The sequence below is a fragment of the Pieris rapae genome, chromosome 2, assembly GCF_905147795.1.
Source record: "Pieris rapae chromosome 2, ilPieRapa1.1, whole genome shotgun sequence".
Classification (NCBI taxonomy): Eukaryota; Metazoa; Arthropoda; class Insecta; order Lepidoptera; family Pieridae; genus Pieris; species Pieris rapae.
The window spans coordinates 550840-695018 of record NC_059510.1 but is presented as its reverse complement, the minus strand read 5'-3'; the positions used below and the strand labels follow the sequence as shown (position 1 = coordinate 695018).

Here is a 144179-nt window from a genome sequence, read left to right as displayed (position 1 = left end):
ACGAAATATGGTTACTTCTAGACCACCGTTTCTTAAGTTGGGGGCACAAAACATTCGTTAATTAAAGGAATGTAAAATTGTAGTGTAGTGTTTTAAACTAAAATAATAATTTTACAGTGACGGGTCGATACACTGTTTTACGTAAATTTTTGGCTGGTCGCAACATGAAACTGGTTGAGAAACGAAGCGTCTAGACTCTAGAACATTGATTCAGTATTTATATGAATATTAAATGCAGTAAATTTATAATATTAACCGCAGAAAATTCTCGATAAAATAACCACGAGCTCATTTTAATATCACTTTTCATTCCCACTATATTTATATTTGCGGCAACCGCTTAGCCGCGAAATGTGAGACTAACACAGATTTATAATGAGCTGGTTATCTTTATTACAAGCTTATTTAACTTTTATGCAATAAATTTTCGCAGTAAATTCTTAGGAAAATATGCATTTTTTGTTTCCTCCTTCCATATCTTTTGTCTGTCCGCCTTGGATTCCTAAACTACTTAATCGATTTCAATAAAATTTGCACACAGAGGGCAGTTTGATCTAACTTAAAAGATAGTATAGCTTACTCTTATATAATTCTATTGGATATTATCACTGACCTCCTGTTAAACGGCGATTTGAATGATTTTTTTGTATGCGTTTAGGTGAAGTCCCGGAATGCTTTAGTAGTTACATAAATCAGCCCGGCAGATGGCACTGCAGTACTTTCATACTTTGTTTATGTCCTAATTGCTTGAAATGAGCATTGTGAGCAGAGGATTGACAGAATGCACCGCCTTCCAAGCTTAAACACACAGTTGTAGGTATTATAGTCCACTACTTTGAGGATTTTTGTTATTATAAAACCATTTTATTGAATAATTTATTTAATTCGACCATTCAACTGCATTAAAAAGTCGTGCTCAACCGAAAGCCATAAAGCATACAAAGGTAATAATGTAATATAAGTTTTTAAAATATAGTTAATAAAAAAATATTATCCTTTACTTGAAGTACTTATTAAATTGAGAGGTCTGACACTATAGCCACCCAGGAAACGTGGGAAAACCACAAAAGCGATGGGCTGAAGATATAGTAACAGTTTCTGGGGAGAAATGGATGCATGAAGCAATGAACATATCCAAATGAAATTTAGGATGAGCCTTTTACCCAAAAGTGGTCTTACTGCGTGACACAAAGAACTGGAAATAACAATAACTAACATAGACTAAGTACAATAAAAAAACAGCGAACCAATACTTAAAAGGCCGGCAACGCAGTCGCCAGCCCTCTGGCATTAAGTGTCCTTCCCGTTTGACCCCTGTTCTAACGCCCATTTAATAATTTAATATTTCCACGTATACCATTTCCAGTATACTTTATTATTATCATTTAAGATAGCGACGTTTCTGCAATTTAAAATAATGCTCAACATTCAATGACAACGTTCATAAAAAGCCTGTTTAGTCGAAGTAGCATTCTGTGGTTGAATTCAGGAAGCTTCTGAAATGTTTAGTAGCTCAAAATGCCGCTTGATATTCAGTAACGAGACGGCCGACTCAATTTAACCGTGTATAAACGTAAAAATGCTTGTTCTGTCGTAGGACGCGGGCCAAATTACCCATTAAATTACCCCGTATCGTACGAGATAACGTCACAGTGTTGCCAAATACCACCCGTTCTACAATACCATGGGGAGATTTCATCAAAATAAGTGCGAATCGAATGTTAGGCGACACATTAGTTATATGTATGGAAATTTCGGGTCTATGTTGCTTGCGAATATCTTTTGTTATTTTTTGTTTTGATTCACCATGGAGGGTGTTCAGAGGCGTTGTTCGGATTAATCATCAGCTGAGTTTCATTATCGGACGTCAAGGCATATTATATAAAAAAATACCATACGTAATACCTTCACGTCCGTCGTTCCACAACTAAGAGTCTTGCAGCCACCACGACTACGTGGAACAAGCTGCCTACTGAAGTAATTTGGAACCAATTCGACTTAGGGTGCTTCAAGAAAAATCTTACTAATCTTAAAAGGCCGGCAACGCACTCGCGAGCCCTCTAGCATCGAGAGTGTCCATGGGCGGCGTTATCACTTAACATCAGGTGAGCCTCTTGCCCGTTTGCCCCCTGTTCTATAAAAAAAAGGCTGGCAACGCACTTGCCTTCTAGCAATATATGTATATATAGCAATATAACAACAAGTGAGCCACCAGCCGCCCTGTTACATAAAAAACATATTTATAAAAACACATCGACCGCGTTTCACCCGCGTGGCACATCAATCGTGTTACTCGATCGTGTTGTTACTAGTACATCTCTCTATCTATTTTTTAGTACATAGTAACCTCACCTGATGTTAAGCGATACTTCCGTCCATGGATACTCAATGCCCAAGGGCTCGCGAGCGTGTTGCCGGCTTTTTAAGAATTTATACGCTCTTTTGTTGAAAGTACGTAGTTAGAATTACATACAAAGAAACCGAAGTTTCTCACCCTCTCACTATCTGGCTCTTAACTTGTTCCCCTGTCCTATTCGGGTCTAATTCAAACACACCAATATTAGAAGAAATGATTCAAAGAGGCAAATAGGAGAGGTTTGTCTATTATCAAAGGATATCAGCACAAAGTTTAACCGCAAACTGAGTGTCCGGCCAACTCTGTGCCAACTTGCGAAACTAATCTAATTAGCGAAGCAAATTCCTTTGTCAAACCACTTGTACCTTACTATATTTTTTAATTATTTGATGTAATGTTTATTCATACACATTATGTAAGTATTCTTTGAAATATTAATAGAATTATTTGACTATAAGATTCATCTTAACTCAACAAACATCCCACGAAATTTAGTTTTTAATCCGCCAAAAAATATTAATCTATTTCTTAACAATTATTCTTAATTTTTAATTTAATTTAATTTACATTTTTATTAATTTTTATATACACCTTTACACGAGACTCCATTACGTACACTGGTAATTTTATTACATTCCTTTTCTTTATTTTTTGTAATGTTAACAAAAAATAAATTATCGTCTTTGATTTTCCAATAAATTAACGTATTACAGATTTAACACAAATAAACATGTAATTTAACACAAATACAAACATTTTTCGTGGTTGGAAAAGGTCTTCTTATCAGTTTTTTTATATTGGTATATCACCAATCTGGCTAAGTGGGTAACACACCTAGTGGAGGTATGGTTCTTATGCCATCAGAAGCCTAAAACACTTCGAGTAGGCATATACTTCACCACGATTCTTCTTAAACTAGCATTAATAAAATATAAATAGAAACGCCTGCCCCGAGTCGTATTACCGAAACTCTATTCACAAACAGCCATGTTATTAGTTGTGAAAAAAAGTACTTGAAAGAATAAAAATGATTCGAAAAATTGTAATTGGCAAGCTGACGTAAGATTGAGTATTACATAATATTAGTAACTTCGTAGGTAAATGGAATAAGTTTTATATAGGGAAAGTTGGGAGACATAACTTTAGATATCCAGACGTACCTAAGAACACGCAAACTCCGAATCCAATTATTGAGAGCTTAGGTTTTTTATACATCAATATCAGAGAAATGTTAGCCTAGTAATAAGGTAATTATATTTTTAATCCTGTTACAGGCTGGCTATAGAATTGAATTTTTTGGGAAATACTCCAGTGGGCAGCTGGTTCTATATCGGTATTAATTCAAATATAAAAACAGCTGAAATCTCTATTTCGTTGAGTTAGTGTCGGTAAATTGTTATTTCAATACATTGCACGTACAACACTTAATAACGAATCCTAAGTTAAATAAGTTTAGTCCTCGCAATTTATTGAATAGCAGAAGTTTATTTTATTCAGTTCTAGTTTAAATACATAAGTTTGGAATTGATTGCTTCAATTAATCTAATAATACATTTTATATTGTGAGAACTGTTCGGAACTGTTTTTTTTTAAAGAACAGGGGGCAAACGGGCAGGAGGCTTAATTATATTATATTTTTAATTATATTAAAATATAATAATACATGATTGTTTGTAATAAACTCTGCTTTATTACAAACAATTATGTATTTTTACAAATAACTATACAATGAATGACAAATATTTCCTCACATAAGTTTTACGTAAACATGTAACAAGCTGAATAACAAGGGAAGAAATATAACAAGCGGAATGAATACGCTCAATTAAATTGATAAATAACGTAAGTAAATCAGGGCCGGTACAACCTTTATTTTTTAGGCCTTAGCCTCAGATTATTTATCTGTCTACTGATGATTTGTGTATTTCATCAGCGTCTTGTAGCTGACGAATGCCGACAACTTTTGGGTCTAAGACAAGCCGGTTTCCCCACGATCATTCGAGCGAAAGTTACATACGCACAGAAAGAAATTTCATTGGTGCCGGGGATTGAGCTTACGACCATAGACGTAATATGCCAGTGCTATGCTAAGTATGTAAGCCTAATCCTGCTATGGTTTTGTTCAGGATAAGATAGAAAATGCCGTCGTAAAGTATAACCTATAAACAGTACGGTATAACTATATAGTAAGAAATTAACAAATAAAATTACTAAAAATAACCAAATTAAATTACACGAAATTAACCACAATTTCAACAACAATAGTAACGTCCTATATCTAGTGCGAGCGTCGAAGAAGTGCGCCCGACCATACAGCGCGCCGTGCTTATATAGCCTGAAAACCAGTTTAGTCCAGTATACCCCACTGCTACACGTCACTTGACTTTTTACAGCTTATTCGGCCTCTCCTGACGACGGTGCGTCCTCGCCCGTGTGATGATAGGCAGGTTGGCATGTTGAAACTTGACCTGCTGATGACTCTTGTATCACGTGCGGTGGTTGTGGTGAAGGACTATCGTCATCATCAGCGCCACCTAAAAATTACATGATTTTTGTTATTATAACGTTAAATTAACATAACTTCATCGAAAGTAAGAGCGCATCCATTACTCTCGACACAACATTAGTTCATTTTTTTTTTTTTTTACATAGCAAGAGCGTCTCCATTGCTATCAACAGTAAGAGTGACTCCATTACTGTACATCACACTAAGCAAGAGCGACTCCATTGCTTTAACAGTAAGAGCGACTCCATTACTGTACATCACACTAAGCAAGAGCGACTCCATTGCTTTAACAGTAAGAGCGACTCCATTACTGTACATCACACTAAGCAAGAGCGACTCCATTGCTTTAACAGTAAGAGCGACTCCATTACTGTACATCACACTAAGCAAGAGCGACTCCATTGCTTTAACAGTAAGAGCGACTCCATTACTGTACATCACACTAAGCAAGAGCGACTCCATTGCTTTAACAGTAAGAGCGACTCCATTACTGTACATCACACTAAGCAAGAGCGACTCCATTGCTTTAACAGTAAGAGCGACTCCATTACTGTACATCACACTAAGCAAGAGCGACTCCATTGCTATTGATAGTAAGAGCGACTCCATTACTATCACACAAGACTCCCGCAGGTCTTTACCAAAATAGGTACTACCTATATGATAAGCAGTCCTAATAAAATTACAGTTCTCACAAACATTTATCAACATACATAAGTTTTGAAAAGGCAAGTAAAAATAACTTACTCTCAAAGAATGCGGCACACACATCAGGGGTCCATTCCCCGCGCCAGGGCAACATGTATTCCGCGGCAGCTTTACCATAAGAACCAGCGACTAATTTTAGTTCATATCTGTCCTGCGACAACGTCGCTAAAACCACATATGGTCCGCGCATACAGGAGTCTAGCTTACCAACAGCTTGGCACAAATGCAAAATCGCCGCCATTGAAATGCACACCCTTGCGAGTCAACCTCGCAAAGCACGATGTCTTCATATCTTGACCATTGCTAATGACTCGGCATAGATACTCGATCTCCGTAGTCTGAAAGTTACATTTTTTTTTAAATTAATGAAAAAGCCTGCCTGGGTCCCTTACCCTTACCCCCATCTCTGACACATCATGTAATGTACCTAAACCCTCTTCTATTGTTTTACTAGGTAATAATACGTCATATACACAATTACAACACACAAGGGCTCTGCCTGAATCTATGTAAAATCGTAACGTATTTGATATAATTCGTTGATATACAACCTGTGCATTGCCTAATTCTTATGGCATCTTTATGTACTCATAGTGACCCTCAGGTGTTACGAATCTCGGGAGTGGTGTCGAAGTTTTTTATTTAATTTTATCTGGTGAAAGCCAGTAGCCATATCAAGGTAAATATAATAGGTAGCTTTACCTAGCCAAACAATATGGTCCTCAATTAACGGAAGCGGGTATTTTAACTGTCTTTGAGTTTTAAGTTTAAAGTCGACACAAAGCCTATCTGAATCGCTTTTTTTCTTTACAAATCTCTATCTCTAATTATTTATTGATTTAACACATCTTTTATGATATCTCTAACGCGTAATTTTTCATCATACGACATTTTATAAGGGCGGTAAACTATAACTAATTTAGCCTACCGCTCGACTCGGAACGCTGTCGAACAAAACAGTCCTCCGTTTTATGTCCTACCTTCTTACAAAATGTGCAAATAATTTTGATATTAGAAAACTGCCTTTTTTCTGAACTTGAATTGTTTGTAGATTGAGTCTCTGGTGCGGTTTCATACTTAGTTTTTTTAGGACACAAAATTTGTATATGACCAATTTCCCTACATGAAACATGAACAGTTAATATTAGACTGAAAATTATCTCGTTTTCAGAAATTATCTCGCAAATTTGGCCTTTTAACGTGATTTTGTATTATAGAGCGCGGTTCTAGGGGCTTGGTATATAATGAGAGGAATTTAACTAAGCCTTCCGATGATAAATTAGCACAAGTCGCGGCGGCGCGAACTTGTGGGTCCTTAATACCTCGAATAACTACTGCGACAATTAACTTTTCACTCATTCCTCGTACAACACGCAATACATGAGATAACTATCAGAGTCTGTTGTCTCTCAACTATGATCATTACTAAGCCACTCATTTAGCCACACTTTAGCATCCCCTTTCAAACAATATCCAATCAGAGATAAGCACTCACGGTCATCCCAATAATTAGACAACCGCGCAGAGTCTTCCTCCTCACACCATATATCGAAATATTTGAAAGACGGATCAAAATTAGAAATATAAATGGAGTTAGATCTTACCAGAATTGTGCTCAACGCACTTACTAGTTTGTCGGTCACCTGATTAAGTACCAGATCAGTGCTTGACTCGCATGCGCTGCTTGAACTTGGCACCGGAGCGTTTTCAGTACCATTGTGCGAACCGTCAGTACCAGGTGGTAACGAGTGTCGCTTAAGGAAGAAAGCAGCAAATCCGATGGTGTTGCGCATGTCGGTGCAAAGGGCCGACCCCCTCGCGGTGGTGTTGCTGAGCACAGTTGTGGTGACACCACTGGTGGACATTGCTCATTCGCTTGCGTCGGTTGACGGTTTAATATCGACTGTAACGTTTCTTCAAGCCCAGAGACGGGCACACCGTCTTTTTTTTACGTGTTCACCGCCTACCCTCCATTATTTTTATTAAACGTATATCACTCGCGTTTCAAACTGACTAAAATAAAACCACGTGGGCGTTAATTTAAACTAATCAGAAATGAGAACGAATCCCACTACTGAAGTAAGAAATTAACAAATAAAATTACTAAAAATAACCAAATTAAATTACACGAAATTAACCACAATTTCAACAACAATAGTAACGTCCTATATCTAGTGCGAGCGTCGAAGAAGTGCGCCCGACCATACAGCGCGCCGTGCTTATATAGCCTGAAAACCAGTTTAGTCCAGTATACCCCACTGCTACACGTCACTTGACTTTTTACAGCTTATTATATATATATATATATATATATATATATATACGGTATAACTACTTAAAACTTGTTGACGATAGTCCTTTTTTTCTGAAGGAGGTAAAAATGCACAAATGCAGTCCCCGCGGGGACTGTGGGGATGGCTATCTCTTAATCCTTCTGCTAACCAGATGGGAGCAGCCCGACTCACTTAAATTTCATCCAGGACCCTTCATACCGTCTGCGGTGCTAGACTACACACATTCTGAATGAAGGGCTGACCAAATTCAAATTCAAATTCAAAATTTATTTATTCATGTAGGTAACAATGTACACTTATGAACGTCAAAAAAGAAATGAAATATTAAATGAATTTAATTTTACATTTACTGCCAGTTCTCAAATCAAGGGCGTAGAACGGAAGAGAAGAACTGGCAATAAACTCTCTGCCACTCTTTTTAATCGCCAAGTTTTTTTTTTACACAATGCTTGTAAGGAGCTGCAACCACTACACCATGTTCCATATGACATATTGAGTGATAAAGAATAAAAATTAAAAAATTAAAAACAAAGATTTGTCCTCTATCAGCAGGAGGCATGGTGAAATAGGAGCACGCACTTACGTACTCGTGAGAACAACACGCAAAGACGTAGTATAAACAACTAATATCACCGCAAACACGAATTCAAGTACGACCAGTCACCACAAGTAGCACCCGTTCACGAGTATGACGCATGGCCAGCCATTGGCCCCCTCGCCATATTTTAGGGAGAGAGACAACCCGACGCATGGACGCCGCCACAAGCAATGACATTTGAGTGAGCATGACGATCCTTGAAATGTGCACTTGGCTACACAAGAAAATAGTAATAATACTAATTATACTGAAATAATTTGATACCACATGAATCACGGTTTGTTCCCACTTTACATTTAAAAAAAGTCGTAGATGTCGACGATCGCCCCATAGTCTGAAAATGCAGCCGAGAGATTCTGTCGCGTTACCTATTTATACTGAAGCAATTCATATCCAAGCACTATGATCGTTTAAGTATTCATTTATATTATAATAAGCCTTAGCAAGCAGTTTTACTTTAGTGTACGATTTAAATTTATTTATTGACAATATTTGTATCTCACTAGGGATTTTGTTGAAAAAACGTATGCAATTGCCTTGGAAAGAATTACTCGTTTTATGCAGCCTTGTGGTTGGTGCGCTAATTTTATTGGATTTTATTGGATCATTGATTGGATTGAGGATCATAGAGGATAGGTTGCCGCACCTGTCTCATCAACACATTTTTTTTTTTACTATACATCTACGGCCACAGTATGTAAAATTAATTTAGCCTATTGAAGGGCAGGCCTGTCCAGCAGATGCTCAATCAATCGCTGCTTAAATGAACCTATATTATATTGCCTAGGGAAGATAGAAGGAGGAAAAGAATTCCACTGTGCAGCATATATACCGAGTCCACGAACCAAGGGATCATAGTGAGTATAAAAAGCGCCTGATGAATGACGCAAAATGTTAACAAAAAGTATTACAAATACAAACGATATTAATAATACGTAAGTGCTGAGTTATGCTCTAGTAAAATTTCTAACTTTATACTCTAATAAATCTGCATAACTATAGAGGAACAGTAAATTTATTCAAGCGTGTTATCTTTCAAAGTTACACAAAAGACATCACAAGTTCTGTCAATTGAGATAAAGGGATGTAAAATTAACAAGAACTGTAATGCTGGCTGTAAAACAACTGAATGGTGCTGTGTCTACACTAAAAGACAGGCTATGGAGATGTACTGCTAATGAAATTCCAGTTAGTTATTAATGAAAACTAAATATGATGTACCCCTTCGCCCCCCTCCTATTCGGGACTGCAGGTGGCTGATGCTTTATGGGTAATGTGTTTTAAATAGTTATTTATTTACACTTCGTTACCATTCTATAAAAAATAATAAATATAAATCAAACAAAAAAGCAGGTTACATAAGTTATTAAGCAACGGGCGGCCTTATCGCTAATATGCGATTTCATCCAGGCAACCCTAATATGGAACAGTAAAAAAGTTACACCTAGAGAGGGTAAAGTACATGAAGTGCATAATTAAGTTAATATATTTTTAAACACTATATTTGATCAGGTTATATGCATTCCATAACTAATGTCAAATAATTTAAATCATTGCATCACCATTATGTGCAAGATCTTCAACTTGTCTAAGCAACTGGCCAAGGCCAGGAGTAGCTTCCTCAAAAGGTTCTATAAGTGGTAAATCCTTAGCGTTTTGAATGAGCGATAGCGCATTGTAGGATATGACGTCATTACAGTGCTTGCAGCCGAAAATTGTGGCTTTTAGTATCTTTGAGTTAAGTGGAAAGGGTCCCAACGCTGTGAGATTAGACGAGGTAATAAAATCGACTATTAGATAGACCTGCGCAATACTAATGTGTATGCATGCATGTAATTCGTGAAATAAGGGTGGTAATATAGCAAGAGATTGTCATCGGATATTTTATTGGATTAATCTTGACTTGTCTGCAGCAAGCGCAACGGCTTTTGGGTTGTTGGTTTCAGATCTCTACATATGTTGGTAGCTTTTATTCGCTATTGGAGAATTTTTGGAAACAATGGCCTAGAGGCTTCAGCATGCAAATCTTATCCATGAATGCGGACCCTCGAAGACCAATGGACTATGTGCACATTGTTAGCTCGTACAGTAAAGGAAAACATGGTGGGTGAATGAAAGCCTTATTTATACCCACATCAACGGCGTGCGTCAGAAGGCTTACCTACTAGCCTATTAGAAAATCAAATTATCACGAAACAGATACAGAAATCGAGGCCTTTACTAAAAGAGATTGAAACGGTTTTTGTTTTATTTTATTTGAGCAGTTTTTTGTTTCTTAAACAATTTTTTTAATAATAAAAAACCTACGTGTTTTCTTATTATTTAAATGGGTAAAACATGATAATATTTCAAAGCTGGCTTTTCATTTATCACTTTTGTATAAATAAAATAAAAGTTTTATAATTATTAAAATTTAATAAATATTATTATTATTAATAATAAATGCATATATTATTAACAGACGTTTTTAATTGCTTCATTTCAGTTCGTATAGTAAATAGTTTTTAGTCATTATTTAATAGCATTTAGCATTTTTTCTACGTGTAATGTTGTGTATGTGTATGGAAATAATTACATTGCAGTAATTTCTAAAGGTAGCTTATTTTGCTAAAAAATATAAGGTTGAAAGATATTTATTCTCATAATAGACAGTAGTCACTTACATGAGAACTTATATGCTAAAGCTACAATTTATCACCTCGTGGGTCATTGACGAGCTTCGAGGATGAACTAGCGAAGTAGAACTTGGGTGGACTTTAATTTCCTTAGATAACTGGGATTACTCATGAGATGGTCTTTCAGTCTTAATTTAGATATTGATAGGCTGTCTGCACTTTTTATATTTTGTGGGAGTCTATTATACCGCAGCACTCCTACGCTCAATTTTTTTGCCGTAATTGGTTCTAAACTTAAGTTGAATTAAAATATGATTATTAATTAATTTCACATATACAAACAGCAAATATCAGATTCGTATTCCGTTAAATTATTTGCATGACCTAAGCTGACTGATTTCATTACTCAAATAACCTCTATAACAACTGAATTGCAATCACAAATTCCCATTTATGTGAGATTGATTTGATTTCAACTTCGGTAAACACTAATGTATTCATTATCAACAAATTTATGTTTTCAACGTTTAACAATAAATTGCAATAGGAGTACCTCTAAAGCAAAATTTATAACACGCTTTAATGGCATTGTTTGAGGATTAAATGTATAAAATTATTATGAGTTTAAAATAAATGAATGGCACGACCTCTTTAGCTCAGGTCTCAGATTTATGTATCTGTTTCTTGATACTTTGTCAATCTAATAGGCAAAATAGGTGATCAGACTGTGGTTGACACACGCTGTCAACTTTTTTGGGCCTAAAGCAAGCGGTTTCGACACGATGTTTCTTTCACCGTTCGAGCTAACTTAAATGTGCACATAGAAAGTCTATTGTGCATATCCGGGGATCGAACCAACGACCCCAGGGCTATAAGTCAAACGCTGACGCCACTTTCATTTATGTAAAAACAAAAAAAACTGGAATCGTTCATCCCTTTACATAAATAAACGTCATGTTGATAACTTTCTACTTCGGTTTTAAGTCGGTTAAAAGTAATTTGTAAATATAATGTTCTATGTGTTCACTCGGCGTAGTCAGCAGTCACAATTGCTTGCAGTAAGTGTGTAAAAATTAACTCAGAGAAGCGTCATTTACGTGTGTCTTGCACACCCTGAATGTTAATCCATATAAGACGGATACATATATTTAGTTGGACACTGGCTGAATTGCATTATTTATTATTTATGTTAATGGTTAGCGTGGAAAACCTAAATTTCATGATTAAATATAAAGTGAATCACTTTTTATAAATTGAAAACACTTTATAAGCAAAAATGGTTTAGGTAAGGTTAGGTTTAGGTTGTCCACACTTGCTAACCATTGAGTTTTTACCAATTTTTATATTAATAAGTTTTCTAACAGGGGGCAAACGGGCAGGAGGCTCACTCGAGGCTAAAAAGCCTTGAAAAACGCGCAGTTATGGAACGGCGGACGTCGAGGTGATACGGGTGGAATTTCGTATTCTGCCGCAACGTCCGATAATGAAACTCAGCTGCAGGTATTAATCCGAACAACTCCTCTGAACACTCTCCATGGTAAATGCGGTAGAAGATGCAGAGAGGCCCCACATCACTACGTAACGGAAAAGGAAAAAAGTACTATACAAATAGTAAATAAGAAAATAAATAAAATCTTTTGGTTTGGTCCCTATATTAATATCACGAACCAAATTCATAAAAAAGGATTAGTACACACATACAAAATGATATTTATTAAATTCGATTGAGTGCGATAAATTATGGTTGAAAGAATCCAATTATTAGCACAATACAAACAGAACCTTTTGTCTGATTTGAACGCAATTGGTTGTGCCATAAATAAAGGGAACAATACTCAATAAAATTATATGTCTTGCGGCTTTGATGGTACAAAATATAGGTCACTAACGATGAACCCCTTAATTAGCAATAAAATTGCCTGTCTTTGAAATGTGAATTTAATAACACCAGTATTAAATGTATTTAGTAAATTGTGTTGTAAAGAATGTTAGCTTAGTGGTTTCAGACCGCGACTCTCATACCTGAGGCCGTCGGTTCGGTTCCCTGGCTGTGCAACAAGAGTACATGCTATGTACGCATTTAACATTCGATCGAACGGTGATGGAAAACGACGTGAGGATACTTTCCTTAGACCTAAAAAGTAGACGACGACGGGTGTCAGGCACAAGAGGTTGCCAACTTATCAAATAGATTGACAAATGATCATGTGAAAGATACAGAAATCTGAGGCCCAGACCTAAAAAGGTTTTAGCGCCACTTTGTACAGCATAGAAAAAATTTATGATAATTAATTACAATATAAATAATAATCCTGACATGCTAATGCAAACTATTTTTAATTTATACTTAGAAAAATACCGTATAAAACTTATTTTAGTTCGAAGTAGGTGGCGAACTATTCGAGAACGGAATTTAATTCTATAATCCATAAAAGATTGCCGCAATCCGACCTAATCCGCCATTTACCCGCTCTCTTCAGCTGATACTTAAGACCGCACTTATGTTTAATACTTTCTTAAGCAATACTTTGCACAACATGCAGCATAAGTATCTATTTGTTATATTTTTTTCACCCAAGCTTCGAACCCGAGACTGTGCTGAATACGCACTTAATTATCTTTAATTTTTGTCTATTATTATGTTTCGAATGTGCAATTTTTTCCTTACTCAAGAAGATTTGACTTCACCCCTTATGTATTTACCAACTACATAATGTAGCTCCCTAATTTCTAAACAGATCTTTACATGGATGAAACATATGAAAACAGATTGCTTCTCAAGAAGCTACTTTATTCAAGAATGTATTTTTGCGTCTGTTAAATGTAGTTTTAAATTAAATTTGATCAATAAGATTTTGTAATTATCATTAATAAATCAATAAATAAATCAAAATAATATTTATTTTTTATATCGAAACATTTTATAGATAAAAAGATTGAATAAACTCTTGTATTACATAGTCATAAAATTTTAAAGGGTTAAACCAGTCAATTTTTGTTAAAAACATTAAGAAACGTAAAATGAAATGGTAGTCTAATGAATGTCACAGTCTGCAGTCAGTCGCTATTCTGTAATGTTAAGATTATTTACTAATATTAAATCGTACAGTCCTTATATTTTTGAATTACATTTTAAAATTAACTGAGTAATTTATATTGATTAATGCTGTGTGCAGTCCTTTAAGTGTGTATGTGTGTGTTACTGGTCTTTTTATTTTTAAAGTATATGTTGTTGTTTAAGTAAAATTTATGTTTATTTGAAAACTCAATGAATATTCTTTGTGTTTGTATAAATATATATTTGTGGTAGTTGTTGATAATGAATTAAAAAGATACCAAAAGATAATGTGTATTTCAGTAAATATCTACCATATTAGTGAAATATAAACAAATTCTTCATATATTATTTTATTCATGAATATTCAAGTAAAAATATAAGATATAGAAGTAGGCGTAGAGACTTAATAAAGAATAATAAAATAAAACATATCAATAATTTTCTTCGTCCACCTTTTGTCTAGTTGTAAAATGTCAAATATATCTGTCTTGCTTGATAAATTGATTTGATAAATTTAAGTAAAATTACCAAAATAACAAAAATAACAAAAATACACAAGAATCTCCTCTGAAGCAACTTATTCACGAGAATTACCTGTTTGACTATTAAACCGATTAAAACATTGATCTCGGCTTAAATTACCTTTGAAATAACCCAGAATTCAGGTGACTAAATCACTAAAGAGGCATTCGTTAAATCTAGTATCAAATCTCTTTATAAAATACTACGTTAAATCTCGTATTAAATCTGGAATCAATGATAAAAATACAACTTAGGATACGAACCATTTATCACTATACAATCTTGCAACTGCGCAATTTGGTACCCAATTATGTAACAAAAGAATATCATAATTATTCAAAAACCCAATATTCATTCGCCGGCGAAGCGATGTTAAATATCTCTAAGGAATTTATAATTAATTAGAAATTCTCCGTCGGGTTTCTTAAATAATTAAAGAATTTCCTGCCTTTGTTAGATATTAGAGGAAGGCTAAATGTTAAAGTTTTTAGTTCCTATTGTACTAGAACAATACTTGAAATTTGTCAGAAGAATATTTAGTCTTTCTGGTATTTTATTTACCTCAAAAACTGTCGTATTGACGCTTTATTTTCACGTGAAACTTCTTTAGGCGCATGAGGGAATTTTTTTACGGAACGTCAGGGAGATATGCAACGTTTTTGTCAAAAAAAAGGGAGAGAGCGATTGCGACCGATTAAGAGAGAGAGTGAGCAAGGGACACCGAGAAAGATGATTGTAAAGTTACAAGCAGTGTTAAAAATCTGCAAAAATGTTAAACGTAAAAAGACAAGGATGAATGAACGAAAATTTATGTCCGCCGCGAATTGCTTATAGCAATATTTAACAATGATTTTAATTACAGGAAAACTAGCTGTGAAATCCTACGTTTTAATTAAAGGCTGGATTAAAATAGCAGGTAATTAAGAACAAGGATGAACGACCTTCCACTAAGTTATGATTTATTAAGTGAGAGTTATTAAAGTTATTTAAATCAACATGAATAATGCCCCTTTGAATCTCCCAGCGTTATTAAATTTATATTATTTGCTTTGTGACCTCATTAAGAACCAAAAACATTTTGAAATTATCTCTTTTTTGTATCTCAGTTATTTAATTAATCTCGTTTATTAAAACTTAACATAACATATATTTACAATTTTCTTAACCTACAAAGAAATAAAACTAAAACTTGTGAAACCATATTTTTTTATTGATGCAGTATTTTTTCTTTATTATATATTAATTCAATCAACCACTCTGACTTCCTATCACACTCAGACTAACAGGCCTATGTGTCCTATATACACTTGTACGTGTATATACGGCTGCACCGGTCGCGCTTACCATACGTCACCGATCTCGTCACAGAGAAGTGAATACGTAGTATGCGTTCTGCTCCGCTCTAATTCGTGATGGCCGCACCTATATAAGATGATCGTGTGTTAGGTGTATCGCTGCGCTCAAACCTCGTGATAAAATCTATGCAATAGCTTAGACATTAAAAAAAACATATGTGCAATTCACACATGGTAGAAGTGAAACCTTCAAAAACAATTTTTTTTTTTATTAATCATATATAAATTAATCATTTTCCATTATCTAAATGTGTGTTCTTTTAAAACAGTATATTTTAATGATAAATTTTAATTTATAAGTTTAATATAAATGTTTAATTTGGCAAAAACTAAAACATCGAAAGTTTAAAATTCGATCAAATGAAAAAGCGGCAGTAAAGAGAGGCTGTAGAATGCCTGCTATCTCATTTTGTCCCACGTTAAATCTTATGAATTAATATTTCTGAATCGTTTTACTGTCGCTTTTTCAATTGCATCCGATTTGAAATTACGATTCTAAAGAAGTTTATCTATCTATCTCATTTTCTACCACGTCAAATCTTATGAATATATGTTTCTGTCTCTTTTTACTGTCGCTTTTTACGTTACATTCGGTTTGAAATCACAACGATTCTAAAGAAGTTTCACTTCAATAAATTTAAAAAAGTTTTTACCCTGTGGTACCTTTTTATAGGATTATATATATTATAAGTTATTTCATTTATTTAGAAAACAGTGTAATAGGACATTAAACAATAATAATAAAAAATTGCTTCGCAATGTCTTCGTCCTTTTTTTAAATGTCGGTTAATATTGATTATATCTGTTGGTCTAAACAATAATTAGTAATACAAACTACTTGTATTCAAATAGAGTAGAGGTGTCTATGGGCTGCGATGACTTTCCATTGGTTCGTTTATCGAAAGTATCTTTCGCAATCGCAAGTATATGGATAAAGTATTAATTAAAAATTATATTCGTTATAAGCAAAGTTAAATATCAATGTTCGGTTAACCAAACATACTTGTCTATTAATGCAGAGGCAGTATGTTCAATCCCAACGGTAAATTCAATTTATGATGAGTCATGAACGATGTGTGACCCGATTTCTGGGTTATAGCATATACATATATCATTGTAGATAAAAATGTCATAGGCGACAATTTTTTATGAGAAATCTTTTTGAATTGAAGCGTGTTCTTATGTAAGCAGTAAAAACTGTTGTGATTGCACTGTCTATTACTAAAACACTTAATTTAAGTATTTTTACATATAACAGAAATTAAAAAAAAAACATGGTTCGCAGTCATGTTCTAAATATGATTATTAAAAAATCTAGTTATTTTATTTTATATTTGAGCACTATAAGGATTACACTACTTACAATATTGTCAGCCCACGTAGTATTAATAATAATAATTCGGTCCTGCGGCAGTGTACCCTTAATTAATTATTTTTAAGATGATTGATTAAAATCTACTGTGTAACCATTCCTGTAGATCGCTCTTTTGTCCAATATTTCGTAAAAAATTATCAATGACCCTAAAATTTACGTCCGTCAGGCACAGAAAGCTATTCCTAGGAGTAACGATATTCTATACGAAAATCGTAAATCGAAACTTCAAGAAGTTATATGTAAAAAAAAACTATTTTGCTTAATAACTTTTTTTCTTTAAATTAAGTTAGCGTTTCCACGCTGCAAAAATGATCGGGTTCGTTAATGCTCTTGACAATCCGATTAAAACAACATTTTAACCTTACTTTAATGATCTCTCGTTTATTTTAAACAAATTTTCGAAATAAATTGAAATGTTACAATAACAGTGCTCCGAGTCTTCGTATATTTATGAATGTATTATTTTATTAAGTACATTTTTAGAGTCGAACTACTTTCAACAACAACAACAACAAAATATCTTTATGCATATAGGTAAACAAGTATAGTTCTGAACGTCAAAAAAAAACACCTTTCACATCACGTACTGCTTTTAGTAATACAAGTTAAACTTATTCACACGTCTAGGAAAAAGTAGAAATCTAAAGCTCCTCCTAACCTCTTTAAACACGAAGCCTTTATTTATTTTCCAAGTAGATTTTTACGTGAGCTCTCAAGAATCTCACATCCGCTGAAATCTGGGTTTTAGAAATGTTTTTCACAACTCACAAAAGCTAGAAAAGATTTTGAATTTGTGTTTTTTTTTTTGTTTTTCAAACGAATTTAATGGCAAAGCTCTTTTGTAATGTATTTTAAGTTTAATTAATGTTAGGTATTTTTACTCAAACTCAAATATAAAATAAAATTTGTAGATTATGTAATAAGTATAGTGTAACTTCTTGTAATAAAATTGTTTATTTTTTTTTAATAATTTGATTTATTAAGCATTATAAATAATATTCTATACCTAATAATGACCATATTGATGGCAAAACTAAAAACTGTGGATTGCCTAGGAGGCTTTTGCCTATGGATGGTCCAACGAAATATAAATACAACATTTTTATTTTTATTACTTACTGTTAATGTATTGTGTCGTATGCGTTTGTATTAATATTATTAGTAATAGTGACGATAAAAAGGATTTGTACATTTGATAGAAGTTTTGTACGTTGCGTGGAGATTTGATTATATTCTGAGCGTTTATTTTTATTTTTACTTTATATAAATTTACCTGTTCAAAATTATAAATCTTGAGTTTTTGCAAATTAAATAATAAATTATTCAGGAAAAGGTTGAGACAACCAACTGTCAACATTAACCAGTCTACGTTGGTCTTATGACCGAAGGGCTGTTTGCAGTTAAATTAAGTTTTTCTCAAGCAAATTTCAACCTTGTACCTTATAAATAAGATGTAAAACCTGTTGAATGTACAATACTTTGTTAGCTCTGAAATTGTTCAATAATTTAGGATCTGCCGTAAGTCCACAATATCTCAAGGGCTCGATAAAACTTCGTACAAAGCTCGGATGTAAAAGATCAATCTTTTTGATTATTGAAGTGTTTGTTTCTTGATATCTATATATATGTGGTTTAGTCATTCACTATTGTAGATTTACAATATGTAGTTTCTCCTATAAAAATTATCTCTTAAAAAAAGGTTTTTCTGGTACAGCAATTTACCAATCACAATGGTCCACAGAAGTAGAAAAAAAGAAGAAAAAAAAATCAAATAAACGCTACACCGCACTTCTGAGACCCCTCATTTAATAATAAATCAAAACTTTTATTATCTTTAAGCCTTGCATAGTTATTAGTATTTGTCTCGTCTTCTTATTAGTAATCTCTATACAATGATATCGTTTACTCAACATTTTTTTGTATAAAAATAGAACACATGAACATTTCCTTAGATAGAGACCTTAAAGTATATTTTTTTTTCTTTTTTTTCCATCTGCAATAAGCCTCGGATTAAAAAAAAAAAGGAAAAAAATACTTAATAAAAAGAAGTGTTATTCACAGACACTTCCCTATGTTAATTCTTTTAAGTATATTAGGTTAGACTTTACTTATTAGTAATGTCTCAGTAAAGTTAAGTAAAATGTTCTTTCATGTAACATAATATATATCAGATTAACTATACATTTTTTTAGTTTAAACCATTATTACTTTGTCTTTGCAAATATCTGTAAACTAATGACTATTGACTAGTCGATAGTATTAGCGAATCCATATTCATTGTTTTTATTTCAAGTAATTTATGAGCACTTTAAACTTTCAAAACTGACAGACAATCAATATTAAAGTAATCGTTTGGCACTTGTCGCTACAACTGCCGTTCAACTTTGTAGTCTGTGCCGGTTCCGTTGGTGAACGATTTTACAAGTATCACGGAACTTGTTTATGACAAGTTCGGCACAAAACGGGCACTGTTTTGTACGGTGCTCTTAACTGGTCCTGATGATCGGCAAAGCAAAGTCATATTAGGTTAAAAAACTTCCCTCACTTCAGTAAGCTTTTGACCATCCAAGCCAAGCCGAGGTCCGAGTTTTGCAGGAGGCGGAAAAAGCTGATTCCGATGGAGTTATGCTACCCAAAACATCCGATCGACACATCTAAGCTGTCAAGGTCCTTCAGACCAATAGAGATCCATTTAAAAGGAATCGGTCTTCATATTGAGAAGCCGAACTACGGAGAAGCCAAAACCAAATGGCTGATGCTACCAAAATAGTTGATAACGGCAGCAGACGTCACTATTTTAAACTACGATAAATACGTATCTATGAAATGGTTCTAGGACACATCACAACTTTTTTTTGTGTTCTAATATAGTATATGTTTCTTAATAAATTCAAATGAAATCGAATGGTCAGTCTCTTAAACTTAACATTTTTGGAAATAGTTTAGATATTCTTTGATAGACACAAATACCCGAAGTATGACATATGAAACACGTAGATCCCAAGATACAAGAACCCCAAGATTTATCTTATGAAAAGGCAGACAGGAATAATAAAGACTATTAATAAGTCTTGTTAATTGTTGGTAGACTCAGTCTCCGCAGCTGGACTCTCATTAGGTCCACTGTGCATAAAGGCTTTAGTTAGCCAGATTTTTACACCACCCACAACTGCTTCCACAACCATAAAAGTTTCCCAGGCCCTTTGCGCGCTTCACGGAGTGACCTCACTGTCCTAAATATTTCTGTACGTTGGTTAGCCGCCTCTGCTCATGGGCCTGTCTGTTGCGCCTAGGACAAAAAGATGTTTATAAAGGAGACAATGGCTCGTAATTATCTCTATCATTAATTTGAAAAGTTCATTATATATTTGTAAATATATATGTGCTCAATTCGAGGGCTTTCAATTTACTTACTGCTTTGAAATAAATTATGCAATGTGTAAAAATTACGTAGCATATCTGATAAAAGTAATAAAAATACATTCCATTGCACAAAAATAGAGCAAGGTAAAAAAATAGGTACTTTAATTTGAAATACGTTTCAAAAGGCCTCAATTTAAAATTGAAGAGGGAAATGAATTCAATATACAAAATACATTTGTTCATGAATCACGAACATCAGAAATTATTTCCAATGCGAGTCGCTGTTGAAATGAGAGAATTATATTTTAAGTAATTCAATTTTGGTAGTCAAAGTTTATGTATATTACAATCATTTTGTCTATATATTATTTTCTTTATTGATTCCCCTTAATACTGCGGTATTGTGTGTTGTCCTCACAGTAATCAAATCAAATCAAAATATCTCTATTCATTTAGGTAAACATGTACACTTATGAACGTCTGAAGTAATGAAGTCTGTCGTAATGAAGGTGCATGCTCGATAGAGGCTAAACTTTTGTTTTTATTTATTTATAACTAGCAGACTCGGCCAAGCGTTGCTGTGGCTAAGGTTTTTGTTATATTACATAGTAGTAAATTAATCAAGGGAAACTGTAGGAGAACTTATGTGAAACGTTGGTACCACGACACGGACCTACCTTTAACTCAGCGCCATCTGTTAGAATTGTATCAAATAATAAACAAATGTTAATGTTATCGTAATTTTAGTAAGGATGCCTATTTTTTTTGAAAATGAAATATAGCCTATGTCACTCAGGAATGATGTAGCTTTCCAACAGTGAAAGAATTTTTCAAATCTGCCAAGTAGTTTCGGAGCCTATTCAATTCATACAAACAAACAAAAAATCAAACCTTTCCTCTTTATAATATTAGTATAGATATAGATTATTTACTAATTGCTCAAAGATGTAACGAAAACCATGTTAGATACGTTAGTCGTTACCTATATTAAATGGTATATTTTCTTATACAAAATTCTAGGCGATTTAGTGAGAGTTTCTTGCTAGTTCTTCTCTGTTCCAGCCTTTGCCTTTAATTTGAGAACTGGTAGTAAATGTATTACTTAGTAATTTGATTTTCACTAACACAGGAGAAAAACATCTAACTATACAGAATCTTATCAGTCTATCGAAAAAATATTTTTATTTATATAGTAGTTCGTATTACTGACATCCATGGTTCCAAAAATGAGCGGTTTTAAGACAATATTTGCTGTACACCGCCACTGCGTGGAACCAGTTTCCCACTGAAGTATTTCCGAACCAATTCGACTTAGAGTGCTTCAAGAAAAGAGCGTAGGTACCAATTCTTAAAAGGCTGGTAACGCACTCGCAAGCCCTCTGGCCTTGAGAGTGTCCATGGGTGGAGTGTATCACTTCACAACAGATGAGTCTCCTGCCCGTTTGCCTGCCTACCTCAATGTGTACAGTATACCTAATTTAGAGTTTGATGATTGTTAATAAACCATCGTGAGATGGATGTATGATGTACGAACGATTTGAGTGTTCGAATAAAATTCATCAATATTATCATACAACAAAATTTTAATGATTGTAAAAGTTAAAAGATAAAGCCCATAAAAATAATAACTGAATCGAGTCACAATTTATTTTTTCTATTGTTAATATGTCCATAGTTTATAAAAAATTGCAATAGTAGTGGAAACATAGATTTTCTGTCTTCTGAAATGTCGGAGAAATTCACAGCTTATTATTATTTTTTTGTAGCATGGAGGGCAAACGGGGCTCACTCAACCATGGACACTGTTTACGCCAGAAGGCTCGCGAGTGCGTTTCCGGCCGGTTTTTTTTACCAATATTATTGATGGAACATAACAAAATTAAAATTTAGCTTACAATAAATACCTAATTCATTGACATTGATATGAAATAAGTCACCTTGGCAAAAAACATTTAATAATAGGTAATGTGACTCATTTAGTCTCCAAAAATAAATTCGTGCCAACTTTCAAAAATATTTTCTCCTTCGATGAAAATAGAAATCTTTATCCTTTATTCGGGAAAAGGACAGATACGCCTCTGCGTTTATACAATTCTCTTTATATACAAACCTACGCAAGCTATCCGCCAGATTCTTCAGTACAATGAAACTAAATTTCTGTTTGGGGCTAAGGCTATTAGAATATTTCTTCAATTGATAAATTTGTACGAGTAAAAATGAATGAAAAACATTATATTTCTATAGATTTATTAGTTCTATTTGTACATATACTACGTAGAAACATGTAATAACTAAATCGCTTTCAGAACATTATGTATCAAGTTACAACCATAGTTTCAGAGATAAAGATTAATATGAGAAAAAGAACATAACGCGAACATTCGTCGACGAGTCATTGATTCAAGAAACTGCAATCAAATCATAAACTTAGAACTAAAGGTAACCTTACACTTTTGATTTCATAGAAAATTTGTCAACGCAAACTTAAATATAAGATATATAGTTGTATATAGTTGATTATATTATTGTCCCATTTAATGCAAGAGATCTTAAATACATCGCATTACATTGTGTATAAATTTGGATTAAGTCAGTAGTGATCAAAAGAAATTATTTCGATAAAAGTCAGCTGACGGAAATGCCTGGCAGCGCCACCGCCACTGGTGTCAGAAAACTAAAATTAATTTACTGTCGTTAAAAAGTTTTACACATTTAGTTGACAGCAATAGCTACTGGCTATATTATGGGGCAGAGTTACCATATAAATCCCAACTTTAAAGTCGCGAGTTTCCGGGCTGTATGCGACCCCGGCCCAAAATATTATTAGGAATTATAGGACTTCATAGATATACAATACAAAATAAAAAAAGAAACATCAATCTTAAAAAACAGTAAAAAAATTGGTAATTATATTTTTGAGTTTAATTTTTTTAATGGTTTAAAACTATATTTCCCAAGACATTTTGGTGCATTCTATCATCATACCATACATATTGGCACTTTGGCACTTAAGAAATTACGTTCAAGTACTGGTATAGTTTTTGTTACATGTAACCGATTAGTGAAATATATTCAAGAAAAGTATCGTGTATATATGGAAAAACGAGGGAAGACATGATCTGTTTTCACAATTGATGTCATTATCAAATGATCTTATAGTATATCAAACTTGTTTATAAAATACGATGTATAGATAATAAACTAGATGAATAAATTTGGCTTTTGAATTTTTCATGTATGGATACTATTATGCCTGAAATTGTAGGTTCGATCCCCGGCTGTGCACTAATGGATTTTCATCCGATCGAAGGGTAGAGGAAAACATCGTGAGAGCAGATAAACGGAATATTAGATTGACAAAAATCATGAAACAGTTACAGACATCTGAGGCCTAGTCCTAAAAAGATGTTGCAGCACCACTGATTTATTTATATATTATTGTGTATTGCTTTTGCTTAGATGTCTTAATGTCCTCGATAAATAATGGACAGAATAAATAAGAGCTCGATATACTATAATCTCAATCGATGCTACATTAATTATACACTTAGATAATATATACAGTTCATAAAAATAAATAGGTCTTACATATTTACAAATTATACAACATACATGTCTTATATTAACGATCTATTTGTACTTATTCATAGAAAAATACGTCCAGTCCTATCACATGAGTTTCCATCGCAGCCGATCTCTTAAAACTGAAACAAACATTAGTATTTAATAATAAAATATATTTAAATAACCAACGTTTAGTGTACTCTGTAAAAATAGCGTTTATATAGTGACGTTTTAGTTAAATGTAGCACTCGCAATTGTACTATATCAAATTTCTAATGTGGATACATATATCACATTAGAAACAGAACAATATAATCAAGTCTTATACAAAAATCAGTACACATAAATAGGTAAAAAATATGTGTGGCTACTAGTGACGGATGACAATATGCTACGAGATCATCGGATTATGTCTACGTCGTAGTACTGGTGCTACATTGGGTACAGCACATTACAATACACACGGTAGCGATGCTACGCGTTGAATTTGATTTATATTTTAGGTAACATAAAAGTCCTGATTATTCAAATATAGACAATATTACATATTGTTTTATCGAGCAAGTTTACTTATCTTGCCGAAGCCGCGTAAAATTATTTGAACAAGTCTATTAGGTATGAGGGTTTGCAATTGTTTAATCAATTACCATCTAAGGCATTAAAGATGCATGTTAGTGTGAACATAGTAGACTAAAATTGAGACAGCTAATGGCGACGTGTATCTCGCGCGTATGTGTACATGTTAATATTAAGTTTCTCATGAAAATATATGTTTTTAATGAGAAAAAAAAATCTTTAAATTTTTATAAATAAAAATTTACACAAATTGGGTCTGTATTTAAAATCTATAAATAATATAAAATGCAAACTGTAACTCGATGATTCATAGCTTTCCATTTCCAATTTTTAAATCCTTTTTGAACAAATTAAGCCATCCTATATGGCAATAAAATAAAGAATTCCAATACTCACTTAAGTGCTATGTCAAAAGAGAGTCGTATTCAAATGGCATTGGATCGGCTGCTCGTAAATGTCACCACAACACCCCCCCAGATATATTCGACACCTCTATTTGTTCCTGCCCCCCTCCGTCCACACTCGGAGCATGCCTCCTTTTATACCTCAATCGTATACTTAGCCATAATACCAAAGACATCACAATTAGGCACGAAACTGAAACTATACCAAAGTATTGAGCGAAATGGTCTGACGGCTGGTAATGGTAATATTCCATATTATTTGGAGTCGTGTATGTATTATTCGCGCTGCTATTCAGTGCGTATTGATTTTCCAACGTCAGGCTGGTAGGAGATTCTTTGGTGGGCTCAGGTGTATTGAAGCGATTTCCTAATTTGCTGAATATAGTTCTATTTTTAGATATCGTCAAATTTTCAGACACTATTGTGTCCAAACGTTCTGGTAGCGATGTGATATTTTCATATATTTTAGATTTTCCCACAACGGTTCTATTATAATAATCCTCATATCTTATCATGTTTTCGGTATCTAATTTCTCATTGTTTCTAATTGTATTATTCACGAAATTCTTTTCAAGCCGCGAAACAAAAGTGTCGTTTACATTCAGCGTAATTCTATTGTTTTTGTCACCAAAATTATTATAATTACGTTTTAAGGACGCCCTCTCTGTTTTATTGTTTAAATACCCGTAATATCTTAGCAGTTTATTTATCATTTCAGTGCTATATAAATTAACGGGCGGCAAACTTTCGTTTATTGTGAAAGTTTCTGGAAAGGTACAGTTGTACTTGTTTATTTCTGCTTTCGCTTCGGACGTTGAATAGTAACACGTTTCATTGTTTAACAAACTTTTATTCCAATTCATCCAATCGGACAGCCACAGTTCCGCGCTGCAGTTAATCTTGTTACCATGTAATCTCAGCGTCTTAAGTTGCACAAGATAAAAGAGTAGATCGTTTCGGATGTTACGTAAATTGTTCATTCTTAGATCCAAATATTGCAAATGAGAGAAGGCGGCGAGTGCGGCCGAGTCAGCCAAAAACTGTCTGGCAAGACCTGGACTAGATTGTAAGTGAAGCATTTGCACACTTTCCGGGGACGACATTGGAAATGAGCCATCTTTCGCAGGCACGGAAATATTCAAGTAACATAATCTCAGATCACGGAGAGATAACGGTCCATCAAAAGTGCTCGGCGAAAGCATTTGCAGTGGGTTGTTTGACAAATCTAATATTTCCAGAGATAATAAATCGTCAAACACGTGATCTTGAATGTAAAGTATTTTATTGCTTTTCAATAATAAGATACGGAGGTTTGGCAAGCTTTTGAAGTCGGCCGATGTAAGGTTTTTAATCATATTATTATTTATGGAAAGATATTTCAATTCGTCGGGCAGAGATTTAGGGACCACGATGAGGGAATTTGTGTTTAAATTCAGGAATAATAGCATTTCTAGTCTACCCAATGAGTCCTCTTCGATTGATTTGATTTTGTTATTTGAAAAGTCTAACGACTGAAGAAGTGGATAGCTGTCTAGATCTCCACAGCGTATTGAGCTGATATGGTTCCCCACAAGAGACAAGAAACGAACGGAATGTGTGAACGCTTCGGGGACTTGGTATAATCCTGTTCTCGATGCATCGATCTGCTGTAGTCTGCGGCCCGTGCCAACTAACAATTGTGTATCCAACTGTGTAATCCCCAAATGCGGGTTATCTGTCAGGAGTAATCGAGCTAAATTCGGCAGTAACTGCAATGCTCCAGGCGCTAATTTTCTTAGATTATTATGGGACACATCTAAGTGTTGTAACAGCCAATTATTAAAATAATTCTCCAGAATAAACTCAATGTTATTCCTGCTTAAATTGAGATGCTGGAGGCTTTTTAAGGGCGTAAAAATGTTCTCAAGTTTAGTCAAGTTGTTTTCAGATAGGTCCAGTTTTTCTAACTTGGTCAAACCAACAAAACTCTCCGCTGATATTTTATTGATACTGTTCTTATTCAGAATCAGAACGCGAAGGTTCGTGTAATTGCTGAATAAATCCTTGCTGATAAATTGCAACCTGTTTAATGATAAGTTCAATTCGCGTAAATTATTGGCTTTAACGTTTATCCTTAGTTTTACAATCGTATTGTTTGTCATGATAATTGAAAACGTGTCGAGTATTGGAACATCAAAATTAATATTGTTAAAATCACATTTTTCACTGAATTCTACTTTAAGCCCCCTAAAAGTCTTATTTGTTAGCGTGGGAATGTCACAACACCGTATCTGATGACCACTTTCTTTTACCGTTATATTAAACGGACAATCACATAGAGTCACATTACACATTTCGCACTTACAGTTCACAATCCACACTATAAAAACAATGAAGTACACTTTAAGAGCCATTTCGCACTCGAAACTTACGCGGGGTTGAAAATGAGATGTTTGTGCACTTGTAAGAGCGTTTTAGAGGCTCTTAAACGCATAGTTTTCGGCTTGTAGTGTTCCGTCACTCAAGTTGTCACCTGGCGTGACGGCTCGACGAGATAGCACGTGACCTGAGAGACGCGAATCACGCACCGCAGTACCGGCATTGCCGATGGCGTCGACGTGTCTGATCAACTGCTGCGTTGGGGAGAATCATTCTTTGCGCCGGCGTAGTAGCCAAGTTCGCCAAACCCTTATTTTTATAGAGGCTGACTTTTACTATGTATGTCATAGTGTTCTAACGTTATTTTGAGAACTACTTATTTCTTGAGCGTTGCGATATTGCTCCCGGTCGGGCTGTTAGGAACAATGATTTAGGCGATATTTATTACAGTAGGAGTTATCGTTATGGTTATTAAATATAGTTGGAATTCCCCTTAAGTGACTTTTTCAGTACAATAACAACATAATAAATTTTGTAAGATATGAGGGTAGTTTGATAAATTAAGACGAATTATTATAACAATATAAAGGAGCTACACTTTATTCATGATTGTGAGGACCAGTACCACTTTAAAATAAAGACCTATACTATGCAACATGTAACTTTTTTGTTATTGATTGCGATATATTAATATTAAAACATTACTATGTATGAATTTTGTAGTCTGTGTAGTTTCGCTAGCATTTGCTTTCCTCCGTTGTACTTAATATGTATTTCAAACTGTAACTGTTAAGGAAATTGATTAAAGCTAACAGGGTTACGAATCGAATGTAAGTTATTCTTGTTTTGATTTCCAATGAAACTGTAATCGTCGGGTAGGCAGGCAAAACAGCTGATCACCATTGATGGTACATGACAATAACAATTAGTTGTACTAAATAGTATAATACAAGTAGACATTTCTCATTCTTATACTGGCGTACCTTTATCAGCGGGATTGCGAGTTGAATTCAAGTTAGATAATCCTTTAAATCGCCATAAAGCCTTACTTACTTAAGTTAGTTCCTTGGCAGGCTTTGAAGCTTTAATTTGACTTGGGTTGAACTTTCAATAAATCTGGGGTTCAGCATCACAAAAACCTGCACCTGGAGTATATACGGACCTAACTAAACGCAAGATACTTAGATATGAGGTGGAATGACGGAGAAGAGCCCCAAAGTTATGAATTGAATGGAGAAAGGAAACCATGTTTGGAAAAAGCTGGAGCGGGAGGTAAAGTCGTCCATGTCTACTATTTAGGCCGGCAGCGTACTCGCGAGCCCTCTTCTATTGAGAGTGTCCATGGGCGGCGGTATCACTTAACATCAGGTGAGCCTCCTTCTCGTTTGCCCCTTGTTTTATAAAAAAAAAACATAAACAGACTTAAGAACAATTTTTAACATACAATTATATCATGTATATTATTTGTGATTGTGCTTTTGATACAGGATATGTACACGAACAAAACCCTTTGTTAAATTCAAATTCATATTTGGCCGAAATATGTTATTTATTTGTAGTTTATTTTATTTTTTACTTAAGACTTATGAAAGAGATGAAGGAGTGCAATTAGACATGTAGGTACGTTTAATATGTCATTTGAATTGTTACAAAATTTCTAACATCTGTATGGAACACTCACACAAATGAAATGTACTCACATGTAATAAAATAATTCCTTCATAGAATTAATAGGACGGGCGGCTTAGCTGGGAAAACCGTCTTATAATTTTTCTCAGAAATATTTCCCATTTTCCGAAAGCATTTATTAAAATGACCCTCGGCTAGCGAGATAAATCATAGTCAGGAAACGACAGGGCGGCCGTCAACCAAATATGGAGCTTTTGGAAAAATATTACCTATATATATTGTATATTACCCCTTTTCATTAATAATTCCACTTATTTTATATGAATTGCGGGACCAAGTTGCATTTGTAAAAATCCTTTTTTTTATGTAGCAATCAGGCTCATCAGATGTTGAGTGACACCGTCGCCCATAGACACTCCATTGCACTCGTAAATATGTCATGTAACACGACTTTGTTTTATATAATATTTAGATTTGTATAAATAACGTCCCACAACACAAGGGAATATTGGTAAATTTAATTATATACAAAAACCCGACAATCATTTAAATTAACCTTAGCCTGTATCTTACATTTCACCAATTAACGTGAAGCGAATCGTCTATCTAGTTTTGCTTTTATCATAATAGATTATAGAATATAAAAATAGTTAATAGAATATAAAATATAGTTAATAGAATATAAAAATAGAGTAGCTAATTTGTATAAATGTATGACGGAATATGTAAATCATATCACTAGTATTGCGAAAAACAATCATTAAATTGTATTATTACTTATTTATTAGAGTGTATTAATTGCGCACATATGTGATAGTGTGAAAAATTACGCTTCAATGGAGTACACAATCTGTAAGCTCTAATTAGCCAAGTATGAGGTTATTATAATTAAAGTAATGAAATCGTTAATTTACAGTACTAAACAACAATACTAATTGCCACAATTTTAAATCCATGTGGAACTACAAATTCGTACTACAAAATGCCTCGGTTCATTAGTTGTAAAGGCGCTTACATACTGCTTTTGTTACGGCTATAAACACATTGTTAATAAACAATATTGTTTATTAAATCGCCACTGTCCAAAAATGATCACTTTGTCTATGTGAGTAGGATCATTGCGTGTGTGCATATGCATGACGTATGTATGTACGTGGAAGAAGGATGGTGAACAGTTCCTCTTCAAGGTAGAATGAAACCACTGGCTGGCCAACCCGATGACCACCGGTAGTCCAGATCGAGAATAATTTTGCGCGTTTCAGAATATGACGTCTTGCAGTGATTTGTCAGGCGCAGATTATAGATGGCGCCACAAGTATTTTTCAAAGGGGTTTTGTTTTTTATTTATGAGGATTTCTGATAGTTATAAAGATTCCAAATAATCAAGTTAATTTATTTCAGATATACAGTGCGCAGAGCCGATTGGAACTTATATTAGAACTATTACTTATAATAAATGATCGTGGTTGGTAAAACAGAAGGCAAAAGGACACATGGCCGTTCACCAAGCAGATGGACCGATCAAGTAAAAGACTCACCTACTGAAGACTACGCTCAAACAGCTCACAATTAAAAAGAGATACGTAAAGGTTATTATGAGAGATAAAAAGAGAGAAGTCACCTAGCATTATATGTTCGAAATACATATTTTATTTTCGTTAATATTGATAAGATCTATATTATCTATAATATATTTTAGCTCGCCGGTCGTCATGTTTTGATTCACTTGTTTCCTTGTTTCGCTCGGGTTAGGCTAAACGCATTATTAATTTGATTACCTTTTTGAGAATTACATTAATTTAGTTATGTCCTCGGTTGTAGTTTATACTTATTTTCTCTTTATCCTTACGACAGACGATTGTGTGCCTTCATGTTAAGAATTTATTGTCTATCAACGGCTAGCCAACCGTTATTTATATATATGTCGGAGAAATATTATCATCCCATCGACGTTGTCATCATCATTTGATAATTATCATATTATTATTATGATAATTATCTTAAATTATCGTATGATGATGTCAACGTCAACATGACGCACACGTGACGCCCATAAGCCATCGGGTTTAAATAATACAATATATCGTTCAATATTTAATTTAGATTGTTTCCTTTTAACACCACAAGATGGCGCCTCGAGGCCTTTGCTGTGCTATGTGAACGTAACAATATTAGTACTTTTATTCGTTCAGTAACAAATCCAAACTATGAAACAATAATTTATGATCCTTTAAAAGTCAAACATTTCTGATAATCCTAGCATTAATGGACATTTTAAAAATAATTCAAATTATGATATTGAATAAATGTACCTTGCAACCCGCAACCCTTGTAAGCGTCATCATCATATTAACCTAGATTTCATGTATTTTCATAGTATATATTTGCTTACAACAGTGTGCGCATAGCTTTAGAGAACTGGACACCCTCAGAGCAACGTCAGCACCGCCGCTCGTTACCCTAATGATAGCGATTTCAAGGCGCAATTTTAGTTCCAACGAATTTACTTTTACCCTTTTGTAATGACCTATAAAACTGACTGCTGCTGTTTGCTTTTAACAATTTAATGAGCTTGTTATGTGATTTTTAATTTTATACTTTGTCTAACGAATTACGTTTTCAAACCGCTTCAAATTAAGTATGCCCTTTCTATGTTAGACACGCATTTAACATTTTACCAATACTAGTCATTCAAGATTATTTCTAAAGCAGGAAAGTGAATTTAAAATGTCAATAATTATTCAAGCTGTAAATGAATCAGTTTCGCAACATTTTTAGGCCTGGGCTTCAGATTTCTGTAATTGATCCATGTTTTATAGGAAAGTAGATAATAAGCCTCCTTCGATTTTTTTTAAACTAAGGCAAGCCGGTCCCTCACGATGTTTTCGGCCACCGTTCAAGGAAATGTTAATGCACATATAGACAGAGAGACACGGTGCACAGCCGGGTATCGAACCTACGGCCTCGTGGATGAGAGTCGCATGCTGAAGCCACTTGGCCAACACTGCTCAAGCTATATTGTATTAAAATTTCCGTGTTACAGTATTTGTGATTAATCTACTCTGAATCTTGTTTTATATATACTCGGTAGGTTTCTATCTTTTCTTCTCCTAAGTGAAAAAACCCCATCTCACTTTTTTAATATTATTTTTTATTTGCCACTAAAAATACATAAACCGCTCTTCTTTAACTTTTTCTATATTAACTCCACTAAACCGCAAGTAAGCACATTCCTTAAATCCTGAAAGGTCTGAAACAATAGTTAAACTACGAAAATCAGTTATGTTAATCGTTTTGTCTAACTGCCCAGATACAACCTGTATAAAGCTGAGGACAGATGTAACGCTGAATATATGAATATGTTAGGAATAATTTGAAGCGATTGTCTTTCCGTGGAAACTACACTTTATTTAACACATCTTTAACGGATATAAACATGACTTATTTCATTCTTTCATATTGGATCGTACGAACATAAAAAACTCTCCATGGGCGGCAGACATAATATCACTTAACATCATCCCCTACTTAATAGTCACAATTATTTCATCTGGATTGAAATTGTTCGTGATTATTTATTTTTTGTAAATATCTTAAGACATAGAGAGTTTATTGCCAGTTCTTCTCTTCCGTTCTACGCCCTTGATTTGAGAACTGGCAGTAAATGTAAAATTAGAATCATTTAATGAATATTTCTTTTTTTTTTGACGTTCATTAGTGTACATTATGTTACCTATATGAATAAATGGTTTTTTGTTTGTTTGTTTATGCAGATAAAGAGAAATATGAACCTGTAACAACATGATCAGTAAGTAAATTTATGTGCCATGTGGGTGTACTATAGTCAGTATATATTTTTTTAACAGCAGAAGAAACGGGCAGAAGGCTCACCAGATGTTCAGTGGTATCGCCGGTCATAGTTACTCTCATTACCAGAAGGCCAATATTGCGTTGCTGGCCTTTAAAAATTAGTTAATTCTTTTTTCGAAGGACCCTAAATCGAATTGGTTGAGAAAAACTTCAGTTGGTGCGCGACAAAAACCCTAAAAAACTTAGTTGTATAGAAGAAGAAGCGACAGAAAACAGTGGAAAGATATATAGAGATATTACAAGTCTACTATGCATAACAACGCCATCTATCGTAAGTTGGTATCGCAAAAATACAGCGAAACATTTTATATACCAAGTCCAAATTTTTGACGGATGTTATATAAATCTAAACTCGACGTAATAATTAAGTTACTAATCTAAATAAATAAATTAAAAAAAACTTTATAAAATATTAAACTTAATAAATATACAGAAATTTAGGCACACATACAATTAAGTAAAGGAAAGAGAAAATTTACTAACATAGATTAAACTGCATGAACTAACACTAAAAATAAATTGTAACTAGTGTAAACTTTAAATACTGGAAATAAAAGTCTTTTTATTTTATTTATTATTATTTATTTATAATCTAAATAAGTCGTGAGTTCGATACTCTCTCTTCTTTTTAATATAGAAAAGGGGTTCATTCATGGCTTTGTAACGCTAGACAGTACAAGACATTGCGTCTGCAGAAAAGTGGTTTCATCTGGCCCAGGGCTTCATAAGCACTTAACCCTAAAACCTCTTCAGATCTGGGCCTCAGATTTCTGAATCTGTACCATGATCATTATGAATCTAATTGGCAAGTAGGTGATCAGCCTCGTGTGCCTGACACACGACATCGACTTTTTGGGTCTACATGACGATGTTTTCCTTATCGATCGAATAAATTTTAAATGCGCACATAGAAAGAAATTTGTGCAAAGCTGAGGATCGAACCTACGACCTCAGGAATTAGAGTCGCATGCCAAAAGGCCAACACTGCTGCTACTGCATTAATTGAAAGTAATTGAGTAATGATATCTCTTGAACCACCAAAAGAAGAGCAAGTCTAGATTTTTATTGTTCATTGAGAATTTGATTTAATTATTTAATATTCAAGAGCGATACGACGATTATAGTGTAATACAACGATAATAGTTTTTGGTACCATTTTAATAATAAGATTTGTTTTTAGCGTCAAATACGATTACCTCTTCATCAGCGCAAATTAGTCAGCTAGTTTTCTCTTGAGGTCTGATAACAGAAAAAAATCGCTGTGAGCCCAATCTTATTATAATTCAAAAACGATCAGGTTTGATCCTTAGAAAAATTGTTGTATTGATTTTTATGTACAGCGTTATAAATTTATTTATTTTATGAACACTTCGTTGCATTACATAAAAGAAAAAAAAATATTAAACATAATTTAATGAAAAGCAACTGGCGGCCTTATCGCTTTTGAGCAATTTGTTCCAGGCAACCACTGTGTGTAAAAGGAAAAAAACATGTATAAAATTACATAAGGTAGGCAAGAAGTGCAAAAAAACAAAAAATTTCTTAAGTTCCTTGCTAGTTATTCTCTTCCGTTCTGTGCTCTTGATTGATAACTGGCAATGTATACTTAGAATATTCAAAACTTTTGCAACAATCACCTAGTGTACAAATGTAACCTACATTCATAAATATAATTGGACTTTCTGGGCAAACATTTATGGGAAATGTTAAAGGAAAAAATGGAAAACTCTCCTACATTTAAAATGCCTCTGCCTCAAAACGGGTCTTAACACAGATTGTATGCACTCACCCTTATTACCACAGGAACCTATTACCCGCCCGATGTCGAAGTACGAAATGACGGTCATTCTCATTAGCCACTACTCTACAATGATAACGCTTTTTATCTCGCTCACACATAATGGGGTCTGGGGCAATGGGGTAATGTAACCCTTATGATAATAGTGATGAGATCTTAGTTTTTGTGTGTTACATAAGGCTAATATTTACTTAAGCTAATACATAAATTACGTTTTTCGAATATTGCAAAAGTTCTTTAAGATTATTTTAATAATACCAATCAGGAAGTATCTGCTGCTATAGATACAGTCGTGTTGCGTAACTAATGGAAATAATAAATTCCTTATATTAGTAAAATATTTCAATAAAAACCATAGATTACACATTATACATACATTTCAATAAAAAAAATCTAAAAGATTATTTTATACACTGTGCAGTGTGCAAAATAATATTTGTGTGCAATTACTAAGTACAGTTTGAGGTTCTTAAATAGAGCCATTATTAAAAGTAACTGGATATAAACGTTAAAATACCAATTCAATATTCATTGCCATATAGAAATTGGGTCAGAGTAAAATCGATATATTTAACTTGCAACATCAATGGGTCATATATTAAGGCGCGCGGTCGCAAACAGAATTCATAAAGGCCGAGTCGCCGACACTTAATCAATCACGAACTGCTGAAAATTCACAAACACGCTGAGTTCAGGGACGCAATTAAAATGTTTGAGGCCCAGAGGTTTGGTACAAAACAGAAAACAGTGTGTTGAATATTGATAACATAAGTCTAAATCAATTAATAAATAACAAAAATATTAAAAGGAGTCCCTTTAGGCAAGCCCTGCCGAAGACAAAGGCAGCATTCCCCCTTTGAATAACTAGACTAAATCTTTGTCCGAGGTAGCTGCCAGCTCTTCAGTCTGCTGTGATGTTACATACCTATAAATTATAATATACCAAAAAGATTAGATATAGGGCCCCTATAGAATATATATAACAAATTATATGTATTTTAAGTTTAATTGTATCGTGTCACAATAACAGCTGCGTGACGTCATCAACCGCAGAAAAGTACAGACAGCAAAAAGTAATAACAATAATTTTAATAACCAATTCACGAGCACGGCTGTTAATTGTCAATGTAATGTCTTTCTCATTTTAATAGGCTGAGTATAATAACAAAACTAAACAAGAAAAATAAAACAGGATAAAAGCAAAAAAACTATAAAAAACACATACTACACGCACGGTACTGACACTGACAGTAATAATAACAATAATAAAGTCTTTATTGATTTTAAGTAGGTACATTTTCTTTACTAGGTGTAAGATTTGGAACCCTTTTAAATAAAAAATACCTGTGTCGGGGTTCCCAGCTCTTCCATAAACAAACTTAATTCTTAATTACTTAAAATAATTACATTATTTAACCTATTTTTATAAGGTAATCTTTTTTAAACCGTTATCATCACGGCTGAGTGCATGAATAAGTGTGTGGGTGTAAATGTGTGAGTGAGTGAATGAGTGAATGGTTAGGTTAGGTTATAGTTATTTATTAAGTAGCAATATATATTTAAGCGAAGTCGACGCAATTTTCTGAGTGTATCGGCAAACTAGTCTAGCGACTCATAGGGCCTTCAAACTCTAAATCCGGCCCTGACGCGGCAGATTGAAATATGACTCACGCTGGCCCATGTTTTGTATTCTATCGTTGTATTGACACAGAACTTATTGCCCCATATGTGAGTATAGAGCGTAGGTCAGATTGTGTTAATTATACTATATAACTAGTCATTTAAACCTTGGAATGTATAATCGTTTTTAAAAGGGGCCATCGAATTACCTGCATAATTCGCCAATGTTTCGGGTTTTATCTATGACACTAATTATAAGGATCTTGATATTTTCTTCCTCACCAAAGAGGATGTAAGGAAATACTTAAACAGGCGGGAAGACTTTGATTTTCTTTAAACAATAACACTCTCTGTCGTACAAATAAACGTGTAATTTAAAATTAAAAAAAAAATCGTATAATATTCAAAATTTTATACGAAGAATAAGCAAAATGTCTACTAATAAACCTGGAATAACCTACACCTAGTATAACGTCGGCATAACTGTTCATACTAGCGTTATTCCAGCCCCGATCCATGACTCACGGATTTTTAATAAAAGGCCGTTTAAACAATGTTTTGAGAGGTTATGTATATTATATAAATATATGTTAAGAATATTAAGTTATGTATATTATATGTCGACTCCTGCTATGTTTGCACTCCTTATTTATTTACACAAGTAATATATATATGCAACAACTCATACAGTCGTACAAATAAAAAGGGACTTATTCTAACCTTTTACTAGGAATAGTTATGATTAGAATAAGCTAAGAATGAGGAGATAATAATTACGTACAAATAAACTCGTAATTACGTTGGTGTAACTATTCCTTTGATGGCATATATGCACAAGCCGGCAACGTCGCATTTCATAGATAATCTTATGAAAAGAACAGAAACTTGTCTATGTTAACTGTGTTTCTGTCAGTTTGTTACATTTGTGGTAATTTTAGACCGTTTTGTTTTTATTATCATATTCATAAGCAGTTTCATACGACATTAAAATGAGTAGTAATAAAAGAGAACGCTGTATTAATTGGGAGACAATTAACTCAAGACATTAGAGTCATTTAAAAATAAATAGTATCATGAAATAAAAATGTTTAAAAAAGGTGTTTTATTTGTTTAAATAACTTAATTATTAAAACAATTAACAACTATCAAACTTAAAAGTTTTCATCTATAAAAATGGCTCTCACTGCGGCTCCACGCAGTGTGTTTTGAGAAGAGGGTACTGTTGGTGGTGAAGGCAGGGTCTCATCATCATCATCAAAGAGGGCTTCCTCTTTTAAATCAATATTGGCTATATTGTGCAATACTGCCAAAGCTAAATGAATGTCTGCAGCGTCATCTTGCATCTGAAAATTAATAAAAATAGTATAGTTTAGGTAGGTATATTATATGGAAGGATATAGTAAATATTTCATGTTCAGGTGTAAAATACTTATACATACTTGGTTGCGACCCCAATATCTCAAAGCTATCAATATCTGAAGAACAGAAGATAAACCACCCCCACGTTTGTCTTGCCTTAAAAAATTACTAAATAATTGGTCTAAAAATAAAACACCAGCCTTTGAAAATCTATATTTTCGGCGGAACTTTTCATCGTCATAAATATCAAACGGATTTTTTCTTATTTCATATGTTTTTACTTTTCTTGCACTGGCCATTTGACTTATTAAATTATTTATTTGTTTAATTTCTTCTACTGCTCTGATATCCATTATATTATTGAGACAAATAAAAAATAAAGTCGTCAAAACACAATACAATCAACACTAACAATAAAGTAACTGTTGGTTTTAGGTTATTTCAGAGTTATACAAGGTGGACGGCTGGAATAACGCTTGTATGAACAGTTATGCCGACGTTATACTAGGTGTAGGCTATTCCAGGTTTATTTGTAGACATTTTCCTTATTCTTAGGTTATTCTTGGTATAACATTTTATTCCACGTTTATTTGTACCACTGATAGAGAATAAGGGTGCAATTATACCCACATTAGAAGTCACATTAGTGTAGAGAGATGTTTTGATGTTTGGAACAATCCATTTTGGTATTTATTGTCAGGAGATACAGAACATCTCTAGCAAATACCAAGATACATATAGTAAGTAGCTTTGGCAGTCTTGCACAATATAGCCTATGAATTGAAAAAGGAAGATATCTCTCATTATGATGATGAGGCCTGCCTCCACCATCAAATGCACCCTCACCTCAAAACACAGTATTGTCCTCCTCCTGTATGGAGTAGCCGTGAGATCCATATTTATTAAAAACTTTTAAGTTTAATAGTTAATTGACAAATAAAACATTTTTATTAGATCATTCTATTTATTTTAAAGTGACTAAAGACTAGTACTAAATTCTTTACTAGAATGTCTGTCTGTAGTTTTAAATTTATATTATAGGTATTAGTGTTCTTTTTGAAGGTGCTCATTTTCCAGAGCTCAGACTATAAGGCATCCCCGAAACTAAAAATATTTAGTTGCTTTCTGTAACAAATAAAAGAATATTAATTACTTAAAGCTCTAGGTAACAATTTAGAATCCATACACAACTAAAAAACAATTAAGTTAGTATATGTTTTGATTCAACAAAGTAGGTTTTTTAAGATACAGGTACTTGTTAAAATGTGGTTTACTTCTCTGTTATTTCGCTCGAAGCCTTCATTTTCTCCATTTTTGTGTTCGTACTGAAATCTTTGTTTTCAGTTATGGACAGATAGGGTCGTAATAAATTTCTAAAAAGTTGCTGTAACCGAACACAAGAAACAAAATAAAATTCAACCAAAGCAATGAATAACCATTCGTGTTTTATTTTTACACTACATTTACAATTCTCCATACCTTCTCTTCTTGCTTCCAATTAATTCAGCGTTCTTTTTTATTACTTTGCAATTTTAAATCTTTTAAAACCGGCTATCATAATCAAAATAAACAACCTCTAATCAAAATGACCGCGAATGGAAAGTGGAAACGTCAAACTAACAGAAACACTTAACACGGTTATCTTAGACAAGTTTCTGTTTTTTTTCCTAAGATTATCTATGACTATGAAATGCGACGTTCCTAGGTTGTGCATATGGCATAACGAGGGAATAGTTATACCAACGTTACTACGAGTTTTTATTTAAGAAATTATGATCACATTATTCTTAGTGATTCGTGGTGATTTTAATCCTTGTTGATTGATTTTTATCAACCAGTTACGATATTAAAATGCCTAGTAATAAAAGAGAGCGCAGTATTAACTGGGAGAATGAAGAAAAGGTATGTAGAATTGTGGATGTTGAGTAAAACTGAAACATGAAATGGCATCATTGCTTTTGTTTATTGCATTTGTTACAGCAACTTTTTAGAAATGTTATACGACCCTATATCTCAATCATTGAGAACAAAGATTTAAGCACGAACACTAATAAGCAGAAAATGAAGGCTTGGAGTGATATAACTGAGAAGTAAACATTTTAAAGTTCCTGCATCTTAAAAAAACATGACCAATTGTTCAATCAAAACATGTAATTTTTTAGATTTAATCTAGTAAATCTAAGAACTAGAGATAAAAAACAATTGATGAACCAATGGAAGTGCACTAAATTAAATAGAAAAAAAGAGTTGTCATCTTATCGACGTGAAACTTCAAAAACTGGAGGTCGACCACAGCCACCATCACCTTCTTTTGAATTTTTTGATTGTGATGGTGCCGAGGTAGGAATATTAATTATAAATATGATGTGATGATGTTCTAGGTTCAACCTCTCTAGCATAAGCATATGCTCACTAAAAATGAACCCATAACCACTTATCAAAGACAGTGGGTATAATATACCTTAACACTGAAGACAACCTGAGTGGGAACCGCTCAACATGATACTTGTATAAATAGATGTTATTTATATAGTTCAGGACATTACAAATAAAATCATTTTCATCTGCAATTGGCTATCAGGTATAATCAGATATTTTCTGAGGTTAATTTGAGTTGGGTGCCATTCCATTGAAAGGCACCATAAATGTTGTAGAAACTGGATTTTAGGTTAGTTTCTCTGGTCTAGATTTGCCATATTTTTGGGTGAGTTACATCATCTCCTAGACTTAACTTTAACAGTTTCTTGGCCAGTTCATTTGTATATTTGCTTAACCTTTCCTGGTATCTACTACTATTTTTGCAGATTACTTCAAAAGAAAATAAAGCGACAGAATGACAAGATAATATATCAGTTTTGACACAACTTGAATACTAGAAAATCCAGACAAAGGTATGCACAACAGTAACAACATAACTGAACAATTTCATTATTTTCTAGGATAATAATCCAAAAGTTAAAGAAAATCATGTCGAGCCCAACAACAAGCATCCCCAAACAATGAAAACACAGGTATTATATTTGAATTATCTCTGTCTCTAAATAGAATAAAACAAAGTTGCTATCCAGGTCTTTAGCATGTGCTATTGGTTTTTCTAAACTACACAACAGATTTTAATCTGGTTTACATTAATAAATAGACTGTTCTTCCAGAAAAGTTTTCATATACATAATACAAATCAAACATTTTTTAAGTTGTGCATGAACAGAGCTTATTTAATGTTCTCCTATTTGTTACAGAACGCAAGTAGTACTTTTAGTTTTTTAGAAGCCTCATATGAAGATATGCATAGGTTTCGGGCCCTGGAAAATGAGCGCCTTCAAATAGAACATGAATGTAGAGTTAAGAATATGGCCGAGGTGCACAGTCAAGTAATGATAAATTTAAAATTACAGACAGAAATTCTCATGAAGACATTAGAGTCACAAAATAAAAAGAATAATGAAATAAAAATGTTTTCAAAAATATAATAATAGTGTTTAATTTGTTTAAATAACTTAATTTATAAACAACCTGAATTAAGAACTTTCAAATTTATAAGTTTTCATCAATCAAAGGGGCTCTCACTGCTGCTACACACAGTGTGTTTTGAGATGAAGGTACCGTTGTTCATCATCATCAGAGAGAGGTTCCTCTTTTAAATCAATGGCTATATTGCGCAATATGTACTGCCAAAACTACAATATGCATCTTAGTGTTTGGTAGAGATGTTCTGAATCCTGACAATAAACACCTAAATCGGTTTTTCCAAACACCAAAACATCTCTACACTATTGCGAGTTCTGATGAGGTCATAATTGTATGATTCTTCCTTATGAGTGGTCGGATTTAACATTGGTGTAAATAATTAAGGAGTGCAAGCATAGTCTACAAGTAGTCTGCCATAAAATTGCTCCCGCTCAAAACATTGTTTTAATCGGCTTTTTTAAAAATCCTTGAGGCATAGGTACTACCTGGCGGCGGTTGGAATAACACTAGTATGAACAGTTACGCCGACGTTATACTGGTAACTAGACTAGGTTTAAATTATTCTGGGTTTATTTAGGAGACATGTTCCTTATTCTTAGGTTAATCTTGGATACAATTTTGTTCCACGTTTATATGTAGCACTGTAAGTGTTTTGTTTTATATTGCGTATGTTTTTGTTTATGTTCGTGTATACTGTGTAATTATATTCGTTGGTATATAATTAAAACAAAATGGTATTAAAATGTATAAAACCCTTCAAATTTCTTCGTGCATTATAAAAACACAACTACACATTCTACTACGGTATTTCTTGTTAGTTGAAACATGGCTTAAAATTAAAAAATATATATATAATTTTATTATTATTTCTTGTAATTATATACATCATATTACAAGAAATAATAATCTATTTAACGATTAAGACAACGTACATTAATTATGTATCTTGAAGGAATTTGCATGGATCTGGTTGGCGCCTTCTTAAGGTATCATGTCATCAGATATTATAGAAAAGATATTTACAGTTCACACGTGAATATATTTTCTATATCTATAGACTCTATAGTCTATAGGAATCCTCTATAGGAGTCTTGGCCTAGTAGATTCAGCGTGCGAATATTCCCTGTAGTAGTAGGTTCGATCCTCAGCTGTGTACCAATCGACATTCTTTCCATGTGCGCAGTTAGCATTCCCTCAAGCGGTGAAGGAAAACATCGTGAGGAAAACACTCAAACAAACAACCTAATAGGCAAGTACGTGATCAGCCTGTGCTTGACACAAGCCGTCGGCTATTTGGTCTAAGGCAAGCCGGTTGCCTCACCACGTTTTTCTTCACCGTTCAAGCGAATATTAAATGCGTATATAGAAATATTTATAGAAAGCCGAGAATCGAGTCTACGCCCTCAAATCAAATTTATTACTATTGAAATAAATGAATGAAACTGTAAAATATTCGGTCTTCAAGTCTCGTTGCCACTGACAACTACTTTTAGCTGTCAGCATTTTTTTCCTTCCAATAAAAACGTAGCAAACTTTATAAAGAGCTGCAAGCTGCCCTGTACTATTAAGGGTATAAAAACTCATGGCTTCTTTTTCCTCGATATTTTACGGCACTCTGATCTTCTCGGTGACCATGTCTTAGATTCATCTAAGATTTTCTAACATATTTTTGTAAAATTTTGCATCCAAGTATTGTAATTATTATTATTATCTAGACTAGAGGCAACGTTATTCATAAAGTACAAGATAAATATTTAATTACGCAACCAGGCGGATATCCTGCAGTTATACTGTAAATATGGCCAATTCTTCCTGTTGGCGATCATTTCCAAATTGTTGTTCTTCTAGCTGTCCTGTACTGTATGATAGCGTATCTTATCTTATATCTTTAAACGAGCAATTCTTGTATATATATATAATAGGAATCTCGGAATCGGCTCCAACGATTTACATGAAATTTAGTATACGGAGGGTTTCGGGGGCGATAAATCGATTTAGCTAGGGATCATTTCTAGAAAATGTCATTTTATTTGTGTTTTATCAACTTAAACATAGAATTGCTCGTTTGAAGATGTCAGTCAAAACAAAAACTTAAATATGAATATAATTACCTTTATTCGATAATTATATTCATATTTTATAATTTTATTAGTATGTAATTCATACTTAAATAAAATTTCCAAAAAACACGATTTATAAAAAAAAATACCGAGCTAAGCTCGGTCATCCAGGTACTAATTATTAAAAAATACAGTATTTACAATTTCATCTACATAGTAATAATGTCGTAGAATATAATCAAATCTGTTCACGCCTTATTCTATTCAAATATCTATAGTCTTCTCTTTTCACATTTTATGTCCTTACCGCACCTATTCCCTCGAAACACCACTCAAACCAAACCACAAAAAAATGGTAGCGTTTGTCCTTGATATTACTAAATACATCGCCACCCTCTGTCGCCACCTATGTCATAAAAAGTGAAATATTATGTCTTACAACGGATAGAAACTCCTTTTATAAGATTAGATTGTACTGAAACTTGATAAAACTGTTATTATCGTTTATATACTGAAACAACTATTTTGCTATTTTGCAAATTTGCACGTTATATATCAATACGTAGAAAATACATATTTTTATTTAACATTTACCGTTGAAATTTAGATGATCACCTTATATTAATGGAAAATGATTCTGCTAACATCTGATAAAAAATATAATGATTTTTCTTCTCGTCCGTTATGGAATTTGAAAACTAACAGTAGATGTGCAAACTATTATTTAAAAAATATTCTAAGTGGGGCAATAGAATATTAGATATATTTGAAGTTGCTTTATGTTTCACTTCTTAAGTTTCTATTAAAAATTAAAAAATAATTAAATACTATAGGTAACATAAGATTATATCGTTTATTAAAACCTGAATATAACAATCAAATATACAGTATTATAATATTCTTAACCTACATAGTATTAATAAAAATAATAAACACTTTTAAACTGGCAGCATTTCCTCGCTGTATTACATTATTTATTCGTTGAGCGAGGAAACACCAGCTCTGGGGTCACCGGTACTATCTACCAGGCACCAACATAAATCTTTAATTAGCGTCTGTGCACTTGAACCCCACGGGCCACGAGTCTACTCCAAAGGGAGCGAAATCGGTTACATAATGTACTCATATAAACGTCAAGAAAATATGTATGAAACTGTTAGGGAATAAAAATTTGCGCTTCCTCCACTGCTGACTGCAGACAACCTACAGACCCTAGATATTTCGTACTTGCCTCAGCGATTCGGAGTGTGACATACCAATTATGCAGATGTCACTGCACAATTCTTCTAAATTTACAACCAGTTCTTAAATCAAGAGCGTCGACCGGACGAGAAGAACTGGCATTGAACCTGTTAATTTTACTCCATATAATTTTTTGTTTAGTCAAAGCACCAAATCATTGTTCAGATGAGCGGCATCCAACATTACAGTAGCCGTGGTGATCGCCAATTTTCGAAGGAGATGGCAGCATAAGAAAATGTTTGTGTATACAAAAGCAAATCATGCATTGACACATTAATCTATAAGTAATATTGGTGCGTCTACGCTATATTAAAAAATCCGCAACAAAATGCTTCATATTTCGAAAGCAAACGTTTTGAAGGCTATTAGTGGAGGCTTTTAGGCACTCGTGGCCACTGCATTCAATCCGAGAACAACTGGGTCAGTGAATGTTTGCTAACTACTTTAGTATTATTGTTTTCCTTTCGTAGTTTTTATGAAGTTGTAAATCCAGCTTAAAGTTTGTTTCGCTTTCAAACCGCAATTTTGGTTTTCATGCTTCGACGTTAACTTTTGTTTTATAATTTGAAGTCTCTTACCATAATTAGGCATGGGGTAGACGTTTCTTCTATTATATAATCATTAGTTAAAGAAGTTATCAACTATTGGCATCTACTGAAACATTTATTTTGTCATCGGGAACCGAACATGGGATCGTCAGATACCATCAAGTTTTTTGATTAACCCTCAGGGGCTGATAGTTTATTTGAATTATGACTTTTCTAAAAAAATCCAAATTAATTCAATAATAATTTGGATAAAAATAAACTAAATATGTGCCGTTACAACCTTTTTAGCTCTGCTTCGTGATCATTTTTCAACCAAATGGGTGAGTAGGTGATCAGCCTCATGTGCCTGACACACACAGTCGCCTGTTTGGATCTAGGGCAAGCCGGTTTTTCAACGATATTTTTCCTTCGTTAAGTTCACTTCGCGCACACATAGACAGAGGTCCCAGGCTGTGACCGAACCTATGACCTCAAGGAAGAGAGTACGCTGAAGACACTTGGCTAACACTGTTCCAGTACTTTGTATGCTGTTGATTCTCTACTCTCTAAAATAAGAATTTGTTTTGATTGTGATTCACAGAATCTCTGGTATATAGGTATATGACCAAAATCAAATATGCTATTTTACATTCTCACCCGCCATTTTTAAAACTAGTTACAATTTGACAGTCGCATTATTGCCGAGTCTTATAACACACCAATAGATGAGCGTCTTCGATCGTATTAATATATATTCAGTAATCCTATTATAGTAAATACATCAAAACGAACGTATTGTCGATGAATAAATGATTTTTCTATTTTTGGGTCAATAAACTGAACCTTTATGAACTATTTTGTATTTATTTATTGTTGTGCACCACATCTTACATACTGCTATATCAGTGTATGTTAATAATAATAATAATAATAAAAAGTCTTTATTTATTTTAAGTACATTTTCTTTTCAAAGTGTAAGATTTGGAAGTAAGTAAAAATACCTGTGTTAGGGTTCCCAGTTCTTCCATAACAAACTTAATTACTTGTTACAAACAAACTGTCTTAAGGTACCAAACCAGCTCGCGTTGGAGAACTCCTTTCTGGGTTTTGACTTTCTGAGCGTCCCGATGGAGGACGCACAGTAATAGTTTCTTCCACGCACCACCACCATGTGGAACCAACTACCCACTGAAGTATTTCCGAACCAATTTGTTTTAGGGCCCTCCCTGTGCGCCCATTTAAATATAATAAATTTACTTAAATACTTGATGAGATAAAATAAACTCTGACTACCACGAGATGATCACAATGAGATTATAACACAAAATCATTTGCCAAAAGCAGATTGACAGTGTAATAATTCCAGTCTTATTTATTTGCGATATTATATTGATATTTGTCTAAGAATATTGATATCTGCTGTGTCAAAGGACACAGTAGGACTTGACAGGGAGCAATTAGCGACGCAGTTGTATTCCCAGAAGTATTAATACATAGTGTGTATATATGCGTACGATTGATTATATTGTATTATACATACTAAAGCCCAATTGATGTACTATTGATTTGCGGGCCCAAACGGTTGTGCACCAATCAGGTCTCTTATACATATATGTATATATATGTCGGGGAATGCTTGGTTAATAATAAAGATTCCTGTAATTACTTCTAATAATCTTTACTTAACGAATAAAGGTACGAATATGTTACGACCATCAAAGCCGAGGAAATAGAGTGATGCGCCATTTACACTTTGGATAGTTTTTATTAATTTTGTAACACTATATAAGAGCAAACAATTACAATATAGCCAAAGATGTCAGACACATAATATATAATACACATATACAAAAAGGTTTCAATATTTACAAAAGGGAAAAACAATAAAAATTCAATACATTTAGCTGTGTTATTACTATACTGAGTAATAACAAATTTGGTGGTGATGTGCGATGGTGTAAAAGTGAGAGTATGTACGTGAAGGTGGTGAGCCTGTGAGTTATTTAAATATTGCCTTTCAACATAGTTCTAAAATAAAAAAGATCAGTGGCGCTACAACCTTTTGAGGCCTGGGCCTCAGTTTCTGAAACTGTGTCATGACCATTTATTTGTCTTATAGGCAAGTACGCTATTAGCTGTTCGACCTTCTGTGCCTGATACACGCCGTCGACTAAAAATAAAAATGAAATACGTTTATTTTGGAACATATTAAGATCATCAAGGTATCACTTATTCCACGTTATTAAATTTTAACCTGTAGGCATCCCTACTCATCGGCAAAGAAGACAGAGGGTGTAGGCCGAGAGAAAAATCCGGCGTAAAAAAACTATCGGTACTCTTTTAAAAAAGCAAATCATCAAACAATACTTATTTTAAAACAAATTTAGCAAATTAATTAGAAGTAGCCTGCCCAGCACTAGTCACAGGCCCTTTTATCATGTAGATAATCGCTAACTTTAAAGTAAGCCTTTTTACACAGCTTTTCTTTAATACATATCTTAAATTTATTAAAAGGCAGAGATAAAAGAGCCTTTCCCAAAAAATAATTACTAACTTTAGATATTCTAGTACGGGCTAAATGTAGCCTGCGTTTGTTCCGAGTATTGTTGAGGGAGTATTGAGTACATTGTGCGTATATTCTATATTTTAGTATAGTTATCACTATTTTTGTGTACATACATTATATTTTCATAAATATATTGCGAGGGAAAGGTTATAAATATTAATTTCCTTGAATCTATCTCTCAGAGATTCCCTACATTTTAAATTATAGATTGCACGAATAGCCCTCTTCTGCACGATGAAAATAGATTCGACACCCATGGCATATCATCACATTTATGGGTCTAAGGCAAGCCAGTTTCCCCACGATGTTTTCCTTCACCGTTCGAGCGAATGAATTACGAACGCCACAGCCGAAGGTTTCAAAAAAAACCAAATGTTTAAAACTAATTTATTTAAAATAAAAATTACAATTAAAATTACAGCTAATCAACCCTATGTATGGAAATTGAATGCTAACAATTATATAAAATAAAGAGACTCGAAGAGGCTATATTGCTGACACCGCATAACGTGAGGGACGTGTAATTCATATAAACTGCGAAATATAGGTTTCGCCGACATCGTGTAACTTCAGGGACGTGTGATACTTTATAATATTGCGAAATGCAGATTCCATAGTATAGGGCTACGTAACATATGTACATAATAATACACGCAAAAGGTTGGTAATGTTGTTATAAAACAATATTGAGATAAAACCCCATCAAAGCACGAGAGTGGAAGCTGATGCTTAATAAAACCTATATTAAATCTTATAACACAGTTTGCACCCCTCGATACGAAAATTAGCCGATAAATGCCAGGGGCGCCACACCGGTAATAGAAGCATTGACGATTTTCTGATTGAATTTCAATAGCTATTTGATCATGAATATTCTTAAGATGTTTTGATTGATTTTTTACTTCGTAAAATCAGATCAGACGCTCTTTGAACTTTAACTGCCAACTAAATTTAACTTTTGAGCAGTATGCGACTATCATCCCTGAGTTTTTAGGTTCGATCCCCGACTGTGCACCAATACACTTCCTATGTGGAAAACATCGTGAGGAAAGCGGTTGCAGTAAACCAAAAAAGCCAGGACACAGGACAGCAAAAGCTGATCATCTACCCTGCCTATTAGATTGACATATGATCATGAAACAGATACAGAAATTTGAGGCCCATACTTAAAAATATTGTCGGCTTATTGATTTATTTTTTATAGTATAATATATGACAAAAGATTAAAAACAAAAAAAATATACATAAAATAAATCCATAATTATTACACTTATATTATATTACTATCATATGGAGCATTCTCCGTATGAAGTGTTAAAAAAATCATTATAATAAATATAAGAAAATATGTTTATCCTCTAACAGCGTTTCACAGGCACTTTAAAAAACTCTGAAATATATGCGAACATTTCACACACTCACACATGTCTTACTAGCGACCCGCCCCGGCTTCGCACGGGTGCAATGCTGATACTAAATACACTACAGAAAATCTGTGAACGTTGTGTATAAAAACGTGGGTTATCCATAAGAGATAGACATATACCATCACGGACTTTTCTGTAGACCTTTTCAATGTGTACAACACTTAGTACATTATTTTGATAAAACTCGTAGGGTTCAGCCTGCGTTTGCAATGTAAACGGAAAAAATGTAATTATTTACGACATCACATTAGAAACCTCAAAAATAACAGCACTTCTCCAGTATTTAATGGATGTTATTATACATATAAACCTTTTTCTTGAATCACGCTATCTATTAAAACATGCACATCAAAATCCGTTGCGTAGTTTCAAAGATTTTAGCATACAAAGGGACATAGGGACAGAGAAAGCGACTTTGTTTTATAATATGTAGTGATAAGACTTGTGTTTGATTAGTTATAAACTATTTTAAACATGAACTACTGACTCATTATTAAGTACCCACAACACGGGGTCTCTGTTAGGTACTAGCCATATAAGAATTTTAACACAACCCGAAAAAATATAGTGATACTGTTTTAGGCTTAGTGACGAAGAATAAAGTTAGCTACCTACGCCCATTAAGTTACTGATAAATACAAAGTAAAATATAAAATTTCATAAGCATCCCGATTATTTTTACGGCTTAAGAATCTAATAATGGTCGACGGACATTCCATTCTCCTTAATGCCATACCGGTTTATCTTCAGGACATTAATTACGATCTTTTACTGTTTGCGGGACACGTATCTCCTACGTGAAGAAAGCTGTGTAATAAGAAAAATATTATGACATTTTCCTAGATTCCGATTTAGTATAAAGACATTTAAATGTTTGAATATAACACTTTCGTGCATACAATTCATAACTAACACTAATAGTTCTTCAATTGATTTTTCACCTGATGTTCAGAAAGAAAGAAAGATGTTTATTTCCCTGGTATATTTACATTATGTCCCCAGGTCGATGGTGTATTCGGCCTGTGTGTATATCAGCTACTTACAATCTACCTATGTTTGTCTCAGAGAGATCTATATAAGTACCAGTGTGTGCTGTGAGCTTGTTAATTTGTATGTACATAATACATGTATAATGTTGTTATATATTGTGTTATCCTACTTACCACTAAATATAATCTGATGTTAAGTGATACCGCCGCCCATGGACTCTCACATTGCCAGGAGGCTCGCAAGAGTGTAACCGGCCTTTCATGAATTAGTAACTTTTTTTTCTTGAAGGACCAAAAGTCGAATTGGTTCTGAAATACTTCAGTGGACAGCTGGTTCCATAGTGTATGTGGTGCGCGGCAAAAACTGCCTTAGAAAATGCTCAGTTGTGTATAGACTGCAAAACACTTACTCCTACGGGAAGTAAAAGCATAGCTGCATTATAATGGCCATCATCATCAGCGAGCTGTTCATCACTTTGAGACAGCAGTTCCTGATATTTGCGCGTTCAAACATTGGCAGTTTAGGAGGAAAATTAACCGTACCCCACGAATTCTCGACACGTCTTACCATTTTCATTTTTATTTCATTAATTGGTCCAAAGACTCAGTAGTGGATGTTATATTAAGGTACAATTCATGGTATCGCCACATATAATAACTTCTCATAGAACTATATAGTATCAAAAAGTCTAACCTCAAAATAGCCCCGTCTACCGTTTCAACTCCAGCACATATATTTTAAATCATACATAATTTTGCAAAAATAAGAATGCACTTTATAATCCTGGGGAAGACGACGCTTAATCTATTTAGGAAATAAAATGTAAGCGGAGATTCCCACATTTTCAATACAGCCAATGTTCCAATTGAGCACCCCAGTGCGGGGAATGCGGAAATTTATTTTAAATGACATTTGAGAAATCATTTGCATTTACATGAAGTCATATTCAATCTTAAACAAAATCTTGCTTGAACTGAAACATACTCGCAATGGAAGATTCGAGAGATCGCATTTATTTATTTAACACCTTCTGTGGATAATGGGTATTACATCTTATTATTTTGCTGTGAATCGGAACTAGCCACGGTACACTGTCAAAATAACATAGATAAATAAATCACAATAATATAAAAATGCTGTTTTTATATTATTATGGCGGCTATTTTAATTTCCAAAAGATTGGGAAATTTTAGCCGCTGTCATGCCAGGGTATTACTAAATAATACGAGTAATGCTCGTTTGGGGATGTGATAAAGAATTTGTCTGATCCATCTCTACTTATGACGACGGATATTTTACTCAAAAAGCTGGTCATAAGTCAATTTCACTAACTTCATGACACAGATAGCCTTTGTTCTGAATTAACTAAAGAATACCCTTACTCATACAAAACCGATAAAACGATGCCACTAATGCAACCCAACCCAACTGTTGTGCTATTTTCTCGTAGGTTTTTTTGACACTCGCTATTTTAATCACTGTTCCCATATAATATATTCATTCATACTTAGACAACTTTGCTTTGATTCCACTCTTTATCTATATTAGTTGGAGTACTGGATCTGGATCGAGCCTTGAGAAACGGTTTCGCAATTGAAGGATAAATCGGGTAAGTGCTTTCTGATGCAGCAAGACTAACATCAGAAGCAGCGAAAAAGGAACAACAGACAATAACTGGTAAATCCTACTAGTATTTATAACATGGAATTGTTATATTTACAATAATGAATTCAAATTTGTTTTGTATTTATCTATTTTTTCATGAAATGAGTGCAGGCAAGAATAAACAAGAAATAAAACAATAATATATATTTTATTACAATACGTAATTGTCTATAAATTAAATAATTTAACATTAAATAAATGACATCGCTATCTAGTGTCGATTGTCGCTACTATTTCTTCAGTCTGTTGGTCATATTTATTTAGTTTTCAATGAAGTCGTATAGATGGCGACAATACTTAAAAAAACTATTAAAATTTATGTATGTTTATTAAAACATTAAATAGCAGCTCAATTTATTCCTTAAAAGACATAATTATCACTGTAAATATATATATATATAATCCTTCTCATCATTTATAATCCTACTGATCAACCGCTTCTTTTCTGTTCTTAATATCAGAGTATGAAAGAATCGAAGATAAGCTGCCAGACATAGATTGAGGTATTGTCAAATCCTTGCATCGAGGGTAGCGATCTGTAAGATTAATCCGTTAATATAAATACGCTGTACTAATAAACCCAAAAAATATATTTGTAAGAAATATGTTATGTACTTTATGTAATTAAATCTGAATACCCATATGTAAAAACATAAATTCCGGTGTCAGAACAATTAAAATAAATAAAATTAAAAAAAAGCATTACTGAAGGCTTGTACGTTCGTAATTTAAAATAACGTAAATTTAATTTATTTAGCTGCGGAGAGGATTGATAATAATTGGCATTACTCGTGTGAAGGTTACATTAAATTCAGTCATCATCGATCACTTATTAAACTAAACTTAGTGATCTTATACAAGAAACCCCATTGTCTGAATACTTTAGGTAAAAAATAATCATAGGGAAGAAGAGATGAGTTGATGAGAGCTTGTTTATTAATGTAGCCTAGTAATTGTCTTTGGTATTACATAATATATCACTATAAACATACCATCTATTTCATAGCTACCACCTTTAAAATAGTGCTTCATCTTTTTTCTGCTTGCAAAAATTATAATATACACAGAAAATGGTGCTACTAAAATTAGGCCTAGGAGAAGAAAATACACCCAGAATGGATATCTGAAAAAAAATGGTGATTTAAAAAACATAAGTATGTGTCTGAATTGATGAATGAAGATAGCAGTCGTACGCTGAAACAACTAGCGCCCAATCCTAATAAACTATCTCAATCCGTTTTTGACCATCTGAGATAGAACTCTTAATCCAAATATTGATAAAAGTGTGCCAATAACCAATCGACGGATTGTAAAACCATCTGTCGATACAAGCTATCCATGGTAGTTCGGATCGGTGTATGTGGATAGACTTTTGTATGAGAATTACAATTACAGTTTTAAACATTTATGTTTTAATATTTTTTTTACGGTTTCATTTACTTTCTTTGTTTTACATTGATTATCAAATATTAGTGTAAAGAGCGAAGTGTATTCTATCCGTCGTCAAAAATTGATTGTCTTCGTAGGGTTTACTTATTATGTAGGATACTGATAGGAGATCGATCGACTGTCACTGTGGATTAATTATTATAGGGTTCGGGTGTAGGCCAACACTGCTTTTGATCCGTTTAGCACAACGTTACACGGTTTAAAAGTAAGCTAAGACTGATATTATAGTAATTTATAAATGAATCGACAAATTGTACTAATAATTAATTTAAAATGTATGTTCATAAAAAGAAACAGTACGCCTGATGCCAACCAACGTTTATGTAAGTAAATTTTTTTTTCGTTTTATTTTGCTGAATTCTTTACATTATAGGCTGTTAAAATTCGAAAAAAGTACTATCTTACAATGCGTAGGTAAAAAGTATTAGAATAGTTACCCTGCATGCTCGTCTTTTGTTTGTTTTAATAGTTCTTCTTTGTCTGTGGTCGAAATATTGTCAGTTGATATATCATCATAATAGATTACAGAATTATCTATACTCGTTGTTGTATTCATGTAGTTTGTACTATTTGTATAATTTTCCGTAGACGTACTGTCTTCTACCGTTGTTGTCCCTTCCGTGCGATATATTTTAATACAATCCACACTGTTGCAACATGGATAATCACACACACATTCAGGTTCCACACATGTATTATTACATAAGTCACAGTCAGGAACACAAATTTCACCGTCTATTGCTCGAATGTCTTGTTTATATCCTGAACTACAATTACACACATTTGGTTGCACACAGATGCCCTCTCCACAAGGTGTTTTACATAACGCAGTACAGGTTGAGTTATTTTTGACCCAACCATCATCACATTCACAAACATCAGGAGCAACGCATCGTCCATGATCACATTCTGCACAATAAGGAGTGCAGGAACCATTTTCAGCTTTCACATACCCAGTTTCGCACAGACACTCATCTGGCCCAATACAAGTACCATTTTGACAAAGGATTGTACAAATTGGTTGACAAACACCAGAAACATTGGACCAACCATCGTCGCATTCACACGTATTTGGAGCAATACATTTGCCATGATCACATTCTGCACAATAAGGAGTGCAGGAACCATTTTCAGCTTTCACATACCCAGTTTCGCACAGACACTCATCTGGCCCAATACAAGTACCATTTTGACAAGGGATTGAACAAATTGGTTGACAAACACCAGAAACATTGGACCAACCATCGTCGCATTCACACGTATTTGGAGCAATACATTTGCCATGATCACATTCTGCACAATAAGGAGTGCAGGAACCATTTTCAGCTTTCACATACCCAGTTTCGCACAGACACTCATCTGGCCCAATACAAGTACCATTTTGACAAGGGATTGAACAAATTGGTTGACAAACACCAGAAACATTGGACCAACCATCGTCGCATTCACACGTATTTGGAGCAATACATTTGCCATGATCGCACGCGCCGTCGCAGTGCGGTATACAAGTTTTATTTTCTACTTTATATCCTTCAATACATGTACATTCGTTTGGTGCAGTACAGTTACCATAATATCCACAATCACTATCACAATGTGGTACACATTCATCTTCAGACTTTTTGAATCCAGCGACGCATTGGCAAACTTCTGGGCTAACACATGTTCCGTGTGTACATCCCTTAAAACAATATGGTGCACAAGTATTGTCCTCAGACTTACGATAGCCAATATTACATTCACAGGTATCTGGTGCGATGCAAGTCCCATTTATACAGGGCTCATTGCAAATTGGTTGACATGTTTTGTTTTGAAAAACGTATCCGAAGTCACATTCGCATGTTTCTGGCGCACTACAATGGCCTCGTCCACAATCATTTTTACAGGATGGCAGGCATTCATAGGTGCTGTGAGTTTTGAAGAAATAACCATCGTTGCACTTGCATTCTCCCGGTTTGTCACAATAGCCATTTTTACAAGCTGGTATACAAATAGGATTACATTGGATGCTGTAAAAAAATAAGTCATTATAAAATAAATTATCTATACTATAATATTATAAAGAGGAAAGGTTTGATTTTTTGTTTGTTTGTATGAATTGAATAGGCTCCGAAACTACTTGGCAGATTTGAAAAATTCTTTCACTGTTGGAAAGCTACATCATTCCTGAGTGACATAGGCTATATTTCATTTTCAAAAAAATAGGCATCCTTACTAAAATTACGATAACATTAACATTTGTTTATTATTTGATACAATTCTAACAGATGGCGCTGAGTTAAAGGTAGTAGTTTGGCAAGACGACGTTTGCCAGGTCAGCTAGTACTCAATAAATATTGTTGAAACAAATGAAATCGTGCAAAACCTCGGTTTAAACAATTTTTTTCTTCTGATAAATATAAATAGAACTAAACATTTTGGGTAGGCTGTACTTTTTGATTCATAACTTTTAAGCCTACTAATATTTTAAATATATAACTTTTCTAGTTTTGAATTAGATTACACGAAATCTATTATTAATCAACAAAGAAAAATAAATGTGTCGGGACACTTTCAATTATTACTATTTATATAGTTTTGGTGACGATTTCAAATAAGAATGATACTTTTAGAACGTTTTTTTTATATTCTGCTGCTCAAATTGTCGCGCGGTTTCTGAAAACAGACAGTTTTGCGCCCCACAGTTCATTTCAGGGACACTGGGACACTTAATTGGAAAAATAGACAGTCGCGTTCTGAACGGGACGTCAGGTCACGTTAGTCGAACACCGGGTTAGGATAGAAATTTATATTATGTCATGGTCTAACTTAAATAATTTATTACAGTGTAAACTCTTTATAACGTTATCCTTTATAACGATAAACTCTCTATAACGTTGGAGTGAGCCCAAGTTGGTTGGTTTGCGTTAAAACTCACATATTGAAACACTCTTTATAGCGATACGCCATTCTCTATTTTTATTTATAAAACATACAATAGATTAACTAACTACCATAGGCACTAACAAAAATATAAATTTTGATTTTTTTGCATTCAAATCAAATCAAAATATCTTTAACGTCAAGAAAAACAAATTAAAATTATTGTAAATTACATTTACAACCAGTTCACAAGTCAAGGGCGTAGAGCGGGTAAGAAGAAATGGCAAGAAACTTTACGCCACACTTTTCGATCGCCAAGTTTTTTATACAAATTGTTTGAACTGGAGCAAATCAATCCCAAGGATTAGGATCATTTAAGTATTCGGCACATTTATAAAAGGCTTTATTAATTAATTTACTTTTAACAAGGGTTTTGAATTTATTTAGTGACAGTTCTCTAATTTCGCTTGGGAGTTGGTCGTAAAAACGAATACAATTTCCATACAAGGAGTGGTTTATCTTCTGGAGCCTGGTTGGTCGCACACTCAAATTAGTTCTATTATGCGTATTATACTGGTGAAAGACACCATTTGTTTTAAAATCGTTTAAGTTTTTTTGTACATACAACAAGGCTTCAAGAATATTTTAACCGGATTCAAAAGGAGGTATGTAAGAAATAAATTATCTAACACATACTTATCTTCTAGTTCGTCATTATCCATTTGAATATAACCATCGCAACACGTCTTCTTATTTTCGACAAAAATTTTCTGGAAACATTTAAAATAAGCATTTTAAATTATGATAATTTATTGAGTCATGCTATGTTAATAGCGTAGCGACGTGGAATTTTATCTAATTTCCTGAAGTTTGAACATTTTATTCGCATAAGGAAATATATTTTATCTACTCTTGCTGGCTTATTGTTACTTAACACATATATGGGCAACCACTGTCCCGCGGACCGGATCCGGTCTTCTGTAAGAAATGATCCGGCCCGCGAGACATTTTGAAAAATACCCAATCAAAAAATATTACATTAGGTACATATACTCACGAGCGACACATCATAAGATTTCTATAAAACATACCTAGAAAAAAACATTAGGATTTTCCTCAGCTCAGGAAAATCCCATTTGTGCGTTTGGCAGTACTTATAAATGCGATATAATGCAAACTAAATTGCGTTTTTGAACAATTTCAATTTAACGAATACGAAATACTTAAATATAGCATTTTTTAAATTTAATTTGTCATTTTAATTAATTGTACTATAAAAACATTGTCGTATTATTTCGCGTCTAATATATATCCCAAAATATATTATCACTACTTTAAAATGCACTCTGTACTTTTAAACTCGGCCCGCGAAGGTATTTGCACGCTAAATTTGGCCCTGAACATGTCATAGGTGGCCCGTGGCCCATACCTGCTTTAACACATCAAATAAGTAAAGTCAAACGTTACGATATAATTAAATGTATTGCGTACACTTCATTCCTTTGTAAAGAGAGAACAGCATATTTTGTCCCCTCATTTTTTTACTAATAGTTTAGAGTCTAACCTGGACCCACTTGCTGTCTACATAGGTAGCTAGCCTCGACCTCGTACAACTCCCATACCAGCATTGGGCACGATAATTTTCCCTGTACGTCTTCACATAAGTTTGTGGAACCCATCGACTGCTCCTGTGGAGAAACAACTTTGTTAAATTTACATATTTTAACATCTGATATTACTGAGAGCGTAGCCGGTAAACGGTATAGTTAATAAATAATGTGCCATAGGTTATATACATATATTATATATACTATAGTATAATATTGTCGTATATTATCTTTTGAAACATTGGGAGACCACTGAAAAGCGTCTGCGCATATGAAATCTTAAAAGTTGCTGACAACGTTTACGTTTTATTTTTTATTATTCTGTGGCTTCTATTTTATTATAATTATAGTTTGTAAGTACATATACGTTGTAATATCCCATATTACACATCATGAAAACATAGGCATTTGCCCCACATAAGTGTTTGTTATGTCTGTTTAAGAACATGTAGCGTAACTTTTAGGTTTGGACCTCAGAACTCTGAACAATGTGATGATTATTTCCCATAAACATTTGTTTTTAAGTAATAGACAAGTAGGTGATGATCCTGTGCCTGACACACGACATCGACTTTTTGAGTCTAAATCATTGTGGGGAATGTTTTTTTTTTTCGCCGTTCGAACGAATCATAAAGCCAACGGCAATATCACTCATGTCATTTTTTTTAACATAAAGCAGGTGTAAATTAACTTTATCAGGGTGATAAATATGTAGAGAACCGTGAAACTAGAAATTGTATTTAAATATATGTTAATTAACGAAAATGACTGGTTGCTATCGTTAATCGAACGAAGTTTTCTTTTCTTAGACAAATTTACTAAACTATGGACAAATACTAAAAAACTTTATAACGTTTGAGGCACCTAAGTCAAATACCTCTTTACCTAATTAAGACATAAATGATTAGCAGTTTATAAGTAAACAAAATTTTCTAAACCAAAAATCTTGGCAATTAACAAGAGTGGCGGAGAGTTTATTGCCAATTCTTCTCCTCCGTTCTACGTAAATGTAAAATTAGAAGCATTTAATATGTATTTCTTTATTAAATAAATGATTTTTAATTTTAACTGATAAAATGAAAACCTTAATTAAAACGAGATGTACTTACATTACTCTCTTGGTACACACTTGGCATTCTACCGATATAAGTGAGCCTAAAAGAAATAAAATGCGATACATTTTTAACACTTAACTATTCGCGAAATACATGATAACTGATGAGCAGTAATTGCTTCGTAATGACGAATTAGTGTAGGACAACCATGGTGCTAATACATTTCTTGTTCAGATTTCTTACGCTTTTTCAAATTATTTCGTTTGTTAGGTAATCGTTTATTAACAAATCTTTAATTGTACGAAGCTCAACATGTGTTATATCTAAGGAATTGTGATTGAAGGGAACTATTGTAAGAAAAATAATGTGATGTGATGATGATGAGTGCATGAAGTGGGGAACTTTAGACAAGAATTTAATTAAAACAACTATATATATAAGAAAAGTCAGTGTTGGACTAGTGCTGTGCACCAATGGACTTTCTAAGAGAGCATTTATAATTCGAAGAACGGTAACGGAAAATATCGTGAGGAAACCGGCTTGTCTTAGACCCAATAAATAAGCCTGATCACCTACTTTTAGCCTGACAAATTTTTAGATTGACAAATGATCACGATCAACAGATACAGGAATCACAGGCTCAGATCTAAAAAGGTTGAAAGGCCACTGATTTTTTTTTATAGAACAGGGGGCAAACGGGCAGAAGGCTTGAACCTGATGTTAAGTGATACCGCCGGCCATGGACACTCTCAATGCCAGAGGGCTCGCGAGTGCGTTGCCGGCCTTTTAAGAATTGGTATATTTTTTTTATATACATACAGATTTTATTAATCGAAGAATTCCTATGATATTTATCAATTTATGCCGGAAAGAAATCGCGTTTCAGAATTTGTTCGTGACATATTTATAATCATAGATTTTTCAATTCAAATAATAGTATGAGATGACTTAGTAAGAATATTATACCGGCTTTCTAAATATGTATTTAGTTAAAAAATATCCTGCCTTAGCTAGTACAATTTAGAAACAGTTCGTACCATTTCTTGAAAGGCTGGCAAACGCACTTGTGAGGCTTTGCCCCCTGTTATTTATACATTTATTTCGTAATCCTAACAAAAAATATATATAAGAATAACACTAAAAGTGTAGCTAGAGATGGAATACATAATATTATTTAACTACAAAAAAGTTCAAAAATAAAATTGAAAAAAATCAAAAGAAAGTATACAAATTTTGGCGTTCTAGATAGACTTGTTAATTAATTCTTATCTATTGTACTAATTAATTGTAAGGACTGGTTAAAAGGAAAACGAGAAGAAAATAAATTTACATACCATTACCAAAACGGTGTAATACAATCTGACAAAGGACCGCACTCCAATGGAACACTTATTTTTAATAAAATTCGTTGAATATTCGGGTGAACTTCGACGTCTTAGTATACATATAATCCTTTCATTAGAGGCCTCTACAAATTTAAAAAAAAAATACGTCTATTTTGGAACATAAGATCATCTAGGTATCACTTATTCCACGTCAATCAATTCGAACCTGTAGGCATCCCTACTCATCGGCAAAGAAGACAGAGGGTGTAGGCCGAGAGAAAAAGCCGGCGTAAAAGACTCTCGGTACTCTTTTAAAAAAGCAAATCATCAAACAATATTTAAAGAAATATATAAAATTAATTATAGGTAGCCTGCCCAGCACTAGTCCCAGTCCAGTCCAGTCTATACTATGTTATATAAATAAACCTCTCTATATGCAAATAAATTTGGCTTTTCTATTATGTTAATTTTAACTAAAAAAAATTACGAAGATTCTAAAATTTACTTCGCATGTATACATAAAAATACAAAAATTGTTGTCACCCTAAAAACCAGTATATAATTATTGATATGTTATGAATAATTTCCGCTGTAAAGGGCGTTGATAAGTTTCAGTTATTATAATACAATGAATAAATATTTTATCTTTGACAAAAATAGGCGTTTCGCAATCTGCATGCAGATTCCATATAATAATTTCTATAATAAGTTCTAACGAAGTAAAATCTCACTTGCTGCTCAATCTTCTAATAAATAATATTCTTGTGTCACGGGAACTCCTCCGAAACGGCTCGACCGATTCTCATGAAATTTTGTGTGCGTATTGGGTAGGTCTGAGAATCGAACAACATCTATTTTTCATCTCCCTAAATGTTAAGGGTGGTCCACCCCTAAATTTTTTTATTTATTTTTAGACAAAATTTTTACGATACACCATACAAAAATACATGCAACCCTAAATTTTCACCCCTCTACAATCATCCCTTATGTTTTTTTTTTGTTAATTATAAACTTTAATTTTTTGGCACAAAAACATGTCAAAACAACGTTTGCCGGGTCAGCTAGTAATATATATAAATCTCCTGTCACGATGTTTGTCCGCGATGGACTCCTAAACTACCTAACCGATTTTAAATTAAATTGGCACACCGTGAGCAGTCTGGTCCAACTTAAGAGATAAGATAGCTTAGATGTTTAATTATAGTCGCAATTTTATTTTATTGCAAATTATTTGTCTATAATTAATTGACAGTCACAATTATCTGTTAACTCAAAAAGATTCTAAGAGATGTCGATACTTTTCGACTGGAAGTTTTGAGTTTGAGTTTGAATTCAACATCATGATTACCACGTGTTATTGAGGCTAAAGTATAAATTCAATTTATTTTTTGAAACGAAGGAGTAACGATGTTCGCGGGGGCAGCTTGTATTATATAAGAAAAATGTCTTTTCCAATAGGGGGACTCATTTCACTTTATATCTGAGTGTCTGTGATTTCGATTCAATAGTTATAGGTACTAATGAAATTGGTGAAGATACCCAATAAAATTCCTTTATTCGTGTAGATAAACACAAAGCCTCTGACACTCTCAACCAACTAGACGAGTCCCGTTGCAATAGATTCTTATGGTAGAACTCCTATGTAATAATTTGGACGTAATAAAAACTCAGAGGAAATTATTGTTGTGTCTTAAGCAAGTGAATGAATGAAAATGAACTGTCGCCTCATCGAATCCGTTCTTTCGTATGATTTTCTCATTCATTTTCGATTTATGGACTTTATACAGAATATTGTTTTTAACACTTGTTAAAGTGTACTTTAGTCTTGTTAGCAAAACTATATTTCCCTTTAATTAGCTTTCAAATTATAAAATGGTATTTCTTTTTTATATAGCAAACGGGTAGAAGGCTGATGGTAAGTGATATCCCAATAACACTTACATTGCTAGAGGGCTCGCAAATGCGCAGTCAGCCAAAAATTGGTACGCTCTCTTCTTGAGGGATCCTAAGATGATGGTGCACATTGTGCTGGAGCGCGGCAAAAACTGAATTAAAAAGAGTCGCTCTGCGGAGCTTTACACTTCTCCGTACTGTATTTATCAGTCGTGCAGTATATAAGTTCTCAATCATTCTACCAATCATACAAGTATTGTCTAAACAATTCAGACAGAACAACAGAAAAACAGATATTTTTACTACAATTTATTAATTATTACAACTTACAATTTATTTTGTACAAAGTTTTTATACATGAGCCTAAGTTTGCAGCAACAGCACTATAGATAAAGAACTTTACATTACAATGAATCTAACTTTGAAAAGAACCAGCCAAAGTAAAAACAGAGATTCGGCTGCACTGACACGCGTCTACTTCAATTATCTAATTCTGGCAATAATAACAACTTAACTATAAACTAGTAACACTTATTTTAAAAGAATTTTGTATAGACTAGTTTCCCTACAAAAATTAGAAGTCCAGCTCCTGCCAGACCTCCTATCACAGCTCCTGCAGTTGCGCCAGGAGACCTGAAATATATAATAAATGTTTAGCGTTTTCTTATGTAATATCAAATGGGCAGGAAGTAATACCGCCACCTATGCACGCTGCTATAAGGCCCGTAAGTGCGTTCCCTTTGTCTACATCAAGCAGGCCAAGCGGCCTGCCAATTTAAAGCTAAATTTAAAAAAAAACACACTTCCCCTTTAGCGTTAGCTAATCGCAAACAGAGATGTGATGGTCTATTTTCTTCTATCGATATTTTTTAAATTGCTTATTACTTCTAGTCAATAAAAATAGAAATCATTGATATGTTAGCACACAGTTCTACATTATCAATATGTTTTTTTTTTTTATTTCCTGGGCAATGTCGCGTTTATGTTTTGAAGTATTCTAAGAAGCATATTTGATACTTTTTCAAGCGAGGGTCTGATAAATCGATGAACGCCGGCTGAACGCACGAAATAGCATGACTCATTGTCCCTTTACGCTCAATGTATGCTTGCGCCACATCTATCTCTCTTCCTCTCAAATGGCCTATGCCCTATGGCATCGAGGATTCACTCTTTCTTTGTCCAAACAAAATAGTAATAAATCAATCATGTTCAATTTATGACGTTGTCACGTTCAACTATCATCCGTAAACCGAGTTTACAGACAACCATTTTTTATTATTTAGTACACTGAGTATTTACAGATTTATATACATATAATTTTATAATTGTATGCAAACCGAATTTCGAATATTTCATGTATTTAAGGAAGATACACAAGTTAATGTAAAATTTATACAGTTTTCCTTGTTAGAAATAAGGAAAACTATCCACTAGCCATCGAATTAATAAAATTGTGAGGTAATTCAGGACCTGGAGCATAAATGTTGAACTTACATGCTTGATGATGCTGCAACGGTTGTTGTATTAGTAGACCCTGAAAAATCATTTTATTTTGATTATTTGGATAAAACGTAAACATTAATTATTTATTCATTAATTATTAATGGTGAAATTCGGAATCGAGCACGAACCATGACATACATAACATACGTCAAAATTTATCAAACTCAAAATAACTTTACTCATATAGGTAAACAAGTACACTTATGACCGTCAACAGAAAAGATGTTAAATTGATTCTGAATTCATTACTACCACTATTTATCACTTTCTTCAAATTGGCGTCTGAGGTAGAAGCTGCGAATATGGCGCCACCAACCAGACAATAATTAAACATACAGATACTAATTGTTTGTTAAAATTTAAGCTACTTTTTATTTAAAGCCGAAATTATTTCCTCCTTACAGTTCTATACTGTCCAATTGATGTTCCCTTCATTTTAATATAAACAGATTAATACAAAAGTTTGTTGAAAACGTCATGCTATGTTGTAAAATTAATAAAAACTTTAAACAAATACAAGAGGATAGCCTTTGTATTATCAAAATCTAACGGGTCAATATGTGAGAAATGTGCTCAATTAATTTTCTCTATGTTTACCTGTAGGTTCAGTTGATGATGTTACAACGATTGGCGGCACAGTCGTTCCATTGTCTGCTTTAACAGTTGGCGGGATAGTGGAACTCGTATCCGGTGTGACAGGCGATTTCGGGGTAGGGGAATTCGTTTTATTGGTATGCGGTGTAGGTGATGTTGTCTCTGTTATATGAGCAGATGACGAGGTAGAGGTTTCTGTATAATTTTGATTGCCAGGCTCAGTTATATTTGTATTTTGCATTTTTTCGGTTGTTGTGGAAGAAGTCAGGTTTGTCTGGGTAGTATTACTGCCGGTTAACTGCGGTTTTGCTTCTAATTTTCCACCATTTGCTTCTATTGAACTGTTACTGCTGTTGTAAAGAATAAAAAGTAAGTTTTCTAGGCCCAAAATACACTATAAAACGCACTAAATTCATAAATAATTCTATAAAATTTGAACGACTCCAAATTCCATGATTTAAGAGAGATTGAATGGTTATTAATTATAGAGCCTACTAGTCAAAATTAATTCAGTACTTACATTGCTAAGGACATCATACAACACTGAAGTACCTGAAATAAACATTCAACGAATATTGAAGTGGACTCATGAAAAACATCAACTTAAAATAAAAGGAAGAAAATCGTTAACAAAATTTAAATATAATTAAAATGTCTGTTTAAAAAAATATAATACAAGAATTTATAAACATTTTAATAAACTCAGGATAAGATTAAGTTGAAAACAATATTAAAAGAGGATATTAAAATTATTATAATAGTAAGAAAATATAAATAAACAGTTGTACAGTTTGAAATTTAAAATTTAATACTCACAAGTACTACAGCTATTGTCGAAAACACGTGAGCCGCCATTTTGAAATGCAATGTTACTGGTCACAGCGGGTGCTTGGGGCCAAATGACCGAAATTCATAACGAGGCTTTTATATAATAACACTCAAAAAACCCAGAAGCAATTTCCTTATTTAACTAGCAGCTAATAATTTTAATATAAAATTCTTGTACTGCATATTAATCAAATATTATGAAAAAAAGAGCATCTTTTTAGAATTTAATAAAGGACAGTTAAATGTTTTTATTATTTAGATATTCACAACTGAAAGACAGACTTTTCAGTTCACATAATATATCTTTTAACTAGTATTTTCCTCACCAGTCTAGGATTTTCATTTGTATGAGATGATATTAATGATTTCATATTTGATTCTAGGATCAATGCTTTGACTAAGAGAGTTTCGTTTTACACATTTCCAAAATCCACGGAGCAAGATTTCTGCATGCTTGCGGCCATGGATATTTCTATTTAGTGCGCAAATTGCAAGATATTTATTGTTACAGTTATTATAATAACTGTTTTGTTCTCCCTAAGGTTTAATTTTTGATGAATGTTATTTGAGTTGTACGTTACATATTGATTGAGGTTTTCCAATTAAAAAAGCAATAATTTAAATAAATGTTGAATTGCGAACGAGACGCCGGTCAGGCACAGGTTTATGAAGAAAGCTGATGAGAAATAATAATCTTGAGTTCTAAGTTCTATGTTTACCTAAATGAATAAAGATATTATGACTATGACTAAGAAGTTATTTTTTTGTTCCCAGTTTTTTTAACTATAGAACGCCTAGGTAATTTTATCAAGATGAAGATGAAGATAATAAATGTATTAAATAAATGTAATGTTGGTAATTGGTACTTAGAAAACCTACTTAGATTTAAAACCAACTATCACAATTTTGTAAGGAGCTGGGAATTACAAAAAAATCAGTATCATCAATATAATTTTTTTCATTTTTTGCTTAACGCTAATTTTGGACCAAGTCCACAGAATTTCATTAGATTTTTTGAGTTTTTTTAATTATTTGCTTACCACATTATGATGCCTACGAAAAACCCGTAACAACAATGATAACAAAATTTTAAACAGAATAATTTATTAATTATAATACATATAGGAGTTATCAAGGCAATTTTATCATTTACATTTTCCCTATACAGTTAATTAGGAATTTACAGCAACCATATGTATAAATTGCCAGAGGGAAACCTATCGAATAAATTTGAGACTAGGTATAAAGTTATTATTATGTTTAATAAAAGCTAATTTGTGTTCAATAGATGCAAGCAAAATGGAGAATAAATTACATACAAACAACCTTATTAAATACTGAACCTACCTTATTGAATACAGGGCACGGAGCCTTTGCACATTACCTGCATTTGTTTAAAATTAGGACAAGCCCAACATGTGCCTGCAGTAATGATGAACAAACAGTGGAACATGTGCTTCTACACTGCCCTATATTCGCATCGTCCAGGCACGACCTGGAGCAACGAATGCAGATGACTCTAGGCCGTAACGGTTCTGCGAAACAAAATTATAAAATATATAAAGGCGACAAAGAAGACGGTATCACTTAACATCAGGTGAGCCTCCAGCCCGTTTGCGTGTTCTATGAAATAAAAAAAGACCGAAAGAGCGGGTCTCGCGGGGAATTGCGTCCCGGCTCGTCCATAAATATTGTAAATAAAAATAATACCGATGTAGCCGGGGCGTATTGGCGTATATAGTATATCCCGACGCGTAGCACGTCATTCGTGAAATTGTGTATTGAAAGCAATGAAATGTATAATTTTGTGACATAGAAAAAGTCCCTAGACACGATGGCAGGGGAGTAGAGTAAATAATAATAATAAAAAATACCGAACCTACATAACCTACTTACAATATAATATAAAAAAACTTCCTATACTTAGTTACCCTAAGTGTATTGGCGTTAGATTTTCAACTCGCTTGAATGTACATGAAAAGTGCAAAGTTGTGGTAGTGACTTTAGTGTGTGGCTCTCATACCAGAGATCGTAGGTTCGATCCCCGGCTGTGCGCCTATGAACTTTCTTCGTAACATTTAACACTTGCTCGTACGGTAAAATAAAACGTCGTGTCATAGGGTGCGTCCACGTCTGTTATGTTTAATAATTATAAGTTTACAGTAATATATTGCTTCAATCTAGCAAAAAAGTTTGTGTGTTTTCTTTAAATGTGTAAAAGCTATGTTAATAAAAGATAATACGATACTTTTACTTTGCTTAGAAATTCTAAAAAGTTACCTACTGCAAGCTAATGATGCAGCAATTCTATTGAAAGCACTAGTATCGTCCTTCTTCGAAAGTAATCAAACCAGTAAATTGGATGCGTTAAGCGCGCCCATTTCCGAGCGCTTAACGCGTCTACGTTATAACGCGAATTAGGTGCGCTAAAAACGCACCAAACCATTGGCGTAACTGCAGTGTACGCGCGCAGTTCGCAAACGGCTCGCGAACTGCACATACGCGGCACATTCGCCAGATGTGGACGCACCCTTAGACGGAAAAAGTCGACGGCGTGTATCAGGCACAGGAGGCTAATCACCTACTTGTCTATTATATTGACAAACGATTAATAGATTCATAAATCACTTATTTATTTTTTAGTTTTTTATATTTATGTGTACATTTAAATATAGCTATTAATAAAACAAACGCTACGTTGAACTGAAAACACAGAATGTCATACCATCACAGCTACCTGAGTTACCTAGTTCAGTTACTGCGTCTAATTTAAAAGTCAACATTTACTTGTTCAAAGGGAAGGAAAATTGTTAGTCTATATTACTTTAATTATATACTGTAATTCTATATTGAATAATCAATATAGAATTTAGAAGAGGTCAAATATGAATTATATAGAAGATTTTCTCAAGGCTAAACCAATTCGAATTTTCTGGAAGACCGTCAACAAGTCTAGGACAATCTGAGATTGTCAGAATTCGTGACCAAGGCGAAGGAAGCATGTAATAAAGGACTTGAAAGTTTATTTTGCGAGGATCCTGTGTTGTAAACTATGTTCAAACCTATAATCAGGGTAAGAGAGATACACGCGGGAGAGTATCAACAGTCTTGTTGAAGGTTTAAAGGGAATAAAACCGGAAAGTCAGTGGGAAATGCGGGAATTCCGTAGAAATTCTTAACGCTGGGCGCGATGTAGTGTTTTCACTTGCAATATACCGCTTACCACGTGAACAGTCGCTGGAAAAATTGGTAAAAGCTGTCATTGTCACACTGTATAGGGCATAGGTTCACAAGAAGATTATAAAAAATACCGTCGAATAAACCAGCCTACCGTCGTTGGAAAAAGCAATGTAATTTTTTTAGGTCAGGGGCAGGGCAGGCAAACGGGCAGGAGGCTCACCTGATGTTAAGTGATACCGCCCATGCATACTCTCAATGCCAGAGGGTTCGCGAGTGCGTTGCTGGCCTTTTAAGAATTGATACGCTCCGTTGGTATTAATTGAAAGAATGATAAGAGATATTAAAGAGTACAGGCAAGCTGAATTTAGAAAGGTGGGATGCTGTTTTATGTTTTGTTTTTGGTCGAAGCACAAAGTCATTGTTCAGAAGGGCAGCCAACCTTTCGAAAAGTGATGGCACTATAGACTTAAAAGAAGGCGATTTGTCATGTCATGTGGCAATAGTAATACCACTCTTCCCCGTTGTTAGTATATAATTATTATATTAACAATAACGATATTATTTGTAACAATATTGATAGATAAGAATTAATCATATTTTATCCTGTATAAATATTTGCCTAATTATTTATTATCAGTGTGGTTTTTATGTTATATTATTTTTCAGTCTTCGTCCTATTTTACTGACTGTTTATTCATACCTATTATAAGATTGATAATCCGCGTTTTTTAATACAAACCTTGTCCTGACAAGCACCAAAAACGCTCCAAAAAGTATTATCCAATTTGGTGCAGTCTTTCTAGGTATCCGGCTACTCACATTTAGAGCAATTTAAGTTGTGATGATTGTCTGTCTATGTCGGCTGAGCATTTATTTTAAAGAATATTTTTGAAATGAACATAGCCTGTTACATAGGAATAATGAATCTTTGTAACTATTTTAAAATTCTTTTTAGTTAATTCGTTACGAAATATCAAAATTATAAATAAAGAAAAATATGTCGTATTTAAAGTTATATTTTATTAAAAATAAAAGTCATCCTTCTACTGGCAGTTTGTCTCTTTCTGCAAGATTAATTTATTATGACGAAGATCTTCTGCCGGTAGCTCATGTCTGCTAATCGTGGTGAGGAAGAAAGCAATCTGCTTCCATCTGGTTTCTCTCCAGCGCAAATCATATTTCTTAACAATGCTTAGTTTTGAGGACAATTAGGCTGTCACAAGATCGGTTCACCTGGTTGGTGAAAGGCCATGATCATTTTCTTCAAGTTCTAATCGCCCTGTGCATCGTATGGCCCAAATATGATATTATTCGTTAACTGTATCCGAAATTAGGTTAGGATCAACGTATTTATTACAACTATCGTTATGAAATATGACACTTAAGTCCACAAAAGGAACGATAGAAATAAGGACTGAAAAACGTCCTGGGTAACTTTATTTGGCGGAAATTTTTGTTTGTACTTGATTTGTACTTCTCACACATGAGCGTAGTAACTTGTCATGGCAAAGATGTATAACTTCTGACGCGCTTTTTTTGAAAGCAGTTAAGTGCTGTCACATTAAAATTTAATAATTTATTTTTGAACGTATTAGAAAGGCTCCTTGGTTGTTTTAAAAAAAATTTAATCAATTTTAAGTTCTAAAACCTTATTACAACAGTTTTTCGTAACGTCTAGTAGTTATTACGGTTTTACAGAATTATATTAAAACCGTTTAATCAATCGATCCTACCGTAAAGTAGAACAATAGATTTTTATACAAAACTGAACGATACTTATATTCCAATAATAGAGAAATATTGGAGAAGAGTTTTTCTTAATTTTCCAGTTCTCGTTAATATGAGGATTGCCAGTACATTTGTTTCTTTTTCTTTAGTTACAGCTTTCTTTGTAGGCGTTCCAACTTCAGCTGGTTCTTCTAATTGGTAACATGGCTTGTGTAACATATGTCATCTGAACACTCTCCCTCGCAAGTTTTACATTCCACTCTGAAACATAATGTTATATTTAAATAAATGTCAATAGCGGTTTTTTCGTACACAAAATATAAATAGGAAACATTTTACAACAGTTCATTACGTTATATAACAGTTAATATATATAAGTTATATTATATACTATCAATAATGGTGAATGAAACAAGTTCTTTAATTGGTAAATGTTCGTTTCTACCTTCCTAACAAATTTTATTTTAACCCTAAAAGCCTTCAATCGTATGATCAGATAATTTATATATTTTCATCTATTTATATTTATTATTTTAATAAGGATATTGGACACTGTCTAATGTTAAAAATCCTGTTTTTGTGAGCACATTGCGCATTTATACAAATCTACACATTTCAGAAATCAAATCGTTATGAAAACTGAAGCTAACCTTTATTTTTGCAATATTTAATTTAATACTCACGGCCTTAGCTCAGTCCAATTGCCATCCGACATCTCGTAGCCCTCATCACAAATACATTTATTGTCTATACATCTCCCGTTATCACAGATGCAGGCTTTGAAACAGCTATTAGGTGAAGTCTCATTTCGTTTAAAGCCTTCCAGACATTCGCATGTATTTGGTGCCGCACATCTTGCATTTACGCAAGGCAAAGAACAGCTTGGAGTGCAGACCCCATTCACCAAACTGTAACCCTCGTTGCAAAAGCAATAACTCCCTTCCAAGCATTTTCCATTTTCACAGTTATCACAGTGACTTTTACAAGTTGAACTATTGCTCCTTCGGAAACCTTCAAAACACCTGCATTGATTTGGTCCAACACACATTGCATTAACACATTCCGGATTGCATACTGGCTTGCACGTGCCATATGAAGGGCTGTATCCTTCATCGCAAACACAGGTGTTCGGAGCTGTGCAACGGCCATTACTACAACCGTCACATTTCGGCACACACTTACCGCTCTCTAAAACATAGCCTATATGACATCTACATTCGTTTGGAGCTACGCAATCTCCGTGTATACAGTCGTCACATTTTGGTGTACAGATAGTATCATTAAGCGGCAAATATCCAAAGATACAAGAACACGTGCCGGGAGAAACGCAGGAAGCGTTGATGCACGGTGTTTCGCAGATGGGCTGGCAATTAAATCTATCCACTGGATCAACAGCAAAGCCGGCAGTACAGGTGCACCTATCAGGTCCAGAGCAAAATCCATTTACGCAAGGACGCTGGCAATCAGGCAGGCAGATGCTGTTTTGTTTCGTATATCCTGGATTACATTTACAAAGGTTTGGAGCGACACATTCGCCATTATCACATTCGTCACATACAGGTTGGCAAGTTTTGTTGATTAATGTGTAACCGACGGAACAGGTGCATGTATTTGGAGCGACACATCTTCCATTTTCACAAGCTGGGTCACAAACTGGTTTGCATGTAAACTGATCGACGGGAGCATACCCAATGTCGCAAGTACAGACATTCCGTGCAGTACATTGTCCATGGGTACAGGGTTGGTCGCAAATAGGACTAACGCATTCTTTCCCATTGAGAAGGACTAAAGGTGGCGGGCAGACGCAGTTGTTTGGTGTGACACACGTTCCATTGTTACAGCCTTTATCGCATTTTGCACGGCAGGAATTACTGCTACTATCATATTTATATCCTAAGCAACATACTGATATCTGAAAATTAATACAAAATTATGAGTAAAAACGTTGTTCTATAATAAGTTAATACAAAAGAGGTTTTGTATCATTATGTAACATAAACATAAACAAAACAAATAAACATGTCTTTCAATTCCAATGGAAGCGTTAATTTTTATCCGTAAATATTAGTAATAATAACTTACACGTCTTTTCCCATACCTGAAAAACAAAGGCAAGATATTTAGTACTGTCATTTTTATTCAACCCGAAACTAATTTTTTTATAGAATAAAATATAACTAATTCCGTAGAAATCTTCGATTGCAAATGCAAAAAACTCAGTTTTGTATCGCACAGCCCAGACATACAAGGACCCATATTTAGTCTTAACTTGTTTAAGCTATTGCGGAATATGCTAAAGGAGTATAAAGAATATCCATTGCGCAAAATCACTTGCATCATGAGCATACCCCACGTACATACCCTCTCTTCACACCATCACACATCACAGCAAAGTTTGGTATTACTTATTAACATGTTTTGAATATTTTTATTATTTTTATCCGTTTGTAAGTGTTTAAACCTTTTTGTAAATATCTTTGGGTATATGATTAGTAAAATTGTTTTTTGTTATAGTTTATGTTAGCTGTTGTATTATGAAATAAATAAATAAATTGCAAAAAATTCGCGACGTTTCTGTAGCCATGAAATTCGAGAACGGAAACATCTTCAATAAAAAATTTAAAATAGATTGCATTCGTTAAAGATAGTTACAAAAAACTCAGTGACACTACGACCTCTTTAGGTTTTAGTTTCCTTCAGATTTCTGTACGTTTAATGATCATTTGTCAATCTAATAGGCAAGTAGGTGATCGGCCTCCTGTGCCTGACACACGCCGTTGACTTTTTGAATCTAGAATCTGAGATCAGACCGTGACCGTCGATCGATCTCCTATCTGCATCCCAATAACCAAACCCTATTAAGACAATCCATTTCGGCGACGGATAGAATGCAATCTCTTCGCTCTTTATACTCATATTTGTTTATCAATATAAACCAAATAAAGTAAATAAAGCCGTACAAATAATATGAAAATATACATGTCTAAGTTTAAAATACATCAAATAGCTTTTTAATTATTTTAAAAACTGGTGTAAGTTAAAATCTTAAGATAGGATATTGGCACAGTTGTCATTTTCATACAAAGGTCTATTCGCATTCACCGAACCGACCTACTATGGATAGCTTATATCGACAGATGGCTACAACAATCCGTCGATTTATTAATGGCACACTTTTATCGATATTTGGATTAAGATGTATATCTCAGATGGTCAAAAATGAATTGAGATAGGTTATTGGGTTTGGGTGTAGGCCAGCACTGCAAATTCAATTCAATTCAAAAATTCAAAAATAATTTATTCATGTAGGTAACATGAATAAATTATTTTTGAATTTTTGAATTGAATTGAATGTACACGTCTTATGAACGTCAAAAAAAGAAATATACATTAAATGCTTCTAATTTTACATTTACTGCCAGTTCTCAAATCAACGGCGTAGAAAGGAAGAGAAAAACTGGCAAACACTGACACAGACTTTTACTTACACTTACACAAGTCAAACTTAATACTTAATAGTTCATATACCTGGTACTAAACTGTTTTAGCACCCACAAGACCTAACAATCTTTAGGAGTACCAAGAGTCAAGACATGTGACATATAAATCACTGGTTTATATCGGAACTAAGTTCGTCTTCATCCAAAGACGTACAGCGAAATCTAAAATTTAATTGAAAAACTGTTCGACTGGGGACCTAAAGTTACTTACTCTGGTTGACATAGATACTACAACATAAAAACCATTCATGAACCTCTATCAAAAGCCTGTAATTCAAAATATTATTACATCAACTAAAAATTTCAAAGTTTTTATAAGCTATTACTTTGAAATTTTGTACCAAGTGTCTCATGTCTGAACAAATAATATAACTACAATACTAATATTGTTAACGCTTTAATAATAATATAAGTTAGTTGTTTAAAGAAACTAATTTTTAAATAAAAAAAACTTACTGGCACACATTTGGGTCACCAAGTTTCAAACCACTCGCCGTAAATTGAAATATCAACCCAACAAACAACCACAGTATTTCCATACTGATAAGATATCGCATCTGTAGCACGATCGCCGTCGAACACAGCTCAATTCCAACTGGCAACCCTTACGGGACGCTGTGTTTTTAAATAAGTAATTGGTAAGACAACGCTTCCTCAGTGCTTAGATGTAGAGATATAGAAAAAGCTTTGATAGCGCCGAACGGGAATAATAACTTTGTACTTATCTATAATATAATTATATTTTATATATGACTAACCAAATCGAACGGAATTTACGAGTCCATAATGGTACAAAGATTAAAGTAAATGGGGGTAATCGGGCAGAATGCTCAGTTGATGTTTAGTAATACCGCCCATGGACACTCAATCCAAGAGGGCTCGCATTGCCGGCCTTTTAAAAATTGATACGATCTTTTCGTCAAGAACCCTATGTTGAATTGGTTCGGAAACATTCAGTGGGCAACCGGTGCCACAAAGTGGTGGTCCGCGGCAGAGCAGAATTTAGAAAGGTGGAATGCTGTTGGGATGTTTTGTTTTTGGTCGAAGCACAAAGTGATTGTTCAGAAGGGCAGCCAACCTTTCGAAAAGGGATGGCTCTATAGACTTTAGAAGACCTAAAAGAAGGCGATTTGTCATGTCATGTGGTAATGGTAATACCACTCTTCCCCGTTGTTAGTAAATAATTATTAACAAAACAAACAAACAAAAATCATTTATTCATATAGGTAACATAATGTACACTTATAAACGTCACAAAAATAAAAAATATGCATTAAATTATTCTAATTTTACATTTACTGCCAGTTCTCAAATCAAGGGCGTAGAACGGAAGAGAAGAACTGGCAATAAACTCTCCGCCACATTCTTTCATCGCCAAGTTTTTTTTTTACATAAGGATTGTAAGGAGCTGCAACTATTACACCTTGATCCACATGACATCTTGAGTAATTAAAAATAAATGGAAAACAAAGATTTGTCCTCTATCAGCAGGAGGCATGGTGAAATAGGAGCACGCACTTACATTCCCGTGAAAACAACACGCAAATACGTAGTATAAACAACAAATATCACCGCATTTACGAATTCAAGTACGACCAGTCACCCCCTACCACCCACAGATCGCACTTATAGCCCGTTTTTGCCCAATTGCATACAATGTTGTCAATAAATAAATTTAAACCGTACATTTTGATATGAGTACACAACATATGGGTTGGATATGAATTGCTTCAGTATAAATAGGTAACGCGACTGAATCTCTCGGCTGCATTTTCAGACTATGGGGCGATCGTCGACATCTACGACTTTTTTTTAAATTTAAAGTGGTTCATGTGAACCGTGATTCATGTGGTATTAAATTATTTCAGTATTATTACTATTTTTCTTGTGTAGCCAAGTCCACATTTCAAGGATCGTCATGCTCACTTAAATGTCATTGCTTGTGGCGGCGTCCATGCGTCGGGTTGTCTCTCTCCCTAAAATATGGCGAGGGGGCCGATGGCTGGCCATGCGTCATACTCGTGAACGGGTGCTACTTGTGGTGACTGGTCGGACTTGAATTCGTGTATGCGGTGATATTAGTTGTTTATACTACGTATTTGCGTGTTGTTCTCACGAGTATGTAAGTGCGTGCTCCTATTTCACCATGCCTCCTGCTGATAGAGGACAAATCTTTGTTTTGAATATATTTTATTATTCTTTTTTACTCAATATATCATATTGAACATGGTGTAGTGGTTGCAGCTCCTTACAAACATTGTGTAAAAAAAAACTTGGCTATTAAAAAGAGTGACAGAGAGTTTATTGCCAGTTCTTCTCTTCCGTTCTACGCCCTTGATTTGAGAACTGGCAGTAAATGTAAAATTAGATTTATTTAATATTTCTTTTTTTGTTGACGTTCATAAGTGTACATGATGTTACCTATATGAATAAATGAATTTTGACTTGACTTGAAATATCGAATTAATGTCAGCGGCATTGCCCCACAAAATAACACCATATGATACTATGAAAATAGCTGAAATAAACGAGCTTTGCTGTATTGCTTTGGATGAGAACATCCGTAAGATTGCGTTTCTTATTTACTGCGAACGCTGCAGAACTTAGCCTATTCGAAAGACCTTCTATGTGTTGGCACCACTGGAGTTTACTATCTACAGTAATTCCCAAAAACACCGCACTAGCAACAAATTCTATTTATGTGTGTATATGTGTCTTAAATTTATGGGGTCAAAAGTGCTGCCCGTTTTGAATAACGGTCTGATTTTACTAAACTTCATCTGGTCTAGAAAGACTCCACAATCTATACATTCATTAAATATTATAGCCAACTCTGAACTGATAGCATCGATTACTGATTGTAAAAAGAAAACAGATACAGCCCAAAGATCTTTAGTTTATTTTTATTTTTAGCTGTTTAAATGATTTTATAATATCATTGCAGCTAATGCGGCTTAACATGAACATTCTGTTGCAATAATAAAAGGGCGGCTGATGGCGAAGAATTTAGAACGCTGGTTGTATTTAGTGGGATATTTGTAAAAAACTCTTCAAATGCAAGGCTACTTCGAGGTCGGAACTAATTAATTTTCCGTTTATGTTTATCTTATATTCAGAATCCTTTCTGGAGGTTCTTCCAGTCTCCTCGTTATCCATAATTTTCCAAGTAGCCTTTATCTTATCAGAGTTGTTTATTTTATTACTTAAATTTATTATATGTTAATAACGACATTATTTGTAACAATATTGATAGATTATTAATCATATTTTATCCTGTATAATTATTTGCCTAATTAATTATTATCAGTGTGGTTTTTATGTTATATTATTTTTCTGTCTTCGTCCTATTTTACTGACTTTTTATTCATACCTATTATAAGATTGATAATCCGGGTTTTTTTATACAAACCTTGTCCTGATAAGCACCAAAAACGCTCTAAAAAGTTTTATCCGATTTGGTGAAGTCGTTCTAGGTATCTCACATTTAGAGGATTAATTTAAGTTGTGATGATAGCTAGATATAGCCTATGTTACATAGATATAATGAATCTTTGTAACAATTTTAAAATTCTTTTTAGTTAATTCGTTACGAAATAACAAAATTATAAATAAAGAAAAATATGTCGTATTTAAAGTTATATTTTATTAAAAATAAAAGTCATCCTTCTACTGGCAGTTTGTCTTTTTCTGCAAGATTAATTTATTCTGACGAAGATCTTCAGTCGGTAGCTCATGTCTGCTAATCGTGGTGAGGAAGGAAGCAATCTGCTTCCATCTGGTTTCTCTCCAGCGCATATCTTATTTCTTAACAATGCTTAGTTTTGAGGACAATTAGTCTTTCACAAGATCGGTTCATCTAGTTGGTGAAAGGCCACGATCATTTTCTTCAAGTTCTAATCGCCTCTGTGCATTGTATGGCGCAAATCTTATATCTTTAAACGAGCAATTCTTGTGTGTGTATATATATATATAATTGGAATCTCGGGATCGGCTCCAACGATTTTGATGAAATTTAGTATACGGGGGGTTTCGGGAGCGAAAAATCGAAGGAATAAATGATAGAAAATAACAAAAAGGTGGTGTCTGAGAAGTCCAAATTTCAAACTGAAAAATGTATCTTCCTGACATCTATCGGCGAATAATAATATTATTTTTTTTAAATTGCTTTAACGACACAACAACACTATTCCAGCATATATAATCTATATTGTTCATATTTCATCATTTGATTAGTATGTAATTCGTACTTATATATAATTTCCAAAAACACAATTTATAGAAAAATAAAAATACCGAGCAAAACTCGGTATTTTGAAGGTACCAGGTACTATGAAATTATTCGTTAACTGTATCTGAAGTTAGGTAAGGATCAACGTATTTGAACAAACATCTTCAGAATTTAAAATAAAATTAAATAATTTTAAAAATTATCTTTATTCCTATTTTATGTACACTGGCTATTTAATAGCATTCCTTAATTTTAGCATTAAATAATATTAAAACTATCGTTATGAAATATGATTCTTAATTCCACAAAAGTAAACATATGAAAATGAGGACTGAAAAACGTCCTACGTAACTGTATTTGGCAAAATTTTTGTTTGTACTTGATTTGTACTTCTCATTTATGAGTCTATGTGTTGCGTATGAGATGCTAAGTATATTTTGCCAAACAAAGTTAGATTATCACTCTAACACGAGAACGGATATTCCTAGTTATTATTTAAGCATGATGAACTGGGCATATCCTTATATATATAATATTACAACTTAGCGGGTGTTGTCGATATGTTCAAATATTATTAAATTACGTGTCACGTTGTTTGTCCGCTATGGAATCCTAAACAACCGAACCGATATCAATCAAATTTGCACACCGTGTGCAGTTTTATCTAACTTAAATAATAAGATAACTTACATCGCAATTTATACCCGCAATATTATTTTATTGCAAATATATTTTGTTTATTATTTGATGAACAGATGGCGCTGCGTTAAAGGTATCAATGTTTCACATGAGCTTCCCTTGAATAGTTTACTACTATGTTATATAACATAAACCAAACACTAGCCACAGAAACGCTTGGCCGAGTCTGCTAGTATTATATATAATATAATAAAACAAATTTATTATACAGTGAAATTTTAAAAGTATTATTAAACGTCTATTGTTTTAGTATAAATGAAGATTTGTGCAGCTACGACTCCCTAACATATTGTATATGTATATATCAACAACACCTTTTGAAAGCGTTGTGATGTCGTTCGATAAAAAAAATGTTTTATATAGAATTACTTAATAATTATAAACGCAAGGAATGGTCCTGGCGAAAATGTAATTCTTATTTTTTATTAAAATATCAATGCAAAAGAATTGTTCTAATGAAATGCCTATTTGCTTATAACAAAAATAATCAATAAAATTGTGTAAGACCTATGTTCTATTAAAGGACACATACTTTGCTTAAGATCCGAAGACATTAAGTAATTAATGGTTAAGGTTCATAACTGAACAGTAAATAAAGAAGTTACAGAACAGCATTAGTGCGCCCCAAGTAAGTATAAAATTTAATTTTTCAAGAATAAACCGTCCAACTACCTTACAGCGTTACTCAGAGTCATCACAGATTGGGACACTTTTTTATAATATAATCTAACCAATGATTTGTGCAATAAATTTGGAGTTTTGACTACTGCCTCGCCTGGCTTAAAATTTCAAAAAATTATAAATCTTGTAAGTTCGCTAAAAATAATGGCCAAAGATCGGTTCATTTAAACGACCATTTAATGACAGGTGTAAGAGAGCATATAACAGTAGAAAACTTTGGCATCCAATAATATTGAACTTCTTAATTAATCGTTAACCCTTAATAAGTGACTCTGAGATATGTAAGACGTTGAACACATATTCCATTAGTAACAAATGCAATTAGCACTTTCATAATTAAGAATAAAATTAATACTATTTCTATTAAACCCTAATACTAGTACTATAAAGCGTCGTCCGTCGGTCGTAAAGGTTCGTTCACACCTTCGTTGTCATCTTCGTTTTCGCCATAGACGTTTACGATACTTCCCGGTCGTCTCGTTAGCAACGTATCGGGTACCGTGTATACAACGCTGCCGATTTCCTGGCCACCTGAAAGTTTTGAATAAGAGATTATATATGACGGAGTGTGAAGGAAGGAATAGATTAAACAGCGAAGAGGCACCGGAATGAAGGCAGGACCTCAATAACGGTGAAGTAAGGACCTCATCTGAAGTTACTATTATAATTAATAGTCTGTTAATTTGTAGATTAACAAATTAAGTACAACATTGGGTTAAAGTCAGGGCATTACAAAAAATAAATTCATTTGACTTATATGTTATAATATCGTTACGAGCTAGGGCATTTTCTGAAAAATTAATGAGGAAGTTATAAACACAAATTAATCGACAATTACTCGTAGAAATGCACTAACTACACAAACACAGGTCACTAATTACTTTAACTACGCGCATAACAAACAGTACTTTATCACTTGTCTTCACTTTAATTCTTCGGTGTTTATTATCTCTTGATATCACATTCGAAACTGAATTAATAGGTTACATTTCGCCTCGTTTATGTTTATCCCTGAGAATAATATTAAATGATATTCCAGAATCCTCTAGGCAGGATTGCTACTGAGTAGTGATTTTTTAATTCTAGAACGACTCTCTATTTCTTTGGCATATTGCTCCGTCCTTGTCTAACACACGTTCTAAAACTGCCCGAAAAAAATTTTTAGCCTCCCGAGAACTAGAGTAACATTCTGATTATTACAATTTCTAATATGATGATTGACCGTGTCCTGAAACGGTCATCATTTATATTTAGGCCTGCTGAAAAGTTCTCTAAGTAGTGGAATAATCTAGAAACTTTGCAGTCGACCCGTCTTTGTAGCAATACAATGACAATGCTGGCAGCTGATACCAGCGCCATTGCATTTAAATGTTAAACATTAATCCAGGAAGGTAATTTTGATGAAAGTTACCTTAACATGATAGTAGTGTTATTCAACACTTTTTATGTTAAATATTCCTTTTAGTAAATAAGGTAACACTTTAATTACTTATTGCGCGTACGTTAGGCTAGATGGTGATGTTTCATGTCAGTAATTAGGATATGGAGAAGGCTAACGAGAAGTAACATGCGCTTATAAGCTTAAATAGATCAATACTCAAATACTAATTCCTTCCAATAATCATATCAGTATATATTTGCATAAGTTTAATTGTTTACGCAAGTAAAGTAAAAAGAATTGCAACGCTATATAACAATTTAAAAAAATTAATGTTAAATACTCAAGCCAGTCCAGTACATTATGAAATTTTGTAATCAATTTAAACGCACAAAAACGGAGCTTGATAATTATTATCTCGAAATTACGGCGTACGATTGTTAAACTACATAACTAAATAACTGCTACTTTATGACCATTATCCACGCCTCCACAACATGATACTTATTGAAATTAAAGTTATAACACTTTTGGCGCGGTATGGGAAAATGATGGGAGAATTTTTTTACGATGCGCGCGCAAATTGTCGCAAAAAACCGACATCCTGAAGTTAGCGAGAGTCGACATTTTAGTTTTTTTTAATTTACCAACAAATTAAAAGTAATCACGTATGTTTGCGTAAATTAAATAGTTAATGTATGTTGCATACATAAAAATTGTCAATTTCTGGAATTATGTAGAATAATTTCTTTTGTGATATTTTAATATATTTTATATTAATATAATATTTATAAGTTTATGTAAGTAGATAATGTGTTATAATAAAACTTTAAATCCTTTTTTTCTACCGTTAGTGAAGAATAAGGAGAACTATATTGGCTGTTTAAAAAAAAATAATAAACTTAAAGTTCTTAAACCATATTACATCAGTTTTTGGTAGCGTCTAGTAGTTATTAAGGTTTTACAGAATTATATTAAAATCGTTTAATCAATCGATCCTACCGTAAAGCAGAAGAATAAATTTTTATACAAAACTTAACGATACTTATATTCCAATCTTAATATATATATTTCTTGTGTGCGTGTGTATGTGACTGAACTCCTCCTAAACGACTGGACCAATTTTGATGAAATTTTTTGTGTGTGTTCGTGGAGATTCGAGAATGGTTTAGATTCACAATTTTGTCCGCTGGACAATGTTTTTTTTAAATTAATTAGTAGTTGTTGATTTTGGAATGTTTTACATTGGATCCGACAGACGGCGCTACCATCGCAGTGTCAAATTTTAAATAATATTCGAATTTTAATTTTAGTCTGTCCCGACAGCGCTGCGATCAAATTAAAAAAAAGTTTTGTTATCATTGTGTTATTGTAGACCATGTGCTGGATCGATAGATATTGTCATAACATTTGAATAATAATTTTCATCAAAATGGTCCAGAATGTTTTAGCTTATTAAAAAAAGTTTGAAATTTTCAAATTAAAGACGTATAGACAGGACAACGTCTGTCGGATCCGCTAGTAATAGATAAATATTGGAGGAGAGTTTCTTGCCAGTTCTCGTTGATATGAGGACTGCCAGTATATTTGTTTCTTTTTCTTATTGACGTATAAGGGTTGCCTATATGAATATTTTGATTTAGAAACACCAACTGTCCCAACTTCCAACTGACGTATCAACTATTGCTTGTTCGAGTACTCGATAAGTAGTATTAAATATACTTTTTTTAATAAAATCAAAAAATGTCTCTGTAATGTATATACCTGTTTCAGTTTCCTTTACGCCGTATTCTCGTCGCTTTCGCCAAATGTGACCCATCACTATTATTACCAATGTCAGTAATGCCAACCCCACACCTCCACCAAGGAGCCAACCCAACTCCAGACCTGCCAATCTGAAAATACAAGTACAATAAACTATAGTGAAGTAAAAGAAGAAAGTAAAAGTTTTATTATACATAATAAAAAGGATATTATGTAGGTAAAAAGAACGTGCACTAGCCCTCATACTAGGATTCCTTGTGTGATAGCCAGCTACTTTTTACGGATTATAGTTTTGTATTATTTTATTTAAACTTATAATTAATTAAACATAAACGACCGTAAAAGTTATGTTAATAAAAGACAATACTGTGAACAAGACGTGTTTAAGGTTATTGGTAGTAGGTTAATAATTAGCTATTATATGCTATAATTTAAAAATATATTTTGAGGGCTTTAAAACATAATTCTCGTGGACACATCAGAATAGTTATAGCTTACTTTGTAGGAGTTCCAACTTCAGCTGGTTCTTCCAATTGGTAACATGGCTTGCCATTCTTGCACCAACATATGCCATCTGAACACTCTCCCTCGCAAGTTTTACATTCCACTCTGAAACATAATGTTATATGTAGATTAATATCTTGAGCGGGATTTTCGTACACATAATATGAATAGGAAATGTATGTAACATTTTACAACAGTTCATTACGTTATGTAACAGTTAATATATATTAGTTCTATTATACACTACTATATAATCGTGAATGAAACAAGTTCTTTAATTGGTATATGTTCGTTTCTACCTTCCTAACATAAATTTTATTTTAACCCTAATGCCTTCAATCGTATGATCAGATAATTTATATATTTTCATCTATTTATATTTATTATTTTATTCGGTAAGTGGGAAAATAGTAGACGAAAATAAAGTGTCTTCCCCTGAGACTGTTATAAGGACTTAAGTTTGGCTAGACTTAATGTAAAATTGTGTATTTGTGCCTCTGCACATGCATTTAACAATTTTTTAATAAATTTTCTCTACAATTCATTAAAAAAAATATACATGCTTATAACCAGGCATAATTCAGTTATTATTCTTCATTATAGGTCTTGTACCTGACACGTCGATTTTAGGTCTAAATGCATTAGCAAAAGAAGTAGATTAGATTGATTTTAGGTCAAAATATGTCAAATTATCATTATATTTGATATACTGGAGTCAAACTTAACTTATTTTCGCCTCTGAATTTTATCCTAAGAAGGAACTCTTTAGTTAGTTTCGTAGGGTAAGATTTATACCTTACGTATGTCTTAATAAACCAGGTTATAAATACATATAAACGGACAAGATTGAAGAGCGTCTATATACTTGTAAGGTAATTGTTTCTCTACTGTATTTTTACATATTATTTATTTATATATAAAAAAATATTTACAGTGTTGTCAAATTAAAATAACAATTGAATGATGGGGTACTTAATTAAATTATTATATTTATTTTAAAAAATTCAAAAACAGCTCGTGTGTTTTAAAAAACGCACAACATTGGTGTCTAATTGTACTTTGTGACAAAAATATGCATGACTAACATTCATAATGCTCATGGGTTCATCACAGTTCATTTTGAGGCGAAAACATTATTTATAAACCTAAATGTTAATGTTAAACAGATACTGCTGAAGATTTTACAAACACGATTGTTCTCGATTTAAAACATATTTATGTTATGAGAATAAAGCAGGTGTCGATAGAAACAAAACATAGTATATGAAATGCGTTAACTCTCTGTAGGTAACTTATAAATCGGTGAAAGGTCTTCTGAGAAAAAGGTGATTAAATTTTTAAAGGCAACATTTAGACCATAAATTAATCATAATTAATATCAATTATCTATAACTTAACTTATTCTTATGACATTATGTTAATGTACTTATTAGACATTATGTTAATGAATATGGCATTTGCGTGTCTACTTTTATGTTGCTTAATTTTGGTGATTTTATAAACGTTTTATCTAAATATACCACTTTTATTTTCAAATAAATCAGTGAAGCTACAAACTTTTAAGGTTTTGGCCTCAGAAATCTGTAGTTTCATGATTAAACTAATAGGCAATTATGTGATAAGCTATCTGTGCCTGATAAACGCCGTAAACGTTTTGGGTCTCAGACAAGTATCCTCACGATGTGATCCTTCAGCGTTCGAGCGAATGTTAAATGCGCACATATAAAGTCTATTGGTGCCGGGGATCGAACCTACGACCTCAGGAATGAGACTCACACGCTGATGTCACTAAGCCAACAAACACTGCTAGGTATCGTATCCTAATACAAATAATTTTAATGTTATTCAATTTGTGAGCACATTGCGCATTTATACAAATCTACACTTTTCAGAAATCGTCAAATCGTTATTAACTAAAGCTAACCTTTATTTTTGCAATATTTAATTTAATACTCACGGCCTAATCTCAGTGCAATTGCCATCCGACATCTCGTAGCCCTCATCACAAATACATTTATTGTCTATACATCTCCCGTTATCACAGATGCAGGCTTTGAAACAGTTATTAGGTGATGTCTCATTTCGTTTAAAGCCTTTCAGACATTCGCATGTATTTGGTGCCGCACATCTTGCATTTACGCAAGGCAAAGAACAGCTTGGAGTGCAGACCCCATTCACCAAACTGTAACCCTCGTTGCAAAAGCAATAATTCCCTTCCAAGCATTTTCCATGTTCACAGTTATCACAGTGCCTTTCACAAGTTGAACTATTGCTACTTCGGAAACCTTCAAAACACCTGCATTGATTTGGTCCAACACACATTGCATTAACACATTCCGGATTGCATACTGGCTTGCAAGTACCATTAGAAAGGGTGTATCCTTCATCACAAACACAGGTGTTCGGAGCTGTGCAACGGCCATTATTACAACCGTCACATTTCGGCACACACTTACCGCTCTCTAAAACATAGCCTATATGACATCTACATTCGTTTGGAGCTACGCAATCTCCGTGTATACAGTCGTCACATTTTGGTGTACAGATAGTATCATTAAGCGGCAAATATCCAAAGATACAAGAACACGTGCCGGGAGAAACGCAGGAAGCGTTGATGCACGGTGTTTCGCAGATGGGCTGGCAATTAAATCTATCCACTGGATCAACAGCAAAGCCGGCAGTACAGGTGCACTTATCAGGTCCAGAGCAAAATCCATTTACGCAAGGACGCTGGCAATCAGGCAGGCAGATGCTGTTTTGTTTCGTATATCCTGGATTACATTTACAAAGGTTTGGAGCGACACATTCGCCATTATCACATTCGTCACATACAGGTTGGCAAGTTTTGTTGATTAATGTGTAACCGACGGAACAGGTGCATGTATTTGGAGCGACACATCTTCCATTTTCACAAGCTGGGTCACAAACTGGTTTGCATGTAAACTGATCGACGGGAGCATACCCAATGTCGCAAGTACAGACATTCCGTGCAGTACATTGTCCATGGGTACAGGGTTGGTCGCAAATAGGACTAACGCATTCTTTCCCATTGAGAAGGACTAAAGGTGGCGGGCAGACGCAGTTGTTTGGTGTGACACACGTTCCATTGTTACAGCCTTTATCGCATTTTGCACGGCAGGAATTACTGCTACTATCATATGTATATCCTAAGCAACATACTGTTTTCTGAAAATTAATACAAAATTATGAGTAATACCGCATTAATACAAAAGAGGTTTTGTAAATGTTAAAATTGAAAGAGATGTTTATTAGTTCTGTTTCTGTTTATGACGATGTTATAATCCGTTGCGTTAATTTTTATCCGTGAATAATAGTAAAAATAACTTACACTAACTCTTTTCCCATACCTGAAAAACAAAAGCAAGATTTAGTACTGTCATTTTTATGTTATGAATAAATAAAATCTATGTAATTTGGTTTGCACTGTTATGAAATATTAAAGGTTTAAACGAGATGTTGAAATGAAAACTATGATTACTAATTCCGTAGAAACCTTCGAAACGTTGCGTTAAAGTCTTTCAATTAAAAAAACCCATCTACATCTACCTCATTTCAAATCTAAATTAAAACAGAATTTCAGAAGACTAGACATTGAATTTAATTATCTTAATCAACACTTACAAGGACCCATATTTAAGTCTTAACTTGTTTAAGCTATCGCAGAATATGCTAAAGGAGTATAAAGAATATCCATTGCGCAAAATCACTTGCATCATGAGCATACCCCACGTACATACCCTCACTTCACACCATCACACATCACAGCTAAATTTGGTATTACTTACTAATATTTTTTTATTATTTCTCTCCGTTTGTAAATATTTAAACCTTTTTGAGTTACAGTAAGAGTGCATAGCCAGGGCTTGAACCTACGACCTCACTAGCAGAATCCAATAATCAATCCACAATCTCAGATTGAAAACAATCTCAGATCAGACCCTGACCGTCGATCGATCTCCTATTTGTATCCCAATAACCAAACCCTACGAAGACAATCCATTTCGGCGACGGATAGAATGCAATCTCTTCGCTCATTATACTCAAATTTTTTAATGAATATATATAAATCAAATAAATTTAATAAAACCGTACAAATAATATGAAAATATACATGTCTATGTTTAGAACATATCAAATAGCTTTTTGATTATTTTAAAAACTGGTGTCAGTTAAAATCTTTAGTAGCAGTACCAAGAGTCAAGACATGGGACATATAAAACACTGGTTTATATCGGAACTAATTTCGTCTTCATCCAAAGACGTACAGCACGATACAAGGTATAAGTGACGGTTGAGAATACTACTAGCGAAATCTAAATTTTAAAAACTGTGTTTGACTGGGGTTTCAAACTCTGGTTGATATAGATACTACAACGTAAAAACCATGAGTCATGAACCTCTGTCAAAAGCCTGTAATTCAAAATATTATTACATCAAACAAAAATTTCAAAGTTTTTATAAGCTATTACTTTGAAATTTTGTACCACGTGTCCTATAATTTCTGATATATAAATACAATACTACATTGTTAACGCTTTAATAATAATATAACTTAGTTGTGTAAAGAAACTAATTTTAAAATTAAAAAACTTACTGGCACACATTTGGCTCACCAAGTTTTAAACCACTCGCCGTAAATTGAAATATCAACACAACAAACAACCACAGTATTTCCATACTGATAAGATATGACATCCGTAGCACGATCGCCGTCGAACACAGCTCAATTCCAACTGGCAACCCTTACGGGACGCTGTGTTCTGAATAAGTAATTGTCTAGAACAAACTAAAGACAACGCTTCCTCTGTGCTTAGATGTGATATAGAAAAAGCTTTGATAGCGCCGAACGGGAATAATTACTTTTAACTTATCGATAATATAATTACAATTTATATATGACTAACCAAATCATACGGAATTTACGAGTCTATAATGGTACAAAGATTAAAGTTATTTTTTTATAGCACAGGGGGGTAATCGGGCAGAATGCTCATCTGATGCAGAGGGCTCGCATTGCCGGCCTTTTAAAAATTTATACGCTCTTTTCGTCAAGAACCCTATGTCGAATGGGTTCGAAAACATTCTGTGGGCAGCTGGTGCCACGTACCGCGGCAATGGATATCGAGGTGATACTGGTGGAACTCCATATTCTGCCTCTACGTCCGATGATGAAACTCAAGGAACAACTCCTCTGAACACTCTTTATGGTAACAATGGTGATGCGGAGTCTCTGCCTAAACTAGAGTACGAGTAACTAAGAGTTACACAGTTGAAGCGTTTAATTATTAATTTTTTATTAAGCGTTTATTATTAAACTTAACTAAGCTTGCTTGAAAAGACTTATTAATTGGATAGGAAAGTTAACTGAACATTAAATAATTTTACGAAATAATCAATCACCTTGACATACCATTCTTTTATTAAATAGTTATATTGTCTCTGGTTCTCGCGAATAAACCGGGAATAATGGTATGGTAAACTCCGTGTTTGAAAATAAACATCAAATACTTCGCTAATAAATTTGTCTTTATATCAAATCAACGCATTTGACAGATCTATTTGTTGGAACAATGACAATTCGCAGTTACGTCCGGCGATATAGCGATAAGCGTAGAATTTGAATAAGCAAAAATATTATGCAAATCGTATGGGAATCTAATAAAATTCGCACGTGCTAAAGGAAAGCCGCTACAAATTGTATGCCATATTTATTATCATATATAATGGTTCTGTAATATAATTATTATTAATTAGGCAAAAAGTGAAGGCGGTAGCGTAATTAATTATCTAATTATTACAGTTAAAGATAAATCCTTTCTTAATAAAGTTATATACTAACAAATTAAAGTAATAATCTGCAAATTTTCGTTTAGTCACTCTAAATAGTTTAAAACAAAATAGAAATAAGATGATGAAGATTATGAGAATGTGAGAAAATACTCCAAGACGCCTGTTGGAGCCAATAGGCATAGCAAAAGACGACGAATGGGATGTCGATGATCCCTTAGTGTTTGGGACGGGCTTTGTTATGGGATTCTACTTGTATGGACACCTTCACATAAGCCAAACAGATCAGTCAGCCGCAGAGCTGGCAGAAAATAATAAGCGGCTCAAATATAAGAGTATTTCCACCAACTTTGTTCCCTTTGGAGTAGAGTACAAGTGCACAGTTCATTAAAGATTCAAGTTGGCGCCTGGTAGATAGTACCGGTGAATCCAGAGGAGGTGGCTCAACCAATAAGTTTCGCAATACGGCGAGGAAATGCTGCCAGCGGTAAAGGTACACTGGCCACAGGTACCAAGTTTTTTTTTTAATTTGTTTTAATTTTCTAATTATTAATTATATAATTATTATGTAGGTTAAGAAAATTTTAAGTTCTGTATATTTGATTGTTGTGATTACTAATAAACTTTAAGTATTAAAAAATATAGATCTACCATGTTAAAATAATGCCTAAATATTTTAAGATTTATACCTCTGAACTCTCTATATTTAGCCTTACATAAAACCATAATTACTTCACATTGAACTTTACTGCGTAAACTTATTCATTCGTTCTTCATTTTATACTAGCTTTTTTACACTCCTAAAACAGTGTATACCAAACCATTGTCCATGTCTAAAACTAAGGTTATTTCTTATATATAAAACTTTTTCACAGTTAGAACGTAATTTACAAAATTCAACTTCGTGGGAGTGTCACAGACCATGACTGAAAATCAGTTGCAACGTCGATTCATAACAGCGTCGGCATTCGTTAAAAATGATTATTGCAGAGTGACGACGGCGTTTGTATGTGTTATTCAAGAGTTGTGTTCAGCGAGAGACTTGGATGACCCTGTAGTACCAATATTACCGCTCTGATCCGCACCATTTCTTTTCTCACACTTGCAAAACCATATACGTACACAGCATGCTATACATTACCCACCCAACTATTCAATTTCCAAAACCCAGATCATAATTATATATTAAATTTATCCATCTCTGGTGTATAAGGACCGGGCTGCATAGTGCATAACGAACGTTAGTTAATAAATCTCTCAAATATATGAGATTGTCCTGTCACGTCAAACAACGACATTGGAGACGAAAGCGAAAAAAATAATACTTTAGATCGGCTCATAAGAACCTCTCTGTAGGCCAGCATTAGCCGATATTTTGTAAGACTGAAAAATTGATGGTCATTCCCAACACGAATACTTCAAATATTTTGTGCACAACATATGAGCGGTGCACAGGCGGGGTTTGAATAACACATGGTTGAAAGTCCCGCGTAAATTATTTTTAATGTGAGGACTGATACCAAAGGACCCTAAAGTATTCGCCGATTAAAATGGACATTGGTCGGATATTATATAGTGATTGATATTCCTGTCATATAGGTCGTTAATCGGTTTTATTACGAACGCTCAATTGACGATACGTTTTGTTTTCATCAGGTAATGGACAAATAACTGTGACCTTGTTTTGTTAACTGCGTTAGTTTGGAGAATACTAATAAAAAAATTTAAATTCTCTATATATAGTCAATATGACTTTATCAAAAATCGTATAATACTTTTTTAAATTAATTATTAAGTTAATTAATTTTAATTATGTATTTCCAGTTTGCTAATTGAAAAATTGGCCGCATGCAAAAAGATACTTAATTTTTCTATAATTATCTTTATTTAATATTATATAAAACGTATCACAATTATAAAATTTATAGTTCATTTTAAGTGTATACTCAAAATTAGTAAATATTTATTGACGCGCATACAAACAGTAAGAAAACATTATTGAAGACTGCTAATGAACATAATCTTAGTTTAAGATATCCATTAGTATTGTAGTAAAATAAGTCAACAATATTACTTTTTAGCCATAATTTTGGTATTTGCTAGATTTTTATTCATGTAACGCACTATTTTTTGTGAAATTTATTGTAGAAAAACAAAAATATTTTTAATTTGGAAAATTAAAATACACGTTTAACCGTATTTTGAGCAATGTTGGCTTAGTCGCTTCAGCGTGCGTCTCTCATACCTGAGGTCGTAGGTTCGGTCCCGGGCTGTGCACCAATGGACTTTCTTTCTATATGCGCATTTTAAATTTGCTCGAACGATGAAGGAAAACATCATGAGGAAACCGACATGTTTTAGATCCAAAAAGTCGACGATGTGTGTCAGGCACTAGGGGCTGATCACCTACTTGCCTATTAGATTTAAAAATGATCATGAAACCGATTCAGAAAGAGGCCAGGACCTAAAGAGGTTGTAGCGCCACTGATTAATTTATTATTTAAACCGTATTTAACGCCGAATTATTAAACTATCAAAAGATTAAATGCTACTCAAAGATTCTTAAGGTCAAGTCTTGACTGAATTATACATCTAAGCCGTTGGTTTGTTTCATACATTTTTTTATCAGAATAATTTTTAGTGGCCTTTAAAAGCCTAGGTTTACAATAAATACATTTAATTATCCTGTCAGATCTCTATGCTCGCACAGACCCTTTAACCTTCAGACTCCCAGAACAACATTGGGTTCCGTAAACCTCTTCACATGATGTGTTCTACTCTGGATTCTACCACTAATATCGACCCTTCCTTGCACTTCTCTACTGCTTTATTTAAGAATATGTTAAAACTATTTATGTCCTAAACCTTTTATCTTTCTTCTTTATTAAAGTTAGTTGGTTAGTATGTTTGTCGTTCTCCTGATTTATAATTTTTGTGCTGTCTTGTTTTGTTTTGTATTTCATTTTTTATCAGTGAAGCCTTTTGTGGACATGTCCAATGTATTTATTTTGTTTTCCTTTTATATTTTACTGTATAGAGGTATATCTATTTAGTTTTCTTAGTAAATAAATGCGTCAAAATCACTGGTTCTCTTAGCGCCTAAGCTAATGGTAAGGTAAGTCTGATACTTCTAAAATTAAAAATAAGCTGCAATACTTTAATGCAAGCGCATTTTTACGTTCAATACAATTAGCTAGTTGCTTAATAACTCTAACCAAGTTATATTGTTGCCATGTTTTATAGACGACTTCACATTGACTATTCCAGTGTGGTTACATGACTCTTTCGAGATACAAAAAACTAAGAAAAAATAAATAAAAGACTTTATTGTCTGCTAAATTGGAATACTAAATTCGGAGTTAAAACTCAAATTTAACCATTAAGCTGACACTACTCAAACAACTAAATAGATTAAAATCGTTATATGAACACGGTGTAAATGAGTAAACGAACGTATTATCGGATAGTTAATTATAAATAATTAACCAGTGAGTAATGCGACAACGTACCTAATTGTTATTTATGTTTTTTATCAATAAATAATGCGATGCTTTCAATTTCAAAGTTCTAAATATACGCAATAAGTTTAGTTGTCTTTGATGATGTGATACGTTTCTTTTTATTGGTATTTTCAGTATCAAATTTTCACCGGTAATCGAAAGTAAAAAACTCAAGAGTTCTCCGATTAACGGTGCTACACAAATACAATAAATATAATAATTTCTGTGTCACGACACTGTTGATGAACTAAATTGTAAAAAAAATATGAACCTTAAATGCCTGTTATTGAAATTTTAATGTTAATACACACACACATATAAAACATGATACCTTCAACTAGATTACCCATAATAAAAACGAAGACATCTTTTTGTTTCAGATAAACCATGTGGATATATTAACTAAGAATGTTTCCGTTTGTTTGTTAATAGATAGATCATCAAATTCCAACTCCAAATTAAATAAATCTATAACCTCTTTTTATGACGTCGGTTAATAAAATGTAATAGATTTATAGAACAATCCAGAAATTATATGATTTATTCATCATAGTATTAACGTCACACCTAGTAATAACGCATTAAAGAAAAACAACTCCTGTCAATCAGGAACAAAGGATATTATGGTGTGAACATTTTTATTATATCTACCGCAACTCTGGAATTTTCCTATTGATAAGAAATTGCATTATTTATAATTATGCAATAATATGTGGTTTAACGAACCTATTACATCAGGATGGAAAATAGATGACAGGAATTTTCAAGAAAATATTTAATTGGGTTTCACGGGAATTTTTTTTATGTATAATAACCATATTAACTAAATCAGATGTAAGCCGTTCAGTAGTAAACAAATGTAATCTATATCAATATATTTTTACTGTAAATCTAATTGTAATATACGTTTAATAACACGAATTGTGAAATTAATGAAATTAATACAGTAATTGAATCTACCATAAAGGAACCCAGATTGGAGTAGCAATATGACTTTTTAAAGTAGAATTAAGTAATTAATTTCATATATAACTGGCTATGCCTGCCATCTAGCGAGTATTTTGAAAAACAATTAGAATTTTAAAAACGTGAGAAACCTTAGTTTGTGAGGACAACTAAAGGTGTCGTTGTTTGACATTTGATGAAAATACTTCGCGTTTGTTTGGATATGAAGCAGATCCAAGATCTAGAAGCTTCAGTGAAAATCATTCTAGAACCAAACAAAACGGTGGTCACAAAAATTATTGCTAAAATAGCTATATTCTATTATCAAGCGTAGGTAACTAACTGTTGTAAAATTTACGAAATCTTATCAAAATGCATTCAAAGCAAAAAACCAAATGAGTGGGCATAAATAAAAAGATTTTTTAATATGTCGAATATTCGTTCAAAGGATATTTTTGTAGGCCTCGAATAAGGGCGCATATGGTGCACGTACAGTTTAATTATATATGTAAAGTTGTATTTCAATGTAATGTAATTTCAATAAAGTTATAAAACATACCATAAATTTGTTATTAGAACAAAAGTTTAAAGTCTTTTTTTCTTTCATTCTTTTCAACAAAAACACAACAAAAAAAATTACGAAATCGGCCAAGCCGTTCACGCGTGATGCCGTGACCAAGGTAAATAGGCTTTTATTTATTAAAATATATTAGGGATATATCTTTGTAGGTATTTAAGCAAGCAAATCTAAGGCAAAATAAGAAAAATTCTACACCACATACGTCTTAAACGTCATCTAGTGTTTGATTCTGAAATGAGTTTTTAAATAATAAAAACTGCAATATTTAAATGGAATTGTACATTGAGGTCACATGATATCGTCAGCACAGGATATAGACCATTTGCATTGACACAATAGATGTGAGTGATCGCACTTCATCATTATTATCAGTTCATTAGCTTATTGTCCTAGGACTTTGATTCATTCTTGGGAATGGTCTAAATATAAACCCCATTAATACGCACGAGATTTATCGTTGCGTACGTTCATTATTTATTTGTACAAACAAACACAGCTATAAAGATTTCTCTCAAATAGGTAATAATTTTTCACCGTACGTCCTAGTTTGTTGGATTAAAGTTCACATATCAAAAGAGTTGAACATATTCATTTGTTAATGCAAATGTTACCACAATTATAAGATATATAGAAAAGTGAATTTGAACAGTACTCACAATTGACATATTTCCTCAAGGCACTCCCCATTAGCATTGCAAGTACAAACTTCTGAGCACGCCTGGCACACACCGTCACTACTCTTCATAAATCCTTCGTTACACGAACATATATCGGGGGCTGAACAATATCCATTGACGCACTCGGTACATATAGGCACACAAGTTCCATTATCGCTTCTATAACCATCGGAACAATTACATACATTTGGGGCTAGACACTTTTCACAACTACACTGAGGTACGCATCGGCCTCCCACATTGATATACCCATCAAAACATTGGCACACATTGGGGCCAACACATGTTCCGTTACAGTTATTACAAATTGGCTCACACTTGCCTTTTGCATATGTATACCCGTCATGGCATCGGCAAACGTTTGGGCGTATACATCTTCCGTTGCAGCCTTCACAAATGGGTTCACAATGATTGTCCTTCAAGACAAAACCCGTATCACAAACGCAAGTATTATTAACACAGCTACCATTCTCACACTGGCACTTCACACATGTAAAATTTGCTGCTAAACTGAACCCTGACTCACAGTGGTAACAATGAGTTTCGTTTAACTTCTCATAGTTATCTTGGCAAACACATGTATCATTGATACACTGGCCATTAACACAGGGAGGGTTACATTGAGGGGTTATACAAGTGTTCTTGTGCTCAGGGTGGCTGACAGCTGGAGGATCACAAGTGCAGGTGTCGGGAGCAGTGCAGCGGCCGCCATTGCAGCCGGTACTGCAGAAGGGTGCACAGGAGTTGTTTTCGTTATATTGCCAACCGCTGCAGCATACGGTTTGTGTCCTCAACGCTACGTATGTCTGCAAATTAAATTTAGGCTTTGTATTAGCAGAGGCCCAACCCAATGTTGATGCCCTTCGGGGAAGTGCATCAAACTTTTAGACAATTGACTTTGGCAAATACATGAAACGGTGTTGACAGATTATGATTATTTGCCATAAGAAAAATGATTAGTGAAACAGATGCAGATTTCTGATGCCACAAGCCTCGATGGGGGTTGAAGCGACATCATAATCAGAACTGTTTGCACATTTTTTTGATTTTGATGGTGAATTGATGCACAGCCGGGAATCGAACTACGAACCACGCTGGAATCTCTAGCCCACTGTCACTTAATATTCTAGTTAACTCAACACAAACAAATCCCTTTAAAACTCAACTTACAAAGTACAACTTACTTAAGTGACATAATGAAGCGTTTACTTGAAAGTATTAAAACAAGTTACCTCTAACTTAGTCCTTCTCACGACACATTTCTTCTTCCCACACCATTTGTTAATAGCGACTTGTATCGGCTTTACTCGTGTCTTGCGCGCACTGAAATTTTATTGTAAAAATAGATTTTGTACTAAAATTCTACCAAGTACGTGACAATGACTCGCACTTTCACATTTTAGATGTAGTATTAGTTAATTGGCAGGTTCGTGGCGGGAAAGGTCGCGTATTCCCGGCTGCGTATTCAAACTATATTTTTTTTCAAGGGCGCCTTATAGTGTGCCTCCTCCGAAAACTCCATCTCTCTCTCTCTTAAGCAAATTTCTCCCAATCTTCGTATTATATAATCATACCTTTTTAGTCATATCCTATTATGACAACACATATATATAAAGCATATACAAAGCTTTCTGCAATTGATTACTGTCAACATAAGTTCTATTTTTAAAAGCATGTTCTATGTGTTATTCCCACGAGTATGTAAGTGCGTCCTCCTATTTCACCATACCCCCAGCTGATAGAGGAGAAATCTTTGCTTTTAATTTATTTTATGATTAATAATTACATAAGACGTCAGGTGGAACATGGTGTCTGGGCTGCAGCTCCTTACAAACATTGTGTAAAATAAAAAAACTTGGCGATAAATAAGAGTGGCGAAGAGTTTCTTGTCAGTTCTTCCGTTCTACGCCCTAGATATGAGAATTGGCAGTAAATGTAAAATTAGAAGCATTATTTGTATATTTATTTTTTGACGTTCATAAGTGTATATTTTATAACCTATATGAATAAATGATTTTTTAATTTAAAGATTTTTGAATATGCTTCATAGATTTTTGGAAATCGCAATACTCCAGTAAAATTCGTTTAAATTTTTGTTAGAAGCAAGTACCTGACACAGGCTATCATGTCAACGACAAACTAACATACATTCCTTATAATGCATTAATTCATCATCCAAACATTTAGGCATATTAGGTATAAAGAAAGCTTAAAAAAACCTCAAAAAACTAGACCATAAATCCATTAATATATCATTAAAAAGTTTTGAAATTAATATGTATATGCATTATGTATACATTATAATACCTTGATTTAACAACACACACTCCGGGCGAGCCGGCTTTTAAACTTTCAACAAATATATCACAACTCAACATGAAAATCACAATTAATTTTAAGCACATTTTTCACTTGTAATTTTGTCCTGTCGCACTACCAAATGGCTGGAGAGATGAAAACAATGTGATCAAAGGAGACAGTAAATCACAGTCATCGGAGCGTAGTTAAATTTCACCCTTAATACGTTATGTTAAAACTTAATTGCTATCAGTCTATAATTAGTTAACGACCGGGTTTACTCATGGATACTTAAATTATTTAAAATAAATAATTAAATCAACTGGATCAGTGGTTTAGTTAATGCATTTAGAGATGACTACCGATAATTTAATGACGTCTAATAATTAGTGATACCTGTATATTTCATTCCATTTTTTTTATAGAACAGGGGGCAAACGGGCAGGAGGCTCACCTGATGTGATACCGCCGCCCATGGACACTCTCAATGCCAGAGGGCTCGCGAGTGCATTGCCGTCCTTATAATAAACATATTTTATTTAAACTGGCCATATAATCTTAGGTTTGCTAGACGAAACACAATAATATATTGGTTGTATGGAGAGGACAACAATAAAAATAGAAAAACACGCTCCATTACAATAATTAAAATTAGACACCTTCAACATAAGATCAGTACCATCCAAAACAAGACAATTAGATCTAAACAATTTATTGAGAAAAACCAGAGAAAAAAACGTGAAATAGACAAAAAAAGGAGGCTTTTAAGCTTAAAGAGAGATTCAATAGAATATAACCAAAGAATCTAAATTAATTTTTACAACTTATACTAACACATTTAAAACGCATATCAAGAAATGTTAGCTAACCAATTTTTGTATGGATTCATTAATAAAGCTCTAATAATAATAATGAAGAGGAATACTCTACTGTAGTAGCTTTTTAACTACAAATATTTTATGTAATCATAAAAATGTTAAAGCTCTGCGGGAGATTTTACTAAAATTAGGTTTATTAGTGCATTCGTTCATACAAGAGCTTGATATGATGTAGTACATTTATTTGCTATTTTATTGTATCATTAATGTTGTAGTTATTTATTCATGTAACTAAAACATAACAATCAAATATACAAGAAATTGAATATATAAGAAATTGTAAATACTGTATGTGGTAATAATCATGCAACAAATTTCAAAAGTTTGGTCCCTGTAGCAGTGTATCCTAAGGCTTGCATTATTTCCTCGGTGTATTGCTAAACTGATTCGATGAGCGACGAAAGCACCAATTCTAGGGTCTAGTACTATCTACCAGGCGCCAACTATACTCTTTTGTTAGCGTGTACAGGACAATTGAACCGCACGGCCCAAGAGTACTCTACTCCAAAGAATACAAAATTGAAGTTGGAGAAAATTTTAAGGCATTCAATATTTTTATATTGTAGTTGAAATCCTTGTTTATAATTTTAAAAGTATTTGCTGTAACTTTAAAATAAACCCCTTTTGAAATTCCTTTGTAAACAGATAATGTAAATAGAATCACAAGGCCTATCCAATCCAAAAGAATGACTATCGTTATGTGATCTGAATAGTAATGTATGAGAATTTTAATGAAGGATGTTGCTCACATTAATATTCCTATAAATACTAAAATATATCCGTTTTATCCTGGGAATACATAGTAATATCATTTCATTCGTTTCCATAACAATTCCTAAAACATATATTAAAATATAATTTTGCACCAAATTCATCACGATTATTTTCAATCTATCCAATTTTGTTATCCCAATATCCAAACTTCCTTCAGGACTATCGATAGGAATCCCTTCACGTGTTAACATCTCCTCTAGCTATTTCCAAATATCTTTAGCCATGCTTTTTTTTCCATTCACTTCCTGCTAAGTCTAGTCTAAGTCTAAGTATATACATATATTCTTTGTATACAATATTCACCTAATCTACTGTTGGTTTTCAAATCTAGTGTGTAGAATGGACGAGAATGATAAGGAACGGTCTCCGTCACACTTTTAAATCGCCATTTTAATTTACAATATGTAAGGAGCTGCAATCATTACAAACAACATCTTTCAGTCCTTGTGCACATTGTCATGTCGTGTGGAACATGTTGAATGATTGCAGCTCCTTACAAACGTTGCGTAAAACAAAATCTCGACGATTAAAATTAGAAGCATTTCATATATATTTATTTTTGACTTCCATTGTGTACATTGTGTTACCTATATGAAGAAATGAATTTGGATTTGAATTTGAAACACGATTAATGATTGTTTATCCTTAAACAGGCTTTGACAGAGTGAAACCTTAAGAAAAACGGAAACGTGAGCAGCTTAAACAAATTTGACGACGTATAATTGCCAAGAGGCAAAAGATGACTTGGAGCAAGATAGACGAAATAGCAAATGTTTCGAATTTTATCTAATTATGACACTATTTAAAAGGATATTTATATTTTCCACCAGAAGAGGAAATATCTGAAGAGAAGACTTTGCTGAGCAGTAACAATTCGCTTTTTTCTCTGAAATATTAATTTTTAATATGTCGTTTGTTTACTGATAAATTTCAGTTTCCTTTTTCTGTCTATTAAAGTAGTTATGTTTTCTGCTTTTGCTTTGTATATTGTCTAAGTGTTTTTTTTATTATATGTTTGTAAGCTAAGAAAAAATCGTTTTAACACTTTTTAAGCTTTTATGGAATTTTTTGCCCATTTTGTAACATATGTTGAAGACCCTTTATTGTTTTAATCACCGGAAATCCTTCGTCAATATTACACAAAAAGTACCATAAAGTAACAGACAGACGAAGCTTTGTTTTGTTAAGTGTAATTTTGAACTCATATTTAAGATCAATGGCATATATTGTGCGTGAAATAGTACGGATGTGATAAAACATTTTATAAAATCATATGAGTCAAATTGGTAAAAGTGATTTTGAAACTCATTACACTGGTTTAAGGGATATAATTGTATGATATTGTGTATTTAACGTAAAAAAAGATAGGAAGCTTTGTAACGATTGCAATGAAAGAAATTATTATTTATAAAAATAGTTTAATAGGAATATTTTAGATAAGGTTTAATAGGAGGTATTTTGTTGATACAAATGACAAAGTTGCTTTTTTTATAAATATAAAGCAATGTCCTTTGAGCTCAAGAAAATGTTTTAGCCTCGCACATGCTAAAACTATGGAGTTTCTCTAGGAAATATTTTTAATTATTCTACCATCTATCTACCTACCAAGACTTACTGCCAGAGAATCTCTGTTGACATTGTTAAACTAACGGGGTTTCAGGGTTGGTCATAACCGTTTGGAGATCGACAACCCATCAAAACGAAAAACAAGTGTCTGCATCCACATTCTCTTCTGTGTCTTTTTTAGGTCGATACTGGAAAATTAAATAACTTAAGTTTCTTAATTAAATAGATTAAATATTAAATGCATTATAATAATCGTTAAAATAATTTAAAAAATTAGGACTTGCTTTGCTTGTGTACTGAGAAAAAAAATTTATAGCCTAATTCAGACATCAATTTTATCTCTCGTTATTTATTTGTCACCTAATACGCAACTAGGCGACAACTGAGTTTATTATTATTATATATTTTCCTGTTGTTTTGTTTTATTCGTTTACCTTTTCATGAAACTTGATGGTCATCAAGTAAAAATTGAATTATTGACTATGTACTAAACAGATGAGAAATGTTACCTCATAGTCAACTTTAAGCTTAAGCCATCCCCTGGACAGGCGTTCCCTCCAATAGGCTGCATCTCACTTTATATCAGTTGGTCTTGTAACCAAACGTCTATATAAAAAAGATCTTAAAATAAATTACCGACATGCTGATTCATGGCAGAGAGTGGTACAGTGCACATAGGAATTGCGGGATCTGGAAAAGGCCTTTGCCTAAAGTAGATAGAAGAGAGTAAAAGTAGATTGAAATATAAATGTGTTTAAATGTAAATGTATCTGAATGAAAAGGCTTTTATTATTATTATTACTATACATATTGCAATAGAGCAAATTATGATTATTTTTATCATATAACCATAGTTAACAAAAGATGTTTCCTTTATTTTTAGAGTTTTTTTATTATAACTGTTGTTTTAACACATTAAGTGCTCTTTACTCCGATCCGAGTGGAGCGGGCCCATAGAAAAAAAAAATTGTTAAAGCATTCAATGTGTTAATTGTGTTAATAAAATACTGATTATGAATAAAATATAAAAATATCCCCAAAAGTGTTGAACCATAGGGTTATTTTGATTTTAACGCTCGTGCCATGTGGTATAATATATTAGTCATACATAATGGGAAAATGTTTCAGTATAATTAAGTGTTCGACAGTAATTTACGTGTTTAGTGCATAATGTTAAGTAAAATAGTTTTAATATGTTTCTTCGTAAGTATTCTGTTAATATATATATGTATTTAGTATTGTTTAATTATTTTTATGTTGATTTAATAAAATTGTAACTAATAATACTATCTACTTTGTCTGAAAGTCATCAGAATCTGTTGTCTGCCAGGGAAGATTTAAAAAAATGCGTCATAAATGTGTCATGAATACAAATTTGTAATTTTAAATTGAAAATTGAAAATTAATGCTTTCATTAATAATGATAGCGATTACAAATGAAGTGGTGGAAGTTTTATAGTAAGATTTTGTAAATGCCGCTCAAATTTGGATTCAAATCCCGCATTAATGAATATAGGTTTGCTATCCTTGATGACATTTTAATTTGAAAAATTCATGCAACATTACACACGTCATTATTACGTCACAATGTCCAGATAAGTTCCAAATAAGGTATTTATTACTTATTCGTAGGATAAATAGTATTTTTGCGTTTCACGACTGTCAGATAGCGCTATACGTCATGAAATGCGAAGTATCTTATTCCGAACTTTTATCTTTCGAATAATTTATGTGTATGCAACACATTGCTATTTGGTACTTTAGCCATACATTGTGAAACAGACCCTTAGAAAAAAGATTAAATACAATCACTATGTGTTACCACAACGCTTACTGTACGGGGAATAATTTCTGATCTAAACAATCGTTCTGCTTTTCAGAAAGAATGTATTACTAAAATAAATATATAGTTATTGATGTTTTACGTTTCAGAATTGTTTAAATCTTCAAGCAAAAGCAGACACACAATGCGATGACTTTACTTTGGATATTATAGATATACGGGACTTTAGCAATTTTAAGTCAATGGAATTGTAATTATACCATTTATTTTATATTTATCTATCACACATAACTTAGCAATACTATACATAAACTACTTATGATATCCACCGCGATTTTATGGTATACACAAATTTACAGTATAAAATGTTATTAATCTTCCTAGTTATAATAATAACTACAAATAAACAAATTTAAAAAGTTTTTCCCTATAGCAGTGTAAATTTAATACTGGCAGCAATTCCTCGCTGTTTTGTGATACTTATTCCTGGAGCGAGGAATGCCTATAATTAGACTTATATAGATATTCTAAGTTTTTCTTATTATAAATTAATGGAGATATAGTTTATTAAAATTAAAATATATTCATTTATTTATTACGTACTCCTATAAGAATAATAATAAAAGATCATTGTTATAAAATACATATCTTAGGACAAAAAATGTGAAGTATTATAAACATTAATAACTAATCCGTAAGCCAGTTAATTTATATTCTACAGCTTATCCTTGGACATAGGCAGCTTCTCTACTTATATCATCTTCCCATCTTTTTACTTGTCATCCTCGTTTTCTTTTGTCAAAGCAAGGAAGCCATTCTAACTTTTTTCGTACATTTTTCTTTGTTTTCTCTCATTATGTGTCCTGTGCATTTTCATTTACTATTAATAGAAGTAACAGCATTTCAATCAATCAATTTCAGACCTAGAACACTCTTTTAGATGTTCCTTCTTATTAGTAATCCTATTGCTAACATAAATTATTTATAATAACAAAAAATTAAACTAAAGAAATAGCCAACGAATAAGTTCAAATATTTACAAAGAGGGAAAAAACAACAAAAATATTCAATACATTTTATAAATACCTATTTGCCTGTGATGTTTGATGTGTATGATATGTACTTGAGGTTGCGTATGGATATTCTTAAGACTCCTAAGTATATGCCGCTATAGTCTTGACAACAAACAAATCAAGAATTATTCGTTGTATGTCGTTTCATAAAACTAGAGAATTACTCATTAAATTTCGTAAATTGAATTCTACATGATCAAATCAACATTATACGTAAATGTTCAATCCCTTTTTAATTGGAGATACATTAACCCGAAAAAAAAATCATTTCAGAAACAATTCAATAGCATACATACACACAACAGCCAAAGAACTCAGTGCCTGTGACTATCTTCGGGTATATGTTGAGTTAGAAGATCCAGTGCCTGGTCTAACGAGTGCAAAGGCCAACTTCACACTTAAGCTGGAAAACACATCACAGAGCAGCCTCATATCCCAGGAGAATCAGGTTCATGGTGGCCTCATAGCTGGAATTATCATCGGTCTGATACTCCTCATGCTTGCTGGATATTATGGATATAATTTACTGATGGAAAAACTTAAATCTGGAGTTTATCGTGAGTACTATAATAAAATTGTGAGCTTAATATACAAGTGTCGTATTGAAGTAAGGTTGACACACCACAAAAAAAGAACAATAAAAACAATAACTAACCTTAAAAAATTTGTAAAATATAATTAAAAGGAATCTTTAGGCAAGGTTCCGAAAATACTAGCAGCGTTCCCTTTGAATAGCTAGACTTATTCTGTATCCGAAGTAGGTGCCAGCTCTTCAGTCTCCTGTGATATCGACTAACCTATTTGATATTTCCCTAAAATGCCTTATAGCACTAGGACCTTACGGACAAAGGGTCTCGACACCGAATGGGAAAAAATTCTATTCACAGTCTAGACCCCTGTTTTGCAGGCTTTAGTGTTTTCAGCCGCATCAGAAGCTGCATTAGTTCTGTTGTAGGTCCCATGTAGATCGAAAGGGGCCAGTAGGCCAGGTTGCATCGCAAATATTGATTGTATTGAATGTATAACCTTCTTAGTTTCTAAGGAAAGGAATTTGAATTGTCTTGTGGCTTTTCAGACCCAAAGTTCTTTTATAGATCAGGGCAAAGGGGCTGGAGGAATGTTAAGTGCTCATGAACACCCTCAATACCAGAGAACTAAAGCCTGCCTAAAATGTGCACCGATTTGGCTATAGCTTAGTTTGGCTCTTACTTCAATATATAAAACATAAAATAAACCAGTGGTGCTCCAACGTTTTTAGGTCTAAGCATCAGATTTTGTTGGTGATCAACTCTCAACTGATGGGTTTAAGCAATAACTATAATGTACAAACGTTTCAAACTAGTAAACCTTTGTTTAAAACTAAAAGTTATCAAAAATAGATATCTAAAAGTCTCAGTTATCTATTTTTCTTTATATAATATTTTTGTAACGATGATTATGTTACAATTTCATTCAACCGCAAATATTTTTGTAGTATTTTAATTAGAAATTTCGGACACATTTTATGACGCTATGTATTGCGCTTACACACAACTAAATTTTGATTACGTACACGGTGAACGTCATATTGTGCTAGTCTTAATTAAACAATAATATCCTGTAACAGGATTTAGTGCATACTGACATCTCAGGTGTCCCTTCATTATGACTACGTAAATCTAATACGTAATTGAATATGGTTAGCGAGATTGCGTCACACTTTTAGGGCTTTCTGTGATTTAGTTCTCTTATTAAGGCTTTTTCTTTCATTACTTGATGATCAAAATCTATGGAAGATTTACCACGACGTCATAATTATTTTTTATCTTCCACTGTCCACTTCACTTTATTTTGCGAACTAGTGAACTATGGATTGAACTTCTGGTGGGAGGTCTTCCATGAGAGATACGCTCGAAATGAGAGTCCATGGGTTGCCCATGTTGAACTTCCCGGAGATTTGTTTTCATATACCATAAAAATCTTCTTCGTCTTATTTTGGTCGTGAGAGACAGTGAGAGAGTGAATCTGTCTATTATAATTAAACGCTAAACTTGAATTATCTTTTGTATAACATCTAAACAATGTGTAATATGAATGAATCTAATAATAAAGGTTGATTAACTAATTTATGCAAGATACTAAAATAATGTGAAATTAGAAGTATTTAATGTATATTGAAGAAATTTAATAATTTTTGAAGATCATAAATGCACATTGTGTTACCGAAATGAATTAATGATTTTACTTAGCAGTATACAATAGTAATTATAATCATTTAAAGTGTTAATAATATTGATCAGTTAAATTATAGTAATATTAGTGTCAGTTTAAGTGAGGAGATACAAAAAAATATCTATGAGATACTTTTAATTATTATTTTTAATTAAAATAAAAAAAAATAAAGTTAAAGACAGCATATCCTGCATTGCGATATCCATTCGTTGATCGAGAAACGTAGCAACTCTGCCGTCACCAATGTCTATCAGGTGCAAACATAAATCTTTAATAAGCCTGGGCACTGGAGCCACTCGGTCCCAGAATTCCGTAATCATTCATCACGTTGCAAATATAAATTCATACTCATTATGATAAAGATATCCTCTGTGTGTGTGGGCGAAGTTTTATCGAATTTATTAACGCAAATTGTGAATGGAATAGTCATTTAATCACATCCGTTCCATTTGTTCCACAAAAGTCGTAAAGTCGAGTAGTGCTGGCCGAGTGGATTCAGCGTGCTACTCTCAGCCCTAAAGTTGTAGGTTCGGTCCCCGGTGTGTGCACCACTGGATTTTCTCCCTTTGTAGGCATTTCGCTCAATCTATATAAGTAACCGTAAGATATATAAGAAAGTCGACTTGCCTTAGACCCAAAAAGTGGCGTGTGTCAGACACAGGAAGTCAATTAACTACTTGCACTGACATTGAATGATCATGAAACACTCTGCTCCTCAGCATAATGCTGAGCCAGGGCTTATAACAGCCACAGCACACACGCATTACACATTTGAAACGAGCCAAATGGGAAGAGGATTTTTTTTTAATTTTTTTCATTGTTATTGATATCTCATTTTATTATATTTTGTGTTGTGTTTGTGTGTATTATTTGTAATATATGTTATGACTATCTGTCAAATAGATACATAAATCTGAGGCCCAGATCTAACAAGGTTGTGCCACTAATTTATTTTTAAACTCAGGTAAAATGACGGTATTTCTAATTCCAAAAATATTTGAAATATCTTTAAATTCTCCAACAATTATTTTTATTTAAGTTATATTTATTACTGTTAAAGACGAAAATAATAGAAAGTACGGCGTTGTTTCTAAGAACCCAGTAGCGACACTCTGTTTCGATTTGTTATTCTTCCTTCACGAGGCAAAATATTATATCCTGTATTATCTTTTTCCGTGTTCAAATCGACGTTAAAACTTATACCTAAACTGTAACCAGCATTATTAGTTATAATTTGTATTTCATTTACTTCGATATTATAATTAAAGATCACAATTATCTTTGAGCTTAGGCCTACGCGTAGGCATACAAAAAAAATTGAATTAATTATTAATTTTTATTTAAGATCTAAACCATTGAGTATATATAATGTAATAAATTATTTTTATTTGAACTAAAGATGGGTACCGGCTACTTTTGAAGCTAAATAACATTTTTCTGTTCCAGGTTTCCCTCCGACAACAGAAACAATACAGTTCAAACCACTATGATGCAATTGTAACTTGTGTGTATATATATATATATATAATAAATAGCCAATAACCAATACTTTTAGCTTTTTACTTATATTCTATTAAGTAAGAATTTATCTTAAGAAAGCCATCGTCTCAATATGATTGAAATATAAATAAAACATATATATATGACATCACACCATCATTAAGAGCGGACACTAACCAAAATCACTCATCGTAGATTTGATAATCTATGTAGTTGATGCTTGAATTAAAAGTAATAAATATGTATTGATCCATCACTATAATTTCAATAGTTCACTTTGATTAAAAACACAGTACAAATTCCGCGATACAAAAAACCCAGTCATCTTTTTATTTAATTATGTCAAGTGCCATGGAGCCAAAAAGTAATTTAATAAAAACCTTACCTCTAGCATCTAGAGTGTCCATTGGCGGCGGTATCACTTAACATCAGATGAGCCTCCTGCCCGTTTGCCTCCTGTTCTATAAAAAAAAACCACCACCGCACCACACAGTTACCGCATCATGTGGCCGCGCTCTTAGTTTCACAAAACATTATGTCGTCCGTCTCTCCGTCCGCAATTTTCTCTCCTACCTTTAACAGTGTTTCCCAACCTTCCATGTACCTTTAGCCTATTTAATAATAATTGTTCTCTTAAGAAACATAAACATTTCAGAAAAAAATATACTAGAAAATTGTTAACTGTGTAAGTGTGAATTTACTTATTTATTTGAAACTATACAATAAAAATTCGAACTCCAAATAATTTTAAAATATTTTTGAATAGCCCTCTTAACAATCAAACTGCCGGTGTGAGCGATGGGAATCACTGAATTAGATGTCATTTAATAGGTTTTCATCTAAAACAATCAACATTAGTTATAAGAAAGAGAATCCAAAAATAATTCTTAAAATTTTGCTATTTGCAACATTACAACAGCCGCTGTTTCTTTGAAGGAAAGAAGGATGTCAAAACTGCGCATGTGTGACCATTTTGTGAAAATGCAATATAAAAGTTTAACGTGTTTCGCCAAGAAATATTTACATTAAAATTTAATTAGTTTTATGTAATTAGCATAGATACTATATATAATAATATATATCCTTTACTGTAATACGCATATTTAGTTTCTAAGCACCTCATAATGTCCTCTTTTCTAGAAATTAACATAATTTAATTAGCACTTGTAATGTATTGTTAAAATTGTTTACACTCATACTAGTTAAATTAGAATTTATCTAAGTTTATCTTAAGCAATTTATCTTAGAAACTAAAACTAATTAAACTATGATTAATACTCTGACATATATTCAATATCCAAAATCAAATCAAAAGCATTTTATTCATGTATGTAACACAATGTACACTTATGAAATCCGTCCTATATCCGTACTGCCATGTATCTCTAAAATATTAGAAAAGTTACTGAACAATAGACTGGTCAATTACTTAAATAAATTCAAAATTTTATCCAACACACAGTACGGATTTAGGAAGGGCCTGTCTACACAAGATGCCGTGACTGCACTTACTAATGACATAATTGATAATGTAGACAGAGGTATTAAATGCGTAACAATATTCTTGGACCTTAAAAAGGCATTTGATACCGTTTCCGTTCCCATTCTTCTGCGCAGGCTGGAAGCCATAGGAATTCGTGATACAGCTCTCTCCCTTTTTAGAAGTTATCTACAAGGTCGAAAACAACAAGTTAAAATTAATAACTTGATAAGTGAAGAAGAAACCGTGGAATATGGCGTCCCGCAGGGAAGCGTGCTTGGCCCGACATTGTTCCTGATATATATAAATGACCTTTGTAATATTCGGAGCAATGGCGGACGGATCTACTCATACGCGGATGATACCGCGATTGTGTACACGGGAGCGACTTGGATGGCTGTGAAATCCGCAGCTGAGCTAGGTCTGGCTGAAGTAGCTGGCTGGCTTAATACCAACTTACTTTCACTTAATGTTAATAAAACAAATTTTATATGTTTTACTGCGAATCAAAGATCTCAGCCGGGTTACGACTTTGGAGTTAGGATTCATAGGTGTGGTGATCCGATTGCCCAGAATTGTAGCTGTCAGACCATAGAACGTGTCAACTCTACCAAATATCTTGGAGTTACAGTGGACCAAAGGTTATCATGGCACTTACACATCGAAACAATTATGGCCCGGGTTAGAAAACTTATTTGGATATTTAAAAACTTACGCTACGTCATGCCCGCGTCATTGCTTAATAAAGTTTATCTAGCCCTGGCTCAATCTATTATAATATACTGCATTCCCGTATGGGGAGGAGCAACTAAAACTAAGTTTTTAGATTTAGAGAGATCTCAAAGGGCCCTTATTAAAGTAATGAACTACAAACCATATAGATACTCTACCGATGACCTTTACAGAAATAGTGGCTTATTGAGCGTTAGAAAATTATACATTTTGCATATCACCCTACGTATGCACAAAACACTACCATTTAGTCCAGGTAAACTAAAGAAGAGACGTAAAGATATTGTAGCATACGCCCCACGCGTGCACACAGTTTCTGCTCAACGTCAATATACTACACAGGCTGCCTACATCTATAATAAACTGAATCAGAAATTAAATATATATCCGATGTTATTATATAATTGTAAGAATACCGTAACTGGGTGGTTGAAAACTATCACATATGAAGAAACAGAATTAATTTTGACGAGAATCAGATAAACACACACACACACACACACACACGCACGCACACACACACACACACACACGCACACACAAACACACAAACACACACACACACACACACACACACAAACACACATGCACGCACTCACACGCACGCACGCAAAGACCGTGCGTTATTATTTGTTTAATTTAGTTAGTTTTTAATTCAAAAATAAATAAATAGAAAAATAATATATTTTGTAACTAAGTTTGTCAAGTCATATTTCAGTTGTTTTGGTCCAAACATTGTAATCTATAATTTAAGGGAAGTTGCGAGGTTGCTCCATCACAAGTATTATTTAACTTACTGGGGCTACCTCAATTTTACATGTATGTTAATGTTTGTGATTCAATAAAATATTTTTTTTTTTTTTTTTTTTTTTTTTTTTTTATGAAAGTCAAAAAGAAATACATGTATCTTTAATTAAATGCCTTTAACATTTACTGCCAGTTCCCAAATCAAGAGCTTAGAACGAAAGAGAAGAACTGGCAATAAACACTCCGCCACTCTTTTTAATCGCCAAGTTTTTTGTTTTACTCAATGTTTGCAAGGAGCAGCAACACCTGTTCCACATGACATCTTAAGTAATGAATAGTTATTTAGTAATAATAAAATAAATTTGAAAACAAAGATTTGTCCTCTATCAGCAGGAGGCATGGTGAATTAGGAGCACACACTTACATTCTCGGTTGAACAACATCAGTCTAAAAAACCGCCCATATAATAACGTAAACCATTAAAATTTTAATTATTCGGCTTTATTTTATAAATACATTATTTCTATTGTCTAATTACCGCGTAGTAAAATAATTTTTATATACGGATAAAAGGGACTTTCCGTAACTTAGAAAAGGGATTACATAATAAAATAACTTTATAGAATTAAATATAATCGTTATTTTATCCCCCAGAGCACCTAACATTGGTATATGACAACTTCACTCGCTTCGGGAGTCATCGGTGTTTGTCGTTTTCACTCGGTAAATAGAGCCTTCACTATTTAGGGGGACGTATTTGATTTATTTTTCCCAAAAATAGCAATTAATTAAGAAAGTACTATCAATATGTAAATCAAACGCTTTGTTATCGTTATTTTAATAAATTTTCTCTTCGAATAGATATGTTATAATATTGTTTTGTCATAATATATGTAATTATAGTAAGGCTTTTAAATTTCAATAGGGTACCGATGAATGTGTATGTTCTTTGTATATTTTCCTACATTTAATAAGTTTTATTAAAACTAACGGAAACTCATCTGTAGATCATCTGTGCTGAGTACTTACATTAATGATCGACGGATTTCTAACATGCATTTTTTTTAATTAAATCAATAATTGGGTTTTTTAATGCCCAAGTATAGTCCCTCCCTGTAACCAGGGGTGCAACGTCCGCGCATGCGCGTAAAGCCACCGCCCGCTCCCGCTCGACACTGCACGCGCTACACCACCCTTATAAAACACGTTCGAAATTCAAACAATTATTTTTTTAAATAAAACCCTACAACACATTAAAAGCTAAAAATCAAATCTAATGCAACTAATCTTCAGAGGCTTGCGAGATGTGGACTTGATTAAGAGTGCTTGTTATATAAAATGTTAAATTAATTAATGCATATATTATCTTGTGATGTGCAGTGTTAAACGTGACTTGCGTAAGTAGATTGAGAGGTAAGTTTTATATTCCTTTGTGTTCATCATTGATCAAGTGAGAATCCTTTAATAGGTCAAAGCGACGCTCATCCTATAAGGGAAGTAACTCAACATATAAATTGTATATAACGTACCGTACTTCTGGGCAAACCTCTTTATCCTTTACACGCATATATATCTATATATTTGTAAGCTTTAAACATAACCTTAAAATACGTTGCTCGTAGCAGCACATTTTTACGATATTCAAAGATATCTCCATATGACTGAAATATGCATTATAGATTACAGATATGTATTAGATACAACAATTTTGCAACATACTTTTCCTTGCAAACAAGGAAATTAATATGGATGACTCGGTATGAAAAGCATTTGCCAATGTCACACTATCACGGCAAAAGATTTGTCTTGATACTTTCTGGTTATCGGAATTGAAAGGCGGCTCTATGAAGGTGTTATCAAAGACATCTTAATAGAAACATGACGTATTATATATTTAAGAAATTGGGAGAACATATATAGATGCCGGCACATACATACTGTTTCGAAGCTTTTTAGCTCTGGGCCGTAACACTAAAGGGTAACACTCCGTATATATTTATTTTAATTTACCCCAACTCAATTTAACTCTACTGTACTAAAATATTTTTAAGCCATTATAGTTTTGTGTGTCTACTCTTTCATAGGTAGGCCGGTAAAAATCGTGGAACTGGATTATCAAAAGAAAAGGTCCCAAATTTTAGATCAAAATCAAAAACTAATTTTTGGAAAAAAAAATATTGAGTTATCTTGAAGACACAAAAGAGCGACTTTTTATTTCTTGTGCGGTTACTAGATTTATTTTGAAAGTCACCTTAGAGAATATAAATATCTATTTAAGAAAAATATAGCACTTCTTGTATTTATACTATCGGATCCGACAGACAGTCTTTCATACAAAAAAAAATTATAATTAAAATTAGTCTCGACTCCACTTGTACACACAAAAAATCCACGAAAATCTGTCCAGCCATTTAAGAGTTTAATTACGAACATATACACAGAAGATTTTGATGATGCTTATTTACTGTATAGATAAATAACCTGGATTTTTGAATCTAAACCATCCAGGGCGCCCAAACGCATACAAAGAAAATATACAAATCGGGCAAGCCGTTTAAGTGACATATACAAGTTCATTAGAATTTTATATAGTTAAAAATATTAAAAATTAAATTATTTGCCAATTTTCGGATTCATCATACGAGATAGAAAATTAAAAAAACCCAATAAGCAAACATAAAAATCAAACGACGTAGTAAATTTCCATAACTCCCAATTGAGATAATACAGAAATTGGACAATCGTGCAGGCGTATCGTAAAATACGCCTCGACGCAGCTATAAATAAATTGAAAATAATAAAACAAATATTTCCAATAGTCGTGGACCAAATACCAATAGTACAAAAGTTAATAATGTTTTAGTTATCCAAGAACCCTAAACATTGCGTGTCACCATTTTAATTATAAACACGTTCTTATTAATTGGAACAAGTTAAGTTTTATCGTGAATTAACGCTTATTAAGCAGGTATATGTTAAAAAATATGTTAACATAACAAATAAATATACATGATTTTTCATATTATATAGTCATGAAATAACTAAAACAAATATAAAACTTATGAAATTATATATTCACCTACAGTACGAGGTCCGGCTGCAGGATTAGTGCGCTCATCGTTTATTTTAATATTATTATAATTAGGTAAATGTATGTGTATATACTCGCCTATGTCTACTCGGCACCCCAAAAAAAGGTGGATAAAAGAAATAGAACCGGTAACAGGAAGCTAATCGAGAAAGAAAGCCATGGACACAGTCAGTTGAAAAAATCTGGAGACTTTTACCCGCGAAGGGGTACTGAATTTAGCTAAGATATAGGATATTGTATAACAAGATAAATAAAATAAAAAATATAAGCTGTATCTTATTTGTCATGATTGGAAATGCAACGGGCTTTATTGTTATTAAATATCTACTAAGTTTCCAAAATTTGGCTTAGGTATTTTCAATTAAATTATTTTGATTTCATTTTTGGTACAACATTTCGTTCACTTGTTATTTCAATAATGTATCGTCTACACGACGGCAATTTAGATAAAGATTTTAAAAATTTCCCGGGTGCCGTTGCCCACTTTGCCGCACTTCTTCATAGCCAACTGTAAACATCAGAGCAGTAATCCTGCAGCCGATCTTAGACCACTAGATTGTGACATGGATCGTGTTATTGATCATGTAAAATTAATTATTCTACAATTCGAGTTAGAAAATATGAAAAATGACGAAAAAAAAATCATTTTTTTTCTTTTTTGTGAACAATGTTAGTTAGAATCTTATTATCCATCGCAAATTAAGATCAGTTCATGTGCTCAAACCCTGGTTGTCCATTTTCTTTATATGTGCCCAATCAACCTTTGTACAATAAAGCTAAATATCACCCAAAAACCAGGCAGGTCTCATTAAATTATTACAATCGGAAAATCCTTTCTTGCGATCCTTGATGAAAAATTAAATTCCTCAGATGATAAATTCATGTTCAATATATCGCTTGCACTTGAGAAGTATAAAATACATTTAACGTTTGAGCCAACAAAATTCTAATTTGAAAAACTAAATGTGAAAATAGCTGAAATGTTTTATACGAAAATTAAAACTTTCATTATATTTTAGAAAGTGTCTTAATTTATGCAACACAAAGCGTGTCGGATGCTTTCAAAGTTTTGTTCGTGTTCATTCAGACAATAGTTTTATTTCGAACAATGTTATCAATGTGTGTGTGTTTATAGGCAATTTTAGCCTTACCATGGCTATGTGGAACCACCTGCCCGACTACTAATTCGACTTAGGGTCCGTCAAAACACCGTACTAATTCTTACAAGGCCGGCAAGCGCTGGCAAGCTTTCTAGCCGTGTGAATGTCCATGGGCGGCGGTATCACTTAACACCAGGTGAACCTTTTGCCCGTTTGCGCCCTTTAACTTAAGAAAACATAATTTAGATTTCTTTATATGCGTCATAATTTCTTACTTACGTCTTTTCAAATGAACGAACGAATAGATTCTATAATTGTCTTTTTAAACATGTATAGTTTGTCATGAAAGTATAGATCGCAACATCATTTTGTCAAATAACTATTTTAGAATATTTAATACATTACTACATAAACGCCAATGATTGTCGCAATGTTGGTAATTGCAATATTTAATTAAGAAACAATTTTTTCACTTCGTTGCTAATACAGATACAGTAAAATACAATACAGTACATGTAAAATAATTAAATAAAATTTCAGGCAACCACTGTTAAAAAATAATAATATACTATATTAAATAAAGTTAGCACAAGAAGAGCAAAAATACATGAGACATATAGTTACTTGGACAAAACTAATCCAATTAAAACATGTGTATACAGTGAAAGGGACTATAATAAAAAAAATGTTTTGTCATCTGTATTTCCTACGTGCCGTCGAGTGATAAGGACTAAAAGTTCACCTGACCATTTTTGGCTTTGATGGCTTTAATGATCATGATTTCTTCCATTTATTATTTTTGCTGATACTTAATGAAATGAAAAAAGTTTTTTTTAATGTAATGGAATGGAAGGGAAATACGTAGAAAGCTCACCTAATATTAAGTAATACCACTCCTAATAGATACTGTCAGAAGACATTGTCAGAAGCCTCGAAAGTATCTTGCCGGGATTTTACACTACTTTTTGAAGAACTCTAAGTTGAATTGGTTCGGAAAAACTTGGGTATAGTAATACAGTGTCTACTAACTTTATATTAAATCACAGAGCTGTAAATTCGCCAAAACAGTTGTTTTATTATATGATTGAGTCACCAATTAGTTATTCTAAATAAATTAAATTTAAATCATCTTTCTTTCAAACATTCTATGAATAGATAAATTAAAATACACACTTTTTATTTCCTTTTTTAATAGAAATGAAGCTGATTATTAAATATGGCTATTCCAGTGGATTTAAAAGGCAAGCATTTTAGTCGTAGCAATATAAATTAATATTTAACCAAAATATACTAAAGCGAAAGTTAATTCTACACTTTAATTTACATTTATTTATTTATTTACACTTCGTTACTATATTTTTGGTACGATATATATTCAAATTCAAATTCAAAATTTATTTATTCATGTAGGTAACAATGTACACTTATGAACGTCAAAAAAAGAAATATTAAATGAATTTAATTTTACATTTACTGCCAGTTCTCAAATCAAGGGCGTAGAACGGAAGAGAAGAACTGGCAATAAACTCTCCGCCACTCTTTTTAATCGCCAAGTTTTTTTTACACAATGCTTGTAAGGAGCTGCAACCACTACACCATGTTCCATATGACATATTGAGTAATAAAGAATAAAAAAATAAAAAAAGATTAAAAACAAAGATTTGTCCTCTATCAGCAGGAGGCATGGTGAAATAGGAGCACGCACTTACGTACTCGTGAGAACAACACGCAAAGACGTAGTATAAACAACTAATATCACCGCAAACACGAATTCAAGTACGACCAGTCACCACAAGTAGCACCCGTTCACGAGTATGACGCATGGCCAGCCATTGGCCCCCTCGCCATATTTTAGGGAGAGAGACAACCCGACGCATGGACGCCGCCACAAGCAATGACATTTGAGTGAGCATGACGATCCTTGAAATGTGCACTTGGCTACACAAGAAAATAGTAATAATACTAATTATACTGAAATAATTTGATACCACATGAATCACGGTTTGTTCCCACTTTACATTTAAAAAAAGTCGTAGATGTCGACGATCGCCCCATAGTCTGAAAATGCAGCCGAGAGATTCTGTCGCGTTACCTATTTATACTGAAGCAATTCATATCCAAGCACTATGATCGTTTAAGTATTCATTTATATTATAATAGGCCTTAGCAAGCAGTTTTACTTTAGTGTACGATTTAAATTTATTTATTGACAATATTTGTATCTCACTAGGGATTTTGTTGAAAAAACGTATGCAATTGCATTGGAAAGAATTACTCGTTTTATGCAGCCTTGTGGTTGGTGCGCTAATTTTGTCTTTATTACGAGTACTATAATTATGGAAGCTACTATTATTTTTAAAGATATCTATATTTTTCCGCACATACAAAATATTCTCATAAATGTATTGACTTGCCAAAGTTAAATATAAAAAAACAGGTTACATGGTTATTAGACTACGTTCGCTTACAAGCGATTTCTTCCAGACAACCCAAACAGTAGAGTAATTAACAAAAAACAACATAAAATGTAACACTAACTATAACAAAAATTAATTAAAATCAAAAATAAAACTGTAAAATCTAATAAGTTACAATTAATATATGTATACGCAGTATATATCAGTCGGTGAATTACAAAAGCGAAAATACAAAATCTATTTTTTTTAAATAAATTATAAGACTGCGCTCGTCTGATTACAAGAGCAGTTCCAATACAGGATACTTTGCATGGTAAAGGTCATAATTTCTCTAAGCAGATTATTTTGTTTTTTTAGTAGTGTTAACTTTGATTGCGTGCATTTGATTATCGTTCACGCAATTGAGAGCTGTTTGTCGGTGAAGGAAATTATTGTAAAGATGGTGACATGTCTTAAAATTTTACGACGACTTGTCAAAGAAAATTTATCGATGAAATAGATACATGTTATTTCCTACGATATATCTATTGACACAAATACTTCTTATTATAATGTTCACAACAAACACGTTTCAATCAAAACATGTCCATATTTCTGAATATGCAAATTTGTTCAGAAACCTCTAGTGAGAGTTACATAAACGAATTTATTTCTTTCAACACACGTTTGAAATTGGAGCATGTTCGATTTTTAAAAGCTTGTGCTACGTACTAGAAGTCTGTCTACAATCAAATATATCGGCTGATCTGATAGTACTTTTTATTGTAAGTAAAATGTTACTAACATTATAATAAAAAATAATTATATACTCCACACCGCAACCCCTTATCACAAATATGGTTCATTTATATAGTTAATAAATTATTCCGTTCACAATTTTATTCTTCCCCATGTAAGCAAGTGCTATATTGGCACATCACAGACAAACAAACTCACAACCACAAAAAACAAAAAATAACTTAAAATTATCAAATTATCTGTATATTTTCACATGTTTCTATCTTATTTATTTATTTACAGAAATGCATTATCCTGACAGTTCTTAAAGCCAATACTATAATTTCGAAAAAAAGTATTAAATACATAATATACCTACACAATAAGGCTACTGTGATCTCACTGTGCGATCATATATGTAGAAAGTCGAAATAATTAACTCATTTAGGTAACACAATGTACACTTATGAACTTAAAGAAGTATAAAAACTTCTAATTTTACATTCACTTCAGTTCTCAAATCAAGGGCATAGAATAGACGAGAAGAACTGGCAATAAACTCTTCGCCACTCTTTTTAATCGCCAAGTTTTTTTGTTTTACACAATATTTGTAAAGCGCTGCACCAACATAGTTAATTAATAATAATAATGGAAAGTCCGAGACAGCATTCAGTAGGGACTTTATTTTGTATTTTGTTAATAAAAACTGAATATTGTAAATAATGTATCAGTGTAATTTATGCTAAACACTATCAATAAATTATTAATCCAATAAATTAGGCGATTTGGTAAATATGAAAGCAATATGAAAGGTCGCACCACTGCAGTGCGCAATGCACAACCGCTAACCACTTCAGAACAGCTTTTAATAGTCGTTTATTTTAACGTTAGCTTTGAGTTAAGTTGTTTAGCACCTTCGTTAAGAAACTTACTTGGTTATGAGAATTTCTCGACGACTCTTAATATGATGATTATATTTAGATAAGTCTCTCAAACGTATTTCTTGTTTTGATAAATGTTGTTTCATTGAGATAATGAGAAACGCCGAAGTTAATTACGATTTAAAACCATCTGTTTACTAGTATCATGAGAATCACAATCCAATTGACCAATCAAGCGTTGCAAGGTGGACGTGAAGTTGCAGGTGAGATGAAGTGAAAACAAGCTGGATTTTGACAGAGGAAAAAGACGAAGCTCACGCTGGTCACAGTTGGAGGTGTTATGCCCTATGTGATAGGATATTAAATGATGACATAAACCCAAAATTGACTACTTCTATCAGGCACCGCTTAGGTCAAATTTCCTATGATGTGCCTGACATACGCCTTTCACTTTAATTGAGTCGTATGCCGGTTACCTCACGATCGTTTTCTTTCACCGTACTAGCGTTAAATGCCCTACATCAAAAGTGTGTACAGTTGGGTAACGAATCTACAACCTCAGGGAAAAGAGACGCACGCGTCAGCTAATAGGCTAACACTGCATATATCTGGCTCATAATAAACTACTTGCCTATATTGTAAATGTTATGTGGGAGAAAAAAAAATAAAAAATATATATATTATTATATCTCTGTGTATGACACAATGATTAATAAATAAGTATGGGTCAATGAAAACTTCTGCGTCTTTCTATAAAAACACATTTAAAGGGGTCTTTAGAACAGTCAAAAACACGAAATTACATTGAATTTTTCACTAAAAATGCAGAACAAAATATAAAATTGTTCAACAGTAAGAGTAACTGTCCGCCTGTGAAATTTTTTATGGAAATAAATCCGATCATTATTCAGGATCGGACTTCACATGTCCGAAAAAGATAAATTCGTTTTCATTTGCATGGCGCGTGGTCAATAACGACATGATGAAATTTATTACTTCACACCTTTTCTATGTCACAATTTGCAGCGACCTATCTGAATACAAACATATGCCAAAACGAATAAAAATATCCAACCTTGAAAAGTATGAGTAAATTCATTTTTTGTTCTAAGACATATTTAAGGAAGATAATTTAGAAGGTGGATATACCGAGCTAAGGAAACAGCAGGTGGTACATGGCAGAGAGTGGCACAGTCCAGCAGAAAAGGCGGAATTTGGAGAAAGACTTTGCCTAAAATGGCACACCGATACCTAATTAGAATGTGATGTAAATGTGTTAAAGTGTAAAGGTATCTCAAATAAAATAAAAATAAATAAATAAAAAATAAAAAGTTTCTTTATTTGACCCAAAACAAATACCACATTACATAATATTATATTACAACATTCATTGTGGTCAACCTAATATATAATATACATCTATGAGCACTAGCGTTTAAACTAGGCCTAGCCTGTACCTTAAAGCCCATTATTATTTTTTATCAGTTAAGTAAATTAATATTCTGTGCTTCCATGAAATTGTTTACGCCACTTTGAGTAGTGAAAAGGCTCTCTGCCCTGGCAATTTTATTTCTATTAAATCCTAGAACAATTATTTCCCTCATGTTAGAGAAGTAAGTTATTTTTAGATATAATAGACAAGAACATGATAATAAAATAATCTCGTATCTCGAAATGATATACATCGAGAACAACATTCCAATAATATTGACTATAAGATTATAGTCGGCCCCGGCTAAATTCTATGTATTAGGTTCTTAATAACAATGTGATCGACTGTTACGTATATATGATCAAATAAAGTATTTTTTTGAGAAAAGGGATACTTTACTTTAACAGAATCCCAGAGGCTCTTTTATATCTGCCTTTTAATAAATTTAAGGATTGCATTAAAGAAAAGCTGTGTAAAAAGGCTGACTATAAAGTTAACGATTATTTAGTTGATAAAAAGGCCTGGGACTAGTGACGTGGAATAAATGATACCTGTATATTATATTCCAAAATAAACACATTTTATTTTTATTTTGATCAAATATGAGTAGTTCGTTTGATGTTATAAAAGATTTTGACTATAATTTATTTTTATTTTCAACATCATTTGTTAGAGTTTCTCTTTTTAACCACTTCACAGACTCATGATGCTTATTTGATTCAGTGGTTTCCTGTCGCGGTGATGTCGTCATGTGGGTGGTCACAGTGCTGTGCGCGCTGGTGGTGACCGGCGCCGGCGCGCCCAACGCCACCCATCGCCGCGCTGATCCTCGAGAGCTCTTGGTACCGGAAGACGAAGACGATCTAGTTCTGGACTACTATGATGAAGCCAGGATTAATATATCTGGTAAGATAAAGTAGGATTTAGATAAAGCAAGACGCACGACGCGCCACGTATGGAACGTCAGACACGGTTTTAAGAGTAGTAATGTGTGAGTAGTAAATCAATTTCTGATATGGTTAATCGTTTCTCAAACTTAAAAAATAAATGACCAACTAGCCAAAGAAGTCACTATTTGACTGACATACATTTTTTAAACTGAACATTAAAGGAAACATATTGTAGGCTCTGTCATAAGCATATCTTATTACAAAATGTTCATTAAATTTCACAAAGAATTATGTTTAATATCGGTGTCTAAGTTTCAAATAATAATTTACTAAGACTGTGATGTAACATGAAGGTAATTGAGATTAGTGTGTCAAGCTGGGCGTTAGGCATTTCTAACCTGGTTTTTGACGTCTGAAAAATTGCCGTATTTGACCTAAATAAGTGTTTGAGCGGAAACGGCATTTCAAATTTGTTTGCTTATTTAAATAGTGCATGCAATTCACGTTGTCATGTTAAAAATCTATCTAAAAAGAATCATAAATGAAACAAATTCTTTTATTTTTATTAACGATTCAAATATGTATATGAGATATATTCTAACTATTAAAAGTAAGTGTGTACTCCTCCCTAAAGGGCCGGCAACGCACCCTTTAAAATTTGATGTCTATGGGCTGCGAAAGGCTCTCTTGCCCAGATATTTTATAGAAAAGGACTAGCAATACTTAGAATACTGTACAGTCGAGATTATAGGAAGATAGAGATGCAGCTAAGCGAATAGGGGGGAAAGTGAGCTGTAATATAATATTATATATTGGATACACGTAATTTTAAAATACGTCAAGTATTTTTAGAAAAGCTTATATGGATAACAAATGCCTGCCTGAAAAAATTGAAAAGTTAAATGATTATCTATTTTACTTGTAATTTGTTTTTTGTTTATGTAAATATATACATTTAATAAAAAATACATTCACTCATAGGTCTTTATTATACTATTAATATATTTATTAAATACACAACAAGGCAGTACAAATATCTTCATTATTAAAAATAAACATATCATCCCATTACAACTGGATGTAAACCAATTAGTTAGCTAGTTTATCTAACGTTTCATTCATTACTATGTATATTTCAAATACTCTATTTTTTCTTTTACCGTTTTTTTTTTATTTTTTTAACTCATATCTATTACTCATTCAGAGCCAAGCAAGTTGTTCAGAGTTTAAATTCCTCCCGTGTTAATATGAAAATTCTTTTAAACGTAATTTTTCAAAATGCCGGTGCCATTTATTAATATGGTAACAAAAACGTTTTATCTTTTTATAAATTTAAAGTAAATAATGTTTTCTTACGCCGATTACAATTTCACATTTCCAAATTGTAGAAAATAATAAACTTAAACTGGTTAAAAAAATCAAAACAATAAATTTTTATCTTTAAGAAAGTAGCTGATCCAATTTCAGAATGAAAGAACATTAGTAAACACACATTTTTTCGATGACATGCTTCTAAAGCCATTATCAAAGAATTAAGTATATAACCTTATTCTTTGATTATGGCTTTAGAAGCACATCATTCATAGTACTAAATCTACGGCATACTTTATAAAATATTCCATCTAAAATATATGACAATTAAAGGAATAAGTGTAGACAAAAAAAAACATTAAAACATATACAAGATAAAATAAGCACACATAAAAATAAAATTACCAGAAATTTTTGGGAAAGCAGAAAACGAAATCATCAGGAAAAACAGCAAATCAGCGAAAAAGGCGCCCAATAATGCTTTCTCTATTACGTATTCGTATTTCTATATAATAAATAGAATTTTCTACTTAAAGTGTTGAGTGGCACTTACACTCAGCTATTGTGGTATATAATAATAAAAGTGCGCCGTGGTTTGACCCGTCAGCTAAGCATGTCAAGTGCACTTCGAATGAGACCTTGAAAGCTAGAACTAGAACTTTCGATGAATCTACGATTGTATAATGTGCTAATAGATACAGTTTTCCAAGGCCTCAAACTCGTCCTTGCGGATTCCGCATCAAATAAATACCGGAATGTGTTATGCAAAACCTATTTTCCTCAAAATTTATTGTTTACGCTTGATTTATACCCATTGACTGTTTAAAGAAGTTAACTTAATTAATTATGTACGATGATAAAGCGTTAGCAGTAAATACACACAACATGACACAACTTTATTCCGTCAAACGACCCGGGAAGAGAAGAGACAATCTCTCTGTCATATACAAAAACTCCCGCGGTTCCAATTTGTAGAAGAGGGGTGAAATATCGGTATAGGAGGATATCTGAATATCTATATGAAAGGCCGGCTTCGCAGTCTCTAGATGGACTTCGGAGTCTCGGGACAGCCGTCCACCACCGGGTACTGACCGGGTACCATGGGGTATATACGGACATATGTCTTGTCGTATGGGAGGCTCTGAGAATCGTGAGACAGAGTATATACATCACAGCACAAACGCGAGTATAAATATAAAAAATATAAAATATAACAGGCTAAACCTTGCTAAACCATTGAATCACTTCATGACAGTGTGTGAGTGAGTGGTACTGTCCGCGTCGTACCCGCCTTTGCCTGCTAGCAACATCAGGGAATTCCCACTAGGAAGATTCCTGATTGATTGCGCTGTTGTAATAATCTCTGTCACGTCCCAACGCCGATCCCGGTTGCGCCCTTGCCTGCCTTTTATAGAAGCCGATAACCGATGCTTGAAATGTACTACGCAAGTTATGCGTTATCAGCTAAGAATTTTTTTTTGGTATTTCTAGCAATGTGACTTCTCCTTTGTACTGATTGTGTCAACATCGAAATTCGTGCATGTAACGCCATTTTCAAAAGCTAATTCGTTTTGTTTAAAAGTCCGTTAAACCTCTCTCGTTTAGCATTATTCAAGAGATTAACTCGGAAATGAGTTATAAATAAAATAGCTCAATCTTGAATATTCGTTTCAATGGGGACTTCATTAGATATTATTGAAGAGATGTTTGTGTCACTGGCGCCCAGCCAAACGCTTTGATTGCATAATGCTTACTTTATTGCCATCGATTCAAACAATGTCGGGAATTTTTTATAATGCTTAGTTTCCAATCTTGTTAGTATGAGGATACGTCAATTAATAACGTCTTTTAGGAAAAGCAAACTACGAAGCTGGTAACAATAATATAAGCATTTATTCAGACAAGATACAATTTTACTTAAACTAGAATAAACTGGTTTGGTATTGAAAAATTCACTGAAATAATATTGAATATTTACATTCCCTTGACAACCTTGTCTGTTGGCATTTTGTTGGCAAAGCCCTCCTCCAATTGCCACCATACATTTCTGACTTGGGCAGTTCAGGTCCATGTTCCACCTGGCACGGCTCTTATTACATCAACCCTATTCGGTCCCTACGGCGGTGTACCTAGCAGCATTTCCTTGCTGTATTGTGATACTTATTCGTTCTCATTAGCTCTGGGGTCACCGGTACTGTATACCAGGCTCCAACTTAAATCTTACGAAGCTGGTCATAAACGATTTTTTTTTATAAACTACCTGTCGCCAACCTACAATGAATACAATTTTTTTTCTGAAATGGAATAAATAGTTTATTTTTTAGGCTTTTTATATTCCTAAATAGGTTTTATGTATTAGGTTGAATGTAGTTTGGAAAAAGAAAACAATACAAAATAAACTTTATCTTTGTGTAAATAGTGTTTGATATGAAAACACAATAGCAGTTTAGGCATAACCATGTAAATACAATAAACATAAGCTTTTCTGTATTTTAGTAGGCTTCTAAACGCCATAATAAATTCGTTAGATATACGGTCTCTACTGATTAAAAGTAATATAATATTTTCGACGAATAGACGACAAGTTATCAACTATTTAGCAAAGTTGAAGGAGCTTAAAACTTTTATGCATCGTCATAATTCGAAAGTTTTTAAATAAAGATAGTTAAATATTAATTATCCATATACAGAAAAATATAAATAAATAAAATTAGTCAGTTTACTTAAGAGATCTAATATAAGCTACGTGTACTCATTCTCATGTTGGAAATAAATTATATAAGATGTAAAAATAACATTGAATATTATTTATTAGTAATCATAACTATGGAATATACAGTATCTTCAATTCTTATCCTATATAGTAATAATAAGAATAATTAAATAATAATAAAAAGAAAATTATAACAAATTTAAAAAGTTTGGTATGGGGCGATGCACCTTTAACGCTAGCAGCATTTCCTCGCTGTATTGCGATACTTATTCGTTCGTTAGCTCTGAGGTCACCGGTACTATCTACCAGGCGCCATCTTAAATCCTAATTAGTGCCTTTGCACTTGAACATGGGATTTTGTGGACCTAGAGTGGAGGAAAGGCCCTTATATTTGAACCTGCAGCCGCAGCATTTCTGCAGCCGCGCCTTCTATTAAGTCTAAAACTTTTTTTTTTTTACTGTATGTTTCATTGATCATTTCTTTTATAGACAAGTAGGTTGTTTGACCACGCCTTAGATTTTTATTTGTCTGACTGGCTGGTTGTTTTACGATTTTTTCTTTCACCATAAATAGTATATGTAATTCCAAAAATATTAAACACAGCCAACATTTAAATGTATCACATGATTAAGAATGGGGCGCCTATTTGGGCTGACAACTGCTATACATGATTTTATTCCTTATGCACGATTATATACTTCGCTTCGAAGTTGTACGACTAGACTGGTTGTAAAATGTTAGTTGCTGGTAATAATTCTTAGAAAGCGTACATACAAGACAAAATGCAATTAATATAACTAATCTCTGTTCAAATCCCTGTGACAAATAGGTTTGTGTAACGCGAATGACGAGGAAATAGCGCCCCACAATGCCGATAAGATAGCACCAATTCCCGCGCTCTATTTAAAATAGCATTTTAATTTAACTGATACAGAATAAAAAAAAGATAAGGTAACACAACTTGTCAGTCGCACGACGCTTCAGACAAAAGCGGCAGCCAGTATTTTATACAATTTAATTGTTAGTGGAAAGAGAAAATTGTTTTAATTATTTGTTCATTCTGAAATGAAATTTCATTTAAACGGCATAAGTGTATTAACAGAAATGGAAATGAACGAGCGTTCCATTTCTGTTAATACACGATGGTAAAAAAGTTTTTTAAGGCAGTTTTAAGAACCAGCTGCCTACTGAAATACTTTGAAACCAATTCGACTTAGGGTCCTTCAATAAAGGACGTACTAATTCTTAAAAGGCCGGCAACGCACTTGCGAGCCCTCTGGCATTGAGTGCCCTGGGTCTATAAGGAAAACATACTTTGTTTAATTAGACTTAAAAATAATGAACACACGAATAGGTACTCACTTATTTGCCTCGTTATTTTAGAGGCATGTATATATGTATATACATTACAAGGTACTTGATCGCTAAAGTACCTACTCCATAAAGTACGTACCATAGCAAAAAAATCTAGTTTAATTCAACCGCACAACTAAAATACTTTTTGTCACTTGTTATTACAGCGTTAACATAAGTAGGTAGAAAGAGATAAAATATTCCTTAGGTTTTAAGTGTATAATTATATATATAATTTGTATGTAAAAGGAAGTTCTTAAGCATTTATACACTTGAACAAAGAACTGGTCTGAGAAGAACTTCAAGAAACTCTGAGTTATGTTTTATATCACATACTTAAGTTATTCTTTTTAATATTTACTTTTAAAAGAAACTATTCTTACACATACTCCTACGATACAATAGTATTTCTTAGAAAAGACATAACATAGATATCGATGCAGTTCATTATAAAAGGCTTCTTCAGACACGATCGTTAGTCAAATGTAGACTTAATCACATGTATCCTTTCTTTCTAGTTATTCTGTCCTCCATGAAACAGTATTTCACTACTATACTGTAACGTATCATTCCGGCACAGACGAACCCTTCAAATAAAGAGTTATTTTCAAATTTTAGCGGGGCAATAAATATTTAACCAAGTTTCAGCTATTTGCTATTAAATAGAATTTCTAATTACACATCACGGTTTCGTGTTTTGCAGTTGATATTAATATAGAAATAACCAATAAAATAACATATGAATTAGCGGTAGCAGTATACATACAGCAGTACATTATGTAAAAAAAACTTGGCGATTAAAAATAATGGCGGAGAGTGTATTGCCAGTTCTTCTCTTCCGTTCTACGTCCTTGATTTGAGAACTGGCAGTAAATGTAAATTAGAATCATTTAAACTATATATCTTTTTTTTTTGACGTTCATAAGTGTACATCAATAAATGTTTTTTTATTGATTTGATTGATTGGTCCATTAAATAATCTGTTACGGACAGAATTCTTGACATCACTGTACAACAGAATCGGTTTAATTTAACCTCGACAAAGTGATAGAGATTATTGCAATCCAGTGAATTTATTGAAGAAAAAGTGGTAGAAGTTCAGTTATGTCATAGATCGCACTCGAGGCTATGAATGATCCTTTGGAGAATATTTTCTTCATTTTTCTCGAACTGTAAATCCCGTTGTGAAGTCGCTTTTAAAGTAACGATTCAAATCTCTGAGATTTCTGAGTTTAGAAGTTTACTGATTGTTAGGAATCAAAATATAATGATTTCATCTTTGCTAACGTGTTTTTTACCTCTTATATTGAAGTACTATCGGGCTGGTACAAATATTATTCGGTTTCTTAGATATTCAATCTGCCACTAACTTATAGCATCTTCATCTTATAAATATTGTTGTACAGTTATTGTTGAACGGTGATCGAAATACATTTATCCACTATACTGTTTAATACGAGATGAACATTCACACCAACTTTGACTGAAGAGATATCTGCTTACTGCTTTGCTTACTGGATGCCATCAAAATAACTTGTAATAAAAAGCTAATCCGTTCTTCTACCATAAAAGGTTATAATCAACCGATGCAGTACATATTTCCGCACCTATCCGACTAAGTCCTTCAAGAAAAGAGCGTCAGTTCTTAAAAGGCCGGCAACGCAGACGTCGCATAATGTCGTGAGGTTCTTTAGTCGAACAATTCTAATAGAGAAAACTTTGTGTATTGCTGTGGAATATAAAGAATCGAAACTTGCACACTAAATAAGGTTCAAACTATAGTAAGTTAGTACTTTGAGCTTTAAAAGCTTTTGGATGCTTGCAACAAAATGCTCTTTGTTAAACAAGATCGTAAACAGCAGCTTCTTAGCGTTAGATTCGGAAACGAGACGCAGCGCCAAATAAGACTCAGACTAAATCTAAATTCAATTCATTTTTACGTAATAACCTATAAACCACAAATTGGTCTGTTTCGTGATTATTTTTTTCCAATAAGCAAATATGTGATTAGCCTATCAGGCAGATAAACGCCGTCAACTTAAGGATTTTAAACATGCCGGTTTATTAACCGTATAAATTGTGTTAAAAGCATATAAACTGAAAGTCCATTGGTGCTCAGCTGAGGTTCAGCCTACGACCTCAGGGAGAATCGCACGCTAAAGCAACCAATAGTACGAGATCCGGCTGCAAGATTAGTGCGTTCATCGGGTTTTTACTGAAAACCAAATGTTCTAATTAACTAGGTACTTAAAAATACTATCGGAAAAATTTTGATAGGCAATTTGCTATATTCTCCTACATAATACATACATAAAAATTTGGTTTTTAGCAAATATCCGATGTACGATGTACATTAATCCTGCAGCCGGATCTTAGACCATAAGTTAACACTAACTAACAAAAAAATGTATCTGTTTACTTCATGATTTAATGGTACGAGAAGGTGCGTCTTCGGTGTGGTTTCCCTATGTGGTTCCGTACAGCTTCACGCCTTTGTTCATACATCAAGTAATTGCGTTCCATTAGACTACAGATAGAGCTCTCATAACCACAGATTTGAGACACAAATTACAATTACTATGACTGAGTCTTGGAAATGCAGAAACTATGTTTGGGTATATTTACTATGAAGAAGATTTTGTATATTAATTAATTCTATTAATCTTTAAATCGGCAGTCAGAGTTGCAATTGTTTCTTTAAAATTGTTTGCTAAGTACAAATCCCCGGCGTTTTAAAATTAACAGAGGTCTATTAGTAAGCAGCTCATTATTAAAAAAAATTGTCAAAACTAGATTATTTATGTTTTATTTTTAAATTACGATTTCAATATTTTATTGTTTTAGATGTTTTTAAACGGTCAATATTTCTTTCTTATTCTTAATTCTTAGACAGACTCTCCAACAATAAATAATTATTAATGCCATAATTAATTCAAATAAATACAACGATATATTTTTATCATATTGCTGGATATAATGTATTTCGGTAACAGTATCAAGTAATTATTGTCTTATGTTGTGTAGTGTGTTCCCGCCAATAAATTTCCTCCTATTGACATATGACCTTTTCCTGTAATAATCTGTCACGCACAGAGCACCACTAACTGTTATAATTTCAAATTACGATGTTCTTTAGGGAAACAAAACAATGACGCCGGTGTCATAATTAATAGGAAAATAGACAGATAACTAAATAATATTTTTAAAATAGATTAAAAAAGAGAATATTTGCTTTATTCGCGTATGATTTATATCCCTTGTGTACCTTAGCAGTAGGCTTAATCCTAAGCCCAGGTGGTAGAACCTAGATTTTAGAGATCATCTTGTCACTTCATTAAGTTTTCACTATAAGCAACCAGATATAGTCAACGTTCAAAACATAGAGTGAATATATTATTTTTATCGTTTATAAAATTATATTATTGTTCTAAATTCAAAAACAGTCAAATTTAGACAGTAATAATAAACTTGAAAGTCCAGCTTATTCGGTTCAAACAGAAATGAGCCCCGATTCAAAATTATATATTATCTGGCCTTTTTCGTTGTAAAATTACGAAAAAACTTTCGCGACAGTACGGTTAGTAACTTTGTACGAGGGATTAAAACAACTTTTTCTTTGAATGACACGGCAAACGCTGTTTACATTCCTTTGTTTTAAAACCTTCTTTTCAAGTATTTGTTCATACTTTTAAATTTTATTTATTCTCTCAAAAATCGCACATGCCAAAATGAGGACAATCAAACACATATAAAAAATATGTGAGAAAAATGATATGATTACACATAGAACATATTAAAACATCAGAATGCGCAGCGCTAACCTACTACTACACGGTTGGTCACAACAATCGAGTAGCCTGCAAGTATTTATAATATTCCTTTTCTCTCTTTTTTCTGCGATTGAGGCGCAAACTAGCTGATGTGGTCTCTGGCAGAATGACCAGCGCTGTAGAACACTCTCCTCCTCAGCATAATGCTGAGCCAGGGCTAATTACAACCACAGCACACACGCATTACACATTTGAAACGAACCGAATGGGAAAAGGGATTTTCTTCGTTGTTTTTGAATATTCTTGGTTATTGTTCTTTTGTGTAGTTATGTGTGTGTGTTTTTGTTTGTAATAAATGTTATCTCTATGTCTTAATTCATTCAATTGTCATTGTAGAATAGATTAATCATATTTATTTTTGTCAGTATTAACATCGTTTTAGAAATCCTTAATACTGCACAGTAGTTAGCACTGCAGTGGAATAAGCCGATGCAGCAGATAATCGTATTGAGGTCGGTCCGGCCTCGCTCCCAAGGCTCGACTCAACCATGTTTCAAATTTATTCCCTTTGATGCTTTGGTCTTATGTTCCTTGAACACTGAGACATTAATTCCTCATTCTTAACCGATGTAATTAATGGTGTGTGTGAGTAAAAGTACTGCGTGTAACAAACACATAAGCATTAGTAGCGCCATTCAAATAAAAAAAAGTTAAGCCCTAATTAAGTGTGGTGGCGGATTTTCAGATAATATGTAAACACTAAAATAACACTTTGTTTGAAGCTGGGTAACAACTGAGTATAATGGTTTAAAATAGAGCTTATAACTAACAAAAACTAACTTGGCTGATCTAAGGGTTAACAAATCTAAGAAACACTTATTTTATTAATCATTACAATTTATTAATGTGGTAAACAATCAAGGGCTTATATTGGCGTTACGTAGGCAATGATTGTTGAAGTGTCGTTTACGCTTCAAATTTTTATCTAAAATATTTATATGTACCGTAACTTATGATGGGTTAAATAACTCCGTACTTTTGAAGTCACAAAATTCTGCAATTATTAATTTCTGGAAGTTTTTCACGTTCCGCATCACCAGACACTTTCTTTTGCGAACTAGCATACTGTGGAAGCGACTCCCGGTGCAAATTGCTGAGACGACGACCTTTATTGTATACTATTATGGTAACGCACTCAGTAAAAATGGGTGACGATGGCGGTCCCTTTTGTTATAAAAAAAGAATAATAGTAAATATCAGACATATTTTGACCTTATAATTTAAAACCAAACCTTAATTTATTTAAGCGAATAAAGATGATGTAATATGTCAAAAGCAACGCAAATGGGGCAGTTAATAATATGTATGGGAGAAAGAATTTCTTTGACCTGCAAGCGTTTTCATCTTTTACTTTATCGCGTGGTACTTTATTTAAAATGTATACCAGTATAAAGTCTAGCTCATAAATATAAGAGAGAGCTTCATAATAACCGATACGTTATTTTCATCTACCGATGGAAGCTAGTGACACCTTATTTTTCAGGCTTTGTCAGCGCCTAGATCCAATTTATTACACCAATTTGTGCAGTTTTATATTGAAACGAAAAGGTTTTAAATAGTTGGAAAAAAGCCAAACGAGCCCAGATGGAAAAAATGATAGCAAACATTCACCTTCGCTTGGGTATTTTTTATGTAGACAGTATGCAAATTACTTTTGACAGGCTTGTGCAATGTTTTGATTTATTGAATTCTTTTATAAGAAAGTTGTATGTTGAAGTCGCCTTCTTACAAATTTTATTTCTTTTTCTTTTGTTCCTTGTTATAAGAAAACTTACAAATACTTCTAAATGCGTAGCTTGCGCCACGACGCGATCTTCAAAAGGATCATACGTTGTTTTTATTAATATTAAAAATTTAAAGGACTACCTATACCTATACTCTCCATATTTTTTATGTACAGTAATGGTTAATTTAGAGTTAATGTTAGGTATGTACCTATAGGTAAGTTCAATTCTAAATAACAATTATGATGCTATAACCGTATTTTAGGTTTTCTTATTGGATATGCTTCTCTGATATTTTAATAGACAAGAAGCCTTCTGTGCCGACATATGTCAATTGTCATATAATGTCAAATTGATGTCCTGGAATTTGCAAACACGAGAATGACAATCACAAACTTTCAACGCGGACGCGTTGACGATGTTTGGAAGGGGCAAAGATTAAAAATTTCCATCTCCTAATTCTGAAAGCTTAATTCTCGGAATTTGGAACATTTAAGCTGCGCCATACAATTATCGTCCACCTTGAGACTGCTATTGTGATAATGTGATTCCAACGCAGCCTCTGACCCAGATAGTGCGACCAGCGAATTAATTACTTGCAATTTGTCGACCGTAATAATTGAATGCACATTTTAATTGGACAAAAATTGCACCGTGACGTAACGTAGGTCAGGCCTGTACCGTCTTTTGATGAATGACTCGCTATTTATAATTTCTATTTAAAATCGCTTTGTTCGTAGCGTTTTGATAAACGTATTTACTTTATAGCTTTGACATACAGTTTCTGTGTAAATGTTAAAGTAACTTTTATTGCTGTTTAACTTGCATGGTAAATATAAGAAAGTATTACTAACGTAATGTAATATTTAGTCCATATCTTAGGCCAACGGTTTTTGAAGTTATACTTCTTTTGGCGCGTTAGGGAAAAATGATAAAAGTTTTGTTTTACGATACTAGTAATGTTACCTTCAAGAAACTACGACGTCACTTTTACGTCAATACATAAGTGTATTTCTTAGTTTATGATTTTATAAAGCTGTCTAACTTCACGTTATTTAATATAAGTATACTTAAACGAACCGCCTCCTTATGGCGAAGAAATTCTGAGTTCGATTTCCAAAAAAAGTGATGCTGTATGTTTAGTAGACAGAAATACTCACGAGGTAATATTATGAGGACTCTGTGCAATTTTAATAAAAGTTTTTCCAGTAATAAATGGGTAAAATAGCTACTTCGTAACTCGCCTTTCCCGATTCATTAAGCAAAGTTAAGAACAATATAGGCGCAGTCGAGCTGCAAACAATATTCCTATTCAATTTGCTTCAATACAAACTCTCAAGGGCAGGTGTTGTGGGAGGGAGCGAAGCCTTCTTCCGCCACGTGACCTTATGACTTCCGGCGAGAAATCGACGAGCGCAATATTTCTTAGCTGTTCGACTTTTGACTTACTATACTTTATTAATAACATTTTATGAACTATTTGTGTAATATAACAGGGTGTAAAGGTAAACTCGTCTGATGTTAAGTGATATTGCCAAAAGGCTTGCAATTGCGTTGCCGACTTATGAATAATTGATGCACTATAAATAATTGAGCTTTTTTGTTGTGAAATTCTGTCTAATACTGTATTTTTTTTTAATCATTAAAAGGAATACTCAAAAATCACCGTGTGGTGGAAGCACATTGTATTAAAAAAATACAAAAAATTGTTGATTGTTTTTTTTAATGTTAGTAATATTGAAATTATTGTTTAAATATGTGATGTCCACTAAAAGCTGTATTATGTTTTATATGAATCACTTAAGATCCCGTATGATTTATTCAGGATAACGGCATTATGATTATTTATTTATTTAAATAAAACCCTTGTCAACACTCGGTACACAGATACACGAAGAGATTATAAAAACTATACGAGAATTGATTTTAAAGTGTAAGTGGAAACCCAATTCGTTCATCAGAATGCTCAATCTGAACATTGGTAAATTTTGGCGCGTTCTCCGGAAAGGAGGCACAAATACAATGATAGGGTACCTGGGTTATCAAGAGGGTACACGAAATTTAAATTAGGTTAAAAGGTAGTATAGTATTTTATATATTTTGACTAGACCTTAATAGATAGAGCACTACTCTCGGGTATATGATATACGTAGTATGTATATACGTAGTCGCCTTGTACGTTTACCATCAGAAAACATTTGGTGTTTGACCGGGATACAAGGCAGTGGGTCGGACAAGTTCGGTATCTGGTACTAAGTTTAAAAGACTTTTAAATTTACATAATATATCTTACCCGCTTCTACTGCAGATAAAAGAGTGGTGGAGAGTTTATTGCCAGTTCTTATCTTCCGTTCTACGCCCTTAATTTGAGAACTGGCAGTAAATGTAAAATTAGAAGCATTTAAATACATTATAAATATATATAATTTCTTTTTTTGACGTTCATAAGTGTACATTATGTTACAAATATGAATAAATGATTTTGAATTTGAATTTTGATACCAACAATCTCGCTATCTCATTAACAAACAAACTAACAAAAAATTGTTAAAATTCCAATGTTGGCAACTTTTCGAGATGCCCTGGAGAAAAGTAGATGCCGCAGTTATCTTTTTTGCGCTCCAGTCGCAACATATGCGTCGCATAATGATTATGTTTAAAAATTCAACATTCAGTTATTCCACAGATTCACCTTGCACATGAATACCTTTTATGGTTCGCTGAACAGTTATCTGATATGGCAGTTATTTTAGCTAACTCGATTTGGCTCTGACATTGCACTGTCCTTATTTGAACTTCCTTACACACAGGAATTAAACTTAAATGGATATGTTATTTTGTTATTTCCAAGTTGACACGTTATGGTAGAGGAAGCAGAATATTAAAAAAAAACACTGTTTTTGACTGTATGTACCTATACTTATGTATCTCTAAAAGTAATATACAAAAAATATCTCTGGCATCGAGAATATAAAATAAAAAAATAAATACTTAACCAACCTTGTGAGGTAACGATTCGGCACTTGTAAGAAGATCAAATCAAAATCCGTTTATTCAGTTTAGATGCGTCTTAGGGCTTATGAATGTCAAGATTTTTTACCAAATTCGCGAAAGACCAAGATTACGCCAGGAGGTCATTACCAGGAGGCCTTGTTCTGCAAGACCGGGCAAGAAACTCAGCAAGTTTTACCCTCCATCTACATTACAATTTTTCAAAGGAAAATGTCATAAACCACAACGTCATTAAAGTTACATAAATAAAAGAAGTAAAAATCTGTTCAGTGATTTACCACATTCACCATCACACTCATATTCACAACATTTCAAAGATATCAAAACATATTATAACAATATAACTAGAACTATTGCCACGCGTTTCTGTCTTCTAGGTAGACATTAACTGTGTAGTAACCTTTACACATGTAATTTATTCGTACATTTGCTCCCGTGGAATAATTGGCCACTCTTAATAATATAATAATGTATCTTAAGTTCCTTGATAAACAACAGTCTATTTAATAATACATAGTTTTCACCTTTTACAAAACCCCATTTGTAAAACGTGACAGAGGGACTTCATATCAAATCTACTGTTTCAGAGAAAGGCAGATATATTGGGTCACCGTGTGAGTTCACGTGCAACTCCGACCTTGTGCATGTGTACTGCGAGCCAAGAACCAGAACTTGCCAGTGTGCACCAAAACACTCAGTCGAACTCGGAGTGGCCAGAGGCTGTGCTAAACGTTTGTATAAAACAAGTATTATTATGACGAAACTGATTTTGCTTATAGAAAACAATGAACATTTAAATATACATATGTTTATTTTGAAATATAAGATATAGGTATAGGATTCCACGTCATTAAATTTGAATCAGTAGAAACCCCTACTCATCGGTAACGAAGACAGAGGATGTAGGCCGAGAGAAAAATCCGGGGTAAATCGCCTGGTACTACTTTTAAAAGAGAAGCGACAAACGACACTTATTTTAAAACAAATATTCCAAATTAATTAGAAGTAGCCTCACGATTTATTTATTTTAGCCTCCAGATTACGATAATTGACATAAGTAATTAAATGCTCGTTACATGAATAAAATTCCCAAATTATCATACCCAGTTAAGAGTTTACCTATTTATGATTTAGCCAAGAAGCTGGGCGAGCAATGCTTTTACCGGGAGACATGTCGTGCCTTCGACCCCCACTCATCATGCGTCCAGGTCAACCATAATGCGTACTGCCAATGTGATACCGGATATCACACCACCACCCACTCCCGTCCCACGCTACGGATCTTCTGCACTGAAGGTAACTTTACTTCAACAAAACAAAAACTTCGAATAGAACAACGCTGGAGTTTCACTCCGCTCCCTTCCATCCTCCCTAGACAATATATTATGGGTCCATTTAAGTGGAGGTTAAACAGGTTTCTCATAGACTAGCGTGTACCCAGCTAGTCCATGAGAAATAGACCGAGAACGCTTAGTACAAAAGTGTTTATGAATTCCAAAATATCTGCTATCCGTAAAGTGTATAACTGTATATGAATATGAACACTTCAGACCTGGTTCTGCTGACGGCGGACCTGCCGACGCTGTTGGGCGTTGCGTCGGGAATCTTCGTGCTGGCCGGCCTGCTGTGCTTCGTGCTGCATCTCTACACAAAGGCGCGGTACCACCCCGCGCATCTGGCGGATGCGAGGCTTACTCCGCCCTGTCTGTACTCACTTAATGATACTGGTAACCGATCCGTTTAAGTAAAATAGTAGTAAAATCATCGATTATTCAACGGAAATTAACATATGATTATGACATCTAGAACTGTTAATTATTAATAATGTTGTCATCAATAGACTTAATTATCTCACTAATAGTGGATTTTTGTTCTCCAATAAAAGGACTATATTATGTGAGCCTAGTGCAGTCTACCGGCGACGCAATAATTGTATCGAGATGAAAAGAAAGCAGCGTAATAGACATAGGAATTAGGCTCGTTAATGGATTATGGGATACACACAGCTTTTGCATTTGACCCACAGGCGGCACGCTGAGCGCAACTCGCGCATCTTCCCGAGCATCATCTCGCAGCGGCTGCACCAGCGGGACTCTCGAGCTCGAGGGCAATTCCCGTCGAGAGTCCCGCCGAGCGGCGTCATCCCGCGCAGGTGCGGCGCGCACGGCGGCCATCTTGTTAATCTCGCGCCACCTCAAGGCCGTAAGGGACGGCGGCGCGCACCCGCCTAAGTGCGCCGCCAAAGGTGATCCGGATGATGTATGCGGCCCCTTATTGCACGATCTCGTGGGTGCCCCTCGTTCCCCGAGTACCTGGCTGTGCTTGTTGTGGCGAGTTAGCCGAGCCGGGTATTCTGTTAACCGTCTCGTCGCGTTGTGCAGTGACTACCAGGACATAGATTGAGTCTATGTCATACGGGTCCTAATCCAAATTTCGAAAATCTAACTAACATGATAAAAGACCAGTATTACTATTAACTTCTCTTTCGTACAGTTGAAGAAGAATTTATTAAACGATTGCCAATATGAATTAGGTAGGTACCGCAGTTCTATAATAATATTTTACAAAAGAACTCTGACTTCCGCTATAAAATATCCTCATAATTTATTAAATTCTATAAAATACCAGAAGTATTGTATTATTACTACAAGGTTTTTGGCACAACCTAGCAATAGATGATGGCGTATCGTTATATCGTAATCCGGGTTTCATTTTGAGTATAGTTTATCAATCTATTTATATGATTGTAGCCAGAATAAATTTAGATCTTCATGGTTACAAAACTATATTTTTATTGGCTCTCCATCTGTTTGGTTTATATTTTAAAGAGATGATAGCTGTCTTTTGAAAAGGGCGGTAAGCTATTACTCCATTATCACCAAATGGCGATGATGGAGCAACAGCTGATGATAAACAGACAAATTTAAAGGCAGGTATTCGGGGACGGAATCTGTTGTCGCATGTGTTGTCCCAGGTCGCTGGTTAGATGTCGCGTCTTGGTGTTAGAAGCCTTCGTGTGTGTGACTTATCATATTACGTGTACTTAACTTCATTTTCTAAATTCCAATCTTATTGGGAATGTACGTTATCAATGATATGACGGTCCCGCTTAGGTTCCTTGATGAAAACGAAGCTGAAAGTGTGACTTTCTGTACGTCTACCCTACATATATCTACTTGACTACAGATTTACTATCACAACAAGGGTTGCCACCTTTTTTGCGATCAAAGAAGGTTCATTGGTTATTCACAAGAAAACAGTACGCATATAGCATCAAAGTAAAGTCCTTACGATTCATTTTTCTTATATTTAAAATTATATTTGATAATGATTTTGGCAGTTGGTACATATTACATTAGTATCTTGACTAAACACACAACATCTTAAACATCGATACAGCTCTAATCGATAAATTATGTTTAGCGAAATGTATTTTCGACTAAATAAATCGCATTATGCTATATACATTATTTTCGTGTACTTTTATTGTAAAGTTTAATTACCTGAAAAAACGTTATTATAGTACAAATGGCAACCCTAATCGCGACATATAATATTACCAATATTACATATCCATTATAAGGTATCTTGTGTTCTAAACTACAAAGGCTAGTAGAATAAATTAGAAGAAAATGAAAGTATAACTAAAATTAGAAGTTATGTACGTACGAAACTATTTATATTAATTTTAAAATGATAGTCACACAAAATGTCGTGGCGCGAGCAAGATGGCCCTGGATGTTTGTATCTTTCTGCTCTATCTTATAGCTTGTAAAAGGCCAGGAACTGAAGAGGTAGTGTTTTTCCTTTCAATGCAGCTTGAGTTCAATAAAAATGCTTCTTTCTAAATACTTCCTGGATGAAATGGCCTCTAGAAATTACGGAATTCCGCTTTGCGAATGTCAACAATTAGCTACATACATTTTTCAGTTCCATAATAATTTTGTACACATATTTGAAAATACGTAAGCTTTAGCTTCTGTGATTTGTGAAGACCATGTGTCGCATGTGAACGTTGCTTTTATTACATAAGCAAAACATAGAATAAGCATTTCAAGATACAATAGGTTTCATTACTATTAAATACGCTTCGAAAGAAATACATCGCCCGATACATTGACATTTGTTCGGGGTTTATATTTTTTTATTTTATTTTCTTATGTTTCGTTATATTTTGTATTTTAAAGCATTAACTATGATAAATGTATTTTTACTTTGATCGTCTTAGTTAAAAATTGGTGTAGACAGATCCTTGTGTAAACAAAAGACTTGCTGTATCTTTATTTTATCTTGCCGTTGAATAATAAAGTTAAATAAACATGGTTTTTAATAACCCTATAGTCAATTTAACACTTACAATCGTTTCTAGGTTCGCGACGTCCAAGTCTAAGCTCAGTTCAAAGTAGCTCATCGTCTATTAGGAGCTACAGCGCAAAAAGATGGGAAAGAGAAAGAGAACAAAAAGAACGAAGACAGATGAGCATGCGTCTTGCTCAGTTGCACGACAAGATGGCGGCGGGACGAGAACTACCGAAACACGCACCCACTCCTTCGCCGAGGTCTCCTAATAATTCTACCGATGGGCTTCTGCCAGCTGTGTGTGAAATTCGTGAAGTAGGTTGACTTCCCTCAGTCAACCTTTAATTTAAATTTTATATTAAAATTTAATCATTTTACAGCACGGTTTTACACTCTGCATGTACCGTCATGTTCGTTAACGTGTTCTTTGTAGTTTTTTTAGGAAATTCCTGTTCATTACTAAACTAAACATATGTATTTCACCAAATATCTTACAGCTACAAAGTGCAGATCAGCTGCAAGGCGTGGATGGACCCTGCTCGAGCACCTCACTTTACTGACAGCAGGTTACTTCTAGCGCCATAAGATCCATGGACTCCTTATCATCAGACGGGACCCCTGCCGTAGCGTGGATGTAGTGATAGAAACTTTAGTATTAAATCGTTAACGGCTACACCGGAGAAGCTCGTTGAGCTGAGTGAAGAAACTAGAAAGCCGATGTCTGTGCATTTTGACAACTTTTATTATTTAAAGTGATCTGTGACTGAATTAAAAGTGATGCAGTCGGCATTCGTTTCGAATTTATTAAAATAACTGGATTTATATGGCGATTGATAGAGAATGAAGACTTTTTGTACGTGGAAATTGTGATGCTGAGTGTTAATAGGTGAAGAACTATATCATTAAACCCCTGCCAGAAAAACACCATAGGTATAGATAGTTCTAGAAATGTATCTGTGACCTGTGAATTTTATAGTTGAGGGTAAAAATCAAATTTTTTTTTGCCCTAAAACATTAATAGTTTAGAAAGTGATTTTGTGTTCATTCTGATATTATAGTTTGAATGAGGTGCTTAATATATATTTTCTCCTTACAGAGAACTTTTACAATAGGAGCACAAGTCACAGATACAACGTCGTTAAATAATATTTTGTAGATAAATCGTACCGATTGTTCAAAGCTATAATTGACTACATAAGTAGTTAGGCATAATAAAATGTTTGTTATAATAATTTATATTTACACGTATTTACTTATGATTGTTAGATAAGGCTGGAGGAAGGATAGGCTGTGTTTGAATGCTACTTATTATCTGAATGTTTTTCGGTGGAAGTATATTATATTTCAAAAACAGTTCTGAATAAAACGCACGAAAAAATATAATAATATCATCCTAATTGTAGCAATAACTATAATACAAAAATCACAAAATTATAGAAAATTATTAAATTCATCTATTTTTAAAAAAAATACGCTATCACATTGAAGGGTTACGTATAGAAATACCATATCGCTGGTCATTTCTAGTTAGTCGTTATTTATAAACTCACTCAAGACACGATTAAGATTTATTTTTCTTAGTACCCATAACGCTCTTTGGGAAACCTTTTCAATATTAAAAATTAAATTTTATAGAACATAGACGAGGAATTGATATTTTCAGAATCCACTTAAATTGGGAAAATATATTTTCCAAAAATAAGCCATACAAATAAACCAATGACAGACAACGTTCAACACCAACAATCGATGATTAAGAAGATATATGGAGAGTAGGTATATGCTAGCGATTATACGAGAGTATCAAATTTGTTTTTAATTGCTAGTTTAGATAATTAAAAATGTATAAATAGTAAATACTTATATTTGTATATGAGAGCTTGTATTAACGCGATGTAAGACACTTGTTTATAGTTTTCGAATTGTTTATTGCCAAAATATTTGTTTTGTTCCAAAATGTTCGATATGGCTATATTAAATCGAGAACTCAAAGCGCTTGTAACATACTACATACATAGAGTACTTAGTAATGCAATGTACTAATCCTAAGAAATTAAAGATTTGATTTGTAATATAGACATGATCATATTTATGTTCATGTATATCTGCTTTATATCTTTGACATGGGTCTCTAGTGAGCTGGAGTGTCTTAATTGGTAGCCATATCAAACATTTTTAGTGACATGAATTGTTTATGTAGATTACATACTAGATGTGATTTTTAAGAATAGTATTTATGTTATTTTTTGTAAAGCACAAAAATGCGTACTTTTGCCATTGAAGCGAAGTTGTTAATTAATGATGGATTAGGTATGTAATTGCTGTTTTAAAGATGAATATAAATTAATTTGAAGTTTTATTATACCACCTTATTTAGTGAGTCAGTTAAAAATTCACCTACGCGGCGGGAACGAATTTGTAAGCATACAGAAAATCCATCCTTTAAATATTATGAAATCAACGTTTAATTAAAAAAAACATTTACATTTGAATATTGACGGTGACCGACAATTTATTTCTAGTTTAAAAAGCAATTTTAAGCAATGCAATATGACTATGTTAAGCTCTACTAGATAAATTATGTACTAGTTTTGTATTTAATACTAGCAGATATGCCTCATTCTATATAATATTAATTGTCTTTACTGCGTTATAAACTTGTCAGGTATTTTATGTTCAGCGTATTTATTGGGTAATTTAAACAAAATAATCAGTTGCATTCATTTATTAATCGAGAGGATAACACAGAAGATCTTACAATGTGAAAAGTGGAATGTATAATTCAAATAGTTTAATCAACCTCTTCGATGGTGGGTCCGGATCCGCCACCAGGAGCTGCTCCGCCGGCTCCAGGCGCTCCGCCAGGGAAGCCTGGCATACCACCGGGCATGCCTCCGGGGGCTCCACCCGCACCTTGGTAAAGCTTCGTAATAATCGGGTTGCACACACCCTCCAGTTCCTTCTGTTTGTGCTCATATTCTTCCTTGTCAGCCAGCTGGTTAGCGTCCAACCATTTAATGGTGTCGTTGCATTTGTCCAGAATGATTTGCTTGTCCGAGTCTGTGATTTTGTCCTTAAGCTTCTCATCCTCCATGGTAGACTTCATGTTGAAGCAGTAAGATTCGAGCGCGTTCTTAGCCTGAATGGTTTCCTTTTGTTTCTCATCTTCGTTCCTGTATTTCTCAGCGTCGTTGACCATACGCTCGATTTCTTCTTTGGACAGACGACCCTTGTCATTGGTGATCGTAATCTTGTTCTCCTTGTTGGTAGATTTTTCGACAGCCGATACATTAAGGATACCGTTGGCATCAATGTCGAAAGTAACTTCAATTTGTGGGACACCTCGTGGCGCTGGGGGAATGCCAGTGAGCTCGAATTTACCGAGAAGGTTGTTGTCTCGGGTCATGGCACGCTCACCCTCAAATACTTGAATAAGCACACCGGGTTGGTTGTCGGAATAGGTCGTGAATGTTTGGGTTTGCTTGGTGGGGATGGTTGTGTTACGCTTAATCAAGGTGGTCATGACACCACCAGCCGTCTCGATACCGAGGGACAGCGGGGTCACGTCCAACAGGAGGAGATCCTGTACTTCTTCAGACTTATCACCGTGCAAGATGGCGGCCTGAACTGCCGCTCCGTAGGCTACAGCCTCATCAGGGTTGATGGACTTGTTAAGCTCCTTGCCGTTGAAGAAGTCTTGAAGGAGCTTCTGCACTCTTGGGATACGAGTGGAACCTCCGACGAGGACAATGTCGTGCACTTGAGCCTTGTCCATCTTTGCGTCGCGGAGGGACTTCTCTACTGGCTCCATGGTAGATCTAAATAAGTCTGCATTCAGTTCTTCGAAACGCGCACGGGTGATGGATGTGTAGTAATCAATACCCTCAAACAGAGAGTCGATTTCAATGCTAGCCTGTGTCGACGAGGAAAGAGTCCTCTTCGCGCGCTCACAAGCTGTCCTCAACCGACGCAGGGCTCTCTTGTGAGAGGAAATGTCCTTTTTGTACTTCCGCTTGAACTCCTGTACAAAGTGGTTGACCATGCGGTTGTCGAAGTCCTCACCTCCCAAGTGAGTGTCCCCGGCAGTGGACTTCACTTCAAAGATACCGTCCTCAATGGTGAGGATGGATACATCAAAAGTACCACCGCCAAGATCGAAAATAAGGACATTACGTTCTCCACCTCCTTTCTTGTCAAGACCATATGCAATCGCAGCAGCAGTCGGTTCATTGATGATTCGGAGAACGTTCAGACCAGAGATTGTACCAGAATCTTTTGTGGCCTGCCTTTGGGAGTCATTAAAGTATGCTGGCACTGTAATTACTGCATTCTGCACCGTTTTGCCAAGGTAAACTTCAGCTGTTTCCTTCATTTTTGTTAATACCATTGAACTGACTTCCTCTGGGAAGAATGTTTTGTCTTCACCCTTGTATTGAACCTTGATCTTTGGTTTTCCACCATCACTGATAACCTCAAATGGCCAGTGTTTCATGTCAGCCTGAACTGTAGCATCTTCAAACTTACGCCCAATGAGACGTTTAGCATCTGCAACAAAGAAAGAAAGATATAGAACGGAACAGTTTCAATACACTTAGTAACAATAATTTATATTACATCAGATTATTTTTATCATTCAATATTTTCAGAGACTCTAGTCTAGTATATTTGGGTATCATCATAATAATTGTTCTTAATAAGGAAACTGAAGGCTAAGAAATATAATTATTTGACCATTATAATGTCATAAACATAATTCAATGTCACCATTAATTATATAATTAGTGAAACAGCCATGAGAAATATACACGTGTTCCATACTTTTAAGTGTGATGAAAGCTACCGGCGTATAATTTAACTAAAATTTATATATAACCTATAAATCTGAACTCACCAAAGATGGTGTTGTTTGGGTTCAGGGCCACCTGGTTCTTGGCAGCATCTCCGATGAGACGTTCGGTGTCTGTGAAGGCAACATATGAAGGTGTAGTCCTGTTGCCCTGGTCGTTGGCGATGATGTCCACCTTACCGTACTGGAACACGCCCACACACGAGTATGTGGTACCCAAGTCAATACCTACCGCTGGTGTTTTAGTAGTCATCTAGAACAAAAGAATTCTCCAGTAAGTTACGTCATAACTGCAACAACGCCAGCCATAACAAAAAAATCGATAAGTTGCGAATGTTCCAGAATGAAAGGTTAGAATCAGATAAAACAATTAACAACTAACCATTTAAAGAGCACACAATTTAAACAAGGTCATAAAATATGCACAAAGGCTTCATACATGGAAAAAACACGTGGGAGAGAGAAATCCAAGACCACGCTACCAAACCCGAATACCTTATAGGTTAAATATTTAAAATCTCAATTTACAATAAATTACATACAACTTAAGCATGATAGGAAATTATACATTAATGAAGAGAATTAATTAGTCATCAAAACCATGGAGTTACAAGAAACTTCCGCTGGAATTTTATCCGTCAGGAAGTTTCTAAATGAATTCAGAATAAAACTTCTTACTAAAGCTAAGACTAAGCTTGATTTCAAAAGGGAAATTAATTTGTACTTACTGCGTATAGTTTGTTTCTATCACTTCAAAAGATATATCAAGCAGGATCTCTTAGCAAACGTGCGCGATTGTCGGCCTCTTTTCTTGAAATAAGATGGCGTTCAACATTGAGCAAGTATTTTATATCCATGCGCGTAATCACTCGACGTCACTGGCATTTTCTGGAATATTCCTTAGAATACACCAATCAAAAACCAGGACCTTCAGCGCCATGCAATTTCATTGGCTATCACATAGCGTTGTCACTCTAGCCAACATTAAGATATAAAACTTTGAGAGGCACTAATGATGTCTCTATTTGCATCGATATATTTCGATTTTCTAATGCAGATACAATACCTAGAGGCGATGAGAATTTGGTGAAACTGATCGTGGTTGGTAACACAGAAGGCAAAGATCACGACCACGTAGTTCTTCAGCATCTAGTGCACTGTAGGGATGTGACCTCAAGTCGAAAAAATCGATTATTTAATAATCGATTCTTTTTGTTTCAAGATAAATCGATTTGTGAAAAATCGATTTTCGAGGAAATAATCGATTTTTGTAGACATTTCGATTTTTTCATACGAAAAATGCTTGTTCGATATATTATTCATCAGTATTGTTTAAAATTTGACTTAAAAAAATAAAAT

At 33.5% G+C, this 144179-nt stretch overlaps 8 protein-coding genes and 3 long non-coding RNA genes across 15 annotated transcripts; 3 read left to right on the top strand and 8 right to left on the bottom strand.

The window, feature by feature from the left end:
- Window positions 1-4865: 4865 nt before the first annotated feature.
- On the bottom strand, window positions 4866-7640 carry LOC123690659. Its single transcript, XR_006751256.1, has 3 exons — window positions 7175-7640; window positions 5610-5908; window positions 4866-4890 (listed from the first exon to the last, which is right to left on the bottom strand). It is a non-coding gene; the product is annotated as an uncharacterized LOC123690659 (long non-coding RNA).
- Window positions 7641-23003: 15363 nt separating this feature from the next.
- On the bottom strand, window positions 23004-27878 carry LOC111004086 (toll-like receptor 3). Its single transcript, XM_022274932.2, has 2 exons — window positions 25287-27878; window positions 23004-24454 (listed from the first exon to the last, which is right to left on the bottom strand). Exon 1 carries the CDS (start codon window positions 27685-27687, stop codon window positions 25348-25350), a length of 2340 nt encoding a protein of 779 aa, XP_022130624.2. The 5' UTR covers window positions 27688-27878; the 3' UTR covers window positions 23004-24454; window positions 25287-25347.
- Window positions 27879-38981: 11103 nt separating this feature from the next.
- Window positions 38982-39545, bottom strand: LOC111004071. Its single transcript, XR_006751259.1, has 3 exons — window positions 39408-39545; window positions 39203-39312; window positions 38982-39053 (listed from the first exon to the last, which is right to left on the bottom strand). It is a non-coding gene; the product is annotated as an uncharacterized LOC111004071 (long non-coding RNA).
- A 97-nt stretch (window positions 39546-39642) lies between these two features.
- Window positions 39643-41371, top strand: LOC123690038 (the record flags this gene model as incomplete). The annotated part of the gene is made up of 5 exons (XM_045632507.1): window positions 39643-39830; window positions 39909-40018; window positions 40091-40268; window positions 40868-40939; window positions 41168-41371. Coding segments are annotated over exons 1-5 (615 nt in total), but the record flags the coding sequence as incomplete, so codon positions are not given.
- Window positions 41372-52025: 10654 nt separating this feature from the next.
- Window positions 52026-59261, bottom strand: LOC111004052 (von Willebrand factor D and EGF domain-containing protein-like). The gene is made up of 6 exons (XM_045631777.1): window positions 58901-59261; window positions 57749-57872; window positions 56881-56954; window positions 53760-55331; window positions 52866-52996; window positions 52026-52409 (listed from the first exon to the last, which is right to left on the bottom strand). Exons 1-6 carry the CDS (start codon window positions 58969-58971, stop codon window positions 52297-52299), a joined length of 2085 nt encoding a protein of 694 aa, XP_045487733.1. The 5' UTR covers window positions 58972-59261; the 3' UTR covers window positions 52026-52296.
- A 3122-nt stretch (window positions 59262-62383) lies between these two features.
- Window positions 62384-65086, bottom strand: LOC111004079 (cell wall protein DAN4). Of its 3 annotated transcripts, none has more exons than XM_022274919.2 (5): window positions 64978-65086; window positions 64682-64713; window positions 64165-64508; window positions 63559-63598; window positions 62384-62697 (listed from the first exon to the last, which is right to left on the bottom strand). In XM_022274919.2, the coding sequence occupies exons 1-5, from the start codon at window positions 65014-65016 to the stop codon at window positions 62601-62603; spliced, it is 552 nt and encodes a 183-aa protein (XP_022130611.2). In that variant the 5' UTR covers window positions 65017-65086; the 3' UTR covers window positions 62384-62600. The 3 variants fall into 3 exon arrangements, with proteins under 3 accessions (XP_022130611.2, XP_045487744.1, XP_022130610.2); XM_045631788.1 differs by having other exon boundaries at window positions 62385-62697; window positions 64165-64502; XM_022274918.2 differs by having other exon boundaries at window positions 62386-62697; window positions 64165-64511.
- Window positions 65087-69191: 4105 nt separating this feature from the next.
- LOC123689887 (von Willebrand factor D and EGF domain-containing protein-like) lies at window positions 69192-74007 on the bottom strand. Its single transcript, XM_045631785.1, has 4 exons — window positions 73854-74007; window positions 71980-71995; window positions 70581-71809; window positions 69192-70158 (listed from the first exon to the last, which is right to left on the bottom strand). The coding sequence occupies exons 1-4, from the start codon at window positions 73952-73954 to the stop codon at window positions 70089-70091; spliced, it is 1416 nt and encodes a 471-aa protein (XP_045487741.1). The 5' UTR covers window positions 73955-74007; the 3' UTR covers window positions 69192-70088.
- Window positions 74008-77812: 3805 nt separating this feature from the next.
- On the bottom strand, window positions 77813-96639 carry LOC111004090 (tenascin). Of its 2 annotated transcripts, XM_022274935.2 has the most exons (8): window positions 96469-96639; window positions 95394-95484; window positions 94141-94967; window positions 86001-86019; window positions 84609-85837; window positions 82646-82756; window positions 82148-82278; window positions 77813-79536 (listed from the first exon to the last, which is right to left on the bottom strand). In XM_022274935.2, the coding sequence occupies exons 1-8, from the start codon at window positions 96564-96566 to the stop codon at window positions 79388-79390; spliced, it is 2655 nt and encodes an 884-aa protein (XP_022130627.2). In that variant the 5' UTR covers window positions 96567-96639; the 3' UTR covers window positions 77813-79387. The 2 variants fall into 2 exon arrangements, with proteins under 2 accessions (XP_022130627.2, XP_045487727.1); XM_045631771.1 differs by lacking the exons at window positions 94141-94967; window positions 95394-95484; window positions 96469-96639 and adding an exon at window positions 87267-87420.
- A 4099-nt stretch (window positions 96640-100738) lies between these two features.
- LOC111004082 lies at window positions 100739-106879 on the top strand. Its single transcript, XR_006751266.1, has 4 exons — window positions 100739-100880; window positions 101610-101710; window positions 102807-103090; window positions 106191-106879. It is a non-coding gene; the product is annotated as an uncharacterized LOC111004082 (long non-coding RNA).
- Window positions 106880-110379: 3500 nt separating this feature from the next.
- On the top strand, window positions 110380-140333 carry LOC111004075. 2 transcript variants are annotated; one of them, XM_022274909.2, is made up of 8 exons: window positions 110380-110616; window positions 119565-119747; window positions 134263-134406; window positions 134810-134971; window positions 135226-135402; window positions 135702-135827; window positions 138045-138289; window positions 138472-140333. In XM_022274909.2, exons 2-8 carry the CDS (start codon window positions 119591-119593, stop codon window positions 138532-138534), a joined length of 1074 nt encoding a protein of 357 aa, XP_022130601.2. In that variant the 5' UTR covers window positions 110380-110616; window positions 119565-119590; the 3' UTR covers window positions 138535-140333. The 2 variants fall into 2 exon arrangements, with proteins under 2 accessions (XP_022130601.2, XP_045490322.1); XM_045634366.1 differs by having other exon boundaries at window positions 135702-135920.
- Window positions 140334-140684: 351 nt separating this feature from the next.
- On the bottom strand, window positions 140685-143702 carry LOC111004097 (heat shock 70 kDa protein cognate 4). Its single transcript, XM_022274946.2, has 3 exons — window positions 143549-143702; window positions 142866-143073; window positions 140685-142519 (listed from the first exon to the last, which is right to left on the bottom strand). The coding sequence occupies exons 2-3, from the start codon at window positions 143071-143073 to the stop codon at window positions 140766-140768; spliced, it is 1962 nt and encodes a 653-aa protein (XP_022130638.1). The 5' UTR covers window positions 143549-143702; the 3' UTR covers window positions 140685-140765.
- Between the last annotated feature and the right edge of the window lie 477 nt (window positions 143703-144179).

Coding starts and splice junctions, on each gene's coding strand:
- LOC111004086 (XM_022274932.2), bottom strand. CDS start 27,687: ATGGCTCTTAAAGTGTACTTCATTGTTTTTATAGTGTGGATTGTGAAC.
- LOC111004052 (XM_045631777.1), bottom strand. CDS start 58,971: ATGTATCGCATTTTATTTCTTTTAGGCTCACTTATATCGGTAGAATGC. Junction 57,873..58,900: donor GTGTGTACCAAGAGAGTAAT/GTAAGTACATCT, acceptor GTTTCTCCACAG/GAGCAGTCGATGGGTTCCAC. Junction 52,997..53,759: donor ACAAAAGACGAGCATGCAGG/GTAACTATTCTA, acceptor ATTTTTTTTCAG/ATATCCATTCTGGGTGTATT.
- LOC111004079 (XM_022274918.2), bottom strand. CDS start 65,016: ATGGCGGCTCACGTGTTTTCGACAATAGCTGTAGTACTT. Junction 64,714..64,977: donor CGACAATAGCTGTAGTACTT/GTGAGTATTAAA, acceptor TGTTTATTTCAG/GTACTTCAGTGTTGTATGAT. Junction 63,599..64,164: donor ATCATCAACTGAACCTACAG/GTAAACATAGAG, acceptor ATGATTTTTCAG/GGTCTACTAATACAACAACC.
- LOC123689887 (XM_045631785.1), bottom strand. CDS start 73,954: ATGCGATATCTTATCAGTATGGAAATACTGTGGTTGTTTGTTGGGTTG. Junction 70,159..70,580: donor AATTGGACTGAGCTAAGGCC/GTGAGTATTAAA, acceptor ATTATGTTTCAG/AGTGGAATGTAAAACTTGCG.
- LOC111004090 (XM_022274935.2), bottom strand. CDS start 96,566: ATGTGCTTAAAATTAATTGTGATTTTCATGTTGAGTTGTGATATATTT. Junction 94,968..95,393: donor TGAGAAGGACTAAGTTAGAG/GTAACTTGTTTT, acceptor TTTAATTTGCAG/ACATACGTAGCGTTGAGGAC. Junction 79,537..82,147: donor CGTAAAGGAAACTGAAACAG/GTATATACATTA, acceptor CAAAACTTTCAG/GTGGCCAGGAAATCGGCAGC.
- LOC111004075 (XM_045634366.1), top strand. CDS start 119,591: ATGTGGGTGGTCACAGTGCTGTGCGCGCTGGTGGTGACCGGCGCCGGC. Junction 134,407..134,809: donor GGCCAGAGGCTGTGCTAAAC/GTTTGTATAAAA, acceptor TTTATGATTTAG/CCAAGAAGCTGGGCGAGCAA. Junction 138,290..138,471: donor CTGTGTGTGAAATTCGTGAA/GTAGGTTGACTT, acceptor AATATCTTACAG/CTACAAAGTGCAGATCAGCT.
- LOC111004097 (XM_022274946.2), bottom strand. CDS start 143,073: ATGACTACTAAAACACCAGCGGTAGGTATTGACTTGGGTACCACATAC. Junction 142,520..142,865: donor CCCAAACAACACCATCTTTG/GTGAGTTCAGAT, acceptor TCTTTGTTGCAG/ATGCTAAACGTCTCATTGGG.